Here is a 121,896-nt window from a genome sequence, read left to right on the forward strand (position 1 = left end):
CAATTTCCTCATGTTTATGTGGTGCCACCTGCTGGCTGAAGTAAGTATAACATAGCAGGTTTAAGAATCTTGGAGTGTTTTTGCTTCATTTGTTAACTAATTGATTTCTAATTTTCTGAGAGCATTTTATTATTTTCACTCTAAGAACTGTCTTATGGCAGCATAAAGATTACCTTGGTTTTCCAAGCCTATCTGTTAAGGTCAAATGCTCATTCAGTCCCTGACAATTCAACATTCAGTATAATTTCATTTTAATGCAGGGATATTGGCACATGAGAAGAGGATAGCTTCTGTCAGTGGCTGCACACTAGATGAAGGTACTGACATATTCTGACAGCTCTTTGTACCTCATCCGAGGATTAAGATCTGACGACTGTGAAAGCCTAATTAGCTAAGGAAACTTGCTGTCATGCTCTTGAAATCATCCTATGGCTGTATGACCCTGCGTGTCCTTCAGCCGCCATGGAGGGATGAAGTTGGTCAGTCACAAAGCTTAGGTAAGCGCTAAGGTTTAAATGTCTATCCACAGATACAGAGAACCCAGGCTGTGCCAAGAAAAAGTTCCCCACACCATTAGTCCACCTCCACTAGCCTAAGGCTAGGTTCTGCTTGGGGACCCCTCGAACGGAAACTTAATCCGCATAAAAAATCAGTTTCCTTAGGAAATCTGTGGACCCCGTAGACTATAATGGGGTCTGTATGGTTTCCTGCACAAAAATGTGGAGAGAAAAGTGCTGCTTGCAGGACTTTTCTCTCCACATTTTTCATGCAGAGAGGGGAAAGGAATCCACAAACGCCGATATGAAGCAGGTCTAAGAAGAAGGGTTCAATTAATGTTCTTAACATCAAATTCTGGCCCTCCCATGAGCATGATGCATCCGAAATCTGGATTCATCTAAGTAGGTGATGTTTTTTCAACACTTGTAATCAAATATCTGCATTTTTTTTACCGACTCGAGCAGCACTCAAACTGGTCGTCTACTGTTATAGGACATTCGTATAAAGGGACATTGAGTTGTGTATTCAGATACATTAGATGGAGTACGACCAGTACATTTGGTACGTTTTCTTTGACTCTGCCCCACCTGTGCACCGAATTCCATTTTGATTGTTTTCTTTTTCACACCATTTTTGGTATTCTCTTAACAATGTTGCAGAAGAATACCCTACAAAGTTGGCATTCTTTGAAATACTGGCCCAGCTGGACTAGCATTGATGTTCACCATCCCTCGTTCAGGCTAAGGTCACACATTGGGTAAAAGCTGTGTCTGGTTGCAGATTTTGAAATTGTTGGTATCTTCAGAGGAAGCCCTTATACTTCTCCCATCTGTTAAATTCACTCCTGGCTTTGGCTCAAAAACCATGGCAAAATCCGCAATAAAAAAATCCCTGCTTTTCTACGACATGTGGCCTCAGCCTTAAATCCACTCAGATCATTCGATGTCCACCCTAAAACTGACCATGGTAAACTTGCTACGTGGATTTTATACTACACATGTCTAATTTCCATACAGGGAGTCTCCTGGTGTCTAACATGGTTAGTTTTATATTTCAGATCTTTTATTGCTCTGTTGCTATATTTAGCATAAACTGTAATATTAAGCGTATGATGAACTTTACATAGAAAAGACAATTATTCAGTAAAAGCTTGTAGCATCGTGAATGTTATTTGGTTGCTAAGGGAACAAAGACATTTCCTGCGTATTTCTATAGTTTCCTATTACTGCATAAAAAGAAAGACAAAGTAGAAGAATCCAAACTACTTCATTGCAATAGTAAGAAGTTTTCGAGCGAAGCCCAATCCAATTTTCAAAGGAGCAGGGACATATAGGCCAAAAAAAAATGAACGATCTGTGCTCTTAGGAAGGATGGAATCCCAGGTCACTTATGATAGAAATCAAGCCTCTTTATTGTTAAATCGAAATCACAACGCGTTTCGGGGACAGGAATCCCCTTTTTCAAGTGCAACAGTGTTAAACAAATCTGCTATACGTGGCCACAGCTAGATTGCACATCCTGGCGGAGAACCTGACCCACGGGAAGAAGAAGTTCGGGAGACTCATGACATGGAAGTGGACAAGCTTGTCACAGCTCTTCTCGCTGAAGTTGTTCACTATACAACACTGTTGTGATATGCTATTAGTGTTGATGTGTGCTGATGCTCTTTGTGTTGTTAATTCAAGCCTTTAAACATGGAAACAAGGGGCCCACAACATTAAAGAGTCACTGCATTAAGCGGCTCGCCTTGTACTAGGTACTTTCTCCTCCCTCGAGTCCACTCTTTTACTCTCTCCTAGTCCTCAAAGGCTGCACTGTTGTGAATGACTTTTTGTCAGCATTCTTAGGGGGTGGGGAGTATGGAGACTCAGTGAGTTCCTGCCGTTATGAGAACATGATGTGCATTCTTCTAGCGCTGACTGTGACTGGGGTCCAGGCTTTCCTCATTATGCCGCTGAATTTGAAGATGTCTCTTAGCAGGGCATAATATTTTTTCTTGCTGTTTTTATCATAATTGGAAATTGAAGATATACTAAAGGCCTTTTTCAACTGAACAATTTTACATTCAATTACTAGGAATGAACACTCACACAAGCGCTGATTCTTGGGTTCATTGGGTGATTGGTCAATTTCAACAGAACAAAAAAATCATTGCTCACCAGCAAAACATCGCGCTGTGTAATAAGGACTCATATTCCAGCAAATACTGAAAACACGTGTTGGGGGATTGATCGCTTTAGCAATCACTTTTACTGCATGTGTGCTGCATCAGCCGGTGTATACAAGCATTGATCGGCATGTTTTGTAGCCTTTTAGTCTAATGCCAACCTAAGTTCAGAATGTACAACAAATGTGTAGGGATAACCTAGGTTATCATATTAGTTTATGTTGCAGGTTCCAACTGACCATAATAAAATTAAAAATAACTTGATCAATTAGAGCCTAGTAGTCATGGTTCTATAATATCTAGGTAAATTCAACATAACATATTGACCAGCTTTTTGCTGTACAACTCTATTTAGGGAAGGTAGTTTGGTAGCAGCAGTGGTGCAGACCCAAACAGTCAAGACAGGGACACAAAATGCAGAAAACTGGTTTATTTAGAAAAAAAACAAAACAGGAAAATAAATAAACCTTGACACAAAATGAGCAAAACAAAATACACCCTTAACTTCATGCAAAAATAAAACAAATTCCTGCTCGTCCGAGTGACTAAGTAAACAGAAGTAATAACCTAACTATAAGTGTGGCTTACTACCAGCCACAAGAAAAACACAAGAACATATTGGTCTCACCAGACTCAGGGTTGCAGGGCAGACCCATCCACCTCTTCACTTCCTGGATCTGCCCTGAAGTGCAGGCTCTGCAACCTTTTATGGGCTAGTAATAAGACTCAGGACCCACACCTGGGGCTGAAACCTACTCCAGACCCACACTGGACCACACTTAAAGTCAGGAATCTGTGGCTGATATAGCGCGACTCCAGCACTAGCACTAGCATCTAGCAAAAAGACATTTTATTTAGTGGAAAGTACAGCAACTTATTTCATATTTCTTTCCTACAAAAGACCATATGAAATAGTCAAATCAAGTTGTATTAAATGTATCTTTTTTCTTTAGAACTCTGAAAGAAACTTGAAGTTTTTTTTCATACAACTGCTAATGAAAAGAGCATTTACTGTATTTTTTATAAAATATAAAAAGTCTTTACTTTAAACCTGTCAGATGTTTTTTGAGAAATATATCTGAAATGCAAATTCATACCCCGACTGCTGTTCTTCTAAAACTCCAAGAGAATTATTGTATTACTGTGTGTACCGGAAAATGCAGGGATATATTATAGGAGACACATTCTCTCTGACATCTATGAAGCATTATGATGTGGCATATCGAGGGCAGGCGAGGAAAAGATGGCTAAACAGCTCAAACTAAATTTAGAAAAACAAAAAAACAGTCTTCAACTCTTTCCCACCACAGCCATTTTTCATTTTTTTTATTTTGGTTTTTGGCTTAGAAAAGTCATACATTTTTATTTTAACCATTCACAGAACTAATTGAGAGTTACTTGTTGTGGGACGAATAGCTACTTCATATTGATTCTATTGAATATGCTATACAATGCACTGAGAAGCTGCAAAAATTACAATGTGGTGGATTTATTTTTAAAAAAATTGCAAAAACAGCTTTTTACGTTGCAGAAACAGATTTTTTGTTGCAGATTTTGTTGTGTTTTTTCGAGCCAAAGCCAGGAGTAGATTGAGCAAAAGACAAAAGTATAAGAGCTTCCTATATATTTCCCATTTATTTTGTAGCCATTCTTGTCTTGCATTTGCTTCCATTATACTTGTAAGTAAACTGCCAGAGTTTCCGTATATATAATTGAAATGCTGCCATTTGCAAAATCAAAATTTTCTGCGTGTATTTTTCCCCATTGTGTGAATGGGATTTGTTGGAATTCAGAATTCAGGTGTCAGAAGTCAGGAGTCAATTGTCAGAAGTTAGGAGTCAGAAGTCAAGTATCAGAGTTGCGAACTACCATTCATTTGATGTTTGGCTCCGATTTCATGGGTTGTCCTAATATGGACACTGTACACTGTAGACGTAAGTATCAGACTTTAACCCTGCTGTTCTGTTCGCATTTGCTATACACTTGTACTGTTCCCGGGTCAATATGACCCGACCTATTAATTTTTGATTTTTAGCTACTCTAATTGTTTTATTTGAATACTTTTTTTCATTGAAATACTGTATGTGAATATCTTTGATCATAAACAAAAGAAAAATTTAAATTCAAACTTAATTTTTTTTTTTTTCATAAAAAGGTTACAGAGGCTTTTTGCAATTATCTTCGATTGTTGACATTCTGCACACAAATAAAGAAGCTTTACATTACTATTACTAAAACATGAAATTTAACTTTTTGAAAACAAATTTTATAAATCAACAAATGAAAAATCATAAAAACTTCAACCATTTTTTATTATTATTATTGTTTGTTTATATAGCACCATTAATTCTATGGTGCTTTACATTTGGGGGTTACATACAATTCACAAAATATACAGGTACATATCATACTAACAGTGATCTGCTGGCACAGTGGGGTAGAGGGCCCTGCCCGCGAGGGCTTACAATCTATGAGGGAAGGGGGTAGAGACAGAATGAGAGGGGGAGACTGTACAGATGGCAGTGCGGTGATAGTGTTATTGGAGGTTGTAGGCCTTCCTGAATAGGGGAGTCTTCAGGGCCTTCTTGAATCCTGTGATTGTGAGGGTCAGTCTTATGTGTCGTGGTAAGGAGTTCCAGAGTATGGGGGATGCACGGGAGAAGTCTTGGAGACGGTTGTGTGAGGAGCGGATGAGGGCAGAGCGGAGTAGGAGGTGATTTTAGAAAGAAAAAAAAACTGAACGTTCACGAGTTTTTACATTGAGCACAATAATAAGACACATGTCCTTTACACAGATATTTTGAACATCCAGCACATGTCAGATTAGTCTTATTGTCACAGGGAGATGGACAGAAGCTCCATCTCTTCCTTTTTTTGCTGGTAGCTGTGCTGGTGGAGGCCGTGGATGTGGAGTCTCTTTCTTCAGCATGCTGGACACTTTTTACAATGGCTGCTGCTCCCTCACTTCTGGGGGTCACTTTTCTGCTCTCAATATATGGCCTCACCAGGGATTTATCCAATTCCTCAAGAAATAATCTTCTTTTATGCAGCTTATTCCGGTTCCAATCGGGGTCGATTTCTCTCCATAAGACAAATGCATTGTATGCAGAAACGTCCAGTATGTTATAAAATAAAATCATTGGCCACCGATTGGTTTTGCGTTTGCATGTATATGTTGATATTACTTGGTCTAAAGTATCACCTGCTCCCTTTGTGGCATTATAATCCAAAATAATGTCAGGCTTTCTGTCTTCTCTATCACTTACGGCATTGTCATGGTGCATTGTGCTCATGAGAATTACCTGTTGTGTTTTTTTTTTTTTTTTTGGAACATAATACAACAGTTGTATTTCCAGAAAAATAAAAAGTTGAACTGTACTCCTCTCTCTTGCTAAGGATACCTTGCGGTAGTTCAGGTTTGTTTTTTCTCATAGTACCCAGCATGGTAAGTTGTTTTTTCTTCAACATCTGGCCTAGTTGATAGGATGTAAACAAGTTGTCACATGTGACATTTTGTCCTTTTAGACCATGAGTCAAATCTAGAACAACACGCATACTCTGATTTTTTTCAGGTCTCTCATCAGGGGCTTTTCCTGTATACACTGGAACATTTAGAGCATATGAACTTTTGCTGTCGCAAAGTGTCCAGATCTTGATGCCATATTTTGCTGGCTTACTTGGTGTATATTGTCTGAATGGGCACCTACCTCGGAATGCCACCAGTTGCTTATCAACAGTTACATTTTCACCACTGTTATACAATTTTGGTAGAATCTCTACCCATTGATTCCAAACATTTCTAATAGGGGCTAGTTTATCTTTAGCTCTTCTTTCCATTCTATCTGTTTTAGAATCAAACCGCAGTACTCTCGAAAAGTCATGAAACCTTTCAAGACACATTGTAGCTCTAAATATGTGGCAACCGGTTTCACAATTCCACAAACTTTTACCCTTTGAATGATAGACAACCAGTCTCCTCTCTCACAAACAGACTAGATAATTACTTGCTTACTAATAAGAACAGTGAAACCACCAGCATTTGGAGATGAAGAACACATAAAAAAACATAACTTTTGCAGTCAGAAATAATCAGAGACTTGTAGAACAATATAAAATGCTATCGGGTCATATTGACCCGAACAGTACAAGTGTAACAATCAGCGTGTAGCAAAAAGTAAACAAAAAAACCAAACAAAAAAAAATAAAAAATGTAGAGCTCCACAAATGAGGAAAAGTCAAGGAACCACTAGTTTCAAATCCTCATTAAAAAAAATCTGCAGGGTCTCAAAAATCATTTCGGGTCATATTGACCCGAACAGAACAGCAGGGTTAAGTTCCATAAAATCAAGATTGAAAAGTTTTCACTATGCATACTGACTTCATATAACTGCTGCAGACAAAATGTTTCGAACCCAATGTCATATGAAAACTAAGATTCTGAGCTTTAAGGCTGGATTCATGCTATCATGATTCGTACGTATAATACTGACCAGATTTCCATTGTGATCCAAGTTACCAGACAGGAATTGTGAATACATGTAAAATGCAGCCAATAACATTAACTCACCCTCAGTGCAAATATAATATGTAGTCATTGTCACCTGGTTCTCCTTGAACTAAATGATAAAAGGAATCCAGCAATCTTTATTAGCAATTTATTATCCATAAATTATAGATTAGAAATGTAATATTCGCTTCAAACATGTGATGTACTGGCCCAGATGATTTGCTGATTTTGGCAGGACTAATAATCATTGCCTGACAGCAGCACATTGCCTTACCGCCTAGCACGTTGTCTAATATAGCCTATGCTGCTGACAGGCAATGAAAATATATACAATATCGGGGACCACTGAAGGGACAACTGTATGCGGGGGGTGGGGGAATCAGCAAAGTAGTCATAAAAAATTAGGTCCGAACTATCCCTTTAAAGATGCATTGGAACAGCGCCGCACCTCCCATGAGGCAACCTGAAGCGACTGCTTCAGGCGGCGCTATGCCAGGGCCTCGGGAGGTCGGCATTTTTGCTGACCTAAGCCAGTCCAGGACAACCTGTCCTGGACTGGCTTAGCATCACCGTGTCTGCAGCCCGACACGGGAAGCGAGCGGTGTATTGGGGCAGCCCTGCTGGATACAGCGCTGCTCCAGCGGCCGCCCCTCACACTCAGACAGAGAGCAGGTCCTCTCCCTGCCTGCGAACGCCGCTCGGCCACGCCCCCTTTCTGATTGACCCTGCCCCTTCCGCTCAGCTCCGCCCCTTTCTTGCGACACCCCACCCCCTCAGCTCCGCCCCTCCTCCTCCGCTTCAGGCAGCAGAAAGCCCAGGTTCACCTCTGCATTGGAACATACGGTACTTCTGACTAACTGTGATTTGGCACAGATTCTGTTATCTAGTTCCCAAATTACGTGGCGGAGATCTAAAAATCTTAGAGACCTATTGACTAGGAGCCATTATGTTCCTCAGTATCCAAAATATATTTTTGGAAGTCAGGGCCCTACATGGGGTAGCTTTAATTGGGGACATTGTGCTGCCTGTAAATAAGTGGTGCGGAGTTCTGAATTTTGGAAATCTAGTGGTAACAGACAGTACAAAATTGTGCACTACATTTTGTGCAGTGATCTATTTTGCCACTTGTCAATGTGGCCTCATTTACACTATGTGATCAAAAGTATCTGGACACCTGGCTGAAAATGAATTAAAAGTTTGTGGTGCCCTCCATCAGTAATGCTGGAATTCAATATGGTGTTGGCCCACCCTTAGCCTTGATGACAGCTTCCACTCTCGCAGGCATACGTTCAATCAGGTGCTGGAAGGTTTCTTGGGGAATGTCAGCAGGGGCGGATCCAGGGCCGGGCGAGCCGGGCAACCACCCGGGGCCCCGCACCCAGCGGGGCCCCGCGGCAGGGCTCGTACCAAACAAAACTCGGGTCGGTCGGTAGGGCAATTGCCGAGGGCCACAGCACTTGCAGGAGCCTCCTGTCGGTCCTCTATCAGTAGCTGCAGCTCCCTGCACACAGTGTGCTTCACACATATACTTTCCCTATTAGGAAGTATATGTCGGAAGCACACTGTGTACCTGCAGCATCGGCTAATATACAGCAGCCAGCCAGGGAGCTGCAGCTAGTGATAGAGGACGCTCCCTCCTCACCCCTCTTCTCTGGCTGCCCTCTGTCAACCAATGAGAGGGTGAGGAGAGCCGAGGAGGCGGAGCTTATCGCTCTACAGAAGATCCCTGCCGTCCTGCATCCTGCACACGAGAGGGAGAAGTTCAGCAAAGTGAAAGAAAGCACACGCAGGTACAGGCTGGAGGGGGGAGGGGGGTTACTATTCCTATTAATATCAGGCATTTGGAGTTATTCATTTAGTTTTGGTAACTCCATGTGCCTCATATTAATAGCAGTTAACCCCATCATATCCCTCACATTAACCCCCTGTATACTTCACCATAAGGGTTACTGATGTGTGAGATATATGGGGGTAATAATTATGAAGATACTTCATTATTACCTCCATGTCTCTCACATATCAGTAACTCTTATGTGAGGCACACAGGGGGTTAATGTGAAGGACATGATAGGGTTAATTGCTATTAATATGAGGCACATGGAGTATATTAGGGGGCGCTCACACTACTGTCAGTGTCCGCTGCTAATGTCGTTCAAAATCTTGCACTAACATTAGCAGCGGACACTAGCTGTGTCCGTGACATTCTGCATTCATTTAAAGGGGCTCTATCAGCAAAATTATGCTAATAGAGCCCCACATATGCGTGAATAGCCTTTAAAAAGGTCCCGTAAATGTTATATTAACATTTTATTTTTTCCAAAAGCATTAAAACATATATGCTAATCGTACCTGAACGTGCACCATGGGCAGGGATGCACGATGCTACATCATCTTCGGGCACTCCTGCCTCTTCTGTCTTCTTGTAGTTACGCCCTCTGGTTCCATGTCTTCTTCCGTCTTCTTGTCTTCAAATCCCACACCTGCGTAATAGCGCTTCCCTCCGGAGCACTACTGCGCAGGCTCACTTGCCATTCCCCGTAGAACTACACAAGCGTACTGCACGCTTGCGAACTGCCATTAAGTAAAATGGCAAGTGAGTCTGCGCAGTAGCGATCCGGAGGGAAGTGCTACTACGCAGGCGCGAGATTTGAAGACCTCAAGCCGGAAAAAGACCAATAGGAAGCCGGCAGAAGAGACGGGACCAGAGGGCGTCGCTCCAAGAAGACAGAAGAGGCAGGCGTGCCCGAAGCTGACGTCACACCGTGCATCACCGCCCCCAGTGCACGTTCGGTAAGATTTGCATATATGTTTTTATGCTTTTATTTAAAAACGGGACGGGGGTTTAATATAACTTTAGTGGTGCCTGAATGGACTTTATAAAGGCTATTCACGCATATGTGCGGCTCTATTAGCATAATTTTGCTGATAGAACCCCTTTAAATGGACATTGGGCGCATTGTTTTACACTCCGTGCCTGTCCTAAAGATGTCCGACTTTTCAAGCGGACAGAAAAAACCTACATGTCGGGTTTTTGTAAGTAGGGTCCCACCACAGTCAATTGCCCAGGGCCCCGCAAAGCCTGGATCCGCCACTGAATGGCAGCCCATTCTTCACGGAGTGCTACACTGAGTAGAGGTATCGATGTAGGTCGGTGAGGCCTGGCACGAAGTTGGTGTTCCAAAACATCCCAAAGGTGTTCTATAGGATTCAAGTCAGGACTCTGTGCAGGCCAGTCCATTACAGAGATGTTATTGTCATGTAACCACTCCGCCACAGGCCGTGCAGTACAAACAGGTGCTCGATTGTATTGAAAGATGCAATCACCATCCCCGAATTGCTCTTCAACAGTGGGAAGCAAGAAGGTGTTTAAAACATCAATGTAGGCCTGTGCTGTGATAGTGCCACGCAAAACAACAAGGGGTGCAAGCCCCCTCCATGAAAAACACAACCACACCATAACACCACCTCCTCCGAATTTTACTGTTGGCACTACACACGCTGGCAGATAGCGTTCACCGGGCATTCGCCATACCCACACCCTGCCATCGGATCGCCACATTGTGTACCGTGATTCATCACTCCACAAAATCTTTTTCCACTGTTCAATCGTCCAATGTTTAGGGGCCACATGGTGGCTCAGTGGTTAGCACTGCAACCTTGCAGCGCTGGAGTCCTGGTGTTCAAATCCCACCAAGGGCAAAAAACCATCTGCAAGGAGTTTGTATGTTCTCCGCATGTTTGCATGGATTTCCATCCCATATTCCAAAAAAGACATACTGATAGGGAAAAAGAAAATGTACATTGTGAGCTCTATGTGGGGCTCACAATCTACATAAAAAAAAAAAATCGTCCAATTTTTACGCTCCTTACACCAAGCGAGGCGTCGTTTGACATTGACCTGTTTGATGTGTGGCACCCAATCACCTGACCACGTTTGAAGTCCGTGAGTTCCACGGAGTGCCCCATTCTGCTCTCTCATGATGTCTAGTGTCTACTGAGGTCGCTGATATGGAGTACCTGACAGTAGGTGGCAGCACAATGCACCTAATATGAAAAACGTATGTTTCTGGGGGTGTCTGGATACTTTTGCTCACATAGTGTATATTGGAATGAAAAGTAGGTCACTCAGAGTATGGCTCCTTGGGCATGCTAGTAAGATCGTGGCAGCAGAAAAAGCTCGAAAATTTTAACAATACCAACCCATACCACATCACTTTCGTAATTTTCACTCATGAGTAGGGTTGAGCGATCGGGATCAGAAAAGATAGGATTCCGACCGATAACCGAGTTAATTTCACGATCGCGATCGGAATTTCAATCCCGATCTTTTTCGGCAGGATTGAGGTTGGAGGTTATCTCAAGATCTGCTCAACCCTATCCATGTATGTACCATTAATAAGGTTGAGCCTTTGGGATCGGGAAAGATCGGATCACGATCGGCAATTGAGCAAATTTCACAATCGCAATCGGCTGGAAAATGATAGAAAATCAGATTTTAAAAACGTCATCTCAGGCCCTTGTGCTGCTATACGATTGGTGCGCATCATGAAGTGGGCTGCGCTATCTATGCTCACTCTGGACACAGAACGAGCGGCAGAAAATGGCATTGCATGAGCGGGCAGCCGAGTGCCGAACATGCCGCCATCGGTGGAGACCGCCGCAGAGCGTGCATCGGTGAGTCCGTGGGGGCCATGGGGTCAGGTGAAGTTGGACACATTACGCCACACCGGCATCTGCCCGTCGCGCCACCTGCATGGCCACGGCTGCTGCGAAGTATGCCGGCCATATACACACGTCTACATTAGCAGCACCAGCGGGCCAAGGGTGAGTAGAGGGGAGGCGGATTGCACAGGTGGAGGAGGGGGGGAAGTGGGTGACCGGGGTCACGGGTGGGTGGTGGTGGTGGGGGAGATGGAGGAGGTGACTGTATTCTCTAAAGGGGGGAGGGAGAGGGGAGGCGCGGGTGGGGGGTACCGCGGGTGAGGGGGCCATGGTGAGAGTAGAGGTGAGAGTAGAGGGAGTCGGCGAGGAGCGGAAAGGGGACCGCGGGCGCAGCAGTCGGGCCGAGGGGCCCGCGGCAGCCGCAAGGAAAGAGGCGTGGGGGCCACAGGCCGCGCTGCAGGTGGTTCGAGCGAGGGTGAGGGGGCTGCGGACGAAGTCACGGGTATAGCTAGTGTAATGTCTTCAAGAAGTATGAGGAGTCAGGGATGAAATCCAACAGCAACTCGGTTTATTTGCATTTCCACACATAGATCTGCAACTTCTTCCTAGCCATGTGCAAGCAACCCCCATCTCCTTCCTAGTCCCTGTTCTCATGAGTCCCTGCTCTTAAAGAGACTATATATTACAGCTAGTATGCTTATAACTTTGGCCCCTATTGCCATGCTCTGGTTATAACTAGGGCTATATATTTTGTAATAATATTTTTATGGTACTTTTTTATTTTGATCAGATATCCTTTTTCATGTGTGCTGGATTTAGGGGCCATAAATGTGGGGATATGTGTGGATTCTTTGCATCTGCACTTGTATATTTATCATACTATTGATGTATAATTATCTTTAGTCCCATTATATTATTTAGTATTAGTGGACTATATTGCAGGATCAGTACTCCCTGGTAGGGTGGGTTCTTTGTACCTTACACGCTATCTTCCATCTGCATGCACGTTTGTAATTCTCTCTGGCTATTTGTGTATGGCTATTTATTGTACTTTACAACAGGGGTGGATCCAGGGCCGGGCGAGCCGGGCAACCGCCTGGGGCCCCGCACCCAGCAGGGCCCCGCGGCAGGGCCCGTACCAAACAAAACTCGGGTCGGTCGGTAGGGCAATTGCCGAGGGCCACAGCACTTGTAGGAGCCTCCTGTCGGTCCTCTATCAGTAGCTGCAGCTCCCTGCACACAGTGTGCTTCACACATATACCTTCCCTATTAGGAAGTATATGTCGGAAGCACACTGTGTACCTGCAGCATCGGCTAATAGACAGCAGCCAGCCAGGGAGCTGCAGCTATGGATAGAGGACGCTCCCTCCTCACCCCCCTTCTCTGGCTGCCCTCTGTCAACCAATGAGAGGGTGAGGAGAGCCAAGGAGGCGGAGCTTATCGCTCTACAGAAGATCCCTGCTGTCCTGCATCCTGCACACGAGAGGGAGAAGTTCAGCAAAGTGAAAGAAAGCACACGCAGGTACAGGCTGGAGGGGGGAGGGGGGGTTACTATTCCTATTAATATCAGGCAGAAGAGACGGGACCAGAGGGCGTCGCTCCAAGAAGACAGAAGAGGCAGGCGTGCCCGAAGCTGACGTCGCACCGTGCATCACCGCCCCCAGTGCATGTTCGGTAAGATTTGCATATATGTTTTTATGCTTTTATTTAAAAACGGGATGGGGGTTTAATATAACTTTAGTGGTGCCTGAATGGACTTTATAAAGGCTATTCACACATATGTGGGGCTCTATTAGCATAATTTTGCTGATAGAACCCCTTTAAATGGACATTGGGCGCATTGTTTTACACTCCGTGCCTGTCCTAAAGATGTCCGACTTTTCAAGCGGACAGAAAAAACCTACATGTCGGGTTTTTGTAAGTAGGGCCCCGCCACAGTCAATTGCCCAGGGCCCCGCAAAGCCTGGATCCGCCACTGCTTTACAAGAATAAAGATTATTATTACTATTTTTCTTCTATATGTGGAGTCTCTATAAACTTATTTCTCTTCAGTTCTTAGGATCCTTCTGCTTGCAATAAATAATAAAAGTCATTGATACTTTATAGTTGGTGATTTTCCCCATGTTAATTAAAGGTATAAATTTACCATACTCTGCTTCTGTAACCTACGGTTGTATACTGTTGGTATATGTTTGCTCTTATTTTCTCTGTATTGTAAAAAGTTTCTTCTCAATATAAATTTAAATTAAAAAAAATAAATAAATAAAAAATAATAATAATAATAAAAGGAATCCAGCAACTTTATCCTATTAATATTATAAAGGTGAATGTTTGTGAGTTTGTGGGTTTGTGTGTTTGGATGTTTGTTCCTCAATCACAGCCAAACGGCTGAACGGATTTGGGTGAAATTTCACACACACCTACATAATTCCCACGAAATATGAATAGGCTACTTTAAATGTGGGTCACTCACCCCAAATCGCCACCGTCACCCTCCAAAGACCCCTCTGCCTCGGCTATAGAAGCTGGCATTCTGCCAGCACTTCTCTGTCCATGCTCCTCCTATTGGTGCATGGCAGGCTGTGGGCAGGCTATGGAACCAGGGCTGCGACACCATAGGTTCAGGGCTGCATGTGGGTGTGCTGATTCACCAGGGACACAGTTAGGAAGACGGCGGCCGCTCACAGGGTCCCGGAGCTGCAGCTATGCCAGGCTGCCTAGACACATCGCGGAGGAGGCTGCTGCACCCGACACTCCACACATACAGGTGAGTGCAGTGGGGAAGAGGGGGTGTCCCGGGGGGGGGGGGTGTCCTGGGGGGGGAGGGGTGTCCCGGGGGAAGGGGGTGTCCCCAGGTCGGTATCCCCAGCTTCAGTTCCCTCCTACATCGGCCCCCGTGTAGTAGCACTCACCTCGGCCTATCTCCTCCTCTCCTGTGTCTCCTCGCTGCATACAGCCGGCTGCCTGTGTCCTATATCAAGCACAGCAAGCTCTGGCTTGCTGGTTGCTATGACGCCAGGCCTGCTCTGCTACATAAACGACACAAAACTGTCTGCATCGTCTGCAGTGGAGGACATAGGCAAAGGTGAGTGCTACTATACGGGGGCCGATGTAGGAGGGGGGGGGGGCTATGAAGCTGGGGGGGACATGAGACTGTGGGGCAGAGATGGGGGGAGACACTGGGGGCAGAGATGGGGGGGACATGAGACGGGGGGCAGAGATGGGGGGTAAGACACTGGGGGCAGAGATGGGGGGGACATGAGACTGGGGGGCAGAAACTGGGGGCAGAGATGGGGGAACATGAGACTGGAGGGCTGAGATGGGGGAAACTGGCGGCAGAGATGGAGGGACATGAGACTGGGGTCAGAGATGGGGGGAAGAAACTGGGGGCACAGATGGGGGGACAAGAAACTGGGGGCAGATGAAGTGGCCTGGGGGCAGAGAAGGGGGGACATGAAGCTGGCGACACAGATGGGGTGAGAAGAAACTGGGGGCAGAGATGGGGGGACAAGATACTGGGGCCAGATGAACTAGACTGGGGGCACAGATAGGGGGACAAGAAATATAAGTGGTTCAGCCCCACCGCCAACCCGTAGACGAAGTCGCGGGTACCAGCTAGTGGTCCATAAATTATTAATTAGTAATTTATTATCCACTTCAAACATGTGATTTACTGGCCCAGATGTTTTGCTGATTTTGGCAGGACAAAAATTACTGCCCGACAGCAGCACATTTGCTTGGGTAATCAGGCTGGTGCCAAGTGAACTCTGATCAGCACGTTTTGTAGATATACAGGATATTAGCCCAACATCACTTCTTCCACAGAATATAATGGCCCTATCACTGGTCCCATACAATATGGGGGACCACTGAAGGGGCCACTGTATGGGGGGACCAGTGAAGTAGTCATAAAAAAATTAAGTCTGGACAAACCCTTTAAAGAGGACCTTTCATCAGATCGGGCACATGCAGTTTTATATACTGCTGGAAAGCTGACAGTGCGCTGAATTCAGCGCACTGTCAGCTTACCCGATCTGTGCCCGGTGTAAAGCGCTATCGGTCCCGGGACCGTAGCGCTTTAGTGTCAGAAGGGCGTTTCTGACACTTAGCCAGGGATGCCCTTCTGCCCAGCAGCGCCTATCGCGCTGCACAATGTGAGCGGGAAGGAACGGAGGGGGGAGTTACTCCCCGCTCCACAGTACAGCGCGATAGGCACTGCTGGGCAGAAGGGCGTCCTTGGCTAAGTGTCAGAAACGCCCTTCTGACTGTAAAGCGCTACTTTACCGGGACCGATAACGCTTTACACCGGGCACAGATCGGGAAAGCCGATAGTGCGCTGAATTCAGCGCACTGTCAGCTTTCCAGCAGTATATAAAACTGCATGTGCCCGATCTGATGAAAGGTCCTCTTTAAAGAATTTGCCCATAAATTGGAGCAACCACTGTGGCTGCCACGAAGGTGTAAAATAAAAAAAAAAAGGTATATTCACTAGGGTTGAGCGATCCCAATCTTTTCCAGCGGGAGCGAGATCGGAGGTTATTTCCCACAATGCTTAGCTACTGGCCAATCATTGTGGGAAAAGCTATAGTATCAGATGAGCAAGTACTATTCGAAACTCCCGTTTCGAATAGCACGCACCCATAGGAATGAATGGAAGCGGCCGGCACACAGACTTTGCCGGCGTCCGGCCGCTTAACCCCTGCATGCCGGCTGCGTCCATTCATTTCTACGGATTTACCACAGCCTGCCACTCTTCTGCTTCGTCCCTGTTTTACATCTGAAATGTAGCAGTCCAGTAGGGAGGAAACAGAAGAGTCGATAGTATCTATCTACTCGCGAACTTTGCTCAACTTACCTGCACAGATCTGCTGCCGCTGCCACTCCTTGTTCTTCTCGCTCCTCTTCTCTCTCATTGACATGCCTTCAGAGTGCCTTGCGCACCCCCGCCTCCCTAGACTACTGTTAGAGATGCTGGGAGAAGGTGGGGCTTGTGGCTTAGGAGAGTGTGGGTGGGTAGTGGGAGGGGAGACGTGAGTGATGCACTCACGCCTTCCTGCCCACACTCTCCTAAGCCACATCAAGCCCCGCCTACTCCCATCATCTCTAAAACTAGCCTAGGGAGGTGGGAACGTGCAGGGCGCTCTGAAGGCATGTCAATGAGACAGGACCGGACCGAGAAGAATGGGGAGCAGCAGTGGCAGCGGATCTGTGCAGGTAAGCGGACACCAGGGGGGCTAAGTAGCCGGGGGATTTTTTTTTTAATCACTACACAGCGTGGAATCCAAAAATTGAAACAATTTTTGAAACAACTCCATGCTGTGTAGTGAATAGGATCGTTTTTAAAATCCAATCTTCATTTATTTAAAAAAATCCCATTGACTTGCATTGGGATCGGAATTGGGATCGGGTTCGAATGGAAAATGAGCAGAAATTTTAAAACTGATCCTGAAATTTCAAGATCTGCTCAACCCTAATATTCACCTGTCCACTCTTTGTTTAACTGGTAATTCATACCAAGAGGGCTGATTTTCCAAAAACACAGTTAGTCAGTTTTCCTAGTCTCTTTGTACAGATATAAGACGTGTAATCTTTCCTTCTGTCTTGTTGCAATGCCTCATTACTCAGTGATAGGCAGCTACACTCATTTGTAATTCCTTTTTGTTGTTTTATCTTCTCGCCTTCTTGTTCTTTTGTATTCCTTTTGTGCTACACCACGGATATTTTTTCAACATGTCAATCTGGCAATATTTCACACTGTATCTTACATACAGACATTTTTCAATGTATGACTGCCATTGACGTACTTTAGCTCTTTTGTTGTGAAAAACTTATTAGAAAAGGCTTAAATATTAATTAGCTATTGCTTAACTGCATCATATCTCCATTCTACCGCATTTGTTATACATTTCTATACGTATATGCCACAGGAAGTAAAGCTGTAAGAATACATATCAAAGTGTGCTTGGGTGTTAATGTTTCTCACACATACAGAGAAAACTGACAAATACAACGTGCATTAAAATGAAAAAAACTGTCAGCTATGATGTGAAGAGAAGAAATAATACAGATTTACAATATTCCTTTGTATAATTCTATTTAATGAAAGAAAATAAAAATTATGACGGAGATTTTAAATTATGCTAGCAATATTTCATCTCATAAACTAGACTGTTTGCTCTTCTCATTTCTTCTCTGGTTAATATAATAATAGTCACAAATATCAAAATAAATTCATTTAAAATCAAATTAAATAAATTTCGAGAAGGCATTTCAATGGATAAATCAATATCAAGAAAATGTAAGCAGCAAGACAATATGTGCTAAGTAATTAACCTTCAACTGTTATAATTAATCCTAATGATTCATACGTATGTATTAGTTTTAGTTCATTGATACTATAAACAAAAGAAATTGTTGCAGTATGTAACTGCAGTAACTAATTATAGCAGAATAAATGAGTTATCCCAAGATTAACATTTACTACCAATTCAGGATATACTAAGCAGAGGTGTAGCTAACGGGAGCCAACTCTATGGGGCCCCACCCAGGGCTGCTACAAAGAAAGAGAGCAAATTCAACCATATTGGCATGTACAAGTACACTGATACAGTTGTTATACATAGTAGAGAAGAAAGCTGGTGGCTTCCTGCTCTACCATTCTCTTACTTGTAGGCCTCTTCATGCCTCCAGTCTACAAGGTGCTTTGACCACAACCAAGCCTTCTGCGTTCTGGAATGGGCACAATGATGTTGTCGCATTGCACCTATGCTAGGATACAGATATCTTAAGAAGGCGGCAGCTTCATCTTCGTGCATCCGAAGAACGAAGGATAGGTGAGTGTAATTTATTATTTTTTATGATGTGAGCTGTGATGCAGTAGTGCCAACTGGTGTTTTTATAGCGTACTGAGATATCTGCTTCTGGCTCCATGCTCTGTATAGTACAGGGACTGGAAACACAACAGATGACCAAGCCTAAGTATAGCCCATTGAAAAAAATCACAGACAACCTCTTTAATGTACGGAGAACAATAGGGGCAATACTTATGTAAGGGAGGGTCACGGGCATGGTTAATACAAAAAATTGTGTTACTTACTGGGGAATTGGACAGTATTAAAGGGGTTGTCCAGGATTTGAAGGTTATTGATTAGGGGCATTAATAATTGCAGGTGCACTATTTATTTGTAGGGGAAAGGGGTGTCATTAATTTAAAGATGTGCACAGAGGATGTTATTCCTTTCCAGGGTTTTTTTTTATAATCTATATTTTAAAATTGGGAGTAGCAACAGGATGGAGATTTGTGTAGTGTAGGTGAGGGAAAATGTGGGTTGGGTGTCTGTCACCTTAAAGTCAATACATTTTGCCTGTTTTGTACTCATTCAAATGATATACAGAGCCTTATGTAGAAACTTATCTACATGATGGTAATATTGGTATAAATGGGAAGGGAGCCCAGAAAGATGTGCTCTCCCTTAGCTACGCCTCTGGTGATTGGTCAGTGGGGGTTCCACTGCTCAGATTACTTACTATTGGATGGATAAGCAGGCGCACAAGCACGCTACTGCTCCATTTAAAGTATAGAGCAGTGGTTCCCAAACCTTCTGAATGAGAGACCCACTTTTGGACAAGAATTTTGTTTGGGACCATCCTGTACCATACTTAGTCGCATTTGAAAAATAAATGTCCATAACCTGTATTCAGCCTCTTATTCCGCTGTTCTCTACAGTTTATTATGTCTTTTATTGCTGTATCCTGTTTTTTATTCTATACTGCCTAAAGAATTTATGGGGTCCTATACCGGCAAAATTTGTGTGCTCCTCTCCTCCCCATGGTATCTTACAGTTTCCTGTCCTGTGGCACCCACACAGTATATATTATGTTCCCTGGTGCTCCCCACACAGTATAATATTTATAGTAGCATGGACAGGTGAGTAAAGTACCAGCTTCTACTTATGGCAATAAAACAATAAGAAGTGATTAATTGAAAAAAAGAATGGCACCCTAGTTTATGCCATGATAGGTACCCCTGCCTATTTATCACTGATGGCTCCCCAGCCCCAACAGTCTTTACGAACCCATCAGGGAGTCATGACCATCAGTGGTAAATAGTCAGGGGTGCCTCATGGCATAAACTGGGATGCCAATCCATTTTTTAATCAGTATAATGATCCACAGTGGCTCTCTCTACAGGCAATGCCCCTGAGTGTATGAGCCTCTTATTTGGGTTGCTCTGCAGTATATGATCCCCCTTTTTTATATAAGAAGACCACTATTTATTGTATTATTGTAATAGGTAGCAGCCGATAATTTACTCACCTATCTAGACTTGTGTCCAGGCTCGCCTCCGTTGTTGCCTCTATGCAGTGCTGCACTTATGTCATGATGCTGAGAAACACCAGGGCATTACATATAATGTCCTGGCATTCTTCAGTGCCTGGTATAGTGCACAATGGTGGTGGCAGCAGAGCTGGCCCGGACAGGAACATGGACAGGTGAGTAAGTTATCGGCCTCTACCAGCTGCAATAAAGCAACAGGTAGAAGCCTAATATATATTATATATATATATATATATATATATATATATATATATATATATATATATATATCTGTAGAGCATTCCACTGTGTGTGGGGGCCCACTGTGGACCATTATACTGTCTGGGACCACTCTGGGGAATTATACTGTCTTGGACCACAGTGGAGCATTATAATATATGAGGCCGCTGTGGAGCATTATACTTTGGAGGCTGACTGGGAAGCATATAATACTGTGTGAGAGCCACTGTGCAGCATATTTTACTGTGTTGGGGGCTACTGTGGAGCATTATACCATGTGAAGACACTATGGAGCATATTATACTGTGTGGGGAACACCGGGGAATATTATATATACTGTATGGAGGCCACAGGACAGGAAACTGTAAGATACATTGAGAAGGAGGGGGGCACACAAATTTTTTATAGAACCCCAAAATTTCTGATGGTAGAATAGAATAAAAGGCAGACTACAATGCTAAACGGCAGAATAAAAGGAAGATTACAGTGGAATAAGAGGTTAGGGACATTTTTTTTTAATGTGATTAACTATTGTACAGGGGATTCCCGGCAAAATTCTCGTTCTCGTCCAAAAACGGATCCCACCTTCATTAAGTTTGGGAACCACTAATCTAGAGGATTGATGAAGATAGCTAAGCATCATGCTCGGCTATCTTTGTCAGTTCACAGACTTTCAGTGGACCAGCACAGCTCATACTAATCCATTCAAATGGAGGACAAAACTCACATTGTTGTCATTTGTGGGGTCTCCAATGTTGAAAGTCCTAGCAGTGGGACCCAAACCCATTAATTATCGCATATTCTGTGCATAGGTGATCAGTGTCAATCTTAGGATAACACTTTTATTTTAACTTGCTCTCTTGTGAAACTTCGAATTACACAAAACATGAGGCTTAAAGAAAAAATGATGGTATTATGTCATATGACACCAAGCTCCTATTATCAAGCTTTCAATTCCACATTCATTTTCTCCACGAGCAATTCTGAAATATCCATTTTCACCCCACGTGTTTCCCCACGAATTTGCAACAATCTGAAACATAAAAATCGAAAATATGTAATTCATGTAACAGAATGTAGTTATGATTAGTTATAACCGAATGGTGTGCCTAAGGCCCACACCACTATAATAATAGAAGTCACATGACATGAACAACAATTTTTTTGGCAAATTGGTAAGAGCAGAGGCATAGCTGGAGGGACTGTAGCGAGCTACACTGTAACAAATTGCTTTCTTGGCAAATTCTGTACTAATGTTTCAACTCATTTACTTTGCTAAATTCAGGTACGGATCTCTAGCACACATTCAATCTGCTAACAGTGTTCAGCCCCTCCTGTTCTGGATTTGTAGGTTTCCCAAATTCAATTCCTACAGCTTTTAATGTTTTACCAAGTATGGTGGCCGAAGCAGCTCTGAAGCAGAGCAGCTGCACTAGCTGCCGGGTATGTGTTGTTTCATACAGCAAGGACCAGAAGCATTGCCTGTGATCAGAGATGACTGTGATCAGGGGCATTTAACTACTCAATTTAAACCTAAAAGTTTAAATCACCCCCCTTTTCCAAGATCACATATAACACAAATTATAAAAAAAAAGTATGTTTGTAAATTACACCAAAATGATAAACTTACCCAAAATTTTTCATGATTTCGTAAAGCACCCCACCTAATAAAGAAAAAATAAATTAATAAAAATTAGCACAGATAATTAAATTCTTGCGAAATGAAATGTTGTTATGATATTATACATATATACCCCCTACTGTGCCAGCCGATCACTGTTAGTATTATATCTACCTGTATATTTTGTGTATTGTATGTAAACCCCCCAATGTAAAGCACCATGGAATTAATGGTGCTATATAAATAAATAATAATAATAATAATTTTAATAATAATAATAATAAATGTGATTATTTAAAGTGAGTCTGCCAGCAGTAAAATCAGTATCAAGCTAATGACAATATCTTGGAGGGCAGGGACAATGTGGTGGCTCAGTGGTTAGTGCTGCAGCCTTGCAGTACTGGAGTTATGGGTTCAAATATCACCAGAAACAACATCTGCAAGGAGTTTGTATGGTCTCCTACATGGGGCTCACAATCTATATATATATATATATATATATATATATATATATATATATCTTGAAGGGCAGCTGCTGCACTTTGCAGTTCTATATTTCATATCCATTTTCATGAAAATCTGTGATTTATTCTTGTGCAAATTAGTTGAAAAGGGCTATGGCATCAGGCCCCATGTAGCGGGCCACCACCAAAAAGCTCAGTGTTTTCACAGAAGTTATGCATCATTTTCCTCTACGTTTTCTTCATGAGAATGGAGCTGCAATGCAGAATAAGAAAGGCATCGTAGGAAATTGCAGAAGCTGCTCAACAAGATACTTTCATTAGGCTGGGTTCGTACATGCAGGACTTTGTGTCCGTGCAAAAAAAAAAAAAAAAAAGCAAGCCGTCTCCTGTCCAGTTTCCCTGGAGTTTACGACAGAAGCCCCGAGGCGGACAGCGGCAATAGTGTGAACCTAGCCTTAGTGTGACCGATTTCGCTAATGAAAGACCCCCTTTAACACCAAATTTTTTAGGTTTAACATTCTACAGTATATTGTTAAATTTGGAAATATATGTACTGCATATAGTAGCACAATGAAATTATGTCTGTGAAGAGTCACCACTAGACCTAGCTTAGATGGCTTGCTGTACGCTGTTACTAAGCAGTATGGAGTTAATGTCTAATCTTCTCTCAGCAGTTGTGACAACTTCAGGTAAATTTATTTCTGTTACTTAATGGTGTGTGTTTTCAGGGTATATTGAGCTCTATATCAAAATATATTTTAATGATTTACATCACTCTGATTTTATAACAGCTTGATGGGCAAATCATTTTAACTGTCATCCTAACATTACTTCCTATGTTTTATATCTTCTAGGCACATTTGCATTTATACTTATACTTAACAATCCTGAAGTCTTTCAGTTCTTCCAAGGCTTATGAGATGTTATCACTTTTCAGCAGTCATCTCAATAACCTCACAGACAGGATTGCATTTACAGATTAAAACCTATAGCTAGGTAACACAGGGTCCATCATTCACAAGTGCTGGATGGCCAAATCAAAGAATTCATTCATGTGGTACCCAAATAGGTACCTGCACAGTAGGTTGTAAGATGCAGCAATGTACAGAAAAAGAGTCTCATTGGATTATATTAAGTACTTAACTTAAGTGTCACTGTCAGTGGGCTGCCGCTGGTCCCTCCTCTTGATGCTCTTTCTGACAGCAATTAGTTGCTTTGGTACTGAGCACCAATTCTTGGCAGTTTTTTTAAAAATATAGCGGCATCTTTATAATGTTAGGTTCACACTAGCGTTTAAGTGTCTGTATGAGACTCCATTCTCATTCTGTTTAAAATCTGCTGAGGCCCCGTTCACATCAGCCTTTGGTAATCCATTCAGGGAGTCCGCATGTCCCTCTGTGGCCTAAGCTGTTATACAGCATTCAAATATGAGCTGTGCACTATATAGAGTACAGGTGCAAAAAATATAGTGGGCACCACCAATATTGTGTATAAAGACTATATATGGTGTTAGGAGTACTTAGCTATATTGCTGATATTCAGGAGAGGCTAGAAGCAGTATAATTCTAAGTACAAAGAGAGTGGAGATGCAGAACACAATCCGGATACAAAAACTCCTTTTATTGAACACGGTGGAGACAGGTATCAGCTGTGGACAAATAGACAGCAATGGGTCGTTTCTGGTCAAGTCTGTAGAAGCGCCGTAAGTGCGAAACGGCCTGTTGCTGTTTGTTTGTCCACAGCTGATACCTGTCTTCACCGTGTTCAATAAAAGGAGTTTTTATATCTGGATTGTGTGCCGCTCCTCCACACTCTTTGTTTGCTACACTATATAGAGTGTTCACCATTGTTCTGTAACCCTACCAATCATAAAGTGATGGTAAATTCTAGCAATATACTTTATAACATAAATGAGTAATGAATTTTCAATTTGGCAACCTAAATTGGGTAACCAGAGCTATGGATGTCTAGTATATAACGCTTTCTGTTTAATATCCTGTAAATGAGAGTCTAAAATGTGCAATATACAATAAATGTCTATAGTGAAAAAATAACCTATATGGTAGATTATAGTGGAAGATGATCATGATGATAATGATTGTTGTTGTTATTATTATTATTATTATTATTATTATTATTATTATTATTATTATTATTATATTGTTATGGTAGATTAGACCCAGGCAAGATACCATCTGTCTGTACCAAACTTTTACACATTTAGTTAGTGATTTTTTTTTTTAAATAGTTAATGTTTAGAGATGAGCGAACATTAAAATGTCCGAGGTTCGAAATCCGATTCGAACAGCCACACACTGTTCGACTGTTCGAACGGATTTTGAACCCCATTATAGTCTATGGGGGGAAATGCTCGTTTCAGGGGTACACAAAATTCGATAAAATTATACTTACCAAGTCCACGAGTGACGGTCGGGCTGGATTCTACTTGAAGCTTCTCCTGGCGCAGCGTCCCCGCGTCTTCTTCCAGCTGGAATTCACTCTGCCTAGGCATCGGGGCCTAGGCAGAGCCGACTGCGCATGCACTGCCGGATGCCTAGGCAGAGTGAATTCCAGCCGGAAGACGCCACGGGAACGCTGCACGGAGAAGACTTCGGAAAGGTAAGAGAAGAACTAGCGTTGATTGGCAGAATGTATAGCATTCTGCCAATCAACGCTGGTTTTGCATCGAACCTTAAACTTCGAACAGCTAGTAGTGTTCGATCAAGTACGAGTATTTCGAATACCATAGTATTCAATCGAACACCTACTCGATCGAACACTACTCGCTCATCTCTATTAATGTTGTGTTTTAACCCATTTTTCATAAATACAATACTGTGGAATAAATGCCATTATTAAATAAACAATAACTAACAAGGAAAAAAAATAATTCTAGTTTGTAAATGCTATAAAACCTAATATTGTTTTCTCTTAGTCACTTTGGATAATTGACGTGTACAGTACTTGAAGATCAAGTAATGCATGTCTGTAATTCTTACGGCCCAGTACTTTCATTTATTTTTCTTGTTTATGCACTAGAAATCTATTTTAAGATCTTGTTTTTGTTTCCAATCTAATATACCTACTGTATTTGCTTCTGTGATGCTTTGCTGTTTTTTTTTCTGTTTCATTAATTTTTTTAGTCCCTTTGAGTTTTAGAGCAAGCATTGTCTATTCTCCTTGAGTACATTTCCTTTAACCAAAGTAGTTGCTTTTTACTTCTAAAATGTCAAAGAATACACTTCAGATATACTCAAATTATTCCCATTTTGTCTTGTTGCTTTTGTTTACGAATATGTCTCCCTTGATCTAGATGTCTGAGTGTTTGAGGAGTCATTGAGTTACAGTGTTTATGTACATTTTTTTACCAACTGTTTTATTGCAAGCAAAATAAAATGCTACCATAATGTGATCACTGTATTCTCACCAGTATTAGGATTTAGCATTTCTTTTATTATTTAGGTAAAGTATTAGGGCAGTGATGGCGAACCTATAGCACAGGTGCCAGAGGTGGCACTCAGAGCCCTCTCTTTGGGCACCCATCCATGGAACAGATTACACTGTGTGGGGGCCAACGTGGAGCAAATTGTACTGTGTAGGGACCAAGGTGCAGCAAATTATACTGTGTAGGGGCCACTGTGGAGCTGATTGTACTGTGTGGGGGTCACAGTGGAGCAGAAATCTCTGTAAAACCCTATTCGCATGACCATATTTTGCAGGTCTGTAATTGTGTACAATTGGGGATCCACACATTATTAAGGTTAAATTGCCGTGTTGGCACTTTGTGATAAATGTGTGGGTTTTTTGGTAAGGATTTTGAGACCGTATTCACCTCAAAATCCTGACAAAAACGCTTGTGCCGATTCGCGGAAAAAGAAGTGAGGTACTCATTCTTCAAGCCGTTTTGCTTCGCGATTCGACCTGAAGACACTTCCTCCTCCAGACTAGGCCCATTCATTGGGCCTAACCCGGAGCGGAGTGCGCTGAGTTTTATGCAGGTGGTTTTCGACACAGAATCCACCTCAAAATCTGCCTGCAAAAAAAGGCTCCCATTCATTTCAATGGGAGCCGTTTGCTTTTTTTTCCCGCTAGTGATTTTTTATCAGCTGGAAAAAAGAAGTAGCATGCCCTATCTTCCTGCAGATTCCAACACTGACTCAGCATCCGCGGCGCGAGATTCACTCTCAATTAGACCCATTCATTTGGGTCTTACCAGGAGTGGGATGCCATGATGGGATGCCGTTGCGGCTAGCCATGTGGAGAAGTCACATGGTGGAAAAGGTTTCCGCCATGTGAACTAGCCTTTAAAGGGAACCTATCATTATGAACCTGTAATCCAATCTACAAGCATTAGTTATAGAGTAGGAAGAGTTTAGCAGATTTTTACACAATTTTAACAGAGAATATTCAATACAATTTGTAACATATTTATGACAATCTGTGCTCTTTCTATAACTAGGAGTACAGTAGATGGTCCTACTTGTCAGTCTTCAATGACCTGTTGATCACTGATTTGGACCACCCCCTCAATCCCTTATATTACAATTTTTAGTGAATCATATGTCATAAAATTATATTTCAATTTTCTCAGCTCTACCTCCTTTCTATCACATGTAAGAAGTTTCCTTTAACACAAAATACATTTTGCAAATTGATAAAAAAAAATTTGTTACTTATATAGCCCCAACACATTCCAAAGCACTTTACATATATTGCCATTGCTCACTGTCTCAAGTAAGGCTCATAAAGTAAATGTAAGCACAACATATTTCTTTGAATTATTAGCAGAAGGAATCACTGTCTTACCCTGGAGACATATTACATTGCTTTTACAGAATCTATTGGGTTACCTTTCTACTGGCTAATGTATTATTATAAAAAGTCATAAAATTAAAAAGTGCGCCTTCCTAAAACCAATGACTTACCCTACGATCTTAACAGAATGTGTGCCACTTTCTCCTGGTTTCATTTCGCTCCTGCCTATATATTTGTAGATGCCAGTTTTATAAAGGAAGAAGTCTTCATGAACTGTCATTATAGCTGGAAAGAAAGAAAATCTTCTACAGTGAAGCTTATTACAGTATGCAAGTGTCATCAAAAAGAATATAGTAATAGACATTTAGTGCCAGTTGGTATCTGCTCTAACAATGGAAAATCCACAGTATGCATCAGTATGCATCACTCTGGCTTCATTTATATTGTGATAGAAAATCCTGAATAAATAATAAATAATAATAAAAAGATTAGTAAACTAGTAGTACAGATGGCACAATTAATAGGAAGTTTCAGTCCAATATGGGACCTTTATCAACAACCGTCTGGCCATGAGAAGTGTGGCATGCATCCTTGATCTACTTACGGCCAGATGATTGTTGCTAATAATCCCATATCGGACTGAAATGTCCACTAGGGCACTACAGCACACCCTATGAGCACCAGCTTACCCTCTACTAAGTCAGTTCTGTAGCTGCTCCTACTGAAATGTAGTGGCATATTGTCTCAATGCCTCTACATTTACTGTAACCACAAGGTGCTTTTAGCTAAAACTCTGTGTCTGACTCAACCTCCTGCAAGATATTTCACATTGTAACCTGAACACAAATCTACCCACACCATATGGCTCTTGAGAAGAACCACTAGCTAGCTATCAAAAACACAGGGCCTCAATAATACAATGTTAAATGGTACAAAACAATTCTGGGCATGTCCCTTAAGGAGACAGCACAAAATAAAGATTCAGAGCACACACTTTCGTATATACAGAGTGCCATTATATAATCTCTCCCATGTGCAAATATCAAACTCACATAAAACATCTTATACTTAAATATTGTTCTTTTGTTGTATAAGTAAAATGATACAGTTGAATGGATCTACATGATTTATGGTAAAATCTTCCAGGCAACTCCAATGAAAACTCAAAATAAATCACTTTAGAAGATAGTAAAGGGAAGCGACTCCCCACTTGGACACTATCCAGAAATCAACTCATATAATATATATGGTGATAGGTCTCTTGAAATATTCATAAAACATAACTTTTATTAAATTTTGTAAAATATCAAGGTCCGGACTAGACAAACACATAAATAAAATAAGAATAAGAAGGTCTGCCTCAGAGTCTGATTACCTACAGGAGTATTATAGCGGATGAACTAGCCTGGGTATGCTGAAATAAATATAGGCAAATGAGATCCACATCCACTTAGATACCCCCCTATATTTCACTACACTCTGGCCCTAAAGTAGATCCACTCAAAAGTATTATTTATGAGAATGATAGCAACAGAAGGGGTCCAAACTGAATAAATCAGCCTGTATATCAGAGACAGATATATCCCTGAATATAAATCAATAAATAGGTGTGCATCTCATAAATGATTGTGGAAACCTCACTCATAAAGATAAGGACTGCACGCTAATGATATTCATAAATGACAGAGATGATTATAAGAAAACATTGTCACTTGTCACAGACAGACCAGCAGCTTCCCATCATATAAGTGAGTGCGAGGATGACTGTTAATCTAACTCACACATCAGAATCTGTACTTAAAGTATATGAAGCGAGTGATAGGAAGAAACAGGCAGAGCTGCCTCCAATGTCCTCTTAAAATATCCATTCCCTATGATACTTCCTCCCTCTAGATAATGAAGACTATACAGTAGTCACTGACAGACTATCTAGCTAAAAGCTGCCAACTCCATCCCGTGGGTCACTGATAGACTATCTAGCTTAAAGCTGCTAACTTCATCCCATGGGTCACTGGCAGACTATGGGATGGAGTTAGCAGCTTTTAGCTAGATAATCTGCCAGTGACTCTAGTCTTCATTACCTAGAGGGAGGAAGCATCATAGGTTGAGATGAGCGAGTAGTGAAATATTCAAGATTCGATATTCGTTTCGAGTAGAGCCTCAATATTCGACTACTCCATCGAATATCGAATCCCATTATAGTCTATGGGAAAAAATGCTTGTTTCAGGGGAAAGCACTATTCGACTAAAGGAGAGTCACCAAGTCTACGAGTAGCAGGAGAGTGTTTAGGAGGAGCGAAGTGCAGTTAAAGCACATGGACCCCCTAGACTATGGGCCGGTTCACATTAGCACTTGCGGAAGGAGTCCACAGGAGGACCCCCCAAATGGAATATCAGCGCAACTGCAAGCGCTGGACAGTTAAGCACACAGACCCCATAGCATATAATGGGCTCTGTGTGCTTGCAGCACACTGCAATAAATAATTGAATTAATTAATTAATTAATGATTCATGCGGGCAGTATGTGGCAAGCACATGGAGCCCATTATATGCTATGGGGACCATGTGTTTAACTGTCCAGTGCTTGCAGTTGCGCTGATATTTCATTGGGGGGGGGGGGGGAGAGCTAACGTCAAGCGGCCCTTACTCGTCCTGCAGAACCAGCATTGATTGGCCGAATGCTATACACTGTCAAAGCTGGTTCTGCAGCAGGCTTGTCTTTGCTATTCGGGAGAACTGGCAGCTTGCGGTTATGTGGGAGCTGACTTTTTCTCATAGGAATGCATTGACCAGCGTTGATTGGCCGAATGCTATACAGTGTATAGCATTTGGCCAATCAACGCTGGTTCTGAGTCAAATCTTTACTGCGAATAGCTAGTAGTATTCGATAGAGTACGAGTATTTCGAATACCATAGTATTTGTTCGAATACCTACTTGATCGAATACTACTCGCTTATCTCTAGTCATAGGGAATAGATATTTTAAGAGGACATTGGAGGCAGCTCGCATCACCATGTATATTATATGTCAACTTCATTGTTTTCCCATGAAATAAAAATTACAAATAAGTTTGTAAAAAAAAAAAGCAAAAAAGTCATTTAACAATTTTTATCAAGGTAAACATTAAAATTGCACATGAGTAAATTCCAATTTTAGCACAGACTACAGACAACTTAGTATATCAATAATTACTAATCTTTAAAGAGGTATTTCCATGTAATGAAATTATGGCAAGGGGACCCCCATTTATCCTGAGAATGAAGATACTGCAGCTAGTTTCATTGACTTGGTTGGACTAATGCTGCAAATCCCCTGCACAACAGCTGACAAGGGGCAAATTTTCCGTGAAAGAATTGCAATATTATTTGAGCCATAGGTTTTTATTAGTCTGTTTTATGAAGGCTATAATACCAAGAAGATGGAAATTAAGACTGGTTTACCCATTCAATAATGACACTAATAACCTTTACTTTACCTTTACCAAGGACTGGATGATAAGCTGTCTTACAAATGGCAAATATCATCTGTGGATTCACACTGTCAAATTACTACAATTATTGTTGAATTAGAGAAATATGTTTCCCATCCAGAATTTGTCAAATTAAATATCTCTCTTACTATCAAACTCCTAAATTTAGGGGCAATTAGAACAAAATATAGGCGATGCAGAAGGGGTTGTAAAAGCAAGCGCAGTAAGACAGAGCCAAGCCCCAAACACAACAAAACAGAGGATTAAAGGGTTTGTCCACTTTCAGACTAATACTGGAGACAAATGTAATTGTTACTATAATAAAAATTTAAATAATTTTCCAAAATATTTTTCTGTACCAATTTCTCCCGTTTTTCTAGATTTTTCCTTGCTGTCATTCACTCTGCTTATCTACAGTGTATAAAAACCAGTCCATGATCCGTGATCATGGGATGATATCCAAGTGCACAGCTCATTACAGTCACAGAACAGTAATCAGATATCTGCCTAGTAACGAGCTGTGCATCTGTGCGTCCATCACATGACCATGGATATGACCATGGATATATTACATGACCATGGACTGTATATCACATAACCATGGAATGATGTTTATCCATTGGGAATAAGCAGAATAAAAGAAAGCAAGCAGAGATCTAGAAAACTGATGCAAAATGTATATTGTAAAATTGTATAACTTTTTATTATGCAAACAATTACTTTTGTCTCTCAATATTGGTCTGAAAGTGGCCAACCCATTTTAAGTATTTTTAGTTTATCAAAACACGATTTACCCCCCGCATAACTCATACATTAGGAAACAAACCCCCACCAGGCATTTTGCAATAGTGAGGGTTTGTCTGATCAGTCTACCTACAAGGGATTCCTCCAGTCTGACTCCAGGCCCTATTTTCACCAATTTGAAACCTAAGTCTACTTTCTGCTCAACACCGAAAGGGAAATAATGTTGAAACATTTCATCACTTCATAGAATCAGAATTTTACAAGCTAAAATCCACTTCTATCAATGACAAGAACCATCTCCGTAGTGAAGAAAGGCTAGCTTTGGAATCCCTTATTGATAACCTTTTTAAAAAGTTAGATTGCAACAAATAAGTTACAAATAATTCAAGAATTAGAAAAACTTCATTAAAAACTTCATTTTCTAGGACCCTGATGGTGGGTGCTGGTACTCAGTTGTTATTGGAAGTTATTTTTATTTTCTTTATTCATCATAATCACTTCACGTTTGGCTGTGAACATTTATAAAGGACAAATTTCAAGGTAATGATATTGGGTCATTGAAAATCTATTTACATAATTACGTAGTTAGCAATATGGTTAAAAAAAGACAAAAGTCAATCAAAGTCAACCAAGGAGAGGGAAAAGGACATAGCGGAAGTGAAGGGGTGAAAGAAACAAGGAGTCTATGTAGTAATATAAGAATTATCGGTATGTTTTTATTTTTTTGCTCCCAAAAAGAGTTAAGAAAAGTTAAAGATAAAATAATTAATGAGCTACTGTATATGTACCACAAAATGGAATCATTAAAGAGGACCTTTCTTCTCCTGGGGCACATGTGGTTTTATAAACCGCTAGTAAACCGACAGTGCGCTGAATTTAGTTTTCACGTTCTGTGCCCCCGGTGAAGCTCTTCTGTGCCCGGTACTGTAGCTCTTCACTATCACAAGGGCATTTCTGACAGTCAGTCAGGAACATCCTTCCTCACAGTAGCGTCTAGAGCGCTGTACTGTGAGGGCAGTGAGGAACGCCCCCTCCCCTCCTGATAGTACTGGGGACGTTCCTCACCGCTCAGCGTCATCGCATGGTAAGCAATGCCCCCTCTGACAGTACAGCGCAATAGATGCTGCTGTAAGGAAGGGCGTTTCTGACAGTGAAGAGCTAAAATACCGACACTGATAGCGCTTCACCAGGGGCACAGAACGTGAAAGCCGATAGTGTGCTGTATTCAGCTTTCTAGCGGTGTATTACACCGCATGTGCCCCAGGAGGTGAAAGGTCCTCTTTAAATACTACAACTTATAAAAAAGAAATACCTACATAGTACATTAAAGGAAAAAGAGAAACATTGTGGGTCTTGGTAGATGAATGGATAAACTTAAAAATGGCCTGGTAACAGAAAACATGGGAATTGTTTCTCTAAACCAGTGATTTCAGTTGTTAAAGAAAGACTTGTAATCCTGTAGGGATCTGGACTCCAAAAAAGCTGCTATGCTCTAGTTATGTCTATGATCCAGAGCTCACATAAGATATGGAAAACCAGGAGATAAAGACATAAGTTAAAGTGTCTGTGTCCATATGTAGACTCTGTGACAGGGCCCTCAATCTCATTAAATTTTTTATTCCATGACTTTGCATCATTTATTATGCAAATTGCATTAAAGTTAATGTCCTAGCTGGTAGCTATAATTGTACTTTATCCACTTCACATTGGTCCTTAGCTATGTCATATGACTGACATGCATAAACATGACTCTTAAGGGGCATTCACACTACCATCGCTGTCCGCCCAGGGGTTTCCGTCCTAAACCACGGGCAAGCCGGACAGGGGACGGCTTGCCGGCGGTCAGCTTTAAAACCCATTAATTTGAATGGGTTTTTAAAGGTAATTGCTTTAAACAAGATGCTATGTAAATACTTTCATTGAATATTAGGCCACTGTACCTTGCACTGGGCCATTTTCCATTATTTCTTGCATGATCTCTCTTTCCTGTATAAAATGAAATATGCTAATTACTAAAGAATAACATAAGAAACCAAACATATATAAAACTTCTATATGGAAAGCTTCAGAGAATGTGTCTTAAATTAATAAACAAGTCATTAAAGAAAAATATAGTTTTGTAACATAAAATATAAAAATTGTGAGTCTTCAGTAGTTGATAACTTTTAAGGGCTACTGAAAATATGACACATAGCAAGTAGTGATGAGCGAATAGTATTCGATCGAATACCTCCCTTTGCATAGTTATTGGTATACTTGGTCGAATACCACGCAGTAAAAATTCAATTCCCCTCCTGCCTTCCATGGCACTTTTTTTTTTTTTTTTTTTTTTTTTTTTTTTACACCAATAACAATCCAGGGGAGGTATTCGATCGAAACTACTCGCTCATCCCTAATAGCAAGCAAACTACTTATTTCTTTTCATCGGGCATAGTATAACAGAATATAAGAGGACTCACCTATTTATACACTAAAGTATATATGATACAGGGTAATTGACCATTCCTATATTTATTTTTTTATGTAGATTGTGAGCCCCATATAGGGATCACAATGTACATTTTTTTTTTCCTATCAGTATGTCTTTGTAGAATGAGAGGAAATCCACGCAAACACGGGGAGAACATACAAACTCGTTGCCGATGCTGAGGGGCTACACGTGGCTCAGTGGTTAGCACTGCAGCCTTGCAGTGCTGGGTCCTGGTGTTCAAATCCCGCCAAGGGCCAAAAACCATTTGCAAGGAGTTTTCCCCGTGTTTGCATGTACTTCCATCCCATATTCCAAAAAGACATACTGATAGGGAAAAATGTACATTGTGAGCTCACAATCTACAGTATGAAAAAAAAAAAAAACTCCTTGCAGATGTTGTTACTGGTGGAATTCAAACCCAAGCCAGCACAGGAAGTTCCCAGCAGCACTTGTCTCTGCTCTTATCTGATATGTGTGTGTGCAAACAGGAAGCTGAGTCATCAGCAGCAGCCTGTGCATATTAAACAATAGCAAAGGGGGTGCATGATGCATCGTGCAGCAGTCTAATTAGCATATGAATAAAAACTGACTTATTCAGAAACCACTGAGGCAAGCTACATACTAAAGGTAGGTGTGGAATAGACCTTCTAAAAGCTATGCAAGGATGTGATTAGTTAAAAATGACTTTTCCCAATGATAGAGCCCCTTTAACTAAATTAAAGTTACATTGATGGTAGACACAAGCGCCCACATGTATACATGTGATCACCATTATCTGACTACAAAGTTTGTTAAGGACTCCACTGTTCCAGTCAGCAAATTTAATATACATAAATATTATGACACACTAGAAAAATCCTGAACATGTTGCAATTCATTGCACAACCACTAAGTGAATGTATATAGGAAAAGACCCATTAGTGTAAATAGCGCCTGATTATTGCTGGTTATCTCACACTGCTCATTGTGCTACATGTATAACCAAAACTAAATGCAAGGCCAATTCTACAAGTGTGTTTAAAAATGTTCTTAAGTCGAATACAAAGTCTGTTAAAAACACAAGATCTTTGTCTGCTGAATAACCTTTCTAGTAAAAAGACTCACAGTTGAAGGTACTCTGTAAGGGGGGCTGCATTGGTAAAGGTAGTTGGAATCTTCTAGCCGATTTGGACATGGGTCTGTTGCATGGCTTTTCCCATATTTATCAGTAATGCTCAAGATGTTGCAAGTATTATATGCTTCAGAATTATTATTCATTTGAAAGGGGGAACATTGATGAGAGACCAGGCTGCAGAGAAAGTAAAAATTAATATTAAATGCATTAATATTGATATAAAACCAATATTCCATGGATATATATTCTACCATAAATTATCAATGTCCTCATACATTGTGTGCCAAATCGTGTATGTATGTGTTACTGGCATTAACCATTAATAATTTTTATTTCCATTTAAACCAATTACATAAATCAGAGAATGAGGTTAGAATCAGAATCAATATGATTAAACATTGATGTATCTCTCTATCTTATAAAAATGAATTTCTGTCTGTCTGTCTGTCTGTTCTTTATGCGCGACCAAATGACTGCACCGATCTTCACCAAATTTGGCACACAGATACTTCAGGTGTTCAGGGAAGGTTTAAGACGAGAACCCAACTCACTCGGATGTACCGTTCTGGAGATACAGCTTTCCCAAGACCCTGACCCACCATTAGCCAAAACAAATCTGCAAGTCTTTCACTCATATTCCAACTGCAATACACACAGTCACTGCACATGTACAATCCAACACTGATAACCAAGCTGAGATACACGCATCAGAGGATTAGATACACAGATTAGTACACAATATCATATGTCAGAGGATTAGATATGCGCGTCTGCACACAGTTCCACAAGCCGAAGGATTAGATATGCGCGTCTGCACACAGTTCCACATGCCAGAGGATTAGATACGCGCATCTGCTCACAGTTCCACATGCCAAAGGATTAGATACACATGTCTGCACAAAGTATCATGTGCCAAAAGATTAGATACGCGCTTCTGCACACAGTTCCACATGCCAGAGGATTAGATACATGCATCTACACAAAATGCCATGCACTGGAGAATTAGATACACAGGTCAGCACACAGTATCACATGGCATAGGATTAGATACATGCGTCTGCACACATTTCTACACACCAGAGGATTAGATACGCGTGTCTTCACAAAGTACCACACGCTGGAGGATTAGATACACAGGTCAGCACACAGTATCACATGCTAGAGGATTAGATAGACATGTCTGCCCACAGTTCCACATGTCAAAGGATTAGATACGCGTGTCTGCACACAGTTCTACACACCAGAAGATTAGATACATGTGTCTGCACAAAGAACCACATGCCAGAGGATTAGATACACAAGTCAGCAAATAGTATCACACACCAGAGGATTAGATATGTGCATCTTCACACAGTACCACATGGCAGCCAGAGGATTAGATACGTGCATCTGCTCACAATACCACACACCAGAGGATTAGATATGCGCCACTGCACACAATACCACATGCTGGAGGATTGGATACACACCACTGCACACGATACTATACGCCGGAGGATTAGATATACGCACATGCACACAATACCACATGCCAGAGGATTACACATGCGCCACTGCACACAATACCACACACCGGAGGATTGGATACATGCCACTGCACACAATACCATACACCGGAGGATTAGATACACGCCACTGCACACAATACCATACACCGGAGGATTAGATACGCACCACTGCACACAATACCACATGCTGGAGAATTAGATACGCGCCACTGTACACAATACCACACGCCAAAGGATTAGATACATGCTATTGCGCACAATACCACACAGGGAAGGTTACATACACGCGTCTGCACACAGTACCACACAGCAGAGGATCAGATACACGCGTCTGCACAAATTACCACACGCTGGAGGATTAGATACACAGGTCAGCACACAGTATCATACGCCAAAGGATTAGATACGCGTGTCTGCATACAGTACTACTCACTGGAGGATTAGATACACGCATCTGCACACAATAACACACGCTGGAGGATTAGATTCACAAGTCAGCACACAGTATCACACGCCAGAGGATTAATAATAATAATACGTTTTATTTATATAGCGCCAACATATTCCGCAGCACTGTACAATTTGTAGGGTTCAGATATAGACAGATACATAACAAAGAACTTCATTTCACACAATGGGACTGAGGGCCCTGCTCAAGACAGATTACAATCTATGAGGTAGAGGGGGTGACACAAGAGGTAGCAGGGGCGGTATTGCTTATACAGTATTCAGACAATTCTTTTTTTTTTTTTTATGTAGATTGTGAGCCCCATATAGAGCTCACAATGTACATTTTTCCCTATCAGCGTGTCTTTTTTGGAATATGGGATGGAAATCCATGCAAACACGGGGAGAACATACAAACTCCTTGCAGATGGTATTTTGCCTTTGGCGGGATTTGAACACCAGGACACCAGCGCTGCAAAGCTGCAGTGCTAACCACTGAGCCACTGTGTGGCCCCTAGTATTCAGACAATTCTGTAATAGAGGTGACTGTCATTACACAAATAATGCTGTATGAACCGTCACTAGTGGTGACCTTTAACATGTGGATGGAGCTTGAACAGATAAGTTAGGCTGAAAAGGCACCATATCAAGTGGGGTAGTGTGGGAGCGGGGACAGAGGAGGGTTAAAATTTAGGGATTCTAATTGTAGTACGGAAGGGTTGACATTAGGAATTGTGATAGGCCTGTCTGAAGAGATGTGTCTTTAGTTTGCGCTTAAAGCTGTAGAAATTGGGAGTTAATCTGATTGTCTGGGATAGAGCATTCCAGAGAAGTGGTGCAACTCGGGAGAAGTCTTGTATACGAGCGTGGGAGGTTCTGAGAGGATGTAAGTGTTAGGTCATTGAGTGAGCGGAGAACATGGGTTGTGCGGTAGACAGAGATGAGGGAGGAAATGTAGGGAGGTGCAGCATTATGGAGAGCCTTGTGGATGAGAGTGATAACTTTATATTTTATTCTATAATGAATAGGCAGCCAATGTAGTGACTGGCACAGACCCGAGGCATCGCTGTAGCGTCTAGCCTGATAGATGAGCCTGGCCGCTGCATTCAGAATAGATAAGGATTAGATAAGCACATATGCACACAATATCAATGCACACAATACCACACACCAGAAGATTAGATACGTGGCTCTGCACAGAGTACCACATATTAGAGTTTTACTCCAGGTTTCCATAGCAACCCAGCCATTTTTCTTTACTGCTTTATGTCAGCATTAAAGGGGCAGGGTGCTGTGGATGACACTGTTACTCAAGGTCACATACACCCAGCTTTACTCCAGGTCTCCATAACAACTGATCGCAGGTTTTTCACTGATATCCGAAATGAGATGCTTATGGACACACACACACACATACACACACACACAAACGATATGCAAAATACACCATTGCAAAACGGGACAATTCTTATGGGGCCACTACACAAACAAAAAATGAAATATACCCGTGCGAAGCCAGGTCCTCCTGCTAGTTCGAGTTTTAATACTATGACTAGTCCACAGGATAGGTCATCAGTATGTGATTTGTCAGTGTCTGACACAAAAACCCTGCACTGATCAGCTGTTGGGACTTGGAACACTGTAGGGATTGTAGGGTTATAGGTTGGACTTGATGGTCTTTATCCAACCTCATCAACTATGTAAACTATGGAAGCTGCTAGTGGATGAGGCATATGTTCAGCACTGCACAAATTTAAAGGGGTTGTCCCATCTCAAGGACCTTATCTATACTGGTAGCTTATGCAAATTGAAGACTTTTACTAATTAGATTGCTTTAGAAATGCTACTTTTTTGCCTGCTATGTGAACCTACTTATTCCTCCCTTACTAAGCATTGCTATAACCACGGACCTGTGAGATAGGACAAATGATGTCACTTACTCAGTGCTGGCAGGCCAATCAGTTCAGCTAATTGCAGTTTACTGATAAAGCTGAGTCTCTTATCTCTTTATGTAAACCCACAGATAACACTGAGCCTATTCTATAGATTAATCTGCATATTATCTGATTGGTATAAGCATTGTGATACCTCATAGTGTTGTTCAGCAAGAGGGGAAGAATACAGAAAAGTTAGAAGTAGAGACTGCAGGAAGACTGCAAAAAATGGCTGAAGCAAAAGCTGATCTGTGAGGGGTGCAAGTATTCACATACTTATGACCTATCCTATGCCTATATGGTATGAAAACTAAATTTTTGGCCAGAAAACCCCTTTAATGTCTGTAGATGTAAGCTACACATGTATTACCAGTCACTTCTTTGTGTTATCCTACCATAATCAGCATTGTCTATAAACTTATACGTGTACACAGAATGGTCATTTTTATGGCACTTATACAGAGCTAAAACTAAGATGATTTTTCAATATTTTTAACATTTTGATACCTCTCAAGCAATGTCTCAAGGTGGTAATACACAAAGGATAGCAGTTAGATACTTTTATTTGAAACATACTCCTGTAAACATGCTCATACTCTACAGATATTCTAAGTATACATATTAATAAACATGGCTACAGTTTCCAGAAAGTGCTTCATGAAATTTAACAAACATCTGTTCTTCTTCTTTGAAACAGTGTCTCTTATGTTCATTGGCTTAAATATTCAAGTGAATGGGGCTAAATGCATCACCAGACACAGCCCATACACAAGAGGTGTAATGTTTATGGAAAAATAAGGCTTTTCTTGTAATCATATAATTTATTTATCCTACTTGTATAAAACATATTTCCAGAGCACTTTGCAGACATCATTGCTCACTAGTGTCAATAACTTCTCTAGTATAGGATTTGCAGCTAGATACCTCTCGAATCAGGGTACCTCTCACTTAAAGGGGTATTCCCATGAACATAATCATATCTATATTTGTAGATAAGTAAAAGTTAACCGCTTCACGACGGCTGACTGTATATAAACGTCGGCGCGGCTTTGGCTCTGTGCCGCGCCAACGTTTATAAACTGACCCTTTTAAAATGGGGATCGGGTCTCCCCGAGGGTCCGGAGCTCCGTGGACCTAGCGCTAATAGCTGCTGGGGTCCACGGAGACATGATCAGGACCTGATAGATTCAGGTCCCGATCATGTAGCAGCCATGTCAGGGAAAGTTTGTTGCAGTAACAAACTTTCCCTGACATGAGATGCCGCCCGCAGGTAAATGGTCCTGCGGGCGGCATCGTGAGCAAGTGTTAGCTATATGTTATAGCTAACACTGTGCCCGATGTACTCCGATTGGAGCTGGTGTCCGATCGGAGTTTAACCCCTTCAGTTCCGTGATCAAACATGATCACGGCACTGAAGCGGTTCTGCGATGTTATCGGCACCCCCCGCGGGGAGATCGGGGGGTGCCGATATGTAAAACATGCACCCTGGGGTCTAACCAGTGACCCCAGGCTGCATGAGCCCCCGTTACCTGGTTGACCCTGCCAGGTACTAAGGAAGCCAAGCGATGCGTCTACATCGCTTGGCTTCCTGTTACAGACTGGAGACACGTGCAGCCTGTGTCTCCAGCCTGATTGATTCAGCAATGAATTCATTGCAGAATCAAGTGACCTAAAAGAGACACATAAAAAAAAGTGAAAAATAAATAATAAAGTGTTTGAAAAAAATTAATAAAGTTATAAAGCCCCAAAAATTCATTTTTATTCAATAGAAAATGAATTATATATAAAAAACTAAAAATTAATAAAAACAATGCATATCTGGTACCGCCGCGTCCGTAACAATCTGTTCAATAAAACTGAAATAATATTTAATGAACGTCGGGGAAAAAAAATGGAAAAAACCCGTCGGAGGTAGTGATTTTTCGCCATCTCACCTAAAAAAAAAAATGCTATAAAAAGTGATCAAAAAGTCATAATCACCCCACAACAGTGCCAATAAAAAGCACAGGTTGTCCAGCAAAAACTAAGCCCTCAAACAACACTGTCAACCGAAAAATAAAAATGTTACGCCTCTCAGAAGATGGCGATGCAAAAATCACTGATTTTGTCCCCAAATGTGTTTTTGTTCTGCAGAATTAGTATCGCATAAAAAAATATAAATGAGGTATCGCCGTAACCGTACCGACCCGCAGAATAAAGGCTACATGTTAGTTATACTGTACACTGCATTCTGTAACCGTACTGACCCGCAGAATAAAGGTCACATATTACTTATAAGGTACGCTGCATGGCGAAAAATTTAAAAGGTAAAACGCAATGCCAGAATTGATTTTATTTTTTTTTAAATCCAGCAAAAAAAGAGTTAATAAAATGTATTCAATAAGTTGTTAGGCACCCAAAAATGGTGTCATTACAAAATGCATCTCATCCCACAAACAACAAGCCCTTATATGGCCACGTCACCAGGAAAATATAGAAATTATAGCATCTAGTAATGTGAAGACAAAAAAAAACCCAAATCACCAAATCATTAGAACACAACTGGCTGCGTCAGGAAGGGAATATATAAGCTGTGCGAGCGGATATCAGGGGACACCCCAGATTTACAGCTTATGAGGGAACAGACACCAGAAATGACCCCCAAAGTGACCCCCAGAGTGACTCCCCCAATCATAGGAGCTACTGGGACATAGTAGGGAATTTGGTGTCTGCAATGTTCTCCGCACAGCTTACATATTCCCTCTTCGCCATCCGCTGTGCAGTCACATCTGGGATACTAATACTCACTACACCCCCTGAAAAATTCTTTGAGGGGTGCAGTTTTCAAAATGGGGTCACTCCTTTGGGGAATCCACTTTTCTGGTACCTTACAGGCTCTACAAACATGACATGGCGTCCAGATACCAAACATCTGAATCTGTACTTCAAAAGCCGCATCGCCCTCCTTCCCTTCTGAGCCCTGCTGTGTGCCCAAACTGCAGTTTATGCCACATGTATGACACACGTATGACACTGGTGTACCCGGGATACCGTACGCAATGCCATATGTGGGTATAAACTGATATAGGGGCACAGCCGGACACAGAAGGGTTGTTTGGTTTTTGGAGCGCAGACGGTTTGGTTTTTGGATGCCACGACACTTTTGCGGAGCTGAAATGCCCGTAAAGTGGAATCCCCTGATATGAAACCTTATTTTGAAACTACACCCCTGAAGGATTTATCCAGGGGTACAGAGAGCATTTTTAACCCCCAAGTGTTGCTATAACTTATTATCTATAAATGAATACGAAGCTGATTGTGAAAGGTAAAAATATTTTTTTCCAGGAATACGTCATTTCAGTGCCTAATATTTTGTGCCCACCTTGTATCAGAGATGAACGCTCTAAAAGCTGTTGTGCCCGGGATAAATCCCATCAGTGGGGTAGTGTCCAAAATGCGGTGACATGTCTGCGGATTCCACTTTATTGGCAATTCAGGGGCTTTGCAAAAGTGGCATGGTGTCCTAAAACCAAACTGTGCACCAAAAACCAAAATAGCGCTCCTTCCCTTCTGTGCCCGGCTGTGCCCAAACAGCCGATTCTACCCACATATGGCATTACGTACGTTATCCGGGGTACACCAGTGTCATACATGTGGGCATAAACCACCATTTGGGTACACAGCAGGGCACAGATGTGAAGGAGCGATATGTGCATTTGGAGTGCAGATTTAGATTGTTGGTGTTTGGACACCATATCATATTTGCAGAGACCCTAAAAATGCCCTTACAAAATGGGGTCACTTCTTGGGGAATTCTAGTTTACTGTTGCCTCCAGGGCTCTACAAAAACAACATGGCGCCCAGAGGGTTCCTCTAAATCTGCACCCCAAAAGCTAAAAAGCGCAGTGCTCCTTCCCTTCTGAGCCCTGCTCTGTGCCCAAGTAGCAGTTTACACCCACATATATAATTTTTTGCCCCTTAGGATGGCTCCTTAATAGTTTTAGGAGTGCAGGTCTCTGACAACACAAAGTGGGTGCAATGTATTGGGCGCCGAAATGGCTGATTTCTTTAAAAATTTCAATTTTCATTTTGTACGTTAATTTTTGGGAAGAATTTTTAGGCTCAAAATGATAATACGCCTTGATACATTCTTTGATGGGTGTAGTTTTTAAAATGGGGTCACTTTTGAGGGGTTTCTATTGTATTGATACTTTAGGGGCTCAACAAATGCGACATGGCACCTGAAAACTATTCCAGCAAAACCTGCTCTCCAAAACCCAAATAGCGCTCTTTCCATTCTGAGCCCCACCATGTACCCATACAGCAGATTATGGCCACATATGGAGTATTGCCGTGTTCAGGAGAAATTGTGTAACAAAATGTGGGGGGATTTTTCTCTTTTAACCCCTTGTGAAAATAAAAACTTTGGAGATAAAGGGACATTTTAGTAATTTTTAACCTACACATCCCAAGGTTAGTAAAATCTGTGAAACGGCTATAGGGTCAAAATGCTCATTGTACCCCTCAATGAATACCTTAAGGGGTCTAGTTTATAAAATGGGGTCATTTATGGGGGTTTTCAATTGTTTTGGTAACTCAAATCTTGTTTGAATGCGCAATGGGCCTGAAACATTTAGAAGCAAAATTATGTCTTTGAAATCCAGTTGGTGCTCCCTTCTTTTTGGGCCCTAACGTGCGTCTGTACATAGGATTAAGGCCACAAAGTGTACATTTTTGAACACAGGAGAAATGGGGTAATCTATTTTGGGGTGTTTCTCTTCATTTTCATGCATTATGGGGAAAAAACTGCCTTTAAAATGACACTTGTGTAAAAAATATGAATTTTTTTTGTTTGACGCAAATTTTTTCAAAACCTATGGAGTCAAAATATTCATTATACCCCTCAAAGAATAACTCACGGGGTCTAGTTTCTAAAATGGTCACAATTTGGAGGTTTCTACTATTTGGGCACCTTGAGGGTACTGCAAATGGGACATGGTGCTTGATCATGATTCCAGCAAAATCTGGCCTCCAAAACCCAATTAGCGCTCTTTCCGTTCTGAGTGCTGCCATGTGTCCGTATATCAGTATACCAGAACATATGGGGTATTGTTGCATTCAGTAGAAATTGTGTAGCAAAATGTGGGTTGCAATTTCTCCTTTACCCCCTTTTGAAGATGAAAAATTGGGGGCTAAAGTGACATTATATCAGAAAAAAAAATAATTTTAAATTTTCATGTCTCAATGGTAAAAAAATCTGTGAAACACCTGTAGGGTCAAAGTTCTCACTATACCCCTGGATACATTCCTTGAGGGGTCTAGTTTTCAAAATGGTATCATTTTGGGGGGGTTTCCACTGTTCTGGCACTTCAGGGGCTCTGCAAATGCGACATGGTGCCTGAAACAGATTCCAGCAAAATCTGCCCTCCAAAATCCCAATAGCACTCCTTCTGTTCTGGACCCTACAGTGTGCCCATACATCATTTAACTTTCTCACATGGGACGGTTTCATGCTTGGGGGAAATTGCTTAATAGAATTTAGAATGCGTTTTCTCCTTTAACACGTTGTGAATGTGTAAATTCTAGGGTTAAATGAATATATTAGTGAAAAAAAATTTAAATTGTAAATTTGACCTCTATTTTGTTTTAATTGCCGTGAAATGCTGAAAGGGTTAAGAAACTTCCTAAATGCAGTTATGAATTCTTCCAGGAGTGTAGTTTTTAGAATGGGGTGATTTATGGGGGTTTATATTAGAGAGGCCTTTCAAGACCCCTTCAGAACTGAACTGGTCCCTTGAAAAATGTGTGTTGGAAAGATTCTTACAAATTTGGAAAATTACTGCTTGACTTTTAAGCCTTATAACATCTGAAAAAAATGAAAGGGCAATTAAAGTTTGATGCCAATATAAAGCAGAGATATGGTAAATTAAATTTATGAAGTAGTTTGGGTAGTATGACATTCTACATGAAAGGCATGCAATTTCAAAGTTTGAAAACTGCATTTTTTTCAAAATTTTCACCAAATGTCCTATTTCTTCATAATAAAAGACAAAACATATTGACCAAAATGTACCACTGACACGATGTACAATGTGTCACGAGAAAACAATCTCAGAATCACCATGATAAGTTAATGCATCTCAAAGTTATTACCACATAAAGTGACACATGTCAGATTTGAAAAATGAGGCCTGGTCATCTAGGTACTTTTAGGCTCTGTCTTGAAGAGGTTAAACATCTTTGCAAATATAGTAGTTAAACATTCTGAAGAGTTTTGAAGATTTTCTCTACCATCTTAGTGGAGACATGTGGTGCGTTGATCGGTTTCCAATAGATACGACCACAAATGCAAAAACTTTCTATGGTCTGGGAATTGTCAGTAACCCAGCTATGATTTTCTTATTGTAGCTGGGTTATTAGGAAGAGAAACTGCATGTATCAGAAAATATCCTAGCCACAATAAGGAATTCATGACTGATTTTCTGACCTTAGAAAGGTCTTGCATTCATGGTCATATCCACTGGCAACTGATCAAGACAACAAAACTGCGACCACAAGATATTTAGAGAAAAATCTTTAAGACTCTGCAAAATGTTTAATTACTTATATTTGCAAAAATGTTTAACTTTTAATCTACCAATTTAAAAATGGTAATGTTCGTGGAAATACCTCTTTCATGGCATCCCAGACATACGCCAGAAAGAAATTTAGCGCTAGCTCACCACTGACTACATCTCCCACTGATCGCAACCAAAATGGGTCTATCTGCAATTGTATCTGCAAAGGAAAGTGGTTAGAAACCACTATTTCTATAACTATTTCTTTCATCAAAAACGGCTACGTCAATTCAAGAGAGAGCCCAGTTAGACATCATATAACAGGAGTATCTCCTTTCCAAAGAATAGCAGGCTCGCCATAAGTCCACCAATCCCATTTCCTGAAGGACCCGTGCCAGAGATGTGGGCCGCGCAGCCACATTAATAATGCTAATAGAATACTTGTCCCAGTAGTTATGTAGGCAGTTGTTAAAATCCTCTACTATAAGCACTGGTACACCAGGAGAGGCCAGCATAAATAAGATCACTTATATTAGGATATTGCCTGAATGGAGGGGGGAAGGTGGCATATATGGCCACTAAAATATACATCCAACCCCATATAACACACTTATATCGACCATTAGTGTAAGTTATGGAGTCTGACTCCCCATGCATGGGTGGAATACAACGAAGAGTACTGTGATCTCACCCAGGCCTATCACAACATCTGGATATTCTACTGAATAATGTGTGTTTCAAACAATGACTGGTTGAAACTGTCTCAACTACTGAAGAACAGCATATCGTTTGATCCCCTCCCCAAGACCTGGATGCATTTCTCAAACAGAAAAATATAACCGGTTATGGGTTCTAAATTTTTTTATTGACAAGTTGATCCAGGGTTTTATAGTGATTGCCACATTGGAATCATGAAGGGCTTTTTTCCCTGATATGGGGCCATTGGCATAAGCCTCATGGGGGATTTTTGCCTTCCTCTGGATCAACACTGTAGGGTTATAGTATGAACTTGATGGACTGATACCTTCATCCAACCTCATCTACTATGTAACTATATAACTGTAGAATGCCATATACATGAATAAGGTAAAGAAGTTCGAGCACTGTTTATAGTTGTGGTAAACCTGGTATTCTGAACAGCTGCAATTATACATGCATGTTGCTAGCTGTATACTATACCTCTGAGGATTCTGTGTAATATAGTGAGACATTGGGGATCCATTCAGTATGTATACTCTAATGTCTGCAATTTCTCATCATTAAATATAAAAGCCTCAACAGCCATTGTGTCAGAATAGTTACTACAAATGTCCAAGTTATCAGTAATGTTTTATAAATGTCCATTTATCTCTATCTTTCATGAATTATCTCAGGAGTCCAATATCCATTGAATGAAGCAACTTTTATACACATTGCCAAGACGCAGAAATTATACACAGTGGGCATTTTCTAACTTATTTCATTGAGAGAGAATTCATGCAGTTTATCTTTCAATGATAAATTTTAATCTCATGTCACTCACCATACTAAAGTACTAAATCATTTTTAATAGTGAAAATGAAAGATATAGCATGATTTAAGTGCTAGAACATGGTGCATGATAAAATGTTCAACCATGTCCTATGATGCAGTCATTTTCCTATGTGATGCCCTATTAAGTGAGAAGCAAATCAAATCAGCACAAATTGAGTTCATGATGAATTTCCTAAAAGTTTTGGATTGCATAAGAAAGCAGAGAAGAAGGTTCACATGACCTCAAGGAAAGGTCCAGCAAGCTTATAATGCCTGGAAGTAAATAGCTCTCTTCTCTGTGCAGGGCCAGCAGTGAAGAGGGGACCCTAAGGGTAAGTTCACACAGGTTTTTTGGTCCGGAACGGGAGGCGGAGGCCACCTCAGGTTCCGGACCAATAAACGGGTAGCCGTGACCGAATGCCGGTGCACTCTGCTGATGATTAGGCCCAATGAATGGGCCTGTCGGGAGGAGGGAGTGTCTTCAGGCTGAATCGCGAGGTGAATCCACCTGAAGAATGAGCATCTTGCTTCTTTTTTTGGGACCCGCAACAAACCAGCTCCTGAAAAAAAGAACTGACCGGCTGATTGATTTCATTGGGAGCCATCTTTTTGGTCAGGATTTTGAGGCGGATACGGCCTCAAAATCCTGACCAAAAAACCCCATGTGAACTTACCCTAAGGATCTGGAGCACTAGACTTTTGGAAGACCAAGAGTGACGTACAGGGTGTCAAGGTGCAGGTGGCACAATGAAGGCAGCTGAGTCCAATAGCAGGGAAAGGCCATCAGATATTAATAAACTATACTATGGATTGGTTATCAGTATACAGAACCTGGACCTGGCGGTTTTGGATAAAATGAGAAGATGGTCCCTATATGTTGCTCTAAATATATTCTGTATCACATAATAATTTTATTTTTATGATAGTTATGCAAAAATGAACAAATATATCTAATTTTTTGTGACCATAAAATTATGTGAAAATCACCCTAATATTTACCCACGTTTTCTCAGGAACCACCAAGCACCATCTATGTGCCCTCCTCTACATCCATATTGATTGTGAACATTGCACGATATCAAATCCTGAGGAGACAGATTTGACGTGTGTCGACCTTCAGAGTGTATTGCAACTCGATCTGCTGCAACACCTGTGATTGAGACAATGTACATTAGAACAAATAAAATATACATTTTACATATTATATTGTAGAAAAATGTAATTTACTAAGTAATGCGAACAGAAAGTAGCTTACCTGTTACACATATCTGCAACAAAAATGTACAGAAATTTCCATTTCCTAAAGTGAATGTGTCACCATAAAATTACTGTGTAGGGGCCATAAAAAGAGGCCAGATTCTGTGTGGGGGCTATAAAAAGGGCAAAATGAGGTCATACATTGTGGGGGACATAAGAAAGGGGTTATATATTGAGGGGGTGGCCTAATAAAGGGATCATATTCTGCGGGGGTCATAAAGAGTGGGGTCATTTACTGTGGATGGTAAAAAGGGGGTCATATACCATGTGGGGGGCTTAAAAGAAGTGGATCATATACTGTATGGGGGTAAACAAAAAGAGAGTAATATACCATATGACTTGGATTATGACAAGACCTAGACCACAGAAAGTTCCTGTATTTATGGTTGTATCTATTGGCAAGACAGAAGACTGTAATAGCTAACATGGTTAAAGAAAAATGCTGAATAATTTTTAATTATTTATATCTGCAAAATGTTTAACTTTTAATTCTCTACTAATTTAAATGTGGATATATTCATGGGGGAAAAAAATCATACTGAAACTTGAAAGTCATGGCATATTTTTCCAACATACTGTATATAAAAGTTAAATATTGGGCCCATGGTGCGGTTACTTCAATAAAACTTCATGACGAACACTGGCTAAATGGTAATTTATTCTAAGCAAAAATACTCTGAAAATTCTAGTACTGTTTGTTATGTACATTGAAAGTATTCACAAGGAATAAAGTCTAATCTATAACTCTTTGTTCTCATTATCGACTGTTCATATAGGTCTAAACATTTAAGGAGGAAAAATGTGAAATGTGAAAAACGTTGTGGAAATAAACACGATACGTTTCCAACGCAGTCTTTACCGCAATGGTTTTTTGCAACAGTACAATTGTAACATCTCTGCCTGTTCGGGTCACTGCACCACCCTCTGCTCGCATGCTGCGGCGCAGGGGGCGTGTGCAGTTTGAGAATCTGCTTAAAGTTTTTAGTTGCACTGTGTGAACACGGCTCTAGTCCTTAATTGGATTTGCACCACACCCGTCTTCTGCCAAGGTTGCCTCTGTCCATTAAGTGGTTAATCTGGCCTTGCCCTGTGATTGACAGCTGCCTTTCTGTGAACTCCATGGGCGGGTTCTTCCTCCCTATTTAGCCTTGGTTCCCATTCACACCAGTGCTTGTTATTGCCGTGCGCATACCTGCTCTTACTGTCCCTGTTTGCTTATACTATTATACTTGACCTTTGGCTTTTCTCATTGACTATTCTCTTGACTCCGATTTGGCCCTGCATCGCTCTCTTGTTACCGAACCCTGGCTACCTGACCTCCCTTTGTTGTTGTACGTCTTGTCTGCGTTTTGTGTTTCACATATTCACAGAGGGATTGTCCTCGTGGTTGTCGCCTATTACCTAGGATAGGGCCTGGCAATAGGAAGGGAAAGCGGGGGGCTTCAGCTTAGGGCTCACTGTCTCTTGTGCCCCTCCCAGGGTTTAACAGTTCTGGGAATTGCTGTCTTAGCAATTCCCTTACAACATTGCATGGGGTCTTAGCCTAACAGTGGTCACTTTGGCATAACAAATTTTATAGTTAGAGTTTGATCAAAGTTAAAACCCATTTTCATGTATCCTTATATACAATAGGGTACTTGCAGTAGGGCTCTTGGTGTAAGCAGAGTACTGTTGCAACTTGTGATGTTCCCATTTGTATACGCAATCACAGGAACATGCAACCGCATTTCTAGTACATATTTTTCAGCAGTGCTGACCAATTTTTGTGCGTTTGTTGAAAAAGTGCTGCAAGTCCGATCTTTTCATCCAGTATTTTCAGTTTAAAACTATGAACACCCAAAAGATGTTATTATATTCAATAGGGTCAGTCAGACACTGTTGGTGCCGCTGTTTTAGCTGTCTGTGTATCCATTGTTCTGATCCTGCATAGCGTAAAAGGCTATACACTCCCAAAATGGCTTCAATAAAAATAATACCCTTTGCAGAGTGCTGTACATAGAAATATGAAAAAGATACAGGTAACAGAATATTGTGGTGCACAGAAATATATATTTTTTAAGGTTTTGTTAAGGTATTAAAGCATAACAAAAACTGCAGTATATACATTTAGCAGCATTGTCCTCATACTGTACCACTGAATGATAAATATATCAAATATGAAATGGTTGCCAGTGTATCTTTTGCTCAGAGTTTTCTTGTTGTTTCTACAAGTGTCTGACATTGACAATTTCTTGAAAGATGATTCATAACATTAATAACAACTGAATTGAATATGCTACCATATAATCAACAATATTGGCTTTCAAATGTATAGAATTAAACAAATAGAGTAATTGTATTACTTGCAGTTGAAAATGCCCATGACGCAGCACAATTCTTTTGATCCAAAGGTCTATGGATATAGCCAGGCCATTTATAGGAAGCTATGAAAAACAGTGGAAATTCTTCATCTGGAGATACACGATGCTAAATGAAAAAAATGTCATTGTTAAGAATATAATAGGATGTAAATAAAAAACTATGTATATTATCCTGCTACTAAAAATACTATAAAATGATATACTATAAATTCTGTATCATAACTGCCATTGAACATATAGCGTAGAGTAAATATTGTTTGCAATCATGCACTTTAAATATGTATCCAAATGTTCCTGCAAAATATTTAGGAAATATACAGTTCTCTGTAAAAGGTAAAGTATATAGTCCAGTTTAGCTATACTGTAGGTGTTGTGAACAATACATAGAATATTGTAAAATACTATTTAGTTAACCACTGGACTGCCCTTAGAGTAATTGTGAGAAAAGCGTTTTACAAATGTTTGTTTTTATGTTATCTTCCTTTCCTTATAATGTTCCTTGGTCTTAGAACACTATAAAATGTTTTAGGGAGAAGAGACTGTATCTTGGCAAAGTAACTGCTATATGCTTGTATTTTATAGCTCCCATATGGACACTGTGAAACAATAACAAGGAGACTTATCTTACAACTAATAGTGAAACATAGAAATAACATTTAGATGAAAAGGGGAAAAATGAAGTTCAATAAAAGATGGAAAAAAATTATTACATTTAGGTTCTTTCCAAAAGAAATATATTTTGAAAGAACGTAAGATAAGAAGAGAATATCTGACATTTGGGCACGATCGCTGGTGGGGAGGGGAGTTTGAAAATAGAAAGGGGAATTGGTAGATATTGTGATTTAATATAGTTCTTTGTATATGTAAATTATTGAAATATAAGATAGAAATTTGTAACAAAAATGTATATGATGGATTTCCTTTTCATATCAGTAATATTAATTAATGGAAAAAAAAAAAAAAGCCATCAGCTATGACAAGCATTGGATGGAGTGGTTTAAAGCAAAAAGTACGAACAGATTCTAATACCAAGAACTAATGAAATTTCCAAACAGTTTCCTAAGGGGTATTACTGATTTTCTTCGATCCTACTTGTGTGTACATAGCCAAATTTTACCATAAATAAGGATCGGTGGTTCCCTGCGGTTCAAGGGTATCAAGTTAAGTTCCCCGTAGAATCAAAATAATATCAGTTTATTAGACTCATGTGAGGTTCGGGGGTTCCTAATTTGTAACAAATCATAGTCTGCTTAAATTGATTTTCTTTAAATATTTAGATTAGGAGGTTTCATCATTTGTGTAATTGTGTGTAGTCAAGTGTGTAATGACACAAAACTTATTCCTATCAACTTTAATGAAATCATTTGATCTTCTTTGCTTGTACTTAGTCATTAATTAAACTGTAGAAAAATTGGATACTTAAAAATGAACTTTTATTGTAATATATTTAAAATGGCACACACTCCATATCCGAAAATGTTTAAAACTTGCACACTACAAAGTTCAGTTCATATGCTCAGGGGCTCAAGAGGGACCATTCTAGGTCTGGGATAGAGGCACATAGTTTTATTCGCCACTCAATTCACTCCTTAATCACTACTTCCCTCAATGAATTAAAGCACCTAGCATAGTAATCTAATTTAATCTAATCAGATTTAATAGCTCATCAGAGGTATTAGATATATTTAGTTATGAGTTCTTGGATATAAAGATTCCCCAGCATGAGCTCCCAGGCCAGTACTAGTATACAGCTGTGAGTCTGTGCTGGGTATGTGAACCCTAAGATCCTCCCCCTCATGTGACATCAGCAGGGAAGTGCCCAACTCCATCGTGCCGCATCACAGTGATGTGCGGTAACACGTCTATCATTTTTGGAGATCGCGTGTGTGTCATTTTAAATATATTATTATGTAATAAGTGTCCATGGCTAATGTCCATACAAGATTTTAGCAATGGACACTAGCTAGTCCATTTGCAATTTCCATTCATTTCAGTGGGATTTTTTCTTGAGTCCTTTAGTGTCCGTTTGTGTCCTTTAGTGTCCGTTTCCAACCATGTCCGTTTTTTCAAGCGGACAAAAAAATCCTACATCCTCTCCCATGGAACTGGTATTACCTGCACTACATGGACTGGCTTTAGTATTACAACAATCTCCTCTACTGGTCCCCACATGGGAGAGGAGGGTGGAGGAAAAATACAGATTTGGGGATCTGGTTAATTTAATGGATCAGTTGGAATTACCATAGAAACTCAAAGTTGTGAAGAATAAGAACCAACAGCATTTTATAAAGTCTCTGGCTGTATACTGACTTCCTTTCCAAAGAAACACATTAATCACTTAGTGAAGGAAAATATTTGACTTGTTATTTAGCAGCAATTTGTCAACCAAGAATATTTTCCATTTCCATTAAAAATAACTATTCTCTCAATTTATTTACTTTACTCTTATTTTAGAAAATGAAAGCATATTGCTAGATTTACATGAAGGAAAAAAAAATTATTGGAGCACACATCATCATTTAATCAAATGTAAAGCACCCTGGGATTAATGGTGCTATATAAAAAAAAAAAAAAAAAAAAAAAAAAAAAAAAAAAAAAAAAATAATAATAATAATAATAATAATAAATAATTTGAATTAATATATCAAAATATTTTGAATAATTTATAGCTTTTGTTGAATAAAATTGTAGCATCTTTTACAACTTCTGAATCAGATATTTATTTTGCCTTTTCAACATTCTTAGTGCAGTTGGCTTAAAGTGGTTGCCCAACTTGTACACTTTTTGCTTGTAAAAAGGGTCAACGTGACCTAAAAATTAAGCGTCCTACTCTTTTTACTGATCTCCTCCAGTCCTGGACCCCCTTAAAATGGAAATATGAGTGCTCAGGCAATGGCTGACTGAGATAGATCCCAGCTGTAGCTAGTTATTACTTGAGGTGTCACATTTCCAGTCCATATAGGACCAGGAAAACCTACAGGGGACCCAGGAAGAGTCAAAACGGGGTCATTTGGGGATCAGTGTGTTGAGTAGGACTTATTTTAAAAATTAGACCATTTTGACCATTAGAGTGTTATTGTAAAGAAATTCACATAGAATATTAATAATATTCCAATTTTGAATTATTATATTACAGCCTTGTGGTATATGAAAAAAGGTACAGTAAATCCAATAAGAATCTAGTTTATCACTACCAGGGATCAGTGTCAATGAAGAATATGAAGGAGACACAGAAACACACAGAAGCCTGACTCACTCTTGAATGCAATATTCTCCTGTGGCTGAGCTGAATCAGCTAAATAATCAAAAAATTCATCTTTCTTCTCAGAAGGTAAAACAATCCTGTGGCTACCTGCGATGTCACCAAAACCAGAAGTAGTGTTGCTCTCGCCACCAACATTCTTATGGTTAGTAGTAGTACTTACACAAGTGTTTCCTCCTCCCTCTCCTTTTGTCAAAACAAACAAACAAAAAAAAAAAAGAACACAGAGTTTCCTTTTTTACATTAGTGAAGGGAACACTATTACTGTGTGTATATATATATATAATTCTGCACTACTATTGTGTGTATTTATATACAGTTATGTACTACTACTACTTTGTATATTATATATAATTGCACTTGCACATATATTAAAATGCTTACAATATTTTGTTCAGATTAATCACATTGCTCCTTCACACTGTGTATGGGTGAGACACCGGACCAGAGCGATTTCTCCATCTCTATTCGCTTTAATAAAGTAAGCTGCATTATGGTGTTTCATTCTCTTTTATAGTAACCTATAAGAGCTAATCTTATAGATGATGGGTATGTAATTATTACTGGACATATACAGTAAATGTGACCACAATACTAATAGCCATGTGTAACCATTTGGTTGTGTTATACTTTTAAATGCAGATAAAAAAAATCATTGGGTAATTGAATGTTCTTGACCACATACGGCTCAATTACCTTTCTATAACTTGTACAAGATATATAACAATTGAAGAAAAAAAAACAAGAAATTTTCAACAGTTATCTGTTTCTAAATGACTTTCCCACATTAGATGCATTTTTCATTATTTTGTTATTTTCTGCCCTGTATATCACAATACAAGAGAAAGGGAAAAATCTGCAGTTTGCTATTGCTATTACCCATCTGAAATAGCTTTGTGACTCATTGTTCAATGATCTTTAAATTATATATATATATATATATATATATATATATATATATATATATATATATATATATATATATATAGCATTTTCTGTTCATTTTACTGTTATCTACAATATTATGCGTCTTGGGGTCAAAGTTACAATAAAGTGAATCACTTAAGCTAAATATTATTGATAACAGTTATGTAAAGAACATTATTCACTGTTTTATGAGCTATAGTTTGTGTCAGTTTATAATATATATTCTTGGAATTATTCAGCTAAATGACATATCGTACTTTTTTAATACCTTGTTTCAGGGAAAATTGTATATAAGGAAAATGTTTGTTTTTTTGTCAAAACATTCCTGCAATGAAGATCATAATATCACCAATGACATGAAAATTTTGGTTTTAAGAGGGAATTTTAAATCTAGCAAAGATTAACAGATTTATGAGCACAAATTTATGACATTGTTTAACACTTGAGAGAGAGGGATGAATCTCTCACATGGGTTCATGGCATCCCACAGAACTCACTGAACTGAGATAGCCAGCCATAAAAGACACTCTGTGAACTGATAAGAACATTGTAAACTGATGAATTGTTTAGTTGTTCAGTTGTATAACCAATAACCTTCTTCTACCCTCCCTCCTAGAATTATATTCCTATGTGTCCCTCTTGTACATAAATATGCAGCCTTCAAAAATTGTTTTTAGATATACCTGAAGAAAAAGCCGGGAGCTTCAAAACGTTGAAATCTACCTTCATTATTAGTTAGCCATTAAAAAGGTATCAACTACTGAAGACTCAAGGTTTTTTTTTGTTTGTTTTTTTTTATATATATTTCAGGAAAATTGTGTAATTCAGGATATTTGTGGCTCTTCTCTCTTTAGCTAAGATATGCATTGTTTCCACATCTCATCTATGAGCAGCACATGGTTAGTACCAATATTTAGTCTATGACTGTAAATAAAAATGTTCTGTTCACCGACAGTAAGCAGAAATTTTAAAAATTAAATTAAAATTTGAATTTTAGATATTTGCCTAAATTTGTATGCAGTACATTATATTGAACAAAACCTTTAATGTGAAGCGAATAAACTTAAAGGTTTTTCTCATTTCTGTGGGGAAGGGGCTTCAAAGCTGGTTATGGGGGCTTCAAAGCTTGTTCATATTATAGTGAACCTACAATAACTTACAGTAAATTGAAATGTAACTTATTGTGTAGCATAAGCTTGTCACTTGAAGCATAAGCAATACACCAAATACATTATTAGTACAGATTCCTTTTTATAATAATACTGTGGTCCAACCAATAGAGAAAACTTACTGTCATTTCATTCATGCTGAGGAGTGAAGGAGACGGAGGTTTAGTACCTAACCGATATTCAAATCCTTCCCTTAATGTCATGCCCCAAAATTGACTGTAGTTGTCTGCTTTCCATCTGCAATTTAATAAATTATTGCAAAAAAATATTGATTTACTTATCTTCACATTATACTAAAATATTCTATACTTCAATATTTTGGACATATACTGGGGCTAACTTTGTAGAACGCCTATTAAATGTTATAAACATCTTTAAAAACACCATTTCAATTGATCTTTCATATAAACTATTTTGTATAAAAGGTATAATATATAAATATTAGTAGCCCAATATAAATTATAAATTGTATTCAACATTACAGGGGAATAAAAAATATGTATGTAACATTCTTCTTGAACTATAATTAAGGAAAATTTTCCATTTTGATATCTACTTAAAGGGGTTTCTTGGTAGATAAATACTAGTGACTAGAGATGAGCGAACAGTGTTCTATCGAACTCATGTTCGATCGGATATTAGGCTGTTCGGCATGTTCGAATCGAATCGAACACCGCGTGGTAAAGTGCGCCATTACTCGATTCCCCTCCCACCTTCCCTGGCGCCTTTTTTGCTCCAATAACAGCGCAGGGTAGGTGGGACAGGAACTACGACACCGGTGACGTTGAGAAAAGTAGGCAAAACCCATTGGCTGCCGAAAACATGTGACCTCTAATTTAAAAGAACAGCGCCGCCCAGGTTCGCGTCATTCTGAGCTTGCAATTCACCGAGGACGGAGGTTTCCGTCCAGCTAGCTAGGGCTTAGATTCTGGGTAGGCAGGGACAGGCTAGGATAGGAAGGAGAAGACAACCACAACAGCTCTTGTAAGAGCTAAATTCCAGGGAGAAGCTTGTCAGTGTAACGTGGCACTGACGGGCTCAATCGCCGCAACCCAGCTTTCCCAGGATCCTGAATGGAATACACTGTCAGTGTATTCCCATATACCCCGATACCCGTTCCAACGGTGTGCCCCCCCACCTTCACCCCAGAAATACCCTGCAAGTCCCCTAGCAATAGAATTGGGGCTATATACACCCACAATTTTTACTACTGGTATACAGTGCCATTGTCTGACTGGGAATTCAAAGAATATATTGGGAATACAAATACCCTCATTTCTTGCTACTGCCATATAGTGCCAGTGTCTGACTGGGAATTCAAAGAATATATTGGGGTTACGTGCACCCACAATTTTTACTACTGGTATACAGTGCCATTGTCTGACTGGGAATTCAAAGAATATATTGGGAATACAAATACCCTCATTTCTTGCTACTGCCATATAGTGCCAGTGTCTGACTGGGAATTCAAAGAATATATTGGGGTTACGTGCACCCACAATTTTTACTACTGGTATACAGTGCCATTGTCTGACTGGGAATTCAAAGAATATATTGGGAATACAAATACCCTCATTTCTTGCTACTGCCATAAAGTGCCAGTTTCTGACTGGTAATTCAAAGAATATATTGGGGTTACGTGCACCCACAATTTTTACTACTGGTATACAGTGCCATTGTCTGACTGGGAATTCAAAGAATATATTGGGAATACAAATACCCTCATTTCTTGCTACTGCCATATAGTGCCAGTGTCTGACTGGGAATTCAAAGAATATATTGGGGTTACGTGCACCCACAATTTTTACTACTGGTATACAGTGCCATTGTCTGACTGGGAATTCAAAGAATATATTGGGAATACAAATACCCTCATTTCTTGCTACTGCCATATAGTGCCAGTGTCTGACTGGGAATTCAAAGAATATATTGGGGTTACATGCACCCACAATTTTTACTACTGGTATACAGTGCCATTGTCTGACTGGGAATTCAAAGAATATATTGGGAATACAAATACCCTCATTTCTTGCTACTGCCATATAGTGCCAGTGTCTGACTGGGAATTCAAAGAATATATTGGGGTTACGTGCACCCACAATTTTTACTACTGGTATACAGTGCCATTGTCTGACTGGGAATTCAAAGAATATATTGGGAATACAAATACCCTCATTTCTTGCTACTGCCATATAGTGCCAGTGTCTGACTGGGAATTCAAAGAATATATTGGGGTTACGTGCACCCACAATTTTTACTACTGGTATACAGTGCCATTGTCTGACTGGGAATTCAAAGAATATATTGGGAATACAAATACCCTCATTTCTTGCTACTGCCATATAGTGCCAGTGTCTGACTGGGAATTCAAAGAATATATTGGGGTTACGTGCACCCACAATTTTTACTACTGGTATACAGTGCCATTGTCTGACTGGGAATTCAAAGAATATATTGGGAATACAAATACCCTCATTTCTTGCTACTGCCATATAGTGCCAGTGTCTGACTGGTAATTCAAAGAATATATTGGTGTTACGTGCACCCACAATTTTTACTACTGGTATACAGTGCCATTGTCTGACTGGGAATTCAAAGAATATATTGGGAATACAAATACCCTCATTTCTTGCTACTGCCATATAGTGCCAGTGTCTGACTGGGAATTCAAAGAATATATTGGGGTTACGTGCACCCACAATTTTTACTACTGGTATACAGTGCCATTGTCTGACTGGGAATTCAAAGAATATATTGGGAATACAAATACCCTCATTTCTTGCTACTGCCATATAGTGCCAGTGTCTGACTGGGAATTCAAAGAATATATTGGGGTTACGTGCACCCACAATTTTTACTACTGGTATACAGTGCCATTGTCTGACTGGGAATTCAAAGAATATATTGGGAATACAAATACCCTCATTTCTTGCTACTGCCATATAGTGCCAGTTTCTGACTGGTAATTCAAAGAATATATTGGGGTTACGTGCACCCACAATTTTTACTACTGGTATACAGTGCCATTGTCTGACTGGGAATTCAAAGAATATATTGGGAATACAAATACCCTCATTTCTTGCTACTGCCATATAGTGCCAGTGTCTGACTGGGAATTCAAAGAATATATTGGGGTTACATGCACCCACAATTTTTACTACTGGTATACAGTGCCATTGTCTGACTGGGAATTCAAAGAATATATTGGGGTTATAAATACCCTCATTTCTTGCTACTGCCATATAGTGCCAGTTTCTGACTGGTAATTCAAAGAATATATTGGGGTTACGTGCACCCACAATTTTTACTACTGGTATACAGTGCCATTGTCTGACTGGGAATTCAAAGAATATATTGGGAATACAAATACCCTCATTTCTTGCTACTGCCATATAGTGCCAGTGTCTGACTGGGAATTCAAAGAATATATTGTGGTTACGTGCACCCACAATTTTTACTACTGGTATACAGTGCCATTGTCTGACTGGGAATTCAAAGAATATATTGGGAATACAAATACCCTCATTTCTTGCTACTGCCATATAGTGCCAGTTTCTGACTGGTAATTCAAAGAATATATTGTGGTTACGTGCACCCACAATTTTTACTACTGGTATACAGTGCCATTGTCTGACTGGGAATTCAAAGAATATATTGGGAATACAAATACCCTCATTTCTTGCTTCTGCCATATAGTGCCAGTGTCTGACTGGGAATTCAAAGAATATATTGGGGTTACGTGCACCCACAATTTTTACTACTGGTATACAGTGCCATTGTCTGACTGGGAATTCAAAGAATATATTGGGAATACAAATACCCTCATTTCTTGCTACTGCCATATAGTGCCAGTGTCTGACTGGGAATTCAAAGAATATATTGGGGTTACGTGCACCCACAATTTTTACTACTGGTATACAGTGCCATTGTCTGACTGGGAATTCAAAGAATATATTGGGAATACAAATACCCTCATTTCTTGCTACTGCCATATAGTGCCAGTTTCTGACTGGTAATTCAAAGAATATATTGTGGTTACATGCACCCACAATTTTTACTACTGGTATACAGTGCCATTGTCTGACTGGGAATTCAAAGAATATATTGGGAATACAAATACCCTCATTTCTTGCTTCTGCCATATAGTGCCAGTGTCTGACTGGGAATTCAAAGAATATATTGGGGTTACGTGCACCCACAATTTTTACTACTGGTATACAGTGCCATTGTCTGACTGGGAATTCAAAGAATATATTGGGAATACAAATACCCTCATTTCTTGCTACTGCCATATAGTGCCAGTGTCTGACTGGGAATTCAAAGAATATATTGGGGTTACGTGCACCCACAATTTTTACTACTGGTATACAGTGCCATTGTCTGACTGGGAATTCAAAGAATATATTGGGAATACAAATACCCTCATTTCTTGCTACTGCCATATAGTGCCAGTGTCTGACTGGGAATTCAAAGAATATATTGGGAATACAAATACCCTCATTTCTTGCTACTGCCATATAGTGCCAGTTTCTGACTGGTAATTCAAAGAATATATTGGGGTTACGTGCACCCACAATTTTTACTACTGGTATACAGTGCCAATTTCTAACTAGGAATTCAAAATGCGCAAGGCTCCCGGAAAGGGACGTGGACGAGGCCGTGGGCGAGGTCGGGGGAATGGTTCTGGGGAGCAAGGTAGCAGTGAAGCCACAGGGCGTCCCGTGCCTACTCCTGTGGGGCAGCAAGCATTGCGCCACTCCACAGTGCCAGGGTTGCTTGCCACATTAACTAAACTGCAGGGTACAAACCTTAGTAGGCCCGAGAACCAGGAACAGGTCTTGCAATGGCTGTCAGAGAACGCTTACAGCACATTGTCCAGCAGCCAGTCAGACTCTGCCTCCTCTCCTCCTATTACCCAACAGTCTTGTCTTCCTTCCTCCCAAAATTCCGAAGCTTTACAGAACAATAACCCAAACTGTCCCTGCTCCCCAGAGCTGTTCTCCGCTCCTTTCATTGTCCCTCAACCTGCCTCTCCACGTCACGATTCCACGAACCTAACAGAGGAGCATCTGTGTCCAGATGCTCAAACACTAGAGTCTCCTCCATCTCCGTTAGATTTGGTGGTGGATGACCAGCAACCCACCCTCATCGACGATGATGTGACGCAGTTGCCGTCAGGGCATCCAGTTGACCGGCGCATTGTGCGGGAGGAGGAGATGAGACAGGAGTTGGAAGAGGAAGTGGTGGATGATGAGGACACTGACCCGACCTGGACAGGGGGGATGTCAAGCGGGGAAAGTAGTGTGGATGTTGAGGCAGGTGCAGCACCAAAAAGGGTAGCTAGAGGCAGAGGCAGAGGTCAGCAGCTTAGGCGAAGCCAGGCCACACCCGGAATCTCCCAAGATGTTCCAGTTCGTACCCAGCCCCGAAAAACTCCCACCTCGAGGGCACGTTTCTCGAAGGTGTGGAGTTTTTTCAAGGAATGCGCCGAGGACAGATATAGTGTTGTCTGCACAATTTGCCTCTCGAAATTGATTAGGGGCTCTGAGAAGAGCAACCTGTCCACCACTTCAATGCGCCGTCATTTGGAATCCAAGCACTGGAATCAGTGGCAGGCAGCAACGGCAGGACAAAGGCCGCCTGCCGTTCACGCCACTGCCACTGCCTCTGCCACTGCCTCTGCCTCTGCCACTGCCACTGCTGACTGTGCTGGCGATGCACTCCAGAGGACGAGCCAGGACACCACTTCATCTGCCTCCGCCACTTTGTTGACTTCTACCTCATCCTCCCCTGGTCCTGTCTTATCTCCTTCTCCTGCACCATCAAAGGCACCATCAGGCGTTTCTTTACAACAACCCACCATCTCTCAGACATTGGAGCGGCGGCAGAAATACACTGCTAACCACCCACACGCGCAAGCCTTGAACGCCAACATCGCTAAACTGCTGGCCCAGGAGATGTTGGCGTTCCGGCTTGTTGAAACTCCCGCCTTCCTGGACCTGATGGCAACTGCGGCACCTCGCTATGCCGTCCCTAGCCGTCACTACTTCTCCCGGTGTGCCGTCCCAGCCTTGCACCAGCACGTGTCACTCAACATCAGGCGGGCCCTTAGTTCCGCGCTTTGCACAAAGGTCCACTTGACCACCGACGCGTGGACAAGTGCATGCGGACAGGGACGCTACATTTCACTGACGGCACACTGGGTGAATGTAGTTGAGGCTGGGACTGCTTCCCAAACTGGCCCGGTGTACCTCGTCTCCCCGCCTAACATTACTGGCAGGGACACGAGAAGAACACCCCCCTCCTCCTCCTCCTCTACCGCCTCCTCCTCCGCCACCGCCTCCTCCTCCGCTGTTAGATTGACCCCAGCTACGAGTTGGAGACGTTGCAGCACTGGCGTTGGTAGACGTCAGCAGGCTGTGCTGAAGCTGATCAGCTTGGGGGACAGACAGCACACTGCCTCCGAGGTGAGGGATGCCCTCCTCGATGAGACGGCAATATGGTTTGAGCCGCTGCACCTGGGCCCAGGCATGGTCGTTTGTGATAACGGCCGGAACCTGGTAGCAGCTCTGGAGCTTGCCGGACTCCAACATGTTCCATGCCTGGCCCACGTCTTCAACCTAGTGGTGCAACGTTTCCTAAAGAGCTACCCCAATGTTCCAGAGCTACTGGTGAAAGTGCGGCGCATGTGCGCCCACTTTCGCAAGTCGACAGTAGCCGCTGCTAGCTTAAAATCTCTCCAGCAACGCCTGCATGTGCCACAACACCGGCTTTTGTGCGACGTCCCCACACGCTGGAACTCAACGTTTCAGATGTTGAATAGAGTGGTTGAGCAGCAGAGACCTTTGATGGAATACCAGCTACAAAACCCTAGGGTGCCACAAAGTCAGCTGCCTCAGTTTCACATCCATGAGTGGCCATGGATGAGAGACCTTTGTGACATCCTACGGGTCTTTGAGGAGTCCACAAGGAGGGTGAGCTCTGAGGATGCGATGGTGAGCCTTACAATCCCGCTCTTGTGTGTTCTGAGAGAATCCCTGATTGACATCAGGGATAACTCAGATCACACAGAGGAGTTAGGAATAGCATCCGATCCGTCACAGCTGGAGAGTAGGTCCACACATCTGTCCGCTTCACTGCATTTAATGGAGGAGGAGGAGGAGGAGGAAGAAGAGTTGTCCGATGATGTGATGGTGATACAGGAGGCTTCCGGGCAACTTCGAATCGTCCCATTGTTGCAGCGCGGATGGGTAGACATGGAGGATGAGGAGGAAATGGAGATTGAACTTTCCGGTGGGGCCAGAGGAGTCATGCCAACTAACACTGTGGCAGACATGGCTGAGTTCATGTTGGGGTGCTTTACAACCGACAAGCGTATTGTCAAAATCATGGAGGACAACCAGTACTGGATCTTTGCTATCCTTGACCCCCGGTATAAAAACAACATCTCGTCTTTTATTCCGGTAGAGGGGAGGGCCAATCGCATCAATGCTTGCCACAGGCAATTGGTGCAGAATATGATGGAGATGTTTCCAGCATGTGACGTTGGCGGCAGGGAGGGCAGTTCCTCCAGTAGGCAACCAAGTTCTCACCGGTCCACACAAACGAGGGGCACACTGTCTAAGGTCTGGGACACCTTGATGGCACCCCCTCGCCAAAGTGCCGCCACGGAGGGTCCTAGTGTCACCAGGCGTGAGAAGTATAGGCGCATGTTGCGGGAATACCTTTCCGACCACAGCCCTGTCCTCTCCGACCCCTCTGCGCCCTACACGTATTGGGTGTCGAAGTTGGACCTGTGGCTTGAACTTGCCCTATATGCCTTGGAGGTGCTGTCCTGTCCTGCCGCCAGCGTCCTATCTGAGAGGGTGTTCAGTGCAGCCGGTGGCATCATCACTGACAAGCGCACCCGTCTGTCAGCTGAGAGTACCGACCGGCTCACTTTGATAAAAATGAACCACCACTGGATAGAGCCTTCATTTTTGTGCCCACTTGTGTAAAGCACCCCAACATGAAACTCCATGTCTGTACTCAACCTCTCCAATTCCTCCGCATCCTCATACTCATCCACCATAAGCGTTGCACAATTCTGCTAATACTAGGCTCCCTCCAACATGATTTCCCCCAACTCTGCTGGTTAGAGGCTCCCTCCACCCTGATTTCCACCAACTCTGCTGGTTAGAGGCTCCCTCCACCCTGCTTTCCCACAACTCTGCTGGTTAGAGGCTCCCTCCACCATGAATTTGCCCAAACTGGGCTGGTTAGAGGCTCCCTCCACCATGAATTGGTCCAAACTGGGTTTTTTAGAGGCTCCCTCCACCATTAATTGGTCCAAACTGGGCTGGTTAGAGGCTCCCTCCACCATGAATTTGCCCAAACTGGGCTGTTTAGAGGCTCCCTCCACCATGAATTTGCCCAAACTGGGCTGGTTAGAGGCTCCCTCCACCATGAATTGGTCCAAACTGGGGTTTTTAGAGGCTCCCTCCACCATGAATTGGTCCAAACTTGGCTGTTTAGAGGCTCCCTCCACCATTAATTGGTCCAAACTGGGCTGGTTAGAGGCTCCCTCCACCATGAATTGGTCCAAACTGGGTTTTTTAGAGGCTCCCTCCACCCTGAATTTGCCCAAACTGGGCTGTTTAGAGGCTCCCTCCACCATGAATTGGTCCAAACTGGGCTGTTTAGAGGCTCCCTCCACCATGAATTTGCCCAAACTGGGCTGTTTAGAGGCTCCCTCCACCATGAATTGGTCCAAACTGGCCTGTTTAGAGGCTCCCTCCACCATTAATTGGTCCAAACTGGGCTGGTTAGAGGCTCCCTCCACCATGAATTTCCCAAAACTTGGCTGTTTAGAGGCTCCCTCCACCATTAATTGGTCCAAACTGGGCTGGTTAGAGGCTCCCTCCACCATGAATTTGCCCAAACTGGGCTGTTTAGAGGCTCCCTCCACCATGAATTGGTCCAAACTGGGTTTTTTAGAGGCTCCCTCCACCATGAATTGGTCCAAACTGGGCTGTTTAGAGGCTCCCTCCACCATGAATTTGCCCAAACTGGGCTGTTTAGCGGCTCCCTCCACCATTAATTGGTCCAAACTGGGCTGGTTAGAGGCTCCCTCCACCATGAATTTGCCCAAACTGGGCTGTTTAGAGGCTCCCTCCACCATGAATTTGCCCAAACTGGGCTGGTTAGAGGCTCCCTCCACCATGAATTGGTCCAAACTGGGTTTTTAGAGGCTCCCTCCACCATGAATTTGCCCAAACTGGGCTGTTTAGAGGCTCCCTCCACCATGAATTGGTCCAAACTGGGGTGGTTAGAGGCTCCCTCCACCATTAATTGGTCCAAACTGGGCTGGTTAGAGGCTCCCTCCACCATTAATTGGTCCAGACTGGGCTGGTTAGAGGCTCCCTCCACCATTAATTGGTCCAAACTGGGCTGGTTAGAGGCTCCCTCCACCATGAATTGGTCCAAACTGGGGTTTTTAGAGGCTCCCTCCACCATGAATTGGTCCAAACTTGGCTGTTTAGAGGCTCCCTCCACCATTAATTGGTCCAAACTGGGCTGGTTAGAGGCTCCCTCCACCATGAATTGGTCCAAACTGGGTTTTTTAGAGGCTCCCTCCACCATGAATTGGTCCAAACTGGGGTTTTTAGAGGCTCCCTCCACCATGAATTGGTCCAAACTGGGCTGTTTAGCGGCTCCCTCCACCATTAATTGGTCCAAACTGGGCTGGTTAGAGGCTCCCTCCACCATGAATTTGCCCAAACTGGGCTGTTTAGAGGCTCCCTCCACCATGAATTTGCCCAAACTGGGCTGGTTAGAGGCTCCCTCCACCATGAATTGGTCCAAACTGAGGTTTTTAGAGGCTCCCTCCACCATGAATTGGTCCAAACTTGGCTGTTTAGAGGCTCCCTCCACCATTAATTGGTCCAAACTGGGCTGGTTAGAGGCTCCCTCCACCATGAATTGGTCCAAACTGGGTTTTTTAGAGGCTCCCTCCACCATGAATTTGCCCAAACTGGGTTTTTTAGAGGCTCCCTCCACCATGAATTTCCCAAAACTTGGCTGTTTAGAGGCTCCCTCCACCATTAATTGGTCCAAACTGGGCTGGTTAGAGGCTCCCTCCACCATGAATTTGCCCAAACTGGGCTGTTTAGAGGCTCCCTCCACCATGAATTGGTCCAAACTGGGTTTTTTAGAGGCTCCCTCCACCATGAATTGGTCCAAACTGGGCTGTTTAGAGGCTCCCTCCACCATGAATTTGCCCAAACTGGGCTGTTTAGCGGCTCCCTCCACCATTAATTGGTCCAAACTGGGCTGGTTAGAGGCTCCCTCCACCATGAATTTGCCCAAACTGGGCTGTTTAGAGGCTCCCTCCACCATGAATTTGCCCAAACTGGGCTGGTTAGAGGCTCCCTCCACCATGAATTGGTCCAAACTGGGGTTTTTAGAGGCTCCCTCCACCATGAATTGGTCCAAACTTGGCTGTTTAGAGGCTCCCTCCACCATGAATTGGTCCAAACTGGGGTGGTTAGAGGCTCCCTCCACCATTAATTGGTCCAAACTGGGCTGGTTAGGGGCTCCCTCCACCATTAATTGGTCCAAACTGGGCTGGTTAGAGGCTCCCTCCACCATTAATTGGTCCAAACTGGGCTGGTTAGAGGCTCCCTCCACCATTAATTGGTCCAAACTGGGCTGGTTAGAGGCTCCCTCCACCATGAATTTGCCCAAACTGGGCTGGTTAGAGGCTCCCTCCACCATGAATTGGTCCAAACTGGGTTTTTTAGAGGCTCCCTCCACCATGAATTTGCCCAAACTGGGCTGGTTAGAGGCTCCCTCCACCATGAATTTGCCCAAACTGGGCTGGTTAGAGGCTCCCTCCACCATGAATTGGTCCAAACTGGGTTTTTTAGAGGCTCCCTCCACCATGAATTTGCCCACACTGGGCTGGTTAGAGGCTCCCTCCACCATGAATTGGTCCAAACTGGGGTTTTTAGAGGCTCCCTCCACCATGAATTTGCCCAAACTGGGGTGTTTAGAGGCTCCCTCCACCATGAATTTGCCCAAACTCTGCTGGTTAGAGGCTCAATCCACCCTGATTTTCAAAACAAATGTTGGTGCCAACCTCAACTTACTACAAGGGCCAAATTCACTGCTGGTGACAAGCTCTCCTCACTGCAAGTGCCAAATACACATGTTTCAAGGTGTTTTCCTACTGTCAGAGATGTGGTATTGAGTGTGTAAAGTGTGTAGTTGTTAGGCTGTGATGTTGGGGTAATAGAGGGTCTTTGGTGTGTTAGATGCCCCCAGACATGCTTCCCCTGCTGTCCCAGTGTCATTCCAGAGGTGTTGGCATCATTTCCTGGGGTGTCATAGTGGACTTGGTGACCCTCCAGACACGGATTTGGGTTTCCCCCTTAACGAGTATCTGTTCCCCATAGACTATAATGGGGTTCGAAACCCATTCGAACACACGAACATTGAGCGGCTGTTCGAATCGAATTTCGAACCTCGAACATTTTAGTGTTCGCTCATCTCTACTAGTGACCTATTCTGCAATATCAAGCACGATCCCTATGCAATGTATGGTGATTGGCATTTAGAGACAATGCCATATAGTTGATCCGAAACCCTCAGTCTCTTCAAAGAGTTGATCAATGGGAATTTCAGATGTCCCAAGGATAGATAATTCATCTTACAATCCCATAAAACCCCTTTAAGTTACTTTTATCATACCCAGGTTCTGAATGTTTGGAACCTGGGATTACAGGCTTATTTCAACACCGGGACATGTGATTGGCACCTGGGACCTGACTCCCTCCTCTTCCTTCTCCTCTCCTTGTTCAATTTTATGGCCTATTTTGTAAGGGCTGACAGACTTTCTGATTGTGGAACCAATGCCTGCCCCTTTCTCTGTATTTCCAATGGCCCGCTATGTATGTCATTCGTGGGAACAGGAAGAAGAAGGAGGAGTGCCTGAATAAATACTGGAGCCCCACTTTGCAAATATGCAGCGTTTTATAGTACTAGTTTCTGGCTACTCCCATCCACACATTGCAGAAAAAAATCAGCAGCAGTAAAGTTGTATTTTCAAAAATGCAGAAAGTCTACAGAGGAAGCCTTCACATGGAGTAAACGCGTGTGTATTTTTGCAAAATACAGGTGCATTCACACTACTGATACGCTGCCTGATTCTGAACGTTAAAACACGTTCAGAATCAGCGCGTATAAAGCAGTTCCCATTCATTTCAATGGGAGCCAGCATACGAGCACTCCCCATTGAAATGAATGGGCTGCTTTTTTCACTACAAGCACTCCCATTGAAGTGAATGGTAAGTGCTCGCGTGTACAGCTAGCTCAGCTCATTCCGAGCCGTACACACGAGCACTTCCCATTCACTTCAATGGGAGTGCTTGTAGTGAAAAAAGCAGCCCATTCATTTCAATGGGGAGCGCTCGTATGCCGGCTCCCATTAAAATGAATGGGAACGGCTTTATACGTGCTGATTCTGAACGTGTTTTAACGTTCAGAATCAGGCAGTGTATCAGTAGTGTGAACTTACCCTACACGTGTAAAAATATGCGTGTAAAAATAACACTCCCATTGACTTCAATGACATTTTACAGGCGTATTTTTACAGGCGTATTTTTGCAAGTGTAAAAAATAGCATTGAAGTCAATGGGAGTCTTATTTTTACACATATATTTTTACACATTTTTACACATGTAGGGTCTAGAGATGAGTGAACAGTGTTCTATCGAACTCATGTTCGATCGGATATTAAGCTGTTCGGCATGTTCGAATCGAATCGAACACCGCGTGGTAAAGTGCGCCATTACTCGATTCCCCTCCCACCTTCCCTGGCGCCTTTTTTGCTCCAATAACAGCGCAGGGTAGGTGGGACAGGAACTACGACACCGGTGACGTTGAAAAAAGTAGGCAAAACCCATTGGCTGCCGAAAACATGTGACCTCTAATTTAAAAGAACAGCGACGCCCAGCTTCGCGTCATTCTGAGCTTGCAATTCACCGGGGACGGAGGTTTCCGTCCAGTTAGCTAGGGCTTAGATTCTGGGTAGGCAGGGACAGGCTAGGATAGGAAGGAGAAGACAACCAACAGTTCTTATAAGAGCTAAATTCCAGGGAGAAGCTTGTCAGTGTAACGTGGCACTGACGGGCTCAATCGCCGCAACCCAGCTTTCCCAGGATCCTGAATGGAATACACTGACAGTGTATTCCCGTATACCCGATATATACCCCCGATACCCGTTCCAACGGTGTGCCCCCCCACCTTCACCCCAGAAATACACTGCAAGTCCCCTAGCAATAGAATTGGGGCTATATACACCCACTATTTTTGCTACTGCTATATAGTGCCATTGTCTCACTGGGAATTCAAAGAATATATTGGGCTTACATATAACTTCAATTCCAGGGAGAAGCTTGTCAGTGTAACGTGGCACTGACGGGCTCAATCGCCGCAACCCAGCTTTCCCAGGATCCTGAATGGAATACACTGTCAGTGTATTCCCGTATACCCCATATATACACCCCAAATCCCCGTTCCAACGGTGTGCCCCCCCACCTTCACCTCAGAAATACCCTGCAAGTCCCCTAGCAATAGAATTGGGGCTATATACACCTACTATTTTTGCTACTGGTATATAGTGCCATTGTCTGACTGGGAATTCAAAGAATATATTGGGGTTACGTGCACCCACAATTTTTGCTACTTGTATATAGTGCCATTGTCTCACTGGGAATTCAAAGAATATATTGGGCTTACATATAACTTCAATTCCAGGGAGAAGCTTGTCAGTGTAACGTGGCACTGACGGGCTCAATCGCCGCAACCCAGCTTTCCCAGGATCCTGAATGGAACACACTGACAGTGTATTCCCGTATACCCCATATATACACCACAAATCCCCGTTCCAACGGTGTGCCCCCCCACCTTCACCTCAGAAATACCCTGCAAGTCCCCTAGCAATAGAATTGGGGCTATATACACCCACTATTTTTGCTACTGGCATATAGTGCCATTGTCTGACTGGGAATTCAAAGAATATATTGGGGTTACGTGCACCCACAATTTTTGCTACTGGTATATAGTGCCATTGTCTGACTGGGAATTCAAAGAATATATTGGGGTTACGTGCACCCACAATTTTTGCTACTGGTATATAGTGCCATTGTCTCACTGGGAATTCAAAGAATATATGGGGGTTACGTGCACCCACAATTTTTGCTACTGCTATACAGTGCCATTGTCTCACTGGGAATTCAAAGAATATATGGGGGTTACGTGCACCCACAATTTTTGCTACTGCTATACAGTGCCATTGTCTGACTGGTAATTCAAAGAATATATTGGGGTTACGTGCACCCACAATTTTTGCTACTGGTATATAGTGCCATTGTCTGACTGGGAATTCAAAGAATATATTGGGGTTACAAATACCCTCATTTCTTGCTACTGGTATATAGTGCCATTGTCTGACTGGGAATTCAAAGAATATATTGGGGTTACAAATACCCTCATTTCTTGCTACTGCCATATAGTGCCAGTTTCTGACTGGTAATTCAAAGAATATATTGGGGTTACGTGCACCCACAATTTTTGCTACTGGTATATAGTGCCATTGTCTGACTGGGAATTCAAAGAATATATTGGGGTTACGTGCACCCACAATTTTTGCTACTGGTATATAGTGCCATTGTCTGACTGGGAATTCAAAGAATATATGGGGGTTACGTGCACCCACAATTTTTGCTACTGCTATACAGTGCCATTGTCTCACTGGGAATTCAAAGAATATATTGGGGTTATGTGCACCCACAATTTTTGCTACTGGTATATAGTGCCATTGTCTGACTGGGAATTCAAAGAATATATTGGGGTTACAAATACCCTCATTTCTTGCTACTGCCATATAGTGCCAGTTTCTGACTGGTAATTCAAAGAATATATTGGGGTTACGTGCACCCACAATTTTTGCTACTGGTATATAGTGCCATTGTCTGACTGGGAATTCAAAGAATATATTGGGGTTACAAATACCCTCATTTCTTGCTACTGGTATATAGTGCCATTGTCTGACTGGGAATTCAAAGAATATATTGGGGTTACAAATACCCTCATTTCTTGCTACTGGTATATAGTGCCATTGTCTGACTGGGAATTCAAAGAATATATTGGGGTTACAAATACCCTCATTTCTTGCTACTGCCATATAGTGCCAGTTTCTGACTGGTAATTCAAAGAATATATTGGGGTTACGTGCACCCACAATTTTTGCTACTGGTATATAGTGCCATTGTCTGACTGGGAATTCAAAGAATATATTGGGGTTACAAATACCCTCATTTCTTGCTACTGGTATATAGTGCCATTGTCTGACTGGGAATTCAAAGAATATATTGGGGTTACAAATACCCTCATTTCTTGCTACTGGTATATAGTGCCATTGTCTGACTGGGAATTCAAAGAATATATTGGGGTTATAAATACCCTCATTTCTTGCTACTGCCATATAGTGCCAGTTTCTGACTGGTAATTCGAAGAATATATTGGGGTTATAAATACCCTCATTTCTTGCTACTGGTATATAGTGCCATTGTCTGACTGGGAATTCAAAGAATATATTGGGGTTATAAATACCCTCATTTCTTGCTACTGGTATATAGTGCCATTGTCTGACTGGGAATTCAAAGAATATATTGGGGTTACAAATACCCTCATTTCTTGCTACTGCCATATAGTGCCAGTTTCTGACTGGTAATTCAAAGAATATATTGGGGTTACGTGCACCCACAATTTTTGCTACTGGTATATAGTGCCATTGTCTGACTGGGAATTCAAAGAATATATTGGGGTTATAAATACCCTCATTTCTTGCTACTGGTATATAGTGCCATTGTCTGACTGGGAATTCAAAGAATATATTGGGGTTACAAATACCCTCATTTCTTGCTACTGCCATATAGTGCCAGTTTCTGACTGGTAATTCAAAGAATATATTGGGGTTACGTGCACCCACAATTTTTGCTACTGGTATATAGTGCCATTGTCTGACTGGGAATTCAAAGAATATATTGGGGTTACAAATACCCTCATTTCTTGCTACTGGTATATAGTGCCACTGTCTGACTGGGAATTCAAAGAATATATTGGGGTTACAAATACCCTCATTTCTTGCTACTGTTATATAGTGCCATTGTCTGACTGGGAATTCAAAGAATATATTGGGGTTATAAATATCCTCATTTCTTGCTACTGCCATATAGTGCCAGTTTCTGACTGGCAATTCAAAGAATATATTGGGGTTATAAATACCCTCATTTCTTGCTACTGGTATATAGTGCCAATGTCTGACTGAGAATTCAAAGAATATATTGGGGTTATAAATACCCTCATTTCTTGCTACTGGTATATAGTGCCATTGTCTGACTGGGAATTCAAAGAATATATTGGGGTTACAAATACCCTCATTTCTTGCTACTGCCATATAGTGCCAGTTTCTGACTGGTAATTCAAAGAATATATTGGGGTTACGTGCACCCACAATTTTTGCTACTGGTATATAGTGCCATTGTCTGACTGGGAATTCAAAGAATATATTGGGGTTACAAATACCCTCATTTCTTGCTACTGGTATATAGTGCCATTGTCTGACTGGGAATTCAAAGAATATATTGGGGTTACGTGCACCCACAATTTTTGCTACTGGTATATAGTGCCAATTTCTAACTGGGAATTCAAAATGCGCAAGGCTCCCGGAAAGGGACGTGGACGAGGCCGTGGGCGAGGTCGGGGGAATGGTTCTGGGGAGCAAGGTAGCAGTGAAGCCACAGGGCGTCCCGTGCCTACTCCTGTGGGGCAGCAAGCATTGCGCCACTCCACAGTGCCAGGGTTGCTTGCCACATTAACTAAACTGCAGGGTACAAACCTTAGTAGGCCCGAGAACCAGGAACAGGTCTTGCAATGGCTGTCAGAGAACGCTTACAGCACATTGTCCAGCAGCCAGTCAGACTCTGCCTCCTCTCCTCCTATTACCCAACAGTCTTGTCCTCCTTCCTCCCAAAATTCCCAAGCTTCACAGAACAATAACCCTAACTGTCCCTGCTCCCCAGAGCTGTTCTCCGCTCCTTTCATTGTCCCTCAACCTGCCTCTCCACGTCACGATTCCACGAACCTAACAGAGGAGCATCAGTGTCCAGATGCTCAAACACTAGAGTCTCCTCCATCTCCGTTCGATTTGGTGGTGGATGACCAGCAACCCACCCTCATCGACGATGATGTGACGCAGTTGCCGTCAGGGCATCCAGTTGACCGGCGCATTGTGCGGGAGGAGGAGATGAGACAGGAGTTGGAAGAGGAAGTGGTGGATGATGAGGACACTGACCCGACCTGGACAGGGGGGATGTCAAGCGGGGAAAGTAGTGTGGATGTTGAGGCAGGTGCAGCACCAAAAAGGGTAGCTAGAGGCAGAGGCAGAGGTCAGCAGCTTAGGCGAAGCCAGGCCACACCCGGAATCTCCCAAGATGTTCCAGTTCGTACCCAGCCCCGAAAAACTCCCACCTCGAGGGCACGTTTCTTGAAGGTGTTGAGTTTTTTCAAGGAATGCGCCGAGGACAGATATAGTGTTGTCTGCACAATTTGCCTCTCGAAATTGATTAGGGGCTCTGAGAAGAGCAACCTGTCCACCACTTCAATGCGCCGTCATTTGAAATCCAAGCACTGGAATCAGTGGCAGGCAGCAACGGCAGGACAAAGGCCGCCTGCCGTTCACGCCACTGCCACTGCCTCTGCCACTGCCTCTGCCTCTGCCACTGCCACTGCTGACTGTGCTGGCGATGCACTACAGAGGACGAGCCAGGACACCACTTCATCTGCCTCCGCCACTTTGTTGACTTCTCCCTCATCCTCCCCTGTTCCTGTCTTATCTCCTTCTCCTGCACCATCAAAGGCACCATCAGGCGCTTCTTTACAACAACCCACCATCTCTCAGACATTGGAGCGGCGGCAGAAATACACTGCTAACCACCCACACGCGCAAGCCTTGAACGCCAACATCGCTAAACTGCTGGCCCAGGAGATGTTGGCGTTCCGGCTTGTTGAAACTCCCGCCTTCCTGGACCTGATGGCAACTGCGGCACCTCGCTATGCCGTCCCTAGCCGTCACTACTTCTCCCGGTGTGCCGTCCCCGCCTTGCACCAGCACGTGTCACTCAACATCAGGCGGGCCCTTAGTTCCGCGCTTTGCACAAATGTCCACTTGACCACCGACGCGTGGACAAGTGCATGCGGACAGGGACGCTACATTTCACTGACGGCACACTGGGTGAATGTAGTTGAGGCTGGGACTGCTTCCCAAACTGGCCCGGTGTACCTCGTCTCCCCGCCTAACATTCCTGGCAGGGACACGAGAAGAACACCCCCCTCCTCCTCTCTCAGGATCTTGTTTTGTTGAACTCTTTTTTGCCATCAGTCAAGATGGAGTTTTTTGTGTTTCCTGCCTGTGACTTACCCTGATTTCCTGATTCTTCATTATTTAGCATGTGTATTCTGATTACCCAGTTGCCTGAGTATTGTTTTCAGAAGCCTGTCTTCTGCAAGGACCTCAAGCTCAAACTGACTGTTCCAAGTTGGTGAATTACCTGCAAGTTGATTGCTACCTAGAACCACTACCCCCAGCAAGTCCTCCTGCTACCTAAGACTTGCTATCCACCCGGTCCACAGGAGCCGTGGAACTACTGACCCCAGCAAGTCCTCCTGCTACTAAGACTTTGCTATCCACCTGGTCTAAAGGAGCCGTGGAACTGCTGATCCCAGCAAGCCCTCCTGCTACAAGGACTTTGCTACCCACCCGGTCCAAAGGAGCCGTGGAACTACAGCCTCCAGCAAGCCCTCCTGCTGAGTATAGGACCACTGCTTCCGGCCAAGCCTCCCTGCCTTCCACAGAACGGACTGTAAGTCTATTTGTATATTACTATTGCTAGACTCACTGTTCCCAGCCATTGGTCTCTAGAAAATAGAAAGGGTATTGTGACATCCTCCTCCTCTACCGCCTCCTCCTCCTCTACCGCCTCCTCCTCCGCCACCGCCTCCTCCTCCGCCACCGCCTCCTCCTCCGCTGTTAGATTGACCCCAGCTACGAGTTGGAAACGTTGCAGCACTGGAGTTGGTAGACGTCAGCAGGCTGTGCTGAAGCTGATCAGCTTGGGGGACAGACAGCACACTGCCTCCGAGGTGAGGGATGCCCTCCTCGATGAGACGGCAATATGGTTTGAGCCGCTGCACCTGGGCCCAGGCATGGTCGTTTGTGATAACGGCCGGAACCTGGTAGCAGCTCTGGAGCTTGCCGGACTCCAACATGTTCCATGCCTGGCCCACGTCTTCAACCTAGTGGTGCAACGTTTCCTAAAGAGCTACCCCAATGTTCCAGAGCTACTGGTGAAAGTGCGGCGCATGTGCCCCCACTTTCGCAAGTCGACAGAAGCCGCTGCTAGCTTAAAATCTCTCCAGCAACGCCTGCATGTGCCACAACACCGGCTTTTGTGCGACGTCCCCACACGCTGGAACTCAACGTTTCAGATGTTGAATAGAGTGGTTGAGCAGCAGAGACCTTTGATGGAATACCAGCTACAAAACCCTAGGGTGCCACAAAGTCAGCTGCCTCAGTTTCACATCCATGAGTGGCCATGGATGAGAGACCTTTGTGACATCCTACGGGTCTTTGAGGAGTCCACAAGGAGGGTGAGCCCTGAGGATGCGATGGTGAGCCTTACAATCCCGCTCTTGTGTGTTCTGAGAGAATCCCTGATTGACATCAGGGATAACTCAGATCACACAGAGGAGTTAGGGATAGCATCCGATCCGTTACAGCTGGAGAGTAGGTCCACACATCTGTCCGCTTCACTGCGTTTAATGGAGGAGGAGGAGGAGGAGGAGGAAGAAGAGTTGTCCGATGATGTGATGGTGATACAGGAGGCTTCCGGGCAACTTCGAATCGTCCCATTGTTGCAGCGCGGATGGGTAGACATGGAGGATGAGGAGGAAATGGAGATTGAACTTTCCGGTGGGGCCAGAGGAGTCATGCCAACTAACACTGTGGCAGACATGGCTGAGTTCATGTTGGGGTGCTTTACAACCGACAAGCGTATTGTCAAAATCATGGAGGACAACCAGTACTGGATCTTTGCTATCCTTGACCCCCGGTATAAAAACAACATCTCGTCTTTTATTCCGGTAGAGGGGAGGGCCAATCGCATCAATGCTTGCCACAGGCAATTGGTGCAGAATATGATGGAGATGTTTCCAGCATGTGACGTTGGAGGCAGGGAGGGCAGTTCCTCCAGTAGGCAACCAAGTTCTCACCGGTCCACACAAACGAGGGGCACACTGTCTAAGGTCTGGGACACCTTGATGGCACCCCCTCGCCAAAGTGCCGCCACGGAGGGTCCTAGTATCACCAGGCGTGAGAAGTATAGGCGCATGTTGCGGGAATACCTTTCTGACCACAGCCCTGTCCTCTCCGACCCCTCTGCGCCCTACACGTATTGGGTGTCGAAGTTGGACCTGTGGCTTGAACTTGCCCTATATGCCTTGGAGGTGCTGTCCTGTCCTGCCGCCAGCGTCCTATCTGAGAGGGTGTTCAGTGCAGCCGGTGGCATCATCACTGACAAGCGCACCCGTCTGTCAGCTGAGAGTGCCGACCGGCTCACTTTGATAAAAATGAATCACCACTGGATAGAGCCTTCATTTTTGTGCCCACCTGTGTAAAGCACCCCAACATGAAACTCCATGTCTGTACTCAACCTCTCCAATTCCTCCGCATCCTCATACTCATCCACCATAAGCGTTGCACAATTCTGCTAATACTAGGCTCCCTCCACCCTGATTTCCCCCAACTCTGCTGGTTAGAGGCTCCCTCCACCCTGCTTTCCCCCAACTCTGCTGGTTAGAGGCTCCCTCCACCCTGCTTTCCCACAACTCTGCTGGTTAGAGGCTCCCTCCACCCTGATTTCCACCAACTCTGCTGGTTAGAGGCTCCCTCCACCCTGCTTTCCCACAACTCTGCTGGTTAGAGGCTCCCTCCACCCTGATTTCCACCAACTCTGCTGTTTAGAGGCTCCCTCCACCATGAATTGGTCCAAACTGGGCTGTTTAGAGGCTCCCTCCACCATGAATTGGTCCAAACTGGGGTTTTTAGAGGCTCCCTCCACCATGAATTGGTCCAAACTGGGGTTTTTAGAGGCTCCCTCCACCATGAATTGGTCCAAACTGGGGTTTTTAGAGGCTCCCTCCACCATGAATTGGTCCAAACTGGGCTGGTTAGAGGCTCCCTCCACCATGAATTTGCCCAAACTGGGCTGTTTAGAGGCTCCCTCCACCATGAATTTGCCCAAACTGGGCTGTTTAGAGGCTCCGTCCACCATGAATTTGCCCAAACTGGGCTGTTTAGAGGCTCCCTCCACCATGAATTGGTCCAAACTGGGGTTTTTAGAGGCTCCCTCCACCATGAATTGGTCCAAACTGGGCTTTTTAGAGGCTCCCTCCACCATGAATTGGTCCAAACTGGGGTTTTTAGAGGCTCCCTCCACCATGAATTGGTCCAAACTGGACTGGTTAGAGGCTCCCTCCACCATGAATTTGCCCAAACTGGGCTGTTTAGAGGCTCCCTCCACCATGAATTTGCCCAAACTGGGCTGTTTAGAGGCTCCCTCCACCATGAATTGGTCCAAACTGAGGTTTTTAGAGGCTCCCTCCACCATGAATTGGTCCAAACTGGGGTTTTTAGAGGCTCCCTCCACCATGAATTTGCCCAAACTGGGCTGTTTAGAGGCTCCCTCCACCATGAATTGGTCCAAACTGGGGTTTTTAGAGGCTCCCTCCACCATGAATTTGCCCAAACTGGGCTGTTTAGAGGCTCCCTCCACCATGAATTTGCCCAAACTGGGCTGTTTAGAGGCTCCCTCCACCATGAATTGGTCCAAACTCGGGTTTTTAGAGGCTCCCTCCACCATGAATTGGTCCAAACTGGGGGTTTTTAGAGGCTCCCTCCACCATGAATTTGCCCAAACTGGGCTAGTTAGAGGCTCCCTCCATCATGAATTGGTCCAAACTGGGGTTTTTAGAGGCTCCCTCCACCATGAATTGGTCCAAACTGGGGTTTTTAGAGGCTCCCTCCACCATGAATTGGTCCAAACTGGGGTTTTTAGAGGCTCCCTCCACCATGAATTTGCCCCAACTCTGCTGGTTAGAGGCTCAATCCACCCTGATTTTCAAAACAAATGTTGGTGCCAACCTCAACTTACTACAAGGGCCAAATTCACTGCTGGTGACAAGCTCTCCTCACTGCAAGTGCCAAATACACATGTTTCAAGGTGTTTTCCTACTGTCAGAGAGGTGGTATTGAGTGTGTAAAGTGTGTAGTTGTTAGGCTGTGATGTTGGGGTAATAGAGGGTCTTTGGTGTGTTAGATGCCCCCAGACATGCTTCCCCTGCTGTCCCAGTGTCATTCCAGAGGTGTTGGCATCATTTCCTGGGGTGTCATAGTGGACTTGGTGACCCTCCAGACACGGATTTGGGTTTCCCCCTTAACGAGTATCTGTTCCCCATAGACTATAATGGGGTTCGAAACCCGTTCGAACACACGAACATTGAGCGGCTGTTCAAATCGAATTTCGAACCTCGAACATTTTAGTGTTCGCTCATCTCTAGTAGGGTCCATTCACACGGAGTAACGTGCTGCGTGATGTGGCACGTATACAGCGTGTGAGACTTTGTGCGCCGTAAAAGCTCAAATTGATTTCAGCAAAATCACGGCCGCAAAATAACGCAGCGTATAAGATCCAGGCTCCCATTGAAATCAATGGGAGCTTTTACGGCGTGCAAAGTCTCACACGCTGTATACGTGCCACATCACGCTACACGTTACTCCGTGTGAATGGACCCGTATTTTGCAAAAATACATGTGCATTTACTCCGTGTGAAGGCTCCCGAAAACTGTAAAATTGCAATGAAAAATGCTGCAGAAAAAAAACACGAAATGCATTTCTGACGTTTTTTGGGTTTTTTTTTGCTGCGCTTTGCTATGTGGGGCCATGGTCTAAAAGGGCATTTCTCACCATATCTTTAAATGTGTCTCGGTTGTAATTGTTTCTTGGAGTGTTTATTGACAAGTATGATCACTATCATTTGTCTTCTAAATTTTACAATCTCTTGAAGTCTCAAGTCTTTATATTATGATTAGAATAGCTTAGTAGAATGTTTAACCTTAACTAGTAATTTATTTCATTTTACACTTAATTTACAAGTAGAGATGAGCGAGTAGTATTCGATCGAGTAGGTATTCGATCGAATACTACGGTATTCAAAATACTCGTACTCGATCGAGTATCACTCGCTATTCGAATGGAAAAGTTCGATGCAGAACCAGCATTGATTGGCCGAATGCTATACAGTCGGCCAATAAACACTGGTTCTTCTCCTACCTTTAGAAGTCTCCTCCCTGCAACTTCCCCGCAGTGTCTTCCAGCTCGGAATTCACTCTGCCAGGCATCGGGGCTGGGCAGAGCCAACTGCGCATGTCCATGCTACAAGAAAATGGCCGCATTGACTGTAAGCGGCCATTTTCTTGTAGTGCTGGCATGTGCAGTCGGCTCTTCCCAGGCCTGATGCCTGGCAGAGTGAATTCAGAGCCGGAAGATGCCGCGGGGACGCTGCACGGAGAAGACTTCTCGGAGGATCCAGCCCGACCCTCACTCATGGACTTGGTAAGTGTAATTTGATCAAACGTTGCCTACCCCTGAAATGAGTATTTCCCCCATAGACTATAATAGGATTCAATATTCGATTTGAGAAGTCGAATATAGAGCAGCTACTTGAAACGAATATCGAATATCGAACATTTTACTGTTCGCTCATCTCTATTTACAAGAAGACAGCTATTGTATCATTATTTTGTTTACTCACCCAAAGTTTCCTTCATTTACAAAGTTAAGTAATTCTGGCTCAACAAGACAGGTATGGGATGTACATCTCCAATGATTCTCCAGACAATAACTGCAAGATAAGAGAAGAGGAACAACATGAATAATGAAGACAATACAAGCCTAAGCAGAGCAGGGATTCACAAATTTTGGTGTGTCAAAAACATAATAAATATCGCCCTGTTGCAGTACCTGACTGTTATCATTATATGATCAATAGGCTATTGGTACTTGTCCATCTCTAATTTACTTTCATCAGTACCAAGATTAGATGATGTGCCTGACGTGCATTAACTTTCATTAGCACCAACACTGCTTGAAGTGCCTGACGTGCAGATTTGATTTCAGCATGTTAGGCATAAAAAACAGTTACAGTTGAGCTTGGGATTGTTTATGTAAAATAGAGGACTTTGACCAGTAGGGAACAATATGACTTATATAAAAGCTATCATGAGGGAATTGTGGCTTACATAAGGGACATTTGTGGGTTACATGGTGGCATTGTGATTGGCATGTCAACAGTGCACTTTGGCTGAACCAGTCTTCTCCTTACATACAAATAAGCATTAAAAAATTATCAACACAACAATGTCTATAGACAATGGGAGGAAACATGTAGAGACAAAAGGCAACACTTTGATATAAAAATTATACTTTGAGGTAGCCGATTTTGAAATCATTTGGCCCCTCACATTGAAGTCTGGAGCATTTGTACACTGCCTGTGTCTCTTGGTATTTGTTTTACCAATGCTGAGGGCTCAGGCTTTATTACATTGACCTCACAATGTCCATTGTTTTTTTCTGGACACTATTAGATTTTGTTTGGGGTAATGGGATTAACCCACTGTGGTCTCCATTTCTATAGCCCCACACAAGAGCAGTTAATTATTTGGCTGGCTGGTATCACCTACAGCATATGTCTAAGATCTGTCATCTGAGGTTATAGCTAATAACATTTTAAACACACTTTTGCTCTATAAAATTATATTTTGAGCATTGTTATATACTGTATACCTCACAGTTGATGTGATTTTTTTTGGGTTGCACATAGTTAACTCTGATATGGTGAGAGATAGTCTCGCTGATATCCTATGGACTAGTTTTATTCAGGGTTCCTAGTGTTGCAGCCATGGTTTAGACTTATCCCTGCATTTAGGATAGGCCTATAATTAATCACAATTCACACATTGGGAGGTATATTTTTTATTTCATTATACATATTTATACCCTGGGTTTTTCATTTTAATGTATATCAATAAAGAATTAGTTTGAAATTGTTGCCATTTCAGTTGGAATTAGTGTTGGAATATTGCTCCCTTTGAACTATTGTCAATGAGTTCTTGGTGAGCAGATTTTGTTATTATCAGTTTCAGGTGCCATGTCGAATTTTCAAAGTCCTTGAGGTGCCAAAAGAGCAGAAAATGACCCCATTTTGGAAACTAGACAAATAAAATGTCACTTTAGCCATACTATTTTCATAGTCACAAAGTGTTAAAGGATAAAAAGCAACTAACATTTTTCTCCTCAATACAGCAAGTAAGCTACTGTCCACACAGGGCTCGGGATGGAAAGAGCCCAAATTGGAATTTTGGAGAGTAGATATTATTGGATTAGTTTTCAGGTACCATATCCCATATGCAGAGCCCCGAGGTGCCTGATTAGCAAAACACCCTACACGCGGTCCGAATCCTTTGCTTGGAAATATGGCAGAGCTCAGAAATGAAGAAGCACAATGAGTATTTGAGACCTAATTTGAATACACTGAATTTACACTGCATTGCCAAGCAATTGCAGAGAGTCTGAGGAAAAAAAAAAAAAAAAAAATGCACTCCCTATTTTTTAAACTACTTATCTCAAAGAATTTCTCATGGTGTATAGTGGTAATTTTGAAGCCAAAAATCCCAAAAATTATTTGCAAGTGAAAATAGAAATATGTTGTGCCCACATGTAGTCATAAAACCTTTAAGCAAGTTATCCTGGTTACAAAAAAAATTGTACATGTTGGTGTTAACTGCTGTTTGGGGACACAGCAGGTCTCAGAAGGAAAGGAGCGCTGAACTGGAAATATTTCACTGTCTGAGGTGTGCTAACAGTAAAGGAAATAGGTAAAAAACAAATGAATGAGGATCAATATTGCCCAATGACACCATAAATAGTTTTTATGGTTTAGAATATTTAACCATAATTTCCATAGTTTACAACTTAGGCTTAGTTCATATCCGCGCTGGAGTTTCCATAGGAACTCTGTTGCAGTGTCTGCTTGAAACGGTGGGCGAAAAAAGTCCTTCACTCTACAACGCTCCCAGAAGTCTAAAGGGAGTAAATATCACTAGCTGTGTTACCCCTTTTGTGTGCTAGTCGTGCGTGTTGTGGGTATATTGGTGACTCTACCATTAATTGGTAAGTGGTGACATTTCTGTGTGTAGATGTGAGTTTGGGAAGAATATGCAAATCTGACTTCCATGATGTAATTAGGATGCCAGTGCCTCAAGTATGCACACCAATAGAGGGCGCTGACTGAGAATGTTTAAGTCTGTCTTCCATGATGTAATTAGGAAGACAGAGTCTCAGTCAAGACATCCAATAGAGGGCGCTCCTTTTAACATCATGCTGACCTTCTCAGAGGCCTTTATTTGCAATGATGTCGGAATTATACCAGATACAGTCTCAACCAGTCTATACCAGATACAATCTCATAGATGTGAGATTGTAAGGTTTGAGTGCACACAGGGTTTTTTGGTCCGGAAACTGAGGCAGAGGCCACCTCAGTTTCTGTACCAAAAAACGGGTAGCTGCGACTGAATGCCAGTGCAGTGCACCAGCATCCAGTCGCATACTCCGCTCTGGATTAGGCCAAATAAATGGATCTAGGAGGGAGTGTCTTCAGGTGGATTCACAAGGCGAATCAGCCTGAAGAATGAGCATGTCCGTTGTTTTTTCTGGGAGCCGTTTGTTCCGGCTCCCGGAAAAAAGATCTGACCGACTCCCATTGACTTCAATGGAGCCGTCTTTTTGATCAGGATTTTGAGGCGAATTTGGCCTCAAAATCCTGACTAAAAACTCTGTGTGAACTCAAACCTAAGGGTTGCTCCACTCCTGTTTAGCCTATTGTGACAGGTAAGCTGGACGGGAATGTGGAAGTGGAGTATCCCTTTTTATGATCTTGTGTATGTGGTGAGTAAAGTGTATGGATACCCCACAGAATTGATATGCAGTAGGCAGATATATCTGGCATGAGACCCCAGTTTCTGAAAGTGGGCAGTTAAATTCAGCTGACTTTGGCTCATTTCTGAAATGGCCAGAACTTTTATTACTAAATTTAAGAGGGATTTAATTTATTTTTTATTTTATAAATTATATTTATATATATTTGAGAAACATTTTATATGTTGACTGCTAACTAATTCACAAGGTTTCATAAGAAGTCATAGCTGTTTTTTAAAACTGAATTAAAATTGATGTACAATATGACTTTATTCATTTTTCAATAGGATTAGACCAATAGAAATTGGCAATTAGTGTAGGCAAACTACTTGAAGCATTCTTCAGCATATTCCCAAGATGCCAAGTATTTACTTGGCCACATGTAATATATTGTATACATGGTATAAGGGGCAAGCAAAGCTGACCTTTTGCTATGTATATATTACAATAATGAATTTTGGGCCTCTAGTTCCCTAAGCCAATTACTGCTGCGCTATCCATGTAATAGAGCTGTGCAATCTATTCAACTCAATAACATCAAGGTTTTCCATGGATTCATGGAGAATGCATGATAATACCATGTGTTCGATAACTATATTTACAATCCACCATTTACACATTCAGAAGTTTTCTAAATTTGTTACATACTATATTTTTGCATGTATGAAAACTTCAAAATAACCTGAGGAATTTATATGGCGCCATTTGTTCAGGTCATATAGGAAATATAATGAATTGATTTTGTAGCATATGAATATTCATAGAGACTGTTGTGTAATCTGCCTCAAGGCTTATGCCAATGGCAAGGTTGTATACATAGTCCATTACTATGCTGCATTGAAAGGTGACTTTGTACAGAATTCTAGTCTCCTCTTGGAGTAATGCAGTATCTAATGGGGCATGTCAGGATCTCCTGAGTGCTCTTGGATAAGATTTGAGACACAGAAGTATAAGTATGAACCCTTAGACTACAGTATTTGCACTACATTACAGATCAGTACTATAGAGATCCAAAATACAGCTCTGATAAATCTAGAATTATTGCTGCACATTTTACTAAGAGCTATATATAAGATATCTCTCTACTTTAAATCAAGGATGCTAGTGGATTGCCAGTCTCAGACACTGTATCTGATTCTACATTTTAGCAAAGGAACGGAATAATTAAAAGTAGAGACTTGCTAAGGCACATAGAGACATGGACCATTTCTTTTGTGGTTCAATTGCTGCTTAAGGACGCAGGTTAACAAATTAGAAGCATGCATCTCCCGAAGGGAAAGACAAGAGGAGATACTTCTGAACAAGATTTTGTTCTGTGGGTTGACAATGTCTGTTATATAGAGATAAACGAATGAAAAAGGAATTATATGGTGACAAATGTCTATCAGTAATATGTAGTAGGGGTGTCAAAGCCTCAAACTATAAGTGAATGGCATCACATACAATACAAATAAACAAGTGCTGTGTTAAACAGACATATTGTAACCATCAGGTAACACTGTGGCCACCCCATACATATAAATAATAGACTATAGGCAAGATTATAGGCAATAAAAACACATTCCTACGCGTTTTGCCTACAATCGGCTTCATCAGCAGGTGACAAGGTGTCCAGGTTACCATCTGCCCTTCTGTATGTTCATTTTAACAGGATTATACATTTGTCATTAAAACTTATTTTATGGGTTTTTTTCTATCTAATAAATACTATTTCACAGGTATATATGTTTGTGGTTATATCTGTTGCATGACCACAAATTTTTTGAAATTGGGTTAAGTTGAAATACCAGATGGCTGTTTACAACCTGTCTACTATATGTTTCTGCTGACAATTCTCAGATGCCCATTAAATATTTTTGAGCAGAATTTTATTTTAACAAAATAGGAGGAAAACAAGGGTATGTTTGACTAGTAATGTTATGTATAAATGGTTCTAATACTCCCTAGGTAGCATCCACCAAAAGGGATCACTATTTTCTTGTATTGCACTCGTTTTGTAAGGGAATTGCAATAGGAGCAATTCCTCAGTAGCTGCTGGTGAACCCTAGGATGAGGGGCACAATAGACAGTGAGCCCTAAGCTGAATTCCCCCCACTGTCCCTTGCTGCTTGCCGGTCTTATCCTAAGCTATAGATGGCAACTAGTTGACGGGCCCTTCCTATATACGTGACAACACAGAACGAAGACAAGACAACAACAAAGGGAGGTCAGCTAGCCAAGGGTACAGTAACTGTTGAGCAACACAGTACAGAATCAAAATCCAAGAGAGTAGTCAAAGGGTAAACCAGAGGTCACTTAACAGTATGGGTATTTTAAACTACACTTCAGAGTAGGCAAAAATATTAGTTAAAACTCAACTTTTATTAGTTATAATTAAAACCACATATATATAACACAATAACCTATAACTCTGAGGTTTATTCAGTCTAGTATTTTCAGTATCAGATTTTTCCTAGACACCTCAGAAGTTACTAGAAAAAGCATCTATTCCTAGGTGCAAATCCACCTGGTCTAGTGTGATAAGAAACACTCCTTTTCAATCTAGTGTCTATATAATGCATGAGTGTTATACACAGGGCAATTAGGAAATATGGTTAGATCCCTAGAGTAACATAGTAATACGGGGATTAGGTTTGACTGAGTCCATATGAAGACTGTCCGCTATATCAGAACACGTCTACTTTACAGCCATTCACCCTTTAGTCACATAACATGTTCCATGTTAGATCCAGACCCATTATACCATTTGCCCCATTAAGATGGAAATCATCAAGAGTGGTGTATTTTGTAGCTGTTGTGATTATTTCATGAATAATAAAGATTGATATGCAGCTACTTAGTTACTCTGTTTCTTTAAAACACTCAGGCCATTATTTAAACAAGACACCAATGAGGGGTTCAATAGAGACAAAAATATAACCTATGTATCCCTATTCAAGTAGTGACGAGTAGGGCTAGAAGGTTCAAAGGATATCGTATCCATGGCTACAATTATATTGGCCTATTTTGATACACTTCCCCACCCACTCAAAACAAAACCGCTGTATCCTTTTCAAGGCTGCAGAGCATTCCTTAGCTGGCAGGGTTTACAATCTCTTAATCTTCCCCTAGTGTGCTTGGACCTGCTCTGCCTATATTTGGATATATCTAGTCTCTCTACGCGTTTCCCCCGGCTAGTTCCCTACACCGGGTTCATCAGGAGAGTAAAGTAGCGTCAGAATATGACATTCGCGGCCCCCCACGATGATTGCGGTAAAAACCACAGTTCTCTGCGCCCTGATGGTGGACGCCGATACTTGGGTTGAAGACAGCGAGCGCTTCAAAGAAGAAGTATATATATGCATTCCACGCCCCTGCCGGCAACCAATCCACGAGTAGTCCAGCGGAGGCTCGGTGGCAGGACCACGCCCCCGGATTTTGATTGGATGACCACTCGGGAGTGGTTTCCCGAGTGGTCATCCAATCAAAATCCGGGGGCGTGGTCCTGCCGCCGAGCCTCCGCTGGACTACTCGTGGATTGGTTGCCGGCAGGGGCGTGGAATGCATATATATATACTTCTTCTTTGAAGCACTCGCTGTCTTCAACACAAGTATTGGCGTCCACCATCAGGGCGCAGAGAACTGTGGTTTTTACCGCAATCATCGTGGGGGGCCGCGAATGTCATATTCTGACGCTACTTTACTCTCCTGATGAACCCGGTGTAGGGAACTAGCCGGGGGAAACGCGTAGAGAGACTAGATATATCCAAATATAGGCAGAGCAGGTCCAAGCACACTAGGGGAAGATTAAGAGATTGTAAACCCTGCCAGCTAAGGAATGCTCTGCAGCCTTGAAAAGGATACAGCGGTTTTGTTTTGAGTGGGTGGGGAAGTGTATCAAAATAGGCCAATATAATTGTAGCCACGGATACGATATCCTTTGAACCTTCTAGCCCTACTCGTCACTACTTGAATAGGGATAAATAGGTTATATTTTTATCTCTATTGAACCCCTCATTGGTGTCTTGTTTAAATAATGGCCTGAGTGTTTTAAAGAAACAGAGTAACTAAGTAGCTGCATATCAATCTTTATTATTCATGAAATAATCACAACAGCTACAAAATACACCACTCTTGATGATTTCCATCTTAATGGGGCAAATGGTATAATGGGTCTGGATCTAACATGGAACATGTTATGTGACTAAAGGGTGAATGGCTGTAAAGTAGACGTGTTCTGATATAGCGGACAGTCTTCATATGGACTCAGTCAAACCTAATCCCCGTATTACTATGTTACTCTAGGGATCTAACCATATTTCCTAATTGCCCTGTGTATAACACTCATGCATTATATAGACACTAGATTGAAAAGGAGTGTTTCTTATCACACTAGACCAGGTGGATTTGCACCTAGGAATAGATGCTTTTTCTAGTAACTTCTGAGGTGTCTAGGAAAAATCTGATACTGAAAATACTAGACTGAATAAACCTCAGAGTTATAGGTTATTGTGTTATATATATGTGGTTTTAATTATAACTAATAAAAGTTGAGTTTTAACTAATATTTAAACCAGAGGTCAGCAATACAATAGTAGCAGAAGAGAAGCTTAGCAGAGACAAGTCACAATAGCCAGCAAGTCTATGAGGCCTTATCTCCAGTATATAGGAAGCCCAAGACCCGCCCTAGGCTTGATTAAAAGAAAGGCTGTCAATCACACAGGGAAAGCTAGAATTAATTATTTGATAGACCTAGGAAACAAGGTGAAGGAGATCAGTGTGGTGTAAATTCTATTACAGAGATAGAGCAGTGTTCACACAGTGGAACGAAAAACACTAAACAAGGAATCAAGCTGAACTCGCCTCCTGCGCCTCAGCATGCGAGCAGAGGGTGTTGCAGAGATCCAAACAGACATGATTACAATGGGGTGGGGGGCATTAACAGGGGATAGGAAGGATGGGAAGCTTGAGTATGCAGACAAGTTGTAAACAAGTCTTTATGGTGGTCTGGGAAGGAAAGAGAAATGTAAATGCTACTAAAATGTACAGAAGGGACAGAGCCAACAGGTATGAGAATTTGGGCAGCCCAAGCTGAGCTTTTGCAGAACCTGTAAGCCTTTATTTGTTCCCCTAGAAGAGTCGTAAATAGAGATGAGCGAACAGTAAAATATTCGATATTCGAATATCGAACCCTATTATAATCTATGGGAAAAAATGCTTCGTTTCAGGGGAACCCACCATTCGACTCAGGAGGGTCACCAAGTCCACTATGACACCTCAGGAAATGATGACAACACCTCTGGAATGCAACTGGGACAGCAGGGGAAGCATGCCTGGGGACATCTAACAAGCCCAAGTCACAGTTTTACCCCACCATCACAGCCTATCAACTACACACTTTCCACACTAAAAAAAAAAAAAAAAACACTATTAAAGTGGGGAAGTACCTGGAAACCTTCTTTCTTCCCCAATTGGATGGACAGAAACCCAAATTTTAAGCTAAAGAAACATTACCAAGCACCCCTTTAAATCACGTTGCCCATTACAACCACAGATGGCATAGGCAATGGGAAATCCAACAGTACCCACCCTGAACTGTCATTGTGGATGTTTGTGTGTGTGTGTGATGTGGTAAGACCTTCCAATAAGCCCATAAACTGAGCTACCAGCAGAGTTTTAGGCCCTTTAACTTAGTTCAGCCTTGCACCAGCAGAGTTTTTTGCCCAATGGGTTAGTTGAGCCTTGCACCAGCAGAGTGTTAGCCCCTTTAAAATTGTTAGCCCCTAAAACAGTGATTCCAGAACCATCACTCTCATTGTGTGGGATTGATGCAGTGGATTGGACTGAGGACCCAGACATTGACCTTGATTTTGATTGTGAAATTGATAACATTTTGGCATCAAGTCCTGGGGGTAACTTTTATTTAGAGGACCGCAAAGGTGGAGAATTGGCTGCAACCACTACTACCGGTAATGGTCCTTTTATATGGGACTCTACATTACCTCTACAGGGTTCTGATCAGGTGTTAATAGTCCAAACAACATGCTCTAGTACTATAGATGTAGATCAGAAACCACTTTCCCTTCCGACACCAGATTTAACCAAGCTTCACCATCATCATCCTGCTGAGATGGAGCCAGTAAAGGAAACCTTGCCTTCAAAGGTATGTTGTGGAGCTGCGACTGAGCCAAATCTAAACATAGAGTCCTTTGGAACTGAACAAAATTCACCAGCAGTGTCTTTGGCCCTTAGGGTGAGTTGAGCCTTGCACCAGCACGTGTCCTGTAACATCAGGCGGGCCCCAAGTTCTGCGCTTTGCACAAAGTTCCACTTGACCACCGACACGTGGACAAGTGCATGCGGCCAGGGATGCTACATCTCAATCATGGCACACTGGCTGAATGTAGTTGAGGCTGGGACCGGGTCGCAAACTTTGGCAGCCTGCCTTGTCTCCCCGCCCAATATTCCTGGCAGGAGTGCTGAAAAACCACCCTCCTCCTCTGCCGTTAAATTGACCCCAGCTACGAGCTGGAAACGCTGCAACACTGGCGTGGGGAGATGTCAGCAGGCCGAGCTGAAGCTCATCAGCTTGGGGGACAGACAGCACACTGCCTCCGAGGTCAGGGATGCCATCCTGGATGAGATGGCAATGTTTTTTGCCCTGCTGCAACTGGGCCCAGGCAGGTTGGCGTATGTGATAATGGCCAGAACCTGGTAGCAGATCTGGAGCTTGCCAGACTCAAACACAGTCCACACATGGCCCACGTTTTCAAATTATTGGTGCAACGGTTTCTAACAACTTACCCTAATTTACACAAGCTACTGGTTAAAGTGCGGTGCTTGTGCTCCCACTTTGGAAAGTCTACAGTACCTGGTGCTAGCCTCAATACACTCCAGCAACGCCTACATCTGCCTGGAGCACCGATTGTTCTGCAAATTCACCACACGTTGAAACCCTAGATACCATATGTTGAGCAGGGTGTGTGAGCAGCAGAGACCTTTGATGGAGTTCCATCTACAAAACCCAAGGGTTCATAAAAGTCAGCTCCCTCAGTTTCTGCACCATGAGTTTCCATGGGTGGCAGACTTATGTGAAATCCTATCCCATCCTTTCCACCAGACAAGAAACATTAGCATGCACTCATCACAATTCCTGATATGACAGCTGCATTAAGCAGGGTGCAGGGTACAACGCAGACCAGGCCCAAGCACCAGGAACAGGTGTTACAATGGCTAGTGGATAATGCTTCCAGCTGCTTTTCCACCAATCAGTCAGCCACTACCTGCAGTCATGTTCATACTCAAGAGTATGCCCCTCCTTCCTCCCAACATGCCCAATCTTACCCAATCTTATTAACTGAGTCATGCATGATGTTAAGGGAGCTGCCACTAGAGGGCAGCATACAGAGGCACTGTTCTCCTAATTACATCCTGGAGAATAGATTTGCATATTTTTTTACCCAGAATCCCTAGCGGAGCAGGAATGACTTGTAAGTCTCCATACGCCTATGTAGGCACACACTCTCCCTAATGTATATAATTATCCCCTGACCCCAATCTTATTAACAGAGTCATCCCACCCCTGCCCCCTCCCAAGATCTCTTTTTGGGTCCTTTTACTGTCTCCCCCTCTGTTGAACCACTTCCCGAATCCCAGGAGTTACCAGACGACTTTGTGTGTACTGATGCCCAAACACTGGAGCATCCACCATCACCTGGCGATTTTGTGATTGTGGACCCGCAACCAGCATTTTCCATCCTCAGTGGTGATGATGAGACACAGTTGCTATTAGAGCATGCTGTTGTCATGTGTGGTTTGCAGTAAGAGGAGAGTGAGCAATTGGAAGAGGAGTTGGTGGATGACGATGGCCACCAACCCTAAATGGACAGGGGTGATGTATAGCGGGGAAAGCAGTGTAGATGTGGAGGAAAGCTAAACAGGAAAAAAGGTGGCAACAGGCAGAGTCATGGACTGGGGTGATGTCTAGGGGTGAAAGCAGTGTAGATGTGGATGCAAGTGCAGCAGCAAAAAAGGTGGCTAGAGGCAGAGGCATGTCCAAAGGCAGCAAGGCCAAAGATTTTCCAAGTACTAGCCACTCGTGCAAAACTCGCCCATGTTGCCAGGCTAATTCCTTCAACAGGCTAACAACTGCCATCCGGTCCACACCCACCAGGGGCACACTCTCCAAGGTCTGGGACACGTTAATGGCACCCCCTGGCCAAACTACCGCCACTGAGGGGCCTAGTGTCACCAGGAGGGACAAGTATAGGCGCATGTTGCAGGAGTACCTGGCCGACCCCAGCCCTGTCCTCTCCGATCCCTCTGCGCCCTACATTTAGTGGGTCTCCAAGTTGGATTTGTGGCTGGAACTTGCGCTCTATACATTGGAGGTCCTTTCCTGCCTTGACACCAGCGTGCTATCGGAAGATGTCTTCAGCGCAGTTGGTGGCATCATCACGGATAAGCACAGCCAGCTGTCAGCTGACAGTACTGACCGGCTGACGCTGATCAAAATGAACAGCCACCGGATAGACCCATCATTTTCATATCCAGCAGTGTCAAGCACCCTGACATGACGTTTGATGTGTGTGCTCACCCTCTACAATTCTTCCTCCTCCTCATAGTCTTCCACTATCATCGTTGCACAATTCTGCTCCTACTAGGTTCAATTCACACTAATGCCCCCAAACTCTTCTGGTTAGAGGCTCAATCCACCCTGATTTCCCCAACTGTGCTGGTTAGAAGCTCATTATAAGTCATGCCAAGTAACACACTGGCACACATGGCTGACTTCATGTTAGGTTGCTTTTCAAGAGACAAAGGCATAGTTCACATCATGGAGAGCAAACAATAATGGATTTTTGCAATCCTTGACCCCCGGTATAAGTTAAAAATCTCATCCTTTGTTCTGGTGCAGGAGAGGAAAAAATCACACAAATGATATGTAAATATGGAGGCAGGCTAAGCAGCAAAAAAGGTGGCTACAGGCAGAGGCATGGACAGGGGTGATGTATAGCGGGGAAAGCAGTGATGTGGAGGTGAGCTAAGCAGGAAAAAAGGTGGCTAGAAGCCAAGGCATGTCCAGAGGCAGCAAGGCCAAAGATTTTACGTGTACTAGCCACTCATGCAAAGCTCGCACATGTTGCCAGACTTATGTGAGATCTCTCCGTGTATTTGAGGAGTCCACCAAGAGGGTCAGCTGTGACATCGCATTAGTGATTTTGTGTGTGATGCAAGAATTCCTCATCACCATCAGGGATAATGCATTGTATGCTGAGGAGTCGGGCATAGAAGCAGAACCATTCCAGCAGGATAGTCAGTGCACACTCCTGTCCGCTTCACAGCGTATATTGATGGAGGAAGAGGAGGATGACGAAGTAGCAGATGATCTCATTGTCACAAAGGAGTCTAGCGGGACCCCCTGGCCAAACTACCCCCACTGAGACCCTTAAAAATTGGATTCAGCGTACATAGCCTGACTTAATTTCTGTGTCTCCCACCTAGGTTTTGGGGGTACACACCGTCGATATCTGGATTGAGCGTACATAGCCGGACTGAATTTCGGTGACTCCCACCTAGCTTTTGGGGGTACACACCGTCGATATCTGGACTGAGCGTACATAGCCTGACTGAATTTCTGTGTCTCCCACCTAGGTTTTGGGGGTACACACCATGGATATCTGGATTGAGCGTACATAGCATGATTGAATTTCTGTTTCTCACACCTAGGTTTAGGGGGTACACACCCTCGATATCTGGATTGAGCGTACGTAGCCTGACTGAATTTTGGTGTCTCCCACCTAGGTTTTGGGGGTACACACCGTTGATATCTGGATTGAGCGTACATAGCCGGACTGAATTTCAGTGTCTCCCACCTAGGTTTTGGGGGTACACACCCTGGATATCTGGATTGAGCGTACATAGCCAGACGTAATTGCTCTGTATCCCTGGTTTGGGGTTACACATTGCGTGAACAGCACTGAATTGCTCTGTATCCTTGTTTTGGGGTTACACACTGCCTGAAAAGCTAGGTTCAGCCTATATGGCTGGAGTGAATTGCTCTGTATCCCTGTTAGGTGTTTGGGGGGACACTGCCTCCAAAGCTGGGTTGAGTGTATCTGGCTGGACTGAATTGCTCTGTATCCTTGTTTTGGGGTTACACACTGCCTGAAAAGCTGGGTTAAGCCTATATGGCTGGACTGAATTGCTCTGTATCCCTGTTAGGTGTTTGGGGGGATACTGCCTGCAAAGCTGGGTTCAGCGTATCTGGCTGGACTGATTTGCTCTGTATCCCTGATAGGTGTTTTTGGGGACACTGCCTGCAAAGCTGGGTTGAGCGTATCTGGCTGGACTGAATTGCTCTGTATCCCTGTTAGGTGTTTGGGGGGATACTGCCTGCAAAGCTGGGTTGAGCGTATCTGGCTGGACTGAATTGCTCTGTATCCCTGTTTTGGGATTACACACTGCCTGAAAAGCTGGGTTCAGCCTATATGGCTGGACTGAATTGCTCTGTATCTCTGTTAGGTGTTTGGGGGGACACTGCCTGCAAAGCTGGGTTCAGCGTATCTAGCTGGACTGATTTGCTCTGTATCCCTGTTAGGTGTTTGGGGGGGGGGGGGGGGGACACTGCCTGCAAAGCTGGGTTGAGCGTATCTGGCTGGACTGATTTGCTCTATATCCCTGTTAGGTGTTTGGGGGGATCCTGCCTGCAAAGCTGGGTTCAGCGTATCTGGCTGGACTGATTTGCTCTGTATCCCTGTTAGATGTTTGGGGGGACACTGCCTGCAAAGCTGGGTTGAGCGTATCTTGCTGGACTGAATTGCTCTGTATCCCTGTTTTGGGATTACACACTGCCTGAAAAGCTGGGTTCAGCCTATATGGCTGGACTGATTTGCTCTGTATCCCTGTTAGGTGTTTGGGGGGGGACACTGCTTGCAAAGCTGGGTTAAACGTATCTGGCTGGACTGAATTGCTCTGTATCCCTGATTTGGGGAGACACCCCGTTGAAATCTCGACTCTTCTCCATGCAGGGTATAGCTCTGAAAAGAGCTGTTGTTGTTCTTCAGTTTTTCCCTGCGTACTAGAAGCTATCTAGCCCTCAGCAGATATCTCTCTCTCCCTATTTCTCACCGCAAATAAGATAAGATAAGATAAGATAATCCTTTAATAGTCCCACAGTGGGGAAATTTCAGTATGTTACAGCTGCATAGTAATACAGATACATGATAATACACAGTAAATATTACAGAAGTAGTAGACACACATATTCTGAGAAAGATATACTAGGAGTCCATAGCAGCTAAGGAACAGAGAAGAAAGAAGGAGGACATTCATAATCATTAGTTCTCTGTGCGGAGTGATCTTCGCTTGGTCTGATGTAGATTATACAGCCTGATCGCGGTTGGAAGGAAGGACTTGCGATAGCGTTCCTTCTCACACTTGGGGTGAAGCAGACGGTCACTTACAGTACTGCCAAGTGCCATCAAAGTCTCATATATGGGGTGGGATTTATTCTCCGGCATGGAGGTCACCACAGACAGTATCCTTCTGTCACCCACCACCTGTACTGGGTCCAAGGGGCTCCCCAGGACAGAGCTGGCCCTCCTGATCAGCCTGTCAAGTCTATTTCTGTCCCTGGTTGATATACTGCTCCCCCAGCAGGCTACACCGAAAAAGATGGCTGAGGCAACCACAGAGTTGAAAAAGGCCCTAAGAAGTGTCCCCTGGACTCCGAAGGCCCTCAGCCTCCTGAGCAGGTAGAGTCTGCTGTGGCACTTTCTGTGCAGCGTTTCCAGGTGATCAGCCCAGTCTAGTTTATTATTGAGGAGCACACCCAGATACTTATAGGTCCTGACTATCTCAATGCATGTCCCCTGGATCTCCACCGGGGTCGGAGCACTCCTCCGTTTCCCAAATTCCACCACCATCTCCTTGGTCTTCCCAGCATTAATCTTGAGATGGTTCTGCTGGCACCATTCAACAAAATCCCGGTTTAAGTCTCTGTATTCCCTATCGTCGCCATCAGTGATAAGGCTGACTATAGCAGAGTCATCGGAGTACTTCTGTAAGTAACAGCTGGATGAGTTGTGCCTAAAGTCAGCAGTGTACAGTGTGAAGAGAAATGGGGCAAGAACTGTACCTTGTGGTGCCCCCGTACTACAGATCACAGTGTCAGGCACACAGTCCTGGGCTCTCACATACTGAGGGCGGGTTGTCAGGTAGTCTAGGATCCAGTTGGACAGGTGATGGTCCACTCCACCAAGGTTCAGCTTCTCCCTCAGTAGCTCTGGCTGAATGGTGTTGAAAGCACTGGAGAAATCAAAGAACATTATTCTCACAGTGTTCCCGGGTTTCTCCAGGTGAGAGAGAGCTCTATGAAGAAGGTGGATGATGGCATCATCCACCCCAATGCCTGGCCGATAGGCAAACTGGAGGGGGTCCAGAGCGGAGCTCACTAGGGGGCGTAGGTGTGTCAGGACCAGTCTCTCTAGGACCTTCATCAGGTGGGATGTCAGTGCTACAGGTCGGTAGTCATTGTAGCCCATCGGGTTGGGTTTCTTTGGGACTGGTACCACGCAAGATGTTTTCCATAGTTGAGGTACCACTCCTAGCTTTAGACTCATATTGTACATGTGCGTAATAATACCACACAGCTGGTCACTGCACATTTTTAGAACTCTTACACTTATACCATCAGGTCCTCCGGCCTTGTCTGCTTTAATCCTCTTGATTTCCTGATACACCAGAGACTCCTTGAGGATCAGACATTCGGATTGCAAATTACTGCCAGTCGGTGGGGGTTGGGTCTTGGTGTGTGAGGGGAGGGGGGTTGCTTGTGAGGGGGGAGTTGGCTTGGAGTCGAATCTATTGAAGAATAGATTAAGCTCATTAAGCCACTTCCTGTCAGCATCTATCTGATGAGCGGCCTTTTGTTTGTGTCCGGATATCACTTTCAGACTGTCCCAGACCTTTGAGACTCTACCCTCCCCCATCTGTAGTTCACGACACGTTCAATGACACAAAGATGGTACTGGCTATTCTTATAAATGGGAGGTCACATGTTTTCGGCAGCCAATGGTTTTTTCAATTTTTTTCAATGCCTCTGTTGTCGTAGTTCCTGTCCCACCTCCCCTGCACAGTTATTGGTGCAAAAAAGCACCAGGGAAGGTGGGAGGGGATACAAATTTTTACTGCGTATGCCGCGTGGTATTCAATTGCAAACAAATACCTCGAATGACCTGATATTCGATCGAATACCTATTTGATCAAACGGTGTTTGGTCATCTCTAGTCGTAAACACAATGACACTCCTCTCCCACCCCAATCCCATTGAACTCAGTATTCTTTAAAAGGATATGGTGAATTGTTAAATCAGACAATCCAGCTACGTGGAGTATCAAAAGGCATTTCTAAAGTTTAAGCATATGTTGTATCTGACAAGTTTGGTTCTTGCAGTTGTATTGTAAGGGTCCCATGTCACTTAGAATATATTTAGTACAATTCCTTCAGTACCATCCTAATGTTATACGATATGACAATGTTTGCTAGTTACCAGCAGTATTATGCAAAAAATGATCTAGGAAATAACTGACAGATACACATGTGAGAAAATACATTACTTGTTATTCTTAAAGTTTGCTTAATGAAACCTGCTAAAAGCGACTCCACAGGCAAACGTTCTGCAAAGGTCCCTGAATAGCAGCGCATGATATTTTTTTTTATATTGCGAACAAAAAAAAAATAAAAAAGAAAAAGGAAAGAAAAAAGCCTTTCAGCACAGCATGAAAGAAAGAAATAAAAGTTTGTCCTGACAACAGTAACTAATCTATTGGTTACCATGGAAGGAACAGAAAAGAAAACAAGAAACGTGTTAGACGTAGAATAACATAAACAAAAAATACAATGAGAGGGCTCTGAGCCTTGTCTTAGCTGGCCACTCTATTAAGATGGATCCTCCAGGGGAGCACATTAGTAACGTCTTCAAGGCAAGTTGCTGTGTCAAGTTGTTTCAGACTATGCACTTTACTGTATAAGTGTATCTTAGGTCATACCACAAAGCTACACAGAAATATATAAAGACTGTAATAAGAACCATACAGTGACTACATTAAGGTGCAATAAAGGGCACTTAAATAGTGCACAGGAGGTTATTGACAATGGTAGGACAAGAATCATATTGCTAACATAATACATAAACAGCTGTCCTTGGCTGAGAAGACTGTATCTGGCAAAATCCCAGCATCATTGCAAACAAAGGCCTCTGAGAAGGTCGGTATGATGTTAAAGGGAGCGCCCTCTATAGGTTTGCTTGACTGAGACTCTGTCTTTCTAATTACATCATGGAAGATAGACTTGCACATTCTCAGTCAGCGCCCTCTATTGGTGTGCATACTTGAGGCACTGGCTTTCCAATTACATCATGGAAGTCAGATTTGCATATTCTTCCCATAATACATAAATGCATTTTACATGTACAAGAATTTGTATATACTATATAATGCAGTATATACAGCTGTGGCCAAAAGTTTTCAGCCTGTCACAGAGCCTGATTTTGTTTTTCACAAATTTAGCTGCTTCTGAGTTTTTAGATCTTTCAGTCAGATGTTTCTATGGTATATGGAAGTACAATTATAAGCATTTCCTAAGTGTCTAAAGTTTTTGTTTGTGTTATACTAATGAGTGAGGGCATTCCCCTGTGCTCAAGCAGCACTGGGGGCATGTAAGCGACCACAAGAAAATGGCCGCACAGACATACGCAGTCATCTCTGCCGAAGCTCAATGGCAGAGCTGACTGAGCATGCGTGGGATTTAGATCTTGAAGACACCAGCGCCGGAAGAGGACATTGCAGTGGAGGCAGTGCTGGTTTTCTAGTGCTGCGAGAAAACTCATTAGCAAAAGGAAGAAAATCGGGAATATCTACTGAACGGTGGCGTGGAGAAGAAATCTAAAAGTAGGAGAAGAATAGCCTTTCTAAAGGCTATTCCGACACGGTGTTTGTGAAATATGGGATTCTCATGATAGAATCCCTTTAATGCAAAGACTCAATATTTGCTGTGTTGATACTAAGGGTCCATTCACACGGAGGAAAATGGTGAGGAATTTGGTGTGGAATTTCAGTGCTAAAAAAAAAGCCTCTCATTGACTTCAAGGGGTTACTTTCACTGCTTCTTTTCTGCTTTTTAGTGGTATATAAAGCCACATATTGATGAGGACATAAAAGGTCCTCTTTAAACTGATGGGTACCACACTTGATAGCTACACACTACATGCCTGTGTGTAGCAGAAAAAGGAACCCATAGAAGTCAATGAGAGGCTTTTTTTTCAGCACTGAAATTCCACACCAAATTCCTCACCATTTTCCTCTGTGTGAATGGACTTTTATTTATTAAGAATTCTGTAATTTGTCCCGGGATGCTGGGCATCATGTTCTGTGCCAAATCCTGACTATTGGTAACCCATTCTTGCATAGTTAGTTTATCACAATTTCTATCCTTCGGCTTGCCCACCTGCTTTTTGAACACTGACCATAGGATTTTAATGGGATTGAGATCTGGAGAGTTTCGTGGCCATGGACCCAAAACTTGTATTTTCCAATGAACAATTTAGTGATCGCTTTTGTCTTGTGACATGTTGCTCTATCATGCTGGAAAAACCATTGTTCATCACCAAATTGCTCATTGGGAGAAGTGGCTGTAATTATTTATTTATTCTTTTATCAGTTATTCATTTAATTAATTCTATTTAGTATTATATGGATTTTTTTTCTTTTATATGAATGTTGTTTGGTGCCTATTCAGACCTTTGTCTGACTTTTGCAGAGTACTTACGGGCATTTTGCCAGAGAGAGTTTCTGCACATGTGCGGACACGCACAATGGATGCAATCCAGTTCCTACATAGAAACACTATCCTGCCATGTACAGCAGCAGTAAATGAATGCTGAAACACCTACATGTGGCTTTTCCATTGCTTAACCTCATATCAAGTACATATACTAAGTGGAATGTCACCAATACATTTTATTACTATCATCTGCATTCTTTATTAGCTTAACAAGGTTATGTTGAGCAATCTTTGAGCAAATTGTCAAGGAACATTTACTTCGGTACCTGGATGGGAAGGCATTAATTAACCAGAGCCAGCACGGCTTTATGACCAATAAATCTTGTCAGACTAACCTGATTTCCTTCTACAACAAAATCACTGAATGGTTGGACCAAGGGAATGCCGTGGACATAGTATATCTTGACTTCAGTAAGGCATTTGATAAAGTATCACATAACCTTCTTATTGAAAAAATGATTAAGTATGGCTTTGACAAAAAATCAGTTAGGTGGATTCACAACTGGCTTAATGATCGGGCACAACGAGTAATACTAAATGGCTACACATCGAACTGGAAGAAAGTCAAAAGCGGGGTGCCGCAGGGCTCTGTTCTGGGCCCAGTACTTTTTAATATCTTTATAAATGATCTGGACGATGGAATTATTGGGGAACTCATAAAATTTATAGCAATAGGAATAGGAATAGCCAACACTAGAGAGGAGAGAGAGTGTATTCAAAAGGACTTAGACACACTGGAACAATGGGCTGAGGCGAACAAAATGGTATTTAACAGGGACAAATGCAAAGTTCTACATCTGGGTAACAGAAATGTAAAAAACATATATAGTATGGGAGGAATAGAACTAAGTGATAGCATAGGGGAAAAGGACTTGGGCATAATAGTAGATCACAAATTCAACATGAGCCAACAGTGCGGTGCTGCTGCAAAAAAGGCTAATAAAATTCTGGGATGTATTAAGACAAGCATTGAATCTAGATCAAGAGAGGTCATTATTCCGCTGTACTCTTCCCTGGTCAGACCACACCTGGAATACTGTGTACAGTTCTGGGCGCCTCAATTCAAGAAAGACATCGATATATTGGAGCAAGTCCAGAGAAGAGCAACCAAAATGGTGGAAGGTCTGCAAACCATGTCCTATGAGGAGCGCCTAAAAGAACTGGGATTGTTTAGTTTGCAGAAGAGAAGGCTGAGGGGAGATTTAATAGCAGTCTACAAATATCTGAAAGGTAGTCACAGTGCAGAGGGATCTACCCTATTCTCATTAGCACAAGGAAGTACAAGAAGCATGGGATGAAATTAAAGGGAAAGAGATACAGATTAGACAGTAGGAAAAACTTTCTGACAGTGAGGGTAGTGAGAGAGTGGAATAGGCTGCCACGGGAGGTGGTGGGCGCTCCATCAATGGAAATCTTCAAGCGGAATCTGGATAAACATATAGCTGGGATGATTTAGGAAAACCTGCACTCGCAGGGGGTTGGACCCGATGGCCCTTGAGGTCCCTTCCAACTCTACCATAAGAATAAGAATGTTAAAGTAGAATCGGGTGCACTATCGGCTTTTTAGTGGTATATAAAACTACATATCTTTAAACTGATGGGTAACCACACTTGATAGCTACTACACGCCTGTGTGTTTCTTCTAGCCTCTAATAGCCAATTAAATCTACTTTATTAAATAGGATATTAATTAAGATTACTAGAAGAATGACTTAAGTTCTCATCTTAAATTGATTACTTTGACATTTAGTAAGGTTGTCAGGAATTGCACTGCCTGCTTTACCCTTCAGGCTTATACAACAAACCAAAGGCTGACCAATTAGATTAAATGTAGTTCAATGTTTGTTGCGACCTTTTATGAGATTGTTGGAGGTGGTTACTATTTTCTATGTATATGACATGGATATTAGATAATTATCTTCCTTAAATGAAAATAAGTAATCTAGAAGGGGTGACTATTCCTGTAGGCAATACAGCATAATATCTTGGCAACGAACATGACATAAGAAACACATGACAATATAATAAACACAAAGACATTACCAGTAATTGCAGTTGTCTTTCCGTATTGATTTATCTTGATAATAGGATCCATCTTTAAAGCATCCTGTCAATACAACAATATATATTTTTATATCTATGGTCTTTACATGTTATTAAATATAATATCTTCTGTATATTTATCAAACAAGGGAAACAATGAGTTATGTACAAATAATATTTGTGCATTTCTCATCTATTTCATTCTCTGATCATGCATTTCTATATCTGATATGATTGAGATTAATGCAACACATGGAATTTGAGCTGGATGATTCATTTGGTTTTCTTCCATTAATTACCATTCTAATGTATGTGGTAGAATTAACCCTTTATACAAAGTGTAAATGTCAACAGTATATTTATCTTATAGATATTTATAAAAATAAATATTTGTAAAAGGTTAATGTACCGTCTTAAAGGGGTATTCGCACGTCGCATACTCACCAGTCTTCACTGCTGTAAAATCTTCTTCCTTCCTGGTTTCTTGCGTCATTTGGTGGGCGGGGATTCATATGCAACTTGCCGATTAGTTCCACCCCCAAAATAGATGTAGTTTCACTTACCACATAGCGTGATCCTATGGGGCGGCTGAAGGGCCTGTGATGTCATCAAAGGTCCTCAAACAACACTATATGCACAATATTGGGCTATGAAGTACAGGCAGGAGCAACTCCATTCTGTGTTACATACAGAAACTGCCTGTCTCTGCCATAATGAACACAATTGAATTGGCTAGCCTGATAACTGGGAGAACAGAAGACGTTCAGAAATGAAAGCAGCTCCTCTCCCCTATCTGAGTGCAGGACCTAGGTCTTGTGGTGTAGACACAGGAATAGCTAGATACACTGGCTGGCTCCTGTGCACTTAGCCCCTCCTCCCTCCCCCCTGAGAGCGGCAGATACATCACTTGACTCATGAGCAGCTAAGTCAGGGCTGTGCCAACAATGAATTGAATAAAGTAAGATAGTGGACAAACAAAGCAGTTTTGCTGAAGCAGTGTATTTAGGAAAAGTCTTACATCCACATTAACAAGCAGTATAAATAGGATCCTTGTGATGGGACAATCCCTTTAAGTATTCACAGGGGAAGTATGCAAAATTTACACAACAAAGTCAAAGGATAGTTTGTTTTGCTTGCTTTGCTAGTGGTTATTGATGCCTTGGTTTTCACAATGAGTTTTCATCCTTTGGATCTTGACAGATTTGTAAAGAATAAGAAAAAAAATTGCAATACCCCATAAGCATAGCTTACAGACTAAATATCAAATCACTCATATACTAAATACAGAATGCATGAACTCTTGAGCATTGACTACTGTTACAATATGTTCTAAGGAAATATGTCTAGTCTAGGTTTATATACATCTATTTTCTTCAAACCACCAGTAAGAGTAATGGAAACCCTGACAGCATATCTAAGGCCCTGTTCACATCACACTACAGCAGGTTTCAGCAACCTTTGGTCCTTGAGAAACTACAACTCCAAGCATGCTCCTCTTCCAAGAATAGCTGAGCAAGTGTGCATGCTGGGAAGTAATGTTTCACAACATCTATAATGCTGAAGGTTTCTATTCCCTAAGCTAGAGTCTTCCACCTGAGGCATATATAATATATGAAGGATATTGTCTCATATACTTCTCTGACATATTAAATAATAGAGACATACAGTAGGTTATGTTACCCATAGGCATTCATGTTAAAAACAAAAGAAAAAAGAAAAAAAAAAAAAAAAAACCTCATATGACTTGATTTTTACAGAATGGACGACAGTATATCACTTCAGGCGTATTGTATATAGAAAACATGGAGCTGTAATGTAATGTGAATGGAGCCTAAGAGATAAAGTATATAAATGTCTGAGCTATAAGATATACAATAGGTGAGATACTCTTATATTAATAAGTGGAGCTCTGTATGACATCAGAGGAGAGTAAAATATTCACTTGGGTGCAGATTTCCTTCCAGAACTATAATGCATATAAATCACACATTGAATGTACAAACCACACACAGTCTCTACAGATTTGTTTTCATTGCTAAAGCAGACATTTATTTCTTATTACAAAAGCCTAATAATCCGCTGTGAGTCATAATTATCACATAATGAAGCTTGAAAGACTCCGAGGAGAATAAGCACTATATTGCACGCATTCGCGAATGACAGTGTAAATTTTTTATCCTTTATAAGTTTAATTTTTATTTGATTCAAAGAAGAATAGAAGTAATGAAACAATGCACTGAATAAATCTAGTTACAAGCTTGAGGCAGGATATAGTTATTAATAGAGATGAGCGAACAGTGTTCTATCGAACTCATGTTCGATCGGATATTAGGCTGTTCGGCATGTTCGAATCGAATCGAACACCGCGTGGTAAAGTGCGCCATTACTCGATTCCCCTCCCACCTTCCCTGGCGCCTTTTTTGCTCCAATAACAGCGCAGGGTAGGTGGGACAGGAACTACGACACCGGTGACGTTGAAAAAAGTAGGCAAAACCCATTGGCTGCCGAAAACATGTGACCTCTAATTTAAAAGAACAGCGCCGCCCAGGTTCGCGTCATTCTGAGCTTGCAATTCACCGAGGACGGAGGTTTCCGTCCAGCTAGCTAGGGCTTAGATTCTGGGTAGGCAGGGACAGGCTAGGATAGGAAGGAGAAGACAACCAACAGCTCTTATAAGAGCTAAATTCCAGGGAGAAGCTTGTCAGTGTAACGTGGCACTGACGGGCTCAATCGCCGCAACCCAGCTTTCCCAGGATCCTGAATGGAATACACTGTCAGTGTATTCCCGTATACCCGATATATACCCCGATACCCGTTCCAACGGTGTGCCCCCCCACCTTCACCCCAGAAATACCCTGCAAGTCCCCTAGCAATAGAATTGGGGCTATATACACCCACAATTTTTACTACTGGTATACAGTGCCATTGTCTGACTGGGAATTCAAAGAATATATTGGGAATACAAATACCCTCATTTCTTGCTACTGCCATATAGTGCCAGTTTCTGACTGGTAATTCAAAGAATATATTGGGGTTACGTGCACCCACAATTTTTACTACTGGTATACAGTGCCATTGTCTGACTGGGAATTCAAAGAATATATTGGGAATACAAATACCCTCATTTCTTGCTACTGCCATATAGTGCCAGTGTCTGACTGGGAATTCAAAGAATATATTGGGGTTACGTGCACCCACAATTTTTACTACTGGTATACAGTGCCATTGTCTGACTGGGAATTCAAAGAGTATATTGGGAATACAAATACCCTCATTTCTTGCTACTGCCATATAGTGCCAGTTTCTGACTGGGAATTCAAAGAATATATTGGGGTTACGTGCACCCACAATTTTTACTACTGGTATACAGTGCCATTGTCTGACTGGGAATTCAAAGAATATATTGGGGTTATAAATACCCTCATTTCTTGCTACTGCCATATAGTGCCAGTTTCTGACTGGTAATTCAAAGAATATATTGGGGTTACGTGCACCCACAATTTTTACTACTGGTATACAGTGCCATTGTCTGACTGGGAATTCAAAGAGTATATTGGGAATACAAATACCCTCATTTCTTGCTACTGCCATATAGTGCCAGTTTCTGACTGGTAATTCAAAGAATATATTGGGGTTACGTGCACCCACAATTTTTACTACTGGTATACAGTGCCATTGTCTGACTGGGAATTCAAAGAGTATATTGGGAATACAAATACCCTCATTTCTTGCTACTGCCATATAGTGCCAGTTTCTGACTGGGAATTCAAAGAATATATTGGGGTTACGTGCACCCACAATTTTTACTACTGGTATACAGTGCCATTGTCTGACTGGGAATTCAAAGAATATATTGGGGTTATAAATACCCTCATTTCTTGCTACTGCCATATAGTGCCAGTTTCTGACTGGTAATTCAAAGAATATATTGGGGTTACGTGCACCCACAATTTTTACTACTGGTATACAGTGCCATTGTCTGACTGGGAATTCAAAGAGTATATTGGGAATACAAATACCCTCATTTCTTGCTACTGCCATATAGTGCCAGTTTCTGACTGGGAATTCAAAGAATATATTGGGGTTACGTGCACCCACAATTTTTACTACTGGTATACAGTGCCATTGTCTGACTGGGAATTCAAAGAATATATTGGGGTTATAAATACCCTCATTTCTTGCTACTGCCATATAGTGCCAGTTTCTGACTGGTAATTCAAAGAATATATTGGGGTTACGTGCACCCACAATTTTTACTACTGGTATACAGTGCCATTGTCTGACTGGGAATTCAAAGAATATATTGGGAATACAAATACCCTCATTTCTTGCTACTGCCATATAGTGCCAGTTTCTGACTGGGAATTCAAAGAATATATTGGGGTTACGTGCACCCACAATTTTTACTACTGGTATACAGTGCCATTGTCTGACTGGGAATTCAAAGAATATATTGGGGTTATAAATACCCTCATTTCTTGCTACTGCCATATAGTGCCAGTTTCTGACTGGTAATTCAAAGAATATATTGGGGTTACGTGCACCCACAATTTTTACTACTGGTATACAGTGCCATTGTCTGACTGGGAATTCAAAGAATATATTGGGGTTATAAATACCCTCATTTCTTGCTACTGCCATATAGTGCCAGTTTCTGACTGGTAATTCAAAGAATATATTGGGGTTACGTGCACCCACAATTTTTACTACTGGTATACAGTGCCATTGTCTGACTGGGAATTCAAAGAGTATATTGGGAATACAAATACCCTCATTTCTTGCTACTGCCATATAGTGCCAGTGTCTGACTGGTAATTCAAAGAATATATTGGGGTTACGTGCACCCACAATTTTTACTACTGGTATACAGTGCCATTGTCTGACTGGGAATTCAAAGAATATATTGGGAATACAAATACCCTCATTTCTTGCTACTGCCATATAGTGCCAGTTTCTGACTGGGAATTCAAAGAATATATTGGGGTTACGTGCACCCACAATTTTTACTACTGGTATACAGTGCCATTGTCTGACTGGGAATTCAAAGAATATATTGGGGTTATAAATACCCTCATTTCTTGCTACTGCCATATAGTGCCAGTTTCTGACTGGTAATTCAAAGAATATATTGGGGTTACGTGCACCCACAATTTTTACTACTGGTATACAGTGCCATTGTCTGACTGGGAATTCAAAGAATATATTGGGGTTATAAATACCCTCATTTCTTGCTACTGCCATATAGTGCCAGTTTCTGACTGGTAATTCAAAGAATATATTGGGGTTACGTGCACCCACAATTTTTACTACTGGTATACAGTGCCATTGTCTGACTGGGAATTCAAAGAGTATATTGGGAATACAAATACCCTCATTTCTTGCTACTGCCATATAGTGCCAGTGTCTGACTGGTAATTCAAAGAATATATTGGGGTTACGTGCACCCACAATTTTTACTACTGGTATACAGTGCCATTGTCTGACTGGGAATTCAAAGAATATATTGGGAATACAAATACCCTCATTTCTTGCTACTGCCATATAGTGCCAGTGTCTGACTGGGAATTCAAAGAATATATTGGGGTTACGTGCACCCACAATTTTTACTACTGGTATACAGTGCCATTGTCTGACTGGGAATTCAAAGAGTATATTGGGAATACAAATACCCTCATTTCTTGCTACTGCCATATAGTGCCAGTTTCTGACTGGGAATTCAAAGAATATATTGGGGTTACGTGCACCCACAATTTTTACTACTGGTATACAGTGCCATTGTCTGACTGGGAATTCAAAGAGTATATTGGGAATACAAATACCCTCATTTCTTGCTACTGCCATATAGTGCCAGTTTCTGACTGGGAATTCAAAGAATATATTGGGGTTACGTGCACCCACAATTTTTACTACTGGTATACAGTGCCATTGTCTGACTGGGAATTCAAAGAATATATTGGGGTTATAAATACCCTCATTTCTTGCTACTGCCATATAGTGCCAGTTTCTGACTGGTAATTCAAAGAATATATTGGGGTTACGTGCACCCACAATTTTTACTACTGGTATACAGTGCCATTGTCTGACTGGGAATTCAAAGAATATATTGGGGTTATAAATACCCTCATTTCTTGCTACTGCCATATAGTGCCAGTTTCTGACTGGTAATTCAAAGAATATATTGGGGTTACGTGCACCCACAATTTTTACTACTGGTATACAGTGCCATTGTCTGACTGGGAATTCAAAGAATATATTGGGAATACAAATACCCTCATTTCTTGCTACTGCCATATAGTGCCAGTGTCTGACTGGTAATTCAAAGAATATATTGGGGTTACGTGCACCCACAATTTTTACTACTGGTATACAGTGCCATTGTCTGACTGGGAATTCAAAGAATATATTGGGAATACAAATACCCTCATTTCTTGCTACTGCCATATAGTGCCAGTGTCTGACTGGGAATTCAAAGAATATATTGGGGTTACGTGCACCCACAATTTTTACTACTGGTATACAGTGCCATTGTCTGACTGGGAATTCAAAGAGTATATTGGGAATACAAATACCCTCATTTCTTGCTACTGCCATATAGTGCCAGTTTCTGACTGGGAATTCAAAGAATATATTGGGGTTACGTGCACCCACAATTTTTACTACTGGTATACAGTGCCATTGTCTGACTGGGAATTCAAAGAGTATATTGGGAATACAAATACCCTCATTTCTTGCTACTGCCATATAGTGCCAGTGTCTGACTGGGAATTCAAAGAATATATTGGGGTTACGTGCACCCACAATTTTTACTACTGGTATACAGTGCCAATTTCTAACTAGGAATTCAAAATGCGCAAGGCTCCCGGAAAGGGACGTGGACGAGGCCGTGGGCGAGGTCGGGGGAATGGTTCTGGGGAGCAAGGTAGCAGTGAAGCCACAGGGCGTCCCGTGCCTACTCCTGTGGGGCAGCAAGCATTGCGCCACTCCACAGTGCCAGGGTTGCTTGCCACATTAACTAAACTGCAGGGTACAAACCTTAGTAGGCCCGAGAACCAGGAACAGGTCTTGCAATGGCTGTCAGAGAACGCTTACAGCACATTGTCCAGCAGCCAGTCAGACTCTGCCTCCTCTCCTCCTATTACCCAACAGTCTTGTCTTCCTTCCTCCCAAAATTCCGAAGCTTTACAGAACAATAACCCAAACTGTCCCTGCTCCCCAGAGCTGTTCTCCGCTCCTTTCATTGTCCCTCAACCTGCCTCTCCACGTCACGATTCCACGAACCTAACAGAGGAGCATCTGTGTCCAGATGCTCAAACACTAGAGTCTCCTCCATCTCCGTTCGATTTGGTGGTGGATGACCAGCAACCCACCCTCATCGACGATGATGTGACGCAGTTGCCGTCAGGGCATCCAGTTGACCGGCGCATTGTGCGGGAGGAGGAGATGAGACAGGAGTTGGAAGAGGAAGTGGTGGATGATGAGGACACTGACCCGACCTGGACAGGGGGGATGTCAAGCGGGGAAAGTAGTGTGGATGTTGAGGCAGGTGCAGCACCAAAAAGGGTAGCTAGAGGCAGAGGCAGAGGTCAGCAGCTTAGGCGAAGCCAGGCCACACCCGGAATCTCCCAAGATGTTCCAGTTCGTACCCAGCCCCGAAAAACTCCCACCTCGAGGGCACGTTTCTCGAAGGTGTGGAGTTTTTTCAAGGAATGCGCCGAGGACAGATATAGTGTTGTCTGCACAATTTGCCTCTCGAAATTGATTAGGGGCTCTGAGAAGAGCAACCTGTCCACCACTTCAATGCGCCGTCATTTGGAATCCAAGCACTGGAATCAGTGGCAGGCAGCAACGGCAGGACAAAGGCCGCCTGCCGTTCACGCCACTGCCACTGCCTCTGCCACTGCCTCTGCCTCTGCCACTGCCACTGCTGACTGTGCTGGCGATGCACTCCAGAGGACGAGCCAGGACACCACTTCATCTGCCTCCGCCACTTTGTTGACTTCTACCTCATCCTCCCCTGGTCCTGTCTTATCTCCTTCTCCTGCACCATCAAAGGCACCATCAGGCGTTTCTTTACAACAACCCACCATCTCTCAGACATTGGAGCGGCGGCAGAAATACACTGCTAACCACCCACACGCGCAAGCCTTGAACGCCAACATCGCTAAACTGCTGGCCCAGGAGATGTTGGCGTTCCGGCTTGTTGAAACTCCCGCCTTCCTGGACCTGATGGCAACTGCGGCACCTCGCTATGCCGTCCCTAGCCGTCACTACTTCTCCCGGTGTGCCGTCCCCGCCTTGCACCAGCACGTGTCACTCAACATCAGGCGGGCCCTTAGTTCCGCGCTTTGCACAAAGGTCCACTTGACCACCGACGCGTGGACAAGTGCATGCGGACAGGGACGCTACATTTCACTGACGGCACACTGGGTGAATGTAGTTGAGGCTGGGACTGCTTCCCAAACTGGCCCGGTGTACCTCGTCTCCCCGCCTAACATTCCTGGCAGGGACACGAGAAGAACACCCCCCTCCTCCTCCTCCTCTACCGCCTCCTCCTCCGCCACCGCCTCCTCCTCCGCCACCGCCTCCTCCTCCGCTGTTAGATTGACCCCAGCTACGAGTTGGAAACGTTGCAGCACTGGCGTTGGTAGACGTCAGCAGGCTGTGCTGAAGCTGATCAGCTTGGGGGACAGACAGCACACTGCCTCCGAGGTGAGGGATGCCCTCCTCGATGAGACGGCAATATGGTTTGAGCCGCTGCACCTGGGCCCAGGCATGGTCGTTTGTGATAACGGCCGGAACCTGGTAGCAGCTCTGGAGCTTGCCGGACTCCAACATGTTCCATGCCTGGCCCACGTCTTCAACCTAGTGGTGCAACGTTTCCTAAAGAGCTACCCCAATGTTCCAGAGCTACTGGTGAAAGTGCGGCGCATGTGCGCCCACTTTCGCAAGTCGACAGTAGCCGCTGCTAGCTTAAAATCTCTCCAGCAACGCCTGCATGTGCCACAACACCGGCTTTTGTGCGACGTCCCCACACGCTGGAACTCAACGTTTCAGATGTTGAATAGAGTGGTTGAGCAGCAGAGACCTTTGATGGAATACCAGCTACAAAACCCTAGGGTGCCACAAAGTCAGCTGCCTCAGTTTCACATCCATGAGTGGCCATGGATGAGAGACCTTTGTGACATCCTACGGGTCTTTGAGGAGTCCACAAGGAGGGTGAGCTCTGAGGATGCGATGGTGAGCCTTACAATCCCGCTCTTGTGTGTTCTGAGAGAATCCCTGATTGACATCAGGGATAACTCAGATCACACAGAGGAGTTAGGGATAGCATCCGATCCGTCACAGCTGGAGAGTAGGTCCACACATCTGTCCGCTTCACTGCGTTTAATGGAGGAGGAGGAGGAGGAGGAGGAGGAGGAAGAAGAGTTGTCCGATGATGTGATGGTGATACAGGAGGCTTCCGGGCAACTTCGAATCGTCCCATTGTTGCAGCGCGGATGGGTAGACATGGAGGATGAGGAGGAAATGGAGATTGAACTTTCCGGTGGGGCCAGAGGAGTCATGCCAACTAACACTGTGGCAGACATGGCTGAGTTCATGTTGGGGTGCTTTACAACCGACAAGCGTATTGTCAAAATCATGGAGGACAACCAGTACTGGATCTTTGCTATCCTTGACCCCCGGTATAAAAACAACATCTCGTCTTTTATTCCGGTAGAGGGGAGGGCCAATCGCATCAATGCTTGCCACAGGCAATTGGTGCAGAATATGATGGAGATGTTTCCAGCATGTGACGTTGGCGGCAGGGAGGGCAGTTCCTCCAGTAGGCAACCAAGTTCTCACCGGTCCACACAAACGAGGGGCACACTGTCTAAGGTCTGGGACACCTTGATGGCACCCCCTCGCCAAAGTGCCGCCACGGAGGGTCCTAGTGTCACCAGGCGTGAGAAGTATAGGCGCATGTTGCGGGAATACCTTTCCGACCACAGCCCTGTCCTCTCCGACCCCTCTGCGCCCTACACGTATTGGGTGTCGAAGTTGGACCTGTGGCTTGAACTTGCCCTATATGCCTTGGAGGTGCTGTCCTGTCCTGCCGCCAGCGTCCTATCTGAGAGGGTGTTCAGTGCAGCCGGTGGCATCATCACTGACAAGCGCACCCGTCTGTCAGCTGAGAGTGCCGACCGGCTCACTTTGATAAAAATGAACCACCACTGGGTAGAGCCGTCATTTTTGTGCCCACCTGTGTAAAGCACCCCAACATGAAACTCCATGTCTGTACTCAACCTCTCCAATTCCTCCGCATCCTCATACTCATCCACCATAAGCGTTGCACAATTCTGCTAATACTAGGCTCCCTCCAACATGATTTCCCCCAACTCTGCTGGTTAGAGGCTCCCTCCACCCTGATTTCCACCAACTCTGCTGGTTAGAGGCTCCCTCCACCCTGCTTTCCCACAACTCTGCTGGTTAGAGGCTCCTTCCACCATGAATTTGCCCAAACTGGGCTGTTTAGAGGCTCCCTCCACCATGAATTGGTCCAAACTGGGCTGGTTAGAGGCTCCCTCCACCATTAATTGGTCCAAACTGGGCTGGTTAGAGGCTCCCTCCACCATTAATTGGTCCAAACTGGGCTGGTTAGAGGCTCCCTCCACCATTAATTGGTCCAAACTGGGCTGGTTAGAGGCTCCCTCCACCATGAATTTCCCAAAACTTGGCTGTTTAGAGGCTCCCTCCACCATGAATTGGTCCAAACTGGGGTGGTTAGAGGCTCCCTCCACCATTAATTGGTCCAAACTGGGCTGGTTAGAGGCTCCCTCCACCATTAATTGGTCCAAACTGGGCTGGTTAGAGGCTCCCTCCACCATGAATTTGCCCAAACTGGGCTGTTTAGAGGCTCCCTCCACCATGAATTTGCCCAAACTGGGCTGGTTAGAGGCTCCCTCCACCATGAATTGGTCCAAACGGGTTTTTAGAGGCTCCCTTCACCATGAATTGGTCCAAACTTGGCTGTTTAGAGGCTCCCTCCACCATGAATTGGTCCAAACGGGTTTTTAGAGGCTCCCTTCACCATGAATTGGTCCAAACTTGGCTGTTTAGAGGCTCCCTCCACCATGAATTGGTCCAAACTGGGGTGGTTAGAGGCTCCCTCCACCATTAATTGGTCCAAACTGGGCTGGTTAGAGGCTCCCTCCACCATTAATTGGTCCAAACTGGGCTGGTTAGAGGCTCCCTCCACCATGAATTGGTCCAAACTGGGGTTTTTAGAGGCTCCCTCCACCATGAATTGGTCCAAACTTGGCTGTTTAGAGGCTCCCTCCACCATTAATTGGTCCAAACTGGGCTGGTTAGAGGCTCCCTCCACCATGAATTGGTCCAAACTGGGCTGGTTAGAGGCTCCCTCCACCATTAATTGGTCCAAACTGGGCTGGTTAGAGGCTCCCTCCACCATTAATTGGTCCAAACTGGGCTGGTTAGAGGCTCCCTCCACCATGAATTTCCCAAAACTTGGCTGTTTAGAGGCTCCCTCCACCATTAATTGGTCCAAACTGGGCTGGTTAGAGGCTCCCTCCACCATGAATTGGTCCAAACTGGGGTTTTTAGAGGCTCCCTCCACCATGAATTGGTCCAAACTTGGCTGTTTAGAGGCTCCCTCCACCATGAATTGGTCCAAACTGGGGTGGTTAGAGGCTCCCTCCGCCATTAATTGGTCCAAACTGGGCTGGTTAGAGGCTCCCTCCACCATTAATTGGTCCAAACTGGGCTGGTTAGAGGCTCCCTCCACCATGAATTTGCCCAAACTGGGCTGTTTAGAGGCTCCCTCCACCATGAATTTGCCCAAACTGGGCTGGTTAGAGGCTCCCTCCACCATGAATTGGTCCAAACGGGTTTTTAGAGGCTCCCTTCACCATGAATTGGTCCAAACTTGGCTGTTTAGAGGCTCCCTCCACCATGAATTGGTCCAAACTGGGGTGGTTAGAGGCTCCCTCCACCATTAATTGGTCCAAACTGGGCTGGTTAGAGGCTCCCTCCACCATTAATTGGTCCAAACTGGGCTGGTTAGAGGCTCCCTCCACCATGAATTGGTCCAAACTGGGGTTTTTAGAGGCTCCCTCCACCATGAATTGGTCCAAACTTGGCTGTTTAGAGGCTCCCTCCACCATTAATTGGTCCAAACTGGGCTGGTTAGAGGCTCCCTCCACCATGAATTGGTCCAAACTGGGTTTTTTAGAGGCTCCCTCCACCATGAATTTGCCCAAACTGGGCTGTTTAGAGGCTCCCTCCACCATGAATTGGTCCAAACTGGGTTTTTTAGAGGCTCCCTCCACCATGAATTGGTCCAAACTGGGCTGGTTAGAGGCTCCCTGCACCATGAATTGGTCCAAACTTGGCTGTTTAGAGGCTCCCTCCACCATTAATTGGTCCAAACTGGGCTGGTTAGAGGCTCCCTCCACCATGAATTGGTCCAAACTGGGTTTTTTAGAGGCTCCCTCCACCATGAATTTGCCCAAACTGGGCTGTTTAGAGGCTCCCTCCACCATGAATTGGTCCAAACTGGGTTTTTTAGAGGCTCCCTCCACCATGAATTTGCCCAAACTGGGCTGTTTAGAGGCTCCCTCCACCATGAATTGGTCCAAACTGGGTTTTTTAGAGGCTCCCTCCACCATGAATTTGCCCAAACTGGGCTGGTTAGAGGCTCCCTCCACCATGAATTGGTCCAAACTGGGTTTTTTAGAGGCTCCCTCCACCATGAATTTGCCCAAACTGGGCTGTTTAGAGGCTCCCTCCACCATGAATTGGTCCAAACTGGGTTTTTTAGAGGCTCCCTCCACCATGAATTTGCCCAAACTGGGCTGGTTAGAGGCTCCCTCCACCATGAATTGGTCCAAACTGGGTTTTTTAGAGGCTCCCTCCACCATGAATTTGCCCAAACTGGGCTGTTTAGAGGCTCCCTCCACCATGAATTGGTCCAAACTGGGTTTTTTAGAGGCTCCCTCCACCATGAATTGGTCCAAACTGGGCTGGTTAGAGGCTCCCTCCACCATGAATTGGTCCAAACTTGGCTGTTTAGAGGCTCCCTCCACCATTAATTGGTCCAAACTGGGCTGGTTAGAGGCTCCCTCCACCATGAATTTGCCCAAACTGGGCTGTTTAGAGGCTCCCTCCACCATGAATTTGCCCAAACTGGGCTGGTTAGAGGCTCCCTCCACCATGAATTGGTCCAAACGGGTTTTTAGAGGCTCCCTTCACCATGAATTGGTCCAAACTTGGCTGTTTAGAGGCTCCCTCCACCATGAATTGGTCCAAACTGGGGTGGTTAGAGGCTCCCTCCACCATTAATTGGTCCAAACTGGGCTGGTTAGAGGCTCCCTCCACCATTAATTGGTCCAAACTGGGCTGGTTAGAGGCTCCCTCCACCATGAATTGGTCCAAACTGGGGTTTTTAGAGGCTCCCTCCACCATGAATTGGTCCAAACTTGGCTGTTTAGAGGCTCCCTCCACCATTAATTGGTCCAAACTGGGCTGGTTAGAGGCTCCCTCCACCATGAATTGGTCCAAACGGGTTTTTAGAGGCTCCCTTCACCATGAATTGGTCCAAACTTGGCTGTTTAGAGGCTCCCTCCACCATGAATTGGTCCAAACTTGGCTGTTTAGAGGCTCCCTCCACCATGAATTGGTCCAAACTGGGTTTTTTAGAGGCTCCCTCCACCATGAATTTGCCCAAACTGGGCTGTTTAGAGGCTCCCTCCACCATTAATTGGTCCAAACTGGGCTGGTTAGAGGCTCCCTCCACCATGAATTGGTCCAAACTGGGCTGGTTAGAGGCTCCCTCCACCATGAATTTGCCCAAACTGGGCTGTTTAGAGGCTCCCTCCACCATGAATTTGCCCAAACTGGGCTGGTTAGAGGCTCCCTCCACCATGAATTGGTCCAAACTGGGGTTTTTAGAGGCTCCCTCCACCATGAATTGGTCCAAACTTGGCTGTTTAGAGGCTCCCTCCACCATTAATTGGTCCAAACTGGGCTGGTTAGAGGCTCCCTCCACCATGAATTGGTCCAAACTGGGTTTTTTAGAGGCTCCCTCCACCATGAATTTGCCCAAACTGGGCTGTTTAGAGGCTCCCTCCACCATGAATTGGTCCAAACTGGGGTGGTTAGAGGCTCCCTCCACCATTAATTGGTCCAAACTGGGCTGGTTAGAGGCTCCCTCCACCATTAATTGGTCCAAACTGGGCTGGTTAGAGGCTCCCTCCACCATGAATTTGCCCAAACTGGGCTGGTTAGAGGCTCCCTCCACCATGAACTGGTCCAAACTGGGTTTTTTAGAGGCTCCCTCCACCATGAATTTGCCCAAACTGGGCTGGTTAGAGGCTGCCTCCACCATGAATTGGTCCAAACTGGGGTTTTTAGAGGCTCCCTCCACCATGAATTTGCCCAAACTCTGCTGGTTAGAGGCTCAATCCACCCTGATTTTCAAAACAAATGTTGGTGCCAACCTCAACTTACTACAAGGGCCAAATTCACTGCTGGTGACAAGCTCTCCTCACTGCAAGTGCCAAATACACATGTTTCAAGGTGTTTTCCTACTGTCAGAGAGGTGGTATTGAGTGTGTAAAGTGTGTAGTTGTTAGGCTGTGATGTTGGGGTAATAGAGGGTCTTTGGTGTGTTAGATGCCCCCAGACATGCTTCCCCTGCTGTCCCAGTGTCATTCCAGAGGTGTTGGCATCATTTCCTGGGGTGTCATAGTGGACTTGGTGACCCTCCAGACACGGATTTGGGTTTCCCCCTTAACGAGTATCTGTTCCCCATAGACTATAATGGGGTTCGAAACCCGTTCGAACACACGAACATTGAGCGGCTGTTCGAATCGAATTTCGAACCTCGAACATTTTAGTGTTCGCTCATCTCTAGTTATTAATGTTAATAACTCTTTCCCAAATTCTTTATATATTCTTACACCGGAAGAACTTGATGAAGCTGACACCTTAAAACATAGATCCCATATTGAAAGCCATATTAGTCATAGGAGTAATGGTTTCAGAATTTCAGCCATTCAATATGGCTTTGGTTTCATTGAAATTCATTCTGTAAGGCCTTATATACGCAGTATAGCAGTAACAGAGGCTGTACAGCTATAGTAGCAGGTATGGAATTGTATGGCCTTTATTGTGCTGACATATGGACTGCGTAGGGTGCAGCATGCTATGACTTATTCTCATCTAGAAAAGATGGGGCAAATTTATTTAGACTGGTGTATCATAAGACTTCATAAATCAGGTGCATGTCCATACGCTAGAATAGAGATCTATGCCAGTTAGGAACTGATGTAGATTTCCATTATACCTCGTGCCAGAAAGCTGGTATCAATCATAATGAGTATGTTGGGCCAGCTTGGCTTTGTGACCATGTCCACCCATATTCACACAATCCAGCAAGCGAGGCCATATTGGCATAGAGGGATTGATAAATATCCCCCATAGTTTCTAGTAGAAAATTGGTCTGTACATACAGAATTCAATGGTGTGTGCTAAATTTATTTTCTGATGCTTCATAAGAAATCTGATAGAAAAATCTTTGTTTGTCTTAAGGTCTAAAGAGGTACAATAAGGGTTTGAAAACTAGCAGAGAACCTACAGTATAGCAATAATTGACATTTTGTGTTTGAAATCAATGCACTTTGCATTGTAGGTTCATTTCAACGGTGTGTGAATAGCTTGTGTTTAAAGGGATTCTATCATTGGGAAAACCCATTTTTAACTAAGCATACATTTGCATAGCCTTTGGAAAGTCTATTCCAGACATAACTTTACCAGTATACCACAAGTGGATAGAGATAGAAAAATTATCGCAGAAAAATCCAGCACAAAGTCGGACGAAGGATAAAATCACCTTTTATTTGAATTCATTAAAAGCCTCCATATAGGAACCGTCTGTTCATTTCATCAGTGCATAGATATAACTGCTACACGTTTCAGGGAAGGGACCTGCTTGGTCCCGAAACGCGTAGCAGTTACATCTATGCACTGATGAAATGAACAGATGGTTCCTATATGGAGGCTTTTAATGAATTCAAATAAAAGGTGATTTTATCCTTCGTCCGACTTTGTGCTGGATTTTTCTGCGATTGTGAGTTGACTCAGCTGGACAAGTCCACCGGTGTCCGTGCACAGTTGGACGATTGGGAATCCAATCTACTCCATATGAGGGTGAGCTGAAAAAATCTTTTCCTTTTGTATATAGAAAAATGATGGTTGGCTCCGATACACCCTGACTCCCTCCTATAGTCCAGCCCTCACAACTCGCCCCTTCCCCCTTTCCTCCCCACACTCCTCTATGATTGCCTGTCTCTTCCATCCTTATTACCCTCCCAGGTTTATGTCAGAGGGCTCTGGCCTTTGGTTTGAGGGGGTCTCTTGCAATTTGCAGATATAATCGATTGTAGGTTGTGCTTCCTTCTTCCCTTTGCAGATCTGTATTCTAAATTTAATTTCCCTTTAGTAGTGAGTTTTCATACCTTCAGATTAGTCATCTAGCCAAATCTATTTTCCAGGAGTCCAGGAGTAAGACCTTTCAGTGCATCACATATAAAGAAAATTTTTGCAAGATGCTGTTTCCCTGGTACAACACCCCAGCCCTTATCCACTCTTTCAATGCTATTGCTCTTGAAATGTGCTGGTGGTGTAATGCCAGTCAAACCCACATTTTCACTAGAGATGAGTGAGTAGTGAAATATTCGATATTCGTTTTAGGTAGCCTCTCAATATTCGACTATTCAACCGAATATCGAATCCAATTATAGTCTATGGGGAAAAAATTCTCATTTCAGGGGAAATCATAATTCGACTAAGGAGAGTCACCAAGTCCACAATGACACCCCAGGAAATTATATACACAAATATAAACATAGGGCATACAAAATAGAGGTAGACACTAAGAAAGTGAATACATTTGCCAAAAAAACAGGCAAGACTACCCAGACAATTTATAAAAATATAACAAAGTTTAGTAATAATGAATGCATAAAAACACAAGTAAATCAAAAAATAGAAAAAGGGACAAAGGAGAACACATCCAAAATAAACCAGCATACAGGTAGGTGTGGTAAATGATATGAACAATTACTGAAAAAAAGGGGGGGGGGACTGAAGATATAGTGCCAGTAGTATATACAATCACCAATATCTTATGTACAATACATAATAGTGGACCAATGGCTAAACTATGGTAACCAGATTGAATGTAAGGCTACGTAAAACACCCCTTATAAGGATAGGAAATACAAATAGAAAGTTAATACCAGAACCTTACCAAGTGATGCATGGACAACGCTCCAACACGTGTTTCACCTGATCTGGCTTACTGCCTAATCCTGCCTACCCCTGCCTACCCTCCTGAGGAAAAATTTGAAAAAATTGGAAAAATACTTGGAAACCTTCTTTCCTCCACAATAGCATGGACAGAAACAAAAATTTAAAGCTAAAGAAACATTAGCATGCACCCCTTTTATATCACGTTGCCCATGACAACCACAGATGGCATAGGCAATGGGAAATCCAACAGCCCCCACTCTTAACTGTCATTGTGAGTGTGTGTGTGTGTGTGTGTGTGTGTGTGTGTGTGTGTGTGTGTGATGTGGTAAGACCTTCAAAAATTCACTTTTCTTGCCCTTAACTGAGCCCTTCCAAATTAAGTTAGAGGCCCTTAAGCTGAGTTACCAGCAGAAATTGAGGCCTTTGAGGTGACTTGAGCCTTTTACCAGCATAGTTTTAGGCCCTTTAAGTTAGTTCAGCCTTGCACCAGCGGAGTGTTAGGCCCTTTAAGTGAGTTGCGCCTTGCACCAGCAGAGTTTTTTTGCCCTTTGGGTGAGTTGAGCCTTGCAGTGTATATGTACACTGTTCCTGCAGTGTAGATCTGAAAATAGCTGTTGTTTACGAATGTTTTCCTGCCTATCAGAAGCTACAATCACTTTCTCACCCTCAGTACAATCTCTCCCTATCTCACCAAAACGCATCTGACACGAATATGGCTAACATTATTCTTATAAATCCGAGGTCACCTGATTTAGCCAGCCAATGACTTTTTCCTATTTTTTTTTTTTGATGCCTACGTTTTCCTGCTTCCTGTGCCACCTTTCCTGCACAGTTATTGGTGCAAAAAAAGCACCAGGGAAGGTGGGAGGGCATACAAATTTTTGCTGCGTTTACCGCGTGGAATTCTATTGGAATCAAATATCTCGAATACCTTAATATTCGGTCGAATATCTACTCAATCAAATGTATACGCTCATCTCTAATTTTCACCTTTTTTGGTCCTGCCCTTTGATCTAGCCCTTCTGGGCCATGTACAAACATTGATACAGCAAGTGTTGGACCTTAGTTCCTTCTTCCTTGAACATATCTCCTCAAATTTACTCTTGACAAATAATGGAAGAACTCTGTAGAACTGCTATTACGTATCTTAGTACGGGGGCACCACAAGGTACAGTTCTTGCCCCATTTCTCTTCACACTGTACACTGCTGACTTTAGGCACAACTCCTCCAGCTATTACTTACAGAAGTACTCCGATGACTCTGCTATAGTCGGCCTTATCACTGATGGCGACGATAGGGAATACAGAGACTTAAATCGGGATTTTGTTGAATGGTGCCAGCAGAACCAGCTCAGGATTAATGCTGGGAAGACCAAGGAGATGGTGGTGGACTTTAGTAAACGGAGAGGTGCTCCGACCCCGGTGGAGATCCAGGGGACATGCATTGAGATAGTCAGGACCTATAAGTATCTGGGTGTGCTCCTCAATAATAAACTAGACTGGGCTGATCACCTGGAGGCGCTGCACAGAAAGGGCCACAGCAGACTCTACCTGCTCAGGAGGCTGAGGGCCTTCGGAGTCCAGGGGACACTTCTTAGGGCCTTCTTCAACTCTGTGGTTGCCTCAGCCATCTTTTTCGGTGTAGCCTGCTGGGGGAGCAGTATATCAACCAGGGACAGAAATAGACTTGACAGGCTGATCAGGAGGGCCAGCTCTGTCCTGGGGAGCCCCTTGGACCCAGTACAGGTGGTGGGTGACAGAAGGATACTGTCTGTGGTGACCTCCATGCGGGATAACAAATCCCACCCCATGTATGGGACCCTGATGGGACTTGGCAGCACTGTAAGTGACCGTCTGCTTCACCCCAAGTGTGAGAAGGAGCGCTATCGCAAGTCCTTCCTTCCAACCGCGACCAGGCTGTATAATCTACATCAGACCAAGCGAAGATCACTCCGCACAGAGTACTAATGATTATGAATGTCCTCCTCCTTTCTTCTCTGTTCCTAAGCTGCTATGGACTCCTAGTATATCTTTCTCAGCATATGTGTGTCTACTACTTCTGTAATATTTACTGTTTATTACCATGTATCTGTATTACTATGCAGCTGAAACATACTGAAATTTCCCCACTGTGGGACTATTAAAGGATTATCTTATCTTACATCAGCCCCCCTTCTCTGGAGGAGTTATATACCAGATTGAGAAACTATAGGACACTTGACTATCCTACTCCCCTACTGAATGACTAAGAGGATCGATTCCAGGCCATATGGCAACCCTGGGATACATTCTGGACACTTCACGATATTTGACCTCTAGAGATCATCCTCTCCTTTTTTAACCTCCCTCACCAGCTGGAGACACTAGGTTGCTTATGATTGTCTTTTCCCTCCCCTTGCTTTTCCTGCTTTATTGTATCTTGTCTTGTGTTCCCCCTACTCTTTGTTTTATTGAATGTACTCTGTTTTAGCTGTAATTCCTGTGCTTAGATAAATACACTGTTTTTCCTTTTTTGACTATGCCATTCAATTGCCTTATACTACTCTTATTTCTTATTATGGCTTTTGTTTGTATTCTTACATTGTTAAAAAATGTAATAGTTTACAATTTACTATGTTTATTCAGACAATGCAGATGTTCTTTTATGTCTGATGCACACACAAGCTCAGCAACTATAAAGTGAACTTCATTGACATGCGTTGTATTCATACTGTTTTCACCTTACCCTTTTTATCAGACGTTCCAGAGAATAATGTAGAAGGAGCATTTGTTGTTGAAGGTTCTTCCAAATTTTGTCCGGCGCAAGTAATCCAGAAATCTGGGCAACAGTCTACATGTCCCAATGGTGTCTGGTCACAAAAACTGTCACAGTAACATGTTGCATTTTTCCCAATATAAAACAGGTTGCAATCATCATTTCTACTGTCACAACAGCCATAAGTGGTGCAATAACTGTCTATATCCAGTGATCTTTTTGCTCTGGCACTCCTTAACAGCTTATTTTCCTTTGCAGAATAGAGGTTTACCATAAGATGTCTTTCAGAAAAAACTTCTTTAAAATAAAAAATCGTTAAGAAAAATAAATAAATATAAAACACACTACCCATCCTCACTTGGAACGTCGCTGCATACCATATGAACTGGAATTTACAAGGAGACATACAGTCTTATTGAATGTGAACTTTGTTAGGTAATCTTGATTAAAAATTAACTAGTGTTATCAAGTGATCAGCTACAAAATGTGAAAAAGCTATTAAAATGTGCAAACACAATAATACGATATAGACTTTGGACCTCTAATTGTAACTATATAATAAATTCTTCAATAGTAGATTATTCTTAAAACTTACTAAAATACAGTATGCACAATAAAATAGCTGTATTAAGTCTATGGATATATACCAATGGACACAGTTTTCATAATATTTCCTCTGGTATATTAAAGTGATGGGAATATCCTTTTAATTCCCTCTAAGCTTTCTTTCTCTGTAAAGGTAATAATAAAATATATAGTGCAGGCATTGTTAGTAGAGATGAGCGAACACCGTTCAATAGAATAGGTATTCGATCGAATATCAGGCCGTTCA

The 121,896-nt window shown here is 42.9% G+C and overlaps 1 protein-coding gene across 1 annotated transcript; it reads right to left on the reverse strand.

The window, feature by feature from the left end:
- Nucleotides 1-21,303: 21,303 nt before the first annotated feature.
- Nucleotides 21,304-121,416, reverse strand: TINAG (tubulointerstitial nephritis antigen). The gene is made up of 11 exons (XM_075269541.1): nucleotides 121,035-121,416; nucleotides 101,000-101,063; nucleotides 79,914-80,003; nucleotides 56,063-56,177; nucleotides 50,565-50,688; nucleotides 47,965-48,115; nucleotides 35,019-35,202; nucleotides 33,385-33,430; nucleotides 27,401-27,515; nucleotides 22,021-22,054; nucleotides 21,304-21,423 (listed from the first exon to the last, which is right to left on the reverse strand). Exons 1-11 carry the CDS (start codon nucleotides 121,414-121,416, stop codon nucleotides 21,304-21,306), a joined length of 1,425 nt encoding a protein of 474 aa, XP_075125642.1.
- Nucleotides 121,417-121,896: the final 480 nt, after the last annotated feature.

This window comes from Leptodactylus fuscus, chromosome 3 (genome assembly GCF_031893055.1).
Source record: "Leptodactylus fuscus isolate aLepFus1 chromosome 3, aLepFus1.hap2, whole genome shotgun sequence".
Classification (NCBI taxonomy): domain Eukaryota; kingdom Metazoa; phylum Chordata; class Amphibia; order Anura; family Leptodactylidae; genus Leptodactylus; species Leptodactylus fuscus.

Excerpts from the sequence above, each read along its gene's own strand:
- TINAG (XM_075269541.1), bottom strand. The coding sequence starts at position 121,416 with ATGGGTAGTGTGTTTTATATTTATTTATTTTTCTTAACGATTTTTTAT. Across the intron at positions 56,178-79,913 it reads GTAAATGAAGGAAACTTTGG|ATGGAAAGCAGACAACTACA; the intron begins GTGAGTAAACAA and ends ATTAAATTGCAG. Across the intron at positions 33,431-35,018 it reads CTTACAGAGTACCTTCAACT|GAAAGAGAGATCATGCAAGA; the intron begins GTGAGTCTTTTT and ends CATTTTATACAG.